General features: G+C 42.1%; 2 protein-coding genes across 5 annotated transcripts; both read left to right on the forward strand.

Moving 5' to 3' along the window:
* The first annotated feature begins 315 nt into the window (after window positions 1-315).
* dscaml1 (Down syndrome cell adhesion molecule like 1) lies at window positions 316-80,776 on the forward strand. Of its 4 annotated transcripts, none has more exons than XM_028419544.1 (35): window positions 316-391; window positions 12,133-12,453; window positions 17,843-17,989; window positions 51,971-52,117; window positions 52,199-52,477; window positions 53,698-53,973; window positions 54,147-54,446; window positions 56,574-56,716; window positions 56,833-56,962; window positions 58,592-58,870; window positions 58,994-59,122; window positions 59,302-59,481; window positions 60,785-60,990; window positions 61,803-61,899; window positions 62,042-62,170; window positions 62,258-62,425; window positions 62,556-62,626; window positions 62,741-62,981; window positions 65,069-65,215; window positions 65,302-65,457; window positions 67,606-67,745; window positions 70,460-70,613; window positions 71,927-72,044; window positions 72,416-72,579; window positions 72,655-72,753; window positions 74,352-74,540; window positions 74,668-74,796; window positions 75,018-75,176; window positions 75,263-75,418; window positions 75,585-75,615; window positions 75,712-75,830; window positions 75,915-76,067; window positions 76,386-76,580; window positions 76,695-77,003; window positions 77,106-80,776. In XM_028419544.1, exons 3-35 carry the CDS (start codon window positions 17,887-17,889, stop codon window positions 77,675-77,677), a joined length of 5,868 nt encoding a protein of 1,955 aa, XP_028275345.1. In that variant the 5' UTR covers window positions 316-391; window positions 12,133-12,453; window positions 17,843-17,886; the 3' UTR covers window positions 77,678-80,776. The 4 variants fall into 4 exon arrangements, with proteins under 4 accessions (XP_028275345.1, XP_028275344.1, XP_028275347.1 ...); XM_028419543.1 differs by lacking the exon at window positions 316-391 and adding an exon at window positions 3,577-3,825; XM_028419545.1 differs by lacking the exons at window positions 316-391; window positions 12,133-12,453; window positions 17,843-17,989; ... (1 more) ...; window positions 52,199-52,477; window positions 53,698-53,973 and having other exon boundaries at window positions 54,387-54,439.
* A 7,754-nt stretch (window positions 80,777-88,530) lies between these two features.
* On the forward strand, window positions 88,531-96,629 carry gvin1l2 (GTPase, very large interferon inducible 1-like 2). Its single transcript, XM_028419439.1, has 4 exons — window positions 88,531-88,649; window positions 89,564-89,703; window positions 91,239-96,156; window positions 96,252-96,629. Exons 2-4 carry the CDS (start codon window positions 89,661-89,663, stop codon window positions 96,385-96,387), a joined length of 5,097 nt encoding a protein of 1,698 aa, XP_028275240.1. The 5' UTR covers window positions 88,531-88,649; window positions 89,564-89,660; the 3' UTR covers window positions 96,388-96,629.
* The last annotated feature ends 11,937 nt before the right edge of the window (window positions 96,630-108,566 follow it).

The following is a 108,566-nucleotide window of genomic DNA, read 5'->3' on the forward strand; positions in this document are numbered from 1 at the left end:
TCATCTGTAGACCTTTGGTTGGTGTCACCAACTATTTTGCTCCACTAAAACTTTAAAAATAATATAGGAAACAGAGCAGTGCATGATCTTTTAATGATAACAATCTTTAATTGTGACCACTGGGTGTCACTAGATATCTCTGATCAATATCTCTGCACAAGCTGACTTTCTGAAGTCTTTACTATATTGAAATTCATATGATAATGTTCATCCTTTACTCAGCTGTGCACATTTAACTGCCTTCTTTATGCTTGAGGAACACATTTGAAGTCAGAAAGTGTGTTTGTGTGTCGCCCACTATAGAGCAAGAGCAGCCGGTCTCTAGGTTGGTCCCACAGAGGACGCCTCCAGCAGCAGCCATCTTGGAAGTGGTGGTATCGCCCTGGCACGGGTATGTTTTTGTCTGAAGGCGCTCTGTCTGCTTTAGAACCGCATCGTTTCCCAACTCCAGTTTTTGCTGTTTGCAGTTTTCCAGTCTCTTTGTCTCTGCCTCCCTCCTTCTCAGCCATGCAAATAGTCTCATTTGCAAATCTAAAAAAACGTGTGGGTAGAAAAAGAGGAAAAAATGGCGAGATGAACCTCCACTCTCAAGAAGGTGTCCCCCCTATACCACATGCACGTTCTCCGCCCCGCACCCCATCCTCTCGTTATCCTCCCCAGCTCATTTGAATAAATTAACACCCCTTGATGTCTTGTGTGTGTGTGCGCATGCACTCTCATGCAAAACTCACATATGCAAGCATAATCGTGATCAACAAACACATGTGTGCACCACCGACTGTAGATCAGCCACAAATACGTATCCTGCGCTTTGCAGGCGCATGCTCACGTACGCACACGTCCTCTGATGTGCTGATACACTTTCACACATCTGCCACAACAATCACGCATGCTTGGTTAAAGGCAAACACACTCCATTGGTTGGCACTTCCCTGTTAATGTGCTGCAGCATGGTGGTGTGTGATTCATATTAACCTAATGCAGATTCTCGTTCATACAAAACAGCACACAGAGCTAGCAAAGCTGCCCCACTGAGGAACGGGTTCTGCATCAGGACTTAACACAAGCTGTCTGTTCTCACAGCTACTTACTTGCTCCGTCAACATCATCCTCATTCCTGCAGATGTCTGCCCATTCTCACGTTGATCCCTGTGACCTTGTACAGAGCTAAGCAGAGGCACCATGTGCCCTCTCCTAATTCTAACCTTGCAGAGGCTTCATTGGGCTTGGGGGCTGTGCATTAATACTGGATACATTAACGCTAATATGATCCTAGCATGTAGTCAGGGCCTGAGGGGAGCTCTGATTGTCTGAGCATTAACATTAACATCCACATTAACTTATCCGCCTCATCACTCTCTGTCTGCCTCTTGCCCCTCCCTTGGCTTTTTTCTGTTTCTCTCCTTCCCTGCTCCCTCGTTTTTCTTCTTCAGTCAACAAACTCTCTTCTTCTTGCTCTCTTGCTACCCTTGCTTCCTAATCTCCTTCTCTATCTCCGGGCAACGATGGAGCAGAGTGATGGAGATGAGTCACATGCTGCTGAGGTTTTTTAGCGGCGTGGTAGCAGGCTGTCCTGGTTCCTGTCCTCAGTGTGACAGTCACTGGAGCTGTCTGGGAACTGCTTGCTTTTCCTCTCTGGCCTGGCTGGCCAGCACAGCCTGTCAGCCTCCATGATGATCACTGGCTGACATACAGTATAACCTGCTTGGTGCTGTCAGGCTAACTCACATCAGCCCCTTAACCAGCTTGCCACCCTGCCTTTTGAAGTCCTGACAGATATTTCACGTGTTGCCGTACAGGGCAGCTGGGTGGAGCTTCTGGGTGCGAAGAGCTTACTTTAAGTGTCAATGTGTTGGACAATGTTATAAGACCAGTTTGTCACTGCAGAGGAGAATACACGGTGCAGAGGCAGATTTTATTCCCTTAAGGGCTGTCGGATTTTTAAACGAGAGTGCCCATCTCACTCCCCATGCACCACAGGCTGCGCTTTTAAACCTGGTCTTTGTGTTTGTGGCTGGTGAAGTGCATAAAGCCAAAACCGTGTCCCAAGGACCTTGAAAGCATGGAGCTGGGTGTACACACAATATAGTATGGAAGTACTCTCCTTCTGTATACATCTTGTTGTTGTGTTTGTGTGAGGAATAGAGAGACAGGTTGCGTGGGTGTGTTTGTGTGTGTTTCCACCTGTTACATAATAAGAGAGTGGAGGCAGAGTGTGCTTCCTTGCCTGCCACACTATAGTGGCTCTTCATCTTGAGCCACATCTTGCCTTAGTTAAATTCCACAACTAGGACTATGTTTCTGGTTACAACACTCCAAACACCACATTACACAGAAAGACAAGAGACACAGGATAGAAAGGAGTTTATAAGTGATTGCATGCAGTAAACCTAGTGGACAGCCTCAGTCTCTGTGAGCAAGCCATGCTTCACTGTGAGTTGATCATTTGGCTGATGAGTTGGATGGCAAGAAAGATGAGATGTTTTGGGAACTGTGAATCCATTTGTGTTGCTTTAGTTGCAGAAGATAATTTCAAAATATCAGTAAAACTTCGCAGTAGATTGGTTGGTATCTGGCTTTCATGATGCTCAAATATCTGCATTAAAGATGTAGAAAGCTGTGACCTATTTGGATATTAAAAAGCTATGCACCTGTTACCTTTAAGTTTAAGTTGGCTGTTTAGACTGTGTCCCAGTCAGGTTAGAGCTGCAGTGTAAATACATGCAAAACAGGCTCATGTGACGACAGAGCCTGCAGATTGTTTGCCTATCTAAATTCCTCTTCAAACCTATTGTCTGAAGAAGTTTGGAGTCTGTTTAAGTGACAGTACGCCTTGATAATGTAATATTATTTGTTAGGCCACATGTATATTTTAGATATAACAAGGTAGATAAGATAGGCAGTATAGGACGTTTTGTTCCGAGATGCTTGTGGAGTCAGTAATAGCAATCATAACCCTGATCTGTGCGCATTTGCGCACTCCCTCTCTATGTGAATGTGAGCGAATTGCGGATCCATTTCAATAAATGTATTGACCAGCTCAGGCACATTATCGTCCTGATACCCTCAGAATACAATTGATTGCAGATAATCACCTGCTGTTTATTCTCAAAACTATATCAAGTGATTTGAGCGCCGCCACTGTTGGGAGCGCATTTCCACTCCCTCGGATGAAGTGGAATCTTCAGCTTCTCTGCGCCTCCCTCCATCCTTCTCAACCGGAATTTATGTCTTTTTTTAACCTTATTAATGCCACGATTTGTTGATATGGACAGTTTTACTTTCACTTTTCGTGCATATACGCCAGTGGAAACCGATTTATGGAAATAGTTGGTTTGCATGGGAGATGTGCGCAGGCATTTACCTTTCCCTTAACTTCAAAACAACAACATTTAAATTACTTTTTGACGGGGAATTTCGAAGCTTGCACTTGTAACACCTCTAATGTAAAGAATGAAAGACATCTATTTAGTGCGCGTAATGTAGATGTTCCATCAGCACGTATGGCTCACCTCTCCAACGCGGCGCATCATTAGGAGACCGGGGGTGGGGCGACAGCAGCCTGTCCCGGTAAGGGGAGGAGAGAGCGGGGAACAGAGGCGGTACTTTCTCCGCTGCTTGTTTCTCGGCGCTGGAGACTGTCGGACCAGGGCTGGAGAGACCGCCGGGGAGCATCAGCGCAAACCAGTCCAGCACGGAGCCTCGCCTGGCCGACCGCAGCGCCGTGCACTCTTCTCGGGGACTGCACAACATTCCTGTGAAATATAACTGCTTTTAATGGCATGTGGCTTGTAACTTTACTTCTGCTGTATTCTTTGCAAGAAGGTAAGCTGGAATTGCATCTCTTCAAAGTGTGTTGCTTATGCATGTTGTCCCCTCTCCAGTGCAGTGCTGAAGTTATATGTGCATGGCTCTTGGCGTGTCCAGGTGATGGATTTTGTTGGACCACATACATTAATGTCATAAACGGAGAGCAAAGATCTCAAATCAAACTCAAAATCACATTTGGAAGAAAACCAGGAACTTTTTTCCTTAGTGTTTTGAGAGGAAGCTTTCCTGATCAGCCATGATTTTGTCCTGAGCCAGTGCTCTTATTCCTCTTATGCTGTCCGTGTCTCTGTGATTACCTGATAATGTGATTAAAATCACAAAAAGGAATGATTATAATGCTTTAAATCAACATGCACCACAGTTCACCACAGAAAAGCCCACAAAGGTCTGTGAAGTGCACGCTGCGTTTGTTAAAGATGGAAAAGACAGCGGCATTTGCATTTTGCATGATGAATATGTGGAGGTGTCGTGAATATGGAGGCTGTTGAATGGGAAGGAGAGGCTGATAAGAATCTGCAGGCGCGCGCACGGATAAAGGGGCGACCTCTGATGCTGGCCACAGCTGTAGGCTGTTTACTCACAAAAGTCCAAAGGGGGCACTTGAGAGAGTTTATTGTATTTGCTGACTTTTTTTCTGTCCTGTCGCAGATCGAATAAGATGTCAGTGTGTGAGTTTAGGTGTGCGCGTGCACAGATAGGAGGGAGGATGGGAGAGGGTCCCTGGGGGTTAAAGCATCCTTTAACACAAATCAGTTATTTATTATTTTTGAATGGACATTAACGCCTAAACATCGCTGTGTGTATGTGTGTGTGTGTGCGTGTCTGTGTGTTGAGTGTATGCGGCTGTTGGGCAACAAGGGTCAATACATTTTATGAGAGACGTGTGAACTGAAGCTGTGGGGGTTTTGAGCACTGGCCTTTAATTTGCAGATAAAGTGCCCCAGTTGTATATTTAAAAAGACGAGGTCTAATATTTCCTTTCTTTGATAAAATGTAGTGTCAGTGCGTGCAGACTCAGTTGTTATCACTCCTGGTCTAATTATTCATCCACCATTTTCTGTGGCACCAGATCCTACTGATTGGCTTCGCTCTAAATACTGCAGATGCGACATGATTATTTTTTTTCCAATTTTTGCTTTTTGAATACAAAATGTTTTGCGTGTGAATTTCTATCACTTTGTAACAAGTACACAATTTAAAAAAAACAAGATGACTTAATTTCTTACTTAATTTTCAACCATTTTACGCACGGATGTTTCACTGAAGATGTCTGGTGAGACATCTTTTTAGTGATCAAATGCTGTTGTTGTTTTAAGCATTTGTTTATAATTGGGGCTGTGCGCCTGTTTCATGCTTCTGGTCGCCATTATTGGCCTTGGCAGTGCCCTCTGCCAGGCTGCAGCTGCGGCGGGGACTTCTGTGCTGTTTTTGTTGTATGTAATTGGATTACAGGGTCTATTTCGATTATACACACTGTACATTGCTCTGTCCCGTGACTGAACGAGATGTACTGTGTGTGTGTGTGTGTGTGTGTGTGTGTGTGAGAGAGAGAGAGAGAGAGAGAGAGGGGGGGAGAGAGATGAGCGGAGGGGAGGAGGAGGGTTGGGGGGGGGGGGGTCGCTGCAAACAGCCACTGGAGCGGAAAGAGTGCTTGAGATGGGAGAGATGTAGATAACGCAGTGGAAAACAAACTTCCATTTTCCGTTGTTTTTCAACGCCCTGTTACCTCGTTTTGCACGAATCAACTGTGGCGTATTGTTTTAGGAGGCTACTGTGTATTTTAGATATGTGTGATTATGTTAAAAAACGTTATTTTAAAGGGGAAAGGTAGGTCTATTATCATACATGCATATGCATTAGTACTGCGTATTTTCCTGGCCCGGCCGCGCCTTCTGGAATGGCACACTTTGCTTATTTGCTGTTTTTTTTGTTTTTGTTTTACATCTTTTTGAAAAATATGTGAGACCACAGATTGATTTAAGAGATTTCAGTTTCTTTCGTTCTTTTTTTTCTGTCATTAATTTAACATTCATCCGGTCATTACTGAAGCGTTTGTTGCTTTAGTTTGGCTGCATAACAGCACACCTGCACCCATGAGTGCGGAGAGGAGGAGGGAGGAGGAGGGGGGAGATGAGAGGGATGGATAGATGGATGGATAGAGCCAGAGGAGGGGTGGGGAGCACACTCATTCTTCTTTGTCATGATTTGGGAGGCTGCTTGTCATTTTATGGAAATAAAATTGAGACAAACTCAGCTGAGGGATGTGTGGGAATCTTCTCTCAGGCCTGACAGGCCAGAACAGGAGGGCCTGAGGAACTGGAAAAGAAATGAAATCATTATTGTTTTGAATATATATGTGTTTTTTCAAATCCGTTTAGAAATAAAACGACATTAGATTTAATGCAGAATTTGTGGCTCGTTTGTCAGTAATTGTACACGATGAAAAGAAAAGCGCCACATAGTGATCGAAGTGCAGTGAAAGCTCTTGCTATAATTATTTCATCAATTAATGTGATTCCGGTTTTATCCAGTTTTGGTCGACAGGCCTCCTGCAACACACACTTGACATTAAACTGAAATGTGTGTGTGAGTGTTCCTGCACAGATATAAAACACGTCCCCCCTTTTTAATCTGAACAGACTGCTTGAAAATGTTTTCTTGATTTTAGTAAACGTCACAGTTGATATTCAATACAAGTATGACGTATCACTCGGTGTCTCACCTGCATGGCGCAGAGTTCACTCTATATGCTCATTCCTTTAAGGGTCTCCTGCTCGGTCTTGACACCATCCTGAGCTGCTGATCCGCAGGCTGTGGGTAAATTTGGAAACACAACAGATACAGACTAGAGAAGTGGTGCTTGGAGGGGGAGCCCAGTAATTGCGGCATGAGTCACACTCTGTTGGCCACTTGGCTACACCCGCACGATATGGACTCCGAGATGTTGATTCTGTATTTGACAAATGAAGCTGTAGTGGGTGATTGTAGTATGAAAGCATGTCTGGAGATGCCATTTTCTTTTCTATCTTTAAAATCCGTGTACATTAGTTTTATTTTAGAGCAGGCTCTGCGTGCCACACGGTTCAAAAACCCCCTAGTTTTTGAAAGTTAAAGGATAAAGACAGAAGAATGTGGGAACTGATAAGCAAATCACAAATGACAGTAGATGATTCCCCTTTCCTTGTGTCTTCATACCCTCCTATACTTTTCTGACACATCCTCATGCCAAACATTAAAACACTTCTGTAAAATGTGATTAGCAGTCTATCAATTTAGAAATTCCTCCACAAGTCACTTTCTCAAGGTACAGTTACACCCATGCGTCTCTTCACTTCTACTCATGGAACCTTTTCTTGGAGACAGACAGCGCAGCACTGTAATAGCTACATGTCACTCTCAGGTTAACCTGCCTCCTCCTCCTCATCCTCCTCCTCCTCCCTCGCTGTGCTGCCTGTTTTTATTGTCGCTCAGCGCTTGGCACATTGCTGCAGCACAAACATCTGAACGAGTCACTCGGCCTCATTTTCAGTCTGAACATTTTGTTTGTTTTGAATCGCACCAACTTCGTGGGGCAGTTTGTGGGAGGTGATCATTTCATTTCGGGCCGAGGCTCATTCAGACACATGCGCTTTCATCAGAACAGAGCGTTCTCTAAATTGATTTGTTGAGATTTTATAAGTGAATAGTGACACACGTCACGCTGCACTGTTTCCCGCTCCCTCGTTATACGCCTGTAGAGGATCTAGTCCTTAGCAACATCTTGTTTGCACTAAGCTGTCACTCACTGAACAGGTTTTGCGCACAACAGTAGTGTCCGGTAGCGCGGTGCCCTCTCCATTGCGCGCAGGGAGAGACTGATTCTTACGTCTCGATTGACAAATATACAACAAGTGAACAACAAAACAATCTTCCTCACGATCAACTCCCTTTCACTCTGCCTTTCTTCCTCTCTATCTCTCCTGTCTGTTTTCTGTCAAACACTTTTATTGCCCTGTCTCTGAGGGAGAATAGAGGAAAATAATCTCTACAATTCTGACACTCACTTCAACAACGGAAATCATCCTTTTGAAGTGGGAGATGTGGATTTTCAAATGCTGAGATGGCGGCCTAATGTTTTACTGACACTGCATAAACTGTATATATGAGTTGTTTACTACCCACTGCCCCCCCTCCTTCTCCTCCCCTGCTGTGGATGTACATGTAAGGAGTATCCACATCCTTCATATCATGCAGGTTTTTTTTCTGTTTGGCTCTAGCATTCCACCCATTATTTCTTTTCTGACATCTCACAGAACCACACAGACACATTTTCATGCAACTCTAATGCATATCTCAATTTGGAGTATTGTATAGTAAATGAGCCGCTCCCTCTATCGAACATGATTGTGTGTTTTGCCTTTTATGTTGTACCATTTTTATGCAGTATTACCGCAAAGGCTGTATTGCCACTGACTTTAATGCTTCAGCTGTTATTTGGCCTGTGAATGTGTTTTGTGTGCTGTAAACTGTAGTGCTACATGCTTCACCAAACATAGAAAATCTACTTGCTATTAAGAATCTATACGTGCAATCTGAAATGTTTGTGACTTTGTGTGAGCCTGTTTGAAGGAGAGAAAGACTTGGAGAGGGAGGGAGAAGGAGGGATTTATAGCCCTGTTTTTCTATGCACGTGATGGTATGAATCTGTGTGTGTGTGTGTGTGTGTCAATGAATGTAGATGAGACAGAAAAAGCTGCATTATGCATAGCGGTTCACCATAGGCAATATCCTTGCTCCTCCAGCATACATATTCATACAATATTTTCATATCCACTGCAAAAACATGAAAAAAGTGCAAATGTGTTTGAGTGTAGAAAGATTTGAGTCAAAAGGAAACACAGCAAAAAGAAAAGTGCATGGAGTATAGAGAAAAAAAAAAGTGAAGGGTTCACCCGACAGGAAAGATGTTTCCGAGTGTTTCACCTAAAATCACTTTGACCTTCTTCATTGTAATCAGTGCACCCAGGCTTGAAGAAGGAAATCAAAATACAGTTCGTGAATGAACGGGTGCTGCTCCTCTGGGGAGAGGGGGAAAAGAGAGCCTGGGGCAGCAAGTGGACGCAGATAACATCCGAGGTTAGATGTTGCCCAAATAAGGAGGAAAAAGTAGGTTATTGTGTTCATTTGTGAATTATTTACAGTGAATTGTAATATTTGAGTGATAGATTTTTTTCTTTACCTCCCCTGTGGTCATGTGTACAGTATGTCTTCAGTTGTGTGGTTTAATGCAGCTTACATCCTCAGATGACAATAATGCGTATAATTGGTGTCCAGTCTATACACCTTAGCTGTCAGATATCCTAAAGAGGTCAAGGCTCCAGGGAGGAGCACAAAAAAGCATGCAGATCTTTTGTATCATATCTGCATGGAAACCCCCATACAAGCCAGGTCATGTTTGATTGGCAGATGCTTTACATTCTTTAGCCCACCCTCATTCATCATCATTACATTTTGATGTTTTCACACCAAAGTATCTCTGGCGTAATGCACGTGGTCGCCATCATCCTGGTGTTTTTTTTTCTCCTGGAGGCTGTAATCTGTGCAGTGTCGGTCAGGGGCACGCTTCTGTGTGTTTGCACACATGTGTCTTTGCATATGTGAACTCACTGACCTGAATTCATGCCATAGGACAAAACGATTAGCCATCGCACCATAAGCTGTTGCTTTTCCCTCTGACTTTGAGTTGCTGTGTGATCTGTTTTATTTTAGCCAGATTACACAGGATGGTTTAGGGTTTGTGTATATTTAAACACATGAACGAGTTACAAGCAGGCGTTTCCAACCTGAGGGTCAGTGCTAGATGAATCAGCCAGGGAATGGAGAACAGGCTAAACTCATAATCTGTTTGATTTATTGACATGTTAATCTAAATTTTCCTGTATATTCTTTCTTCAGGCTTTTAGTAATTATTCAGAAATATAATAAAAGAAATGCAGGGGTTAGGGCTGCCACAGTTGGATATTTAGAAGACAAAAGGTGGGCAGAAACATGCTCACACTTTTAACACACATTGGTTTTAGTTTCTTTTATCCAGCCTGCCTGCTTCTACATCTGTTTTGTATAAAAGTTTACGACTAAATGCTTAAATAGGTGAGAAAGGATGATTTTTTTAAAATAGTTTTTTTCTTGTTTGAACCAGGAATGGTTTAATCATAGAAGTATTCTGCTACAAAAAAGAAAACAAATATCATCAGAGGGAAGCAGGTCGCTGTCACTGATATCTGATGGTTTCCTCCTTATTTATTCAAACACTTGTGTTCCTCACAGCACTTTGTTGTCGCTCTCCATGGTGCTGAAAGTGCAGATCAGTGAGCCTCGCAGCCTGCATGTGTGATTGACATGGATTCAAATGGTAGGATGGATTGAACTTGACCTAAATTCAGGTTTTTGAACACAGGATCTGCTCCAGAAACAACTCTTTGCCTCCTCGGGATCACTACTGTACAGTGTCATGCTCTGCACGTGCACCCAGCGATTATTTATATATGTGTATATATGTGTATATATATATATTTACACACCCCTACCCCTGCTGTTTGACATCCAGAACTGAAGCAGTCATTTAACATTAACCTCTCTATCCCTCTGACCTTACTACACACAGATGCACATGCTCACTCAGTCAGTTGCATCCAAACACCTTTGCACCTAAGAACCTTTCCCCTCCCCAACCATCCACCCATGTCCTGTCTACAATATTGCTCTTCCTGCCTGGCCCCCTGATCTCTCCTTCCGCCTGACACCCACACACACGCATGAAAAACCAGGGAAGTTGGACACCGGCCTCCCACAGCACAGCGATCATGGAGTGGATAGACTTTGTGTGTGTTAAAATGTGAAAGGAGATTATGTGGGTTTAACTCTATCTGTGTCTGGCGTTCAAATTCCCATCACATAATGGGATGTAATGCAGCAGGAAAAGATGAGAGAAGGCGTGAAAAGAAAAGGATGAGAGACAGAAAAAGACATGCAACTCAGATAAGATAGAGGGATCCAGCAACAATAGAGGAAGAGGGAAAATTCTGTCAACTAAGTTTTATCCCTAATCCGTGCCTTTTCATTCACATCATGTTATTAATGTCATTATGTCATTGCATGTTACTTTTCACACTGGACAAAACCAATATGAAAATAGTCCTTTTATCAGCCATTCATTCTTACCATGTGCTCAGATCTTCATTGTATAGCAGGCTGCTAATGATACCCATTGATGTAGAGGATCTTTAAAAATGAGAGTCTAAATGACACCTGATAGTGTCTTTATGTCTCCATCAATAACCAACACCCCTTTTTTCTCCAGCACACAGAGAATTAAACAGATAGGGCTAATCCAGCTATTGTTGAAAGAAACCAGGAAAGAGGATTAATTAAGTATCATTGTCTGAGAAGAAAATTCTCTGGTTCGGGGGTGCATCGTCTTCCCCTGGCCCCAAGCCAAGCTGAGCTCTGCACTTCTTTACTCTGCCCCCTACAACCCCCACCCCTCCCCAGTCCCAGCAAGCACACAGATTTTGAAGCATGCCTCAAGACCCCGTTTTAAACTGGACGAGGGAGTTTTGATATTTTGGTGGTCTATGTCCCCCAGGACAGCTTGTCTGGTGGCAGCTCTCCATTTATCATTCTATCCAGCTTCTTCTCAGGACTGATGGAGCCACAAACAGAGGCCTTCTGGCTGCTGGATATGATAGGGCTTGAGATGGCCTGAGACTAAACTCAGCTGTCACACCCATGTGGTTATTTTCTTTTCCTCCATCACAGAATATCAGGTGGGGTCGAGTTATGTGACCCATTTTTTGAGAGGCAAATTTCTAAAGGACTCCCTGGGTACATATATTAGATTAGAGATATTAGGATAATGCATATGGGATGAGATGGATGGCTGCAGTTTGGCACGCAGGAAGGAAGTTGTTTGGGTTGAGGTGACCCCATAGATTCAGCTTGTTTACTCAGTGCAGGTGTATTTTGGTTTTGGTATTTTGGTATTTGTATTTTGGTACTGTATTTTGCTGCATTTTTGCAGCTATTGTGTGAACTGAATGCGCCATTGCAACCTTACAAGATGTCAAAATGTTCATACATTATTATTATTATACTGGAAGTCAAGTGTTACTGTGTTTTGCGCCATGCAGTTTCATTCAATGAAATAAATATTCAGTTTTCTCTCTAGCTCAGCCTTCATACCTCTCCATTATGCAAATGATGTCTCTGTGTCTGACACATTCCAGCTAACTAACTCTGTCTCCCTTCCTCTCATCCTAACAGTCAACAGTGAGGATGTTGTCTCTACGCGGCTGTACTTTGTGAACGCCTCCCTGCAGCGGGTGACCTTCTCCAGCTCGGTGGGGGTGTCCCTGCCCTGCCCTGCGGGCGGCGCCCCCCATGCCGTCCTGCGCTGGTACCTGGCCGCCGGAGACGACATTTACGACGTGCCCCATATCCGCCACGTGCATGCCAACGGCACCCTCCAGCTCTACCCTTTCTCCCCATCCGCCTATAACAGCATTATCCACGACAACGAGTACTTCTGCACAGCTGAGAACCAAGCAGGAAAGATTCGAAGCCCCAGCATCCACATCAAAGCAGGTGAGAGTTGGAAGCAAAACTCACTTGGTCGTGAATTTTATACCTTTTTTTCCCACAAAACTTTGTGATCTTTTGTCTGCATGTATTTGAAATGCAACATACATACCCAAACAGAACCAACAGTTGTCAATGTGATCATCACTAGCACAACAACCCAGGGCACTGAGTGGCTGATTGTTTGCCCCCCACACTCCTCAGTGGGCCAATTGTTTTCAGCTGCGATGCACTGGTTTTTGTCATGCTGCCAAATTAGTCAGTCAACTTGGTGGAGTGGATGAATTCAAAGGTCTGGCTGGACCCAGTAGTCAGATACATCCAAAATGATAGTGTAGTGCAAGTTATGGTGCAGCTGCCCCTTTAGACCATTAAGGTTAAGGTCTGTATGGGAACAGGGTAACTTGCCCAGCATCTGTAAATATCGAACATTCATACTGGCATCCAAAATCGACAGCTTGTCTCAGCGGGGTTAATGCCACGTTTTGACCCCATGTATTAAAAAATACTGTAGAAAACAGACACGCAGCCTCACAGACAGTTGGTTCGGTGACCTGTCCGAACTCCCTGCCAAGGTCAAAGCCGGAGAGCCTGCTGAACACACCGAGGGAAGGTGTTACTGCACCTTTTCATAAACACATAACAATCATAAACACATGCACATGACCTCCTGTCACACACACTGGATACACGTGTATACGACAGACACACATACTTGTATGTTCACATGCACGTGCACAAACACACACACACATGCACACCAGCCTGTGAGTTGCTCATGCCAGCAAGCCTCCTGTCTCCCAGTCTCTCCATCTGTCCATGGACTGGAAAGTCCCCTAACTACACACACACCCATACACACAGCCATTTTCCTCAAGCTGGCTCATGGTGTTTAGTTGCCAGCTCTTTGTCAGGGTGTTTGGCAGAAGAGGTTTTGGAGAGTGAGCCACAGACATGGCAAGATGTGAAAAGAATCATGAGAAAAAGTAGATTTTCCGGTCATGGTAATAGCCAGGCAGACATTTTAGCTGCATTTCTCAGTCCTGCAGCTCCCTATACCCCACACATGTATACCAATCAACTCATTGTTCAGATTCTCTGCCTCACCATCACCACACATAAACACACTCATATGGCCTGTGTAGTCCCTAGAGGAGGACAGTCCCTCCAGCGTGAGAGTGACCTTCTAGCCAGCCTCAGTGCTGGGATGACCTTCCCTCCCAAATAATTACAACAATTAATCAATTAAATGCTGAGGCAACCACAACTCCACAGCTCCATAACCAGGGCTCACATGCATGTGTGTGCACCTCATTACCTCCAGAGTCCTACACAACACACAGGCTCACTCACACACAAAAAAAACCCTGTAGTTGCCATGGGCGACAGAGGCGTGAGCGCTAGGGTGTGGCATACCCCGTCTCAGGTGGTGCAGGAGAATGATGACAGCTGACAGCTCGCAGTGTGACACCCCCAAAAAATCTGCCCCACCCCCCTCCCTTTGCCATCTATGTCGCTCCCTCTCTTTCTATCTCTTCACATCTCTCTCCTTCCCTCCCCCTCTTTCTCACCCTCTCCCATGCATGCTGATTGTGGTCCAATAATAGCACTAGCACCTGTCTGGATAGCTCTACATTTATGAAAATCACTATGTGGGCTGCTTGTTTTCCTGTGTGTGTATATTTTTATTTGGCTCTCTCATTAGTTGTGTGCAGGTACACTCAAACTCAACACCAGTCTATTGCACACATTAGGTAAAACCTATAGAATAAAATTGAAAATAAAGTATGGGTACTCTAAGTAAGAGTCCCATGGAAATATGTTGATCTTCAATTTGATGTGTACTTTCCTTTCTTATTGTTCAGGTAGTTGTTGGTTTACACTCATTCATTGTAACAAAATATTGTTCCCATTTTCAGAGGAAGTCTACTTCCTGTTGTGCAGCAAACTTGATGTTCAGTATCATTAATAGGTATTGTGGGAAAATGCCTTTAAAAGCTTGCTAGGATATAGGATAGGATATCTGTGCTGTCAATCGCTGAATATTATAATACTGTAATGAATTACCCAACATTCTTTTCTGGTCCAACCAATCAGCATCCAGGAATAGTCTGATTTAGGTTAATATGTCTTTGCTACTTCAGTATAGCGTTGTTTGGTTTTAAGATTTTCACATTTTTTGTTTGATTGTTGATTTTATTCCTAAAGTAATTTTACAAAATCCTTAGCTTCAATGAAAATTCTATTATTTACAGTAATAGAGTAAGCAGAGTAAGCAGCCTCTTTCACATCCAAGTTCATTTCCCATCCTAAGCTTTCTTAAGGTAACACAATCCCTTTTCTCCACAGGTAAACCTGAACCTAAAGTACTTGAAGGCCAGATGTGTGAATTTATTCTACACTAAAGATAAAAGCCCTCCTTTGACACATACAGTTAGATGTTGCAGTTATTTGTCCTGGCTGAGGGTGTGTTTTGTGCACCTATCACCTCCTTACACAAACTTAATAAAACCTGTTTGGCGAGCTCCACGTTTTAAAACACAAACCTACAGTATGGCCATGATAGCAGCTGTTAGATCCCTCTCCCTTCTTCTATCTTATCTGGCTAACATTTTTTTACATGCTTTCATTTCTCCTGTATTTCATTATGGCTCTCCTTGTTCTTTCTCCTTCAGTGTTTTTTTTTTGCTTGCTTTATGAATAAGTAAATGCAGTATTTGGTTTCCCCGTCGTTAATTATTGAAGCGACAGTGATACAGGACTTGCCTCCCAGTGCGCCCAGTCGCCCAGACCCATGTTTTAGCTCGTTCCTAGGCAACCAGGCTGCATATAGTCAGGCATCAGTAACATCCTAATGATTCTGCTGCGATTGTGATGAGGGGGAGTGCAATTTACACACATATCAGTTGGGCTACCATTTGCATCATGTCACAAGGCTTAAGAGGATGAATATGTAATGTTTTTTTTTCCTCTGTGTTTCATATCTTCAAGGCGAAACGTGCGATAAATGACAACGCTATCACAACAGCTGCCTCTTATTGGGGCTGGTTACATGACGGTGTACAAGGGCATGTTACCATACAGGGCTTATTTGACAGATTTTAATGAGGAGAGGAGCGGTTAAACAGCACTTTCTTAAAGGGTATCAAGTGTAGGACACGGCGGGATCATGGGCAGGAAGTGCAAACCTGAGGTGACCTTGACTGGATTGAAATGTGATGACTGTCATCATCGTGCCGAACACTTACAAGCTGTCAAACTGATTTTAAACACTCTATGAGAGGCTCAGTGGGCATTGGGGATTTCACATGATATTGACAAGAGGCAGCAGGGTCACTCAGAGAGTAAATAAATGATTGAAAGAATTGGCTCAGCCACAACAGCCGAGGCTGTTCTGTCGATCAGGGTTATTGATCTGCAGGTAGATGACATCAATGAAAAGCAGGGGCTGTTTAAATGAAGAACTGAAGTGAGGACCTGATTTGAATTAATTGCATTTTAGCTTTGATTTGTTTACAAATGAAGTTTCAGATCACATTACTGGCCTGTGTGTCAGGAGCTGGACATCTCATGTGTGTCTGTGTCATTGTGTGGTCTCCAGAATCCATAAAATTTTGATTAGTATCTGCTCGTATCCAGTCTAACTCAACACAATTCAGGAAAGAAGAAAGGGTCCATGGTTCAGGTGACTATGAATTAAGTAGAACAACAAGTAGAACATGGACGGAATCAGACAAAGACCTCGAACTTTAAGGTGAAAGACTCCCAACCATTTGGACAAGGACATTGGCTTTGGTTCCACTGGGTTCCAGTGACAGTGGTGGCTGGCATAAAGCATTATTAATGACCAAGGAAACTGGCCTTCAGGCTAGGCGTTAATTATATCACTGGAGAGAGCTGGGGGAGAGAGCAAACACACGGGAGGGTGGGGCCACTCCCTGTGTTGTGTATGTGTGTGTGTGCATGTGTGTTTTACATTGTTAAGCCATTACTGTCCTCATTGCTGAGGGGAGCCTCGTTGATAGATTGCCAGACTCCCCAATATCAGCCTATCTGATTTTTGTAATTGTGTTTTTCTCATCATGTCAAACAGCCCTCTTTTTTTGTCTGTGTCTGTTATAGGCGAAAACTCCTTTAAACAAATTAGATCAAAATGGTGGGGAAGGCCACACAGTTCAGCTCAGTTCAGTGTACATAACAGCTTCCTGTTCAATCAGTCTAGCTGGCATGCCCTTGAACTACCTGTCTCTCCTTCTCACCAAAATAATCCATTAATTTAATTTCACTTTACTTCATTTATTTAATGAAAATTTATGCTCTGATTCAGCATTTCCCATTTCTCACTAATCTAAATGTGACAGAGTTAACTGGAGAGATAATTTGGTTAGCTACAGGCTACTGTTTTCATCATTAAGCCTGTCTTAATCACCACCATCCTTTCTGTACACTGGCACAGATTCACAGTCTAGTGCTCTGCACGCCATGTGCAGGGGGTGTGTTTTTGATGCCTGGCGCCTGCATGTGACAGTTTCATCGTCTGCGAGCAGCCCTCCACTCCTTGCCGTCTCATAGCATCTGCGGCATTGTTCTTTAAAAGGCCAGCGGCTGCTCACTGCGTATCCTCTTCAACGAAGCTCCGAGTCGACTCTCCTTACAATCACACTCTGACTTCAGATGTGGGGCGCAAGAGGGAAACTCTTCCCCTAATGTGGTTGAACAGGACCAGACAAATTTGTTTACCGGGCCCACCCCTGCTTTTACTATGGGTTAAACAGGACAGAAAGACAGTCAGCTGTGCAGTGTCAACTTGGGAAGTTATGTAGAGAAAGCTGTTTAATTGATGCCTCAGTTCAGGGCATCCTTCAAAGGGTCCAGTGTAAGCAGGATGAACTGAAAATTGTTAAATGAGACATAGGATTTCCCATTTGCTACACCAGCTTTCACAAAGCGTTGCTGCTAATGCCTGTAGCAACCAACAGCTGCAGTCGTAACTGACATCTGAAAATGTATTCCTCGGCTGACAAAGTTCAGTTAGAGCCAGCCTTGCAGCCTGTCTTGGGATAGTTAGGTCCAGGAAAAGCAAAGCAGCATCTCTTGACTGCATTTGTCAAGTGCCTTTTCACATTTTATGTAAATTAAAGATCTCATCGTCTGAAAGTTTGGTTCCAAAATGCAAAATAAATAAAGTGAAAGAAAATAGCAGCTTTGGTGTTGTTTTCTTGGGTTTTAAATCATTTGTGTGGAAAACAAGAAACAAAATTGAAATTAAAATTAGTGTGTGATTAAAATAGTCATTGCATTTTTCACTCCTTTTCAATGGAATGGCTTCCAACATGCTGTACCTACTCTATCATGCCCTTCATTGATTAACATCAGGTTTTTTCTTCGCACACAGTGTTTAGGGAGCCCTACACAGTCCGTGTGGCCGACCAGCGCTCCATGCGGGGTAATGTTGCCGTGTTCAAGTGCCTCATCCCCTCAGCCGTCCAGGAGTATGTCAGCGTGGTGTCCTGGGAGAAGGACACTGTCTCCATTGTCCCCGGTAAGAAAATTCACCCAAAGATGAGTGAAAAAGCCCCATGTTCATTTTGTGTCTGCATGCTCAGAATGTTTGATCAGTTGGTGCGTAATAATGGAAAGCAAATGATCTAATGTCTTCTAATACATCAATGGACTCAGAAATATTTGCCCTCAGAGAAATGAGAAATCTCACCAGGTGTTTTTAAAAGTGATTCTGCACCATAAATTAGGAGCTGGTTCAGTTTAAAATGACATTTCCTTTCCAATTTAATGAAGATTTCCTACTTGTTTGGCTTTTTTTGTGTTTGTTGACAGCCCTCAATCAATACTAATCAATTTATTTGTGTCGGTGGCAGTGAGAGTTAGATGAAGGAAGGTTGACAGAGTGCTTCAGTCATTCAAAAATAAGTCTGATGAAATGGCCTTTGCTGGCACATTCCTGGCTTCTCTCTCACAAACTGACACTGCTGTGGTTAATAGCTGTGTCACAGGGATAAATCAGGCATTAGTAGACATGTGTTGTGTGTGTGTGTGTGGTGTGAGAAACGGAAAGAAAGTGAGCATTAGAAGGGTGTGTGTGTGTGTGTGGACTGGGGGTGATCTAATTTGATGAGTTGATAGATCTGTTTAGCTGCCCATCACAGTCACCCAAAGGGGAGCAGCCACACCTCTAGGCTCTGCTGTGTCTGGAGTTCTGCTCTCTGCTTCATCTGATCTGCCTTTTAAAATCCTTCCATGTTTAACTTGAGGAGTAATAACATCAGTTTGAAACTGAGCTCCCTACATGCTGCTCTGTGTCTGTGCATTGGCATTTGTGTGTGTGTGTGTCTTCAGGCTTGTGTGGTGCAGTGTTAACATTTGCTCCGTAGAGCAGCAGCAAATTGCAGGGTGTCAGATGAGACTGTTTAGGTCAGATGATACGTATTGCTCCCTCTGCCCCTTATCTCGCTCTCTGATACCGAGTACTCATTTCATCTCTCAGCAGTGTGTGCGGGTGTGTGCATAAAGGTGTGTGTGTTCTGTGCTTCTTTGCATGGCTCTGTCCTTCACACAGGAGCACTCATTGATCTGGCACAACTAGTGTGTGTGTATGTGTGTTTGTGTATGTGTGTGTGTGTGTGTGGCCTAAGGGGGGTTTCCAGTCTGGATCGATAAAGCTTGCTGCTGGATTCCCCTCTCTCTTGTCATGGATCCCTCGGTGTGAGAGTGGTGAGTCCGGGCCAGCCTGTTTGACTCATAGCTGTGTGTGTGGATGTGCACGTGATGTGTGTGTGTGTTTACTAAAGCCACTGTATCATGGCTGTGTGGTAAGAGCTCAGTGGGAGTATGTTATTGATCAAATGATGGACGCATTTAATAAAACATGCACATATGAACAAGCAGAAATGTGTACAAACATGTGTACACACACACACATACACACATTTATTCTATTTAGTAATCATAAGCTTGAATGAAACTATAATATATTTCACCTTAAGTACAGCAACAAATCATTGCTGTAATACATTTAAATGAGTTACATATTTATATGATGAGAGTTTTTGTTTACATTCTAAAACATTTCAGACGAGTGAGCTTCAGTCTTGTTTGACTTGCTACCTACCTCAAGATCTTCCTGTTAGCATTATTAGCATAGTAGCCTGCTTAGCAGGTCTAGTGTGTAAATATAAATATTTTCACCTTATACAGCAAAAATCTTTGTTGTGGTAGAAAATATAAATATATATTTTTATGTTGTCAACGGAAACATAATTGGCAACAGTTTCTGATCATACAAGATGAAATTTGCTTGACATTTTCTTGATTTTTTTTTTCAAAAATGTTTCAGAAAAATCATGATGGATGTTTTTGGACACTTTGATAAGGTGGAACATACAGTCATTTGCTACTAAAAATGATCATCCATAACCATCTGAATCTGCATATGAAAAGCCTTGAGTGCTTTTTTTATTTTTCTCCCTCACTCCTTCTCTCTCCACTGTGGATGAATAGGTCTTATTAGAGTAACACAGTGCTCCTCTTCTTCCCATCCATCTTTGGCTCGAAGCCTCCTCTCATCTCTTTCCCTCCCTGGTACAGACTGGTGGCCTGTGTCAGCATCATGGCCACACACACACACACACACAGACACACACACACAGTGCATGTGTGCACCCCCTTCACCACACACCTCAGCCATCCATCCATCCATCCATCCATCCATCCATCCATCTATCCACTTCATCTATCAGCTCCTGGTGGCATGTACAGCTTTCAGTCTTTTGATAGCGCTCGAGATGCTCTAGTGGTTTGCCATTTATTAGGGACAGTGTATGCCAAGGTATTGGCTTGACAGGATGACACATGTCACACAGACGGCTGTGTTGGTCAATAAAGCTGAGTTTGAACGGGCTTTGATGAAGAGGCAGGAGGGTGTTTGCTGACAGCTGGCCTCACTGTGAGACGACCCTGCCTGGGTGTCGTGTCACTATTTGACAGCCAAATCTGTTTGCGTTGTGGCCCGTTCACGGAGCAGTGTGCGTGTGGTGGGGAGGGACGGATAGATAGACAGGCAGAGAGTCAAACAAACCAAGGCTTTGTGTGCTGACTGGCTATCGTGGGCTTTACTCTTCTGTCATACCTCCCCTTCTAGTGTTTCTTCTCTATCTAGCCCTGTCTCTTCCTTTAATTGATGGTTTGCTGGTGTTGCTGTCAGTTAGAAAATTAATTAGCATTTGTTTGGTTGTCAGTTATGGAACTGAAAGAGTATGCTCTGACGGATGTGTATGAAGGAACTTCATCTGTGTGTATGTGCGAGTGTGCGTGTCACTTTGTTAGTATCCATATCCCCCCTCCAGTTGGAGCTTAAAACAGTGTGAGTTTTATCTGGTCACCATGGTAACGGGTGCGATCCGGCGGGCGGAATGAGGAAGGTGTGAGGATGCATCGCTGCCTGATTTTTATTAGTGCATCACCACGGCTCAGCTCCACCATATTCATGCAAACACACAGACACACACAAACACAGAGGACGTGACAGAATAATGTATGTTTTTTCTGTCTTTCTGTTTTTGTTTTATTAAAGTTATTATTTTTGTGATCTTGACGTGACTAGGAGGATGATGATTTGCGGTTTGCAGATGACTCTGTGATGCACATTATGGTGAGAGACATTAACTGGCTGGACCAGTCTAAATGATAACCGATACTATGCAAAACATTTAATAAGAATAAGGAGATATTTACATTACACACAACCTTAGGGACTGTAAATAACGCTCAGCATACGCATCTACCAGGACACACACACATTTTGTAAATAAAGTACGTCAGCATATCAGCCTTGTAACAGGTGGGTTTTGTCTGCCAGAGAAACCTGATCTTACCAACATTGAGTCAGTCGCATGAAAAGACAATTACCCACCTGCCCAATCACACCAAATATTGACTTGATTTGGTTTTATAGTTTTAACTTCTTTCAGGCACTGTACACTTTATCAGCAGACATAAACAGGAGAAACATAGGATAGATGCAGTAAAGACTTTGGCTCACTCTGGTGTATTTGCAGCAACCTATAAACATAATCTTCAGCATGCTGTTTTCTTCTACTTTTTGCATCTAATTTTAGTGTCTTGAGGATTAAACATGATTTAAAATATAGTTTTAGGATTTCATTCCTCTTCCTTCCTCTTGTATAATCCACATGCTGGTTTGTGTTTGAATATACTAGACTGGTGACACCTGAGAGGTGCGTGCTTCATTAAATATTGATGATTCAGTGTTACGTTACAATATTAAATCACTCTGATGAATATATGACTTTACCATCCTGGCTTAGGTGTTATTTTATTTATTTATTTGAGTTTATATTTTAGACAATGTGACATTTGAAAGGCAATTTTTAAGTTTAGGAGAAAAAAAATCAGCTGTAATATTCTCTTACACACTGGACAAATGACATGAGGAAGACACAAAGTAATCAATATGAGTAGATACATTGATTTGCTGATATGCCTATTAATTACCTATTAAGTCAATGATCAATTGATTTTGCTTGAGAAAATGACAGTAAGGGAAATTGTGCCGCCTGTGTATTTGCGTTCATTAATAGAGGCTATTTAATCCCCTTTCTCTTTCACACACACACACACACACACACACACACACACACACAACAAAACCTCTCTCTCTCTCTCTCTGTGTGTGTGTGTGTGAAGTGTAGCGTCACCACAGCTGCTGCAGCTTCTGTCCCAGTCTCCATTTTGTGGCCACTCTGCAGAGGCCTTGTACTCTTCCTACACCCCCTCAGTCTATCCACTCTTAACTTTATCATTCCTTCATTTTTAGAGGCACTTATTGGGAGATTGTGAAGTGACAAAGTGTCCTCTTTTCCTTCACTCCATCCATCAGACGCAAAAGTAAAAACAACAGATAGGCACAAAAAAATGGCAGAATCGGCAGAAAAAGGAAGACAAAGTGGCACAAAAGCATGACATGCTAAATTATGCAGATGGCAAAGTGGGCATAGGATGGAGGGATGATGGAATGAGGTGGATAGGTATATGAGGACATGTGAGAGGATGGGGCAGATGGACAAAGAGAGAGGTGTGTGTATGTTTGGTTTTCTTGCTGTCCCCAGCACCCAAGGGAGTAAGAGAAGACACAGGGGCTCTAATGTCGTGCACCCCCCCTACTACCCTCTCCCTCTACCCTCTCTTCTCCATTTCTCTTTCTCCTTTAGACTCTCTTTACTTATCCCTGTTAGTATCTGACCATTACCCATTACACACATCATGCACATCTATGTCTGTTTGTCTTTAGAATGGTAGCAGTTTGTACCTTAGTGTAAAGGTGGGGGAGCGAGAATGGGCAGGGGTAACTGTGAAGGGGAAATGGGTGATGTTTACTTATTGATGTGTGTTTATGGGTTGTGGTGTGTGTGTGTGTGTGTGTGCGTGTGAACTTGGCAGTGATGCGTGTTAGGTTGGGTTATTTATTCAGCACTCGTGTTTGGATGTTTTACAGAGAGAACAGGTGCAGAGCGACTCTGAGCTCGCTCTGTTTGAGCAGACTGTGTGTACGTGTGTGTGTGTGTTTGCGCGTGTTTGTGTGTGAGACAGAGAGAGGGAGAGTTAGACACAGGGGCATTCACTGCTGTCCGGGCACTGATAGGGCCACAGTGTTTATCTGTTTAGATAACATGATTTGAATGTGAATGATAGATAGATAGATAGATAGATAGATAGATAGATAGATAGATAGATAGATAGATAGATAGATAGATAGTCACTACATGCTCAGGAACATGGATGTTCTGTGTAGAGATTGAAATGGCGGGAGAGATGGAGGGAGATTGAAGGAGGGAGGGAGGGAGGGAGGTAGGAAGTGAGAGAGGGCTGTGCACGAGGAGAATTTCAATGGCACTCCAATCATGCAGGCAGTCTCGTTAGCCCAGGGAACATTTGCATAGCGCTTCGGCAAATTCATTTGGCCTTACTCAGAGAAGATGGCTCCCTTTCCTCTCTGCTAGTTAGTTATTCATAAACCACAAGGTGTGCGCTGGTGCATTTATGTGAATTTGTCTGTGCGATCCTCCCGTTTGTTTGTGACCTGCTGACCGGCCGTGCCTTTCAGTTTACACTGTGTATAGTCCTTGTCATCTGTGCATGAGATCATTGTATGGCAGTAGGTCTGCATCTTTCTGACTGAATGGATACATGCCTTTTTGCATCCCTTTGCCTATATGCTTACAATAGGGAGTAGATGGAATCACTGTCAGGTATCTTGCCAAATGCAGAGCCGACGTCAGAGCATTACTCATCACCCACCACGATCTCCTCGCCAACACCCTCTTCCTCAAACAGTGATGCTGTGCTTCAACTTTGTGTATCACTGCTGCCCCCCTCTTTATTTATCTCAATGAACTAATTAGGGGAAAATACTTGATGGAGGTTCAGACAATTAGTACTATACTTGAGGCCTCACTAATGGGGAGCATGACTGGGCCTCAAAACGCATGTCACTCTCAGGGTGGGGTAGATTTTGTGTGTGCGTGTGTGTGTCAGGGGTGGAGGGTTAGGGGTGGTGTCAATGAGGAAGCACAGGCAGTAAGTGAAGATGACACACATAATGAAGAATGCAGTGGATGTGTTATTCTAATTATCCCACTGACACCTCCTCACAATCTAATGTTGTTTGACAGTGCACAACAACCGTGGTGGAGAAGCTCACTTGTATGCACATTTGTGTGTGTGGGTGTGTGTGTGTGAGAGAGAGAGAGAATTTGAAAGGAGGCATTTGCAAGAGTCTGACAGGGTTTGTCACATGTGCTCAAGCTGAAATGTGAATTTGCTTTGTGTGACCTTTTCTTAAGTTGGTCAATTTAAGTAGACGGACGAAAAAAATATTCACCTCCTGACAGTGAGCTCCTTTCTTAATCGCCACACTTGTTACTTGAGGATCCACACCGTATATATTGCTTACTCTGATTTTTTTACTACAGTATTATTCACAAAAAGACTTCTTTACTCAATGACTGCAAAATGGCTTCCATTCTGTTAAATCAGATTTAAAAATAATAAATAAACACTGCACATTTTTTTCATTTTAATGTTAAGATTTACATATTTACATAATCTTTAGCTCCACCTCTATATTTTACATTTTGTGTTAGCATAAAATCTTTAATACTTACACAGTGTCAAGCGAATGATGCATCTAAGGACTGTGATTTTTATGACTAAGTTGACCAACAGGTCAAAAATGTTTCTAGTCTTTCAGTCTGTCAAAGAAGGACCTAGAAAAAGAGGCAGTGAAAGAGAATGGGAGCGTGTGTGTGTGTGTGTGTGTGGTTACATGCATGTGTTTATTCGTATTTGTGTTTTAGCAGCGCAGTGGGGGCAGGGCAATATGAGAGATATCCTGTTCCAACACATCCCCGCTGGAGCTGAGTTAATGACCCGTGACCTGAAGATGTACATGCTAGGGAAAGGGAGAAAAGGAAGGAGGGGAGGCAGGAGGAACAGAATGGGAAACAAAATGGATGAAATCTGCAGGAAATAAAGCAGAGAAGAGAGATGCAAATGTATCCTGCCTGACGCGTCACTCCCATTCTTTTTTCTTTTTCTCTCACTTGCATGTGTCCTGATCTGACCACAGTCCCTCACTTGGAGGAGCTCCTCCTCTTTACCTCTCTTTGTCCGTCTGCGGTGCTTTCATTCACTTTTCCTTATTCATTTCTTTTCATTGGGCTCATAGATCACAGCTAATCAAAGACAGGATGAAGACAGCCGACAGAGCTCTGACACGCAGCTCACAGTGGACACAAGCAGAAGAATTGAGGGAAAGATCTAGAGCTTCAAAGTGAAAAGACAGGAGATAGAGGTGAAATAACTCACAAGGGGTGAGGGCCCAAGACAGGTGAAATAAATTCACACCATTCACCTGCACTCCCTTTTCTTAAGTCCTACTCAATTTTTCTTTTCCCTTTAGACACTGAAAATTTTATTTCATTTCTGATGTTTTTCCCTATACCCTGTTCATTCCCTCCAATGTCATGTAACTTCTGTCATATCTGTTAAAACCTCCTGTTCAGCTGCCTGTGTGTGTGTGTGAGCATGTGTGTGAGTGTGCTGGTCTCCCCAGCCAGCAGTGGCATCTCTGTGCATTATTAATAGCTAATCAATGAGCTCTCTGGGATGTATGAGATGGCCTGAGGACTCCCGCAAGACCTATCAGCACACACACATCAATAGTTCATAGAAATCAGTGGAGTATAACACATTTTACTAGTGGTGTAAAGTTTTCTTTATGTTTTTATGTAGCCGGTCTGATCGTGTCAGATTTGTTCCTCATTTGGTTTGTTTGTACCATAAATACACTCCCTCGCTCTCTGCTAGGGTTCTCCTACTGCTTGACTTGACATTTATTCCTCTCAAGCGGTTATCAGGACGACTTGATCGCCTCTTATTGTGCATCATTATTTTTCTTCACATTCTGCCATTTCCAGTGAGCCTGCCCTCTTCCTACTCTTCCCTCACCTACTTATTTTCTCCATACTCACTTTCTCTACCTTGGCTCTTGGTATTTTTGAAGTGTAGCCTGTGTCTTGTGTTTTACTCGTGTGCACAGCCATTGTTTTACAATGCTCAGGGCAGCGCAACTTTTTTTGGTCCTCCCACAGGGGACAGTGTTTTTAAACTCACATTGTTGTTTTCAGTCACGTCTTTGGAGGAATCCTTCATGTTTTTTTACAATTCTTACTGCGCTAATGACTCACTCCTTAATCACTTCCTATGTTTTACAGTTGTGATATGTCAGATGAATCATGTGCTACATGTATAAATCATTTGAGTTATATTACATCTCTTGCTGTTATTTGTCATCTATTGCCCTCTCTTTCCCAACCGTTTTATGACATCTGCATCCAAACCTATTCAAATCTTTAAAAATGTTTACTTTAGTGTGTTGCCAAATACTGTATGTGGAAGGCATAGCTTCTTGTAATTTAAATGATGCTTTTATTTTTGTGGCAGCATATCTCTGTCATCGTCTCTTTTCACCTGGTCTGAGTCAGTGTTAGAGGCTCCAGAAGACAGTATATCGTACACAAACGCTCACAGAAAGTCCTCCCATAGGATAAGTTATGGATCTTAGCTGCCCCTGACAACCCAGCAACATAAAACACTACTGTAAATAAGCCAAGCGGGCCAAAACATTCAGTAGTAACACTACATACCGTCAAAGCTTGGTACAAACGCACAGCGATCAATAACCCTGCACACTAGTTAAACTCGGAATTTAAACGGACAGCAATCAATAACGAGCGCTCCAATCTGTAGGTGGGTCAGGACCAGTTCTACCAAAAGGGGGTGCAAATGGCACTAGTATTGTTTTTTTGAGGATTCCAAATCTATTTCAATTTATTTGGCTGGAACAAAAACCTTTCAACAGGAAGCCAGGATGGTGAATTCATCCCCCCCACCCCGGTCTGAAGACATGGCTAGACCATCAGTCTGTGTGGGTGTGGATAAGTGGACCAGGTTTTTATAGGGGCCTTAGCAGGAAGAGAATGCTTATAATTGTGTTTTCTGATGAGATTTGATAGAGATTGTGATGGTTTATATAGAACTGAAGTGAAAGTTGTGTTTGTGTGTTCTTGGCTTTGTTCATGATTGAGGGTACAATAGTGATTGACACAGGGGGCAGACAGGGTAGACGTGCTGCTTAGAAGCCATTTTGCTGCCGTCCATTGTAAGATAATGGCAGGTAGGAGACCTATTGGAGGAGTTTACAACTACAGGAGTCCAACTTCACACCAGAAAAGTCTACACTGTAAGGATTTTCATTTTCACGTCTGTCCTTCCAAGCTTCTTGAGACTACAGTATGTGTCATCTTTTCATTGTGAATTTGGCATAACAAGCATGCAGTTCATTGTGCCACCTCTAAATGTCAGCTCCCCTACAGCTTTTACACTCATGCAGCCTCTTATTAGTATACTTCCACTTGAATGTTTGACAGCTGCCACCATGCAGTCACTGTGGTAATCCTGGCTAAGCCCTCACCACACTTACTGGACCCCATCCAATCTAAATAAAATGGGTTTCATCTGACCAAAGAATTTTCTGCCAAGGCTTCTTTTCATGTTCTTTGGCAAAGTTTAGTATTGTAGTTTTGTGGCTGTTTGTGTGTTATGGTTTCATTTTGGGCACCGTCTGAGCACAAAACACCAGGTTCCATGCATAATACTTACGAGTAACGTAAGCGTAGCGACAACCACCAATCAAGCAGACAGGAGGTCAGGCACCAGAAAACCAGAGAGTTTCTGGTAGATTTTCAAAATAAAATGTTGTGAGATTGAACTCTCGCTGATTTAACATCACAACCGGCAAAGAACACAGCTATGTACGAGAAGACATTCATTTTAGAAGTAGAGAAACAGCATTTTATATATCACATGCTTTTTATTAGGACAACATCAGAAAGGAAAAGGCGAGGAGAGAAGCAGCCAGTGTTTTCAGAATGGAAGGTGAGAAGCCATGTGTTGATGGAGTAAAGTTTTCAGTAACATGCTCTGTAACCCAGCCTGATACATGTAGAGGACATTAACCAACAGGTAAACAAGCAGATTACTACGTGATTGAGGGAATCTTGCAGGAGCTTGTACCTCTGTTTTTCAATGCAAGGTTGTTGAAATAGCAACAGCACACATTGAGTTGTTGTTGTGTGGCTTGTTGATGAAGAGTCTCTGTCATCCAGGTCATCATACGTAGAGAAGATTGAAGCAAGGCGTCTGGACTTGTAGAGTGTGGCTGTTGATATAATTCTTAACCATACCACCCACCTCTTACACATAGATACACAAAACATGTGACATTCCTATGCTCTTCTTTCTTCTTTCTTTGAGATGATGGACGATGACATCTTTGCCACAAGGGACTGCACAGAACTCGTAACTTAATCAAGTCCTCATGACGTCTGGCCAAGGAATGGTAGCCTACCCACATTACTTATTAATGTCCAGTCCTTGTGGCAGACTAAGCTCACTGCATATTGGTGAACTTCATATTACATAGATATGAAAATGGTCTCAATCTCAATCATACACTTGAAAGTATCATCTCCAATACCAATGGCAAGAGCCCTGACTTTATTTCATCACACCATCTGGCCTTGACAAAGAATGTGTTTTTGTTTTTATGTGTGTGAGAGAGTCAGAGGCAGAAGAAAATCTTTTTTACATCTGAGCTTAGCTGACTAAGGCTCCCAGAAGACAAAGGCAAGGGGGAGAGCAGTGCAGGAAGGGAGAGTATAGAGGAAAAAGAGAATGCAATTTGAATCTCATATACATTTCAGTTGAAAGTCGTTCTAGCCTTGATACATCCTCTCTGGAGTCTCGCACTTACACACACACACACACACAGGCACACACACACGCCCACTCTTGTGGACAAAGCTCTTGTGTATGAGCACAGATTGACAGTTGAGTGCTTGCACTACAGCTCATTCATCCTTGTTGACTACATCTCTGCAGCCAAGTTGAAAATACATGGTGTGTCAGATGCAGGCTCCTTTCAAAACAGGCGCTACAATTGCTTGCACACTTACATACCACAAATGTAACATCTGAAGCTTTGAAACGGAAAGAGAAAAGGGAAGAAAACACTACCTGTAGGCACTAAACTGATTTGTCTTGGCGCACTTTCTATATCTAAACTTACTTTTCTTTTGTCCTGGGAAACGCATTGCTCCACCACCACGTCCTTAGAGAAGCACAGCTCTTAAAAACAGGCTATTACTCCAAGTGAATACACGCACAGTTCTGATACTTTAATGGCTGAAATAAAATATCTGAACGCTGGCCTCGACCTTTTAACTTTACATGAAGTATTTGATTGTAGTATTGGAAATTGAAGACATGATAATGGTTTCACATTGTGCTCTATACACTGCATTACACGCTCTCAACCATACAAAGTAAGGGCCACATATCAGCTGCCTCTGACAGTGTCAGAACTAGACACATATTTTGACTTAAGCACTCTCACTTGCCAACAGCACACATCTCCAGATTTGCTATTTGTGTGTGTATCTGTGTGAGTGTGTCTCTTTTCCTCTGCATAAACAGTGTGCCCTTCTCTTGCAGGCTGACAAGTGAACGCCTTGTTTATTTCTGTTGAGGGGAAAACAGATGGGTATTTATTCCATTGCTCCTTTACCTCCAATTCTTTCTCTTACTCTCATCCTCCATCTTTCTTCAGACGAACACACAGCTATAGTTTTCATACAGTAACGAGCTAATGTTTCATCCAGGTGAGGCTGTTGAGTAAGGACAGATTACTTTACTTTTAACATGTGTTTATTTGTCCAGCAGGGTGTATTCAGTTGTCTCTCTGTCTCTTACTTATGATGGATTTCTTGCTGCATCAGTGACTTCACACATTTCTGTCTGTTTCAGTGCATCTTTAATCTGTGTTTCTCTCCTGACCTCTGACTCGTTTAGCGTCACCCTAGAGCGCTAAGTTAAGATTTGAACACAATACCAATGTGGGGGGTACACAGTATACTGTGTTTACGCATTGCAGGATGTGTGAGAGGATGCTAGTTTAAGTACATTGTCCTGTAAACAGTATCCCTCCAACAGATTGAATTGCATATGTTGGGTTTTTGTAGCTGTGTGTGTGGTCACATACATTAGACATTCGTAACATTTGCAATTTCCAAACGCCATCCCTTGCATCTAATTTGTAATCAAAAACACTATCACTGCTGCTCTAATGTCTGACAATTCCAGCATCAGGTTAGTATCTGTTGCCATGGAAACAGCATAAACTGTCATGCAATCTACTGCCTTAAGCTGAAGCTGCTTCTTCACACTTTTAAAAGACATTTAATTAAGATTATTTTTAGTTCATATCATCCGAATGTGTATTAAGCAGTTATGTAACTGTATTAGAGTGTTCTTAGATTAAAAAAAATAAATTGTACAATTAGAGAAAACCAGAGATCAAGTTTACTTAGAGAGCTGCTTATTTGCGACTCAGCTTCAGGGTGTTACAGAAGCTGCTCATGAGCAATGGAAGAGCAAAGGCTGGTCACTTAAATATGCCTAAGAAATAGTGCTTCAGAATGCCAATGCACATAGCAAGACTGAAACAAAGTATTTTTATCAGAGACACGACCAATCATTCTTAAAATTACAAATGGTAGAGTGGCAGTGTTATTCAAAAGTCTTTGAAGAGGTGAGGTTGGTATATGTAGGATAGATTCATTGACCCGATTCCTGATTTCACATTTAATTTTAAGTGGCTGAAAATGTAAAACAGAACCTTTTGCAACAAAATTCTTATTATTATTATTTTGTTATTATGGTATTCAGGAACTCTAGAAGACATTCTTATCATTTGTTAAAAGGCTCTATTGCTTATTTGGCAAAATAGAACAACAGAAAGATTATGATTAAGGGTAATGCATAACAATGCGGCTGTAACAGAGTTTTCTTTGTGTATTTCATGTATTTAATGCTCCCTTTGGTTGTGAATCATGTTTATGTTTTCTAGCAGTCTTAGTTTTTGAGGAATTAGGCTGTGGTATATGCATGCTTACTCATTCACACCATTCCATGCATAAACCTACTTACTGTACTGTTATCAGTTTCCTGCCATGTTACCACTTTCTCAATTCATGGTGCCTCTACAGCCTGTCTTTCCCAAGAGCATGAATACACAGATATATGAACCGGTATCCAGCAGAATCTTTTTTAGGTATCCACCTTTTTGTCTATTTAAGATCTCACAAGAGTCAGTGCTTGGACCTCATTTGCATCTGAAAGCCCCAATTTCCATTTTTGATCTTCCTCCGTCAACAGGAAGTGACCTAGTTTTTACATTGTGAACATTTCACATATGGGAGCCATGTACCTTTTATGCACACACTCAGGTAAAGGCCTGGTGCAGGTGAAGGGGTATGTAATTGTGGCATCAGTTGATAACCAGTGCACATGACTGTATGTTTTCCTCTCCAGAAGTCAACAGCGCGTAGCAGCGTTCCACTAATAGGGAGAGTGGCTCTGCATATACGCAATGTGTTGCTGTGCAGGAGAGAAACATTCTGCCACTCTGAGTGTATGTGTGTGTGTCCTCATACTGCCTGTGTGCATGAATTTGTACATTTAACCATGCATATGCATGGCTGTGCGTCTGCATACATATGCAGTTGTGTGTTCTTTCATGCATGCTTGCACATCCAGCGTGTACACATTTGTATGTGTGTACACTTGTGTGCTTTGGTGAGAGGTTAGGAGATGAGAAAGACGGACAGAGTGGAAGAAATGGAGAGAAATGGAGAGAAAGGAAGAGGATGGGTGAGATGAAGTGATGAGAGAGCTACAACATAAAGAAAAAGACCAGTTGCCAAGAAGGGAGTGATAGTGAGAATGAAAGACAGAGGAGTACTCTCCAGAGGGATGCACATCGGGACCAAAGACACATTCTGCCACCATAAGCATGTTTAAATTTTGAACAGGCACTTAAGAGTGAGAGCACAGAAATGCATATTTCTCAGAGAGCTTCCGAGCAGGCACTTGTGGGTAAAGCAGTGATTTTTTTTTGTAGCATATGAGAGACAAAGAGGTGTTTAAAATAAAGGAGTGAGCAGAAAAGACGAGAGACAGGTTAGAGTGGGGGAAGAGAGCAATGCAGGCTTTCTTAATGGAGGTGTTTTTGCTTCACTAATTTTAGGGCCCATTTAACAGAGTGTGCTTCTTTTTCCTCTCCCACTGTCTCTGCTGCACTCGCTCACCATCCTTCCATCTCACCCTCTCCTCTCTTTCCCTACATCTCCAGTTAATTTAATGAAGGGTTGCCCGATTGCTTTTAGCATTAATATTCCAATACCAAGTGATGTAAATAATGAATGCAACCTTCCTCTATTCTCTCCCTCCATCTCTCTCACTCTCTGGATGATGTTGAGCCCCATCTGTTGTCTCTGCGGTGGCACAGAGCACTCCCCAAGGATGAGAGGGAAAAGTGGGATAAGAGGGCAAAGGGAGGGGAGAGTGAAGGGTGAGGGAAGGTGTGTCTACATGGATAACACGAGCATGTCTTCCTCTTTAGTGTCAAAGCTGAGATTTTGTGGTTGTGGTTTTGTGTCTATAAATTAAGTATTGCAACACTCAGCTTTAAAGGTCTCTGACCTGGATGCCAGATCCAAATATCCAATCCCTCTTTTTGGAGAGGAATCACTCGGCTAATGGCTGATGACTGGACTGAAAAGTTGGCACATAAACATGGAGTGCTTGACCCTAAAAAATCTCTCTGATCCTGAAAGGAGGGGTGGACAATGAATTTTTTGTGGAGTTGAATAAAACTTTGATGTAACCTGCCTAATGGTGTGTTCCGACTGTACAAATATCAGTGAGCTTATTATCTTATGTAGCAATAGTCAGGTAATCAGTACAAAAAAAATGGATAAAGCTTTAGAGGTGTGGTTGTGAAGCTCAGTGTCTTGTTGTGGCTGCCCCTGTCGAGAGTTTAGCCAATGTATCTCATCGTGTCTCTCGTTGTCATTAAGGTGAAAATTACCCTCAAATTAACCAAAAAAAAAAACACAATGACTGTCTTTGAAAGCTAAAGCCAGCCTCAAGTTGCAGTTTGTGGGACTGCAGTTTGTTTGTGATGCAAAGTGGGCTCAGTTGGTGACACAAAAGAAAAACCTTAACAATGCTCAGTCTAGTCTTTCCAAGACTCCTACTGTCTGTATATGTAGGTCTGTGTATTTGTAGCCTGTTCAGCCGGATCACAGATAACACCTGGAATTACTTATTCAAAATACTCTACACCCTCTGCTCCTTTCTATAGATTTATGAAAGGGTTCACAAAGCCTCTGAATACATGCATTGAAAACATGGTCAACTATAGGTGCACCTTTACCCCATATGCAAATTCACATCCATTCAAATCTGCTTACAGTACATTATTTGTATATACATCGTTGTTACCTCCAACTTTGGCCTTGTGACTTCTCAGTTAGTGTTTTTGTGACTGTGAGCTTTAAACACTGGGCTACAAGGGTCTAATCTACACTAGGATCATTTATAGTTCTGAGAGACGGTTAGGAAGTAGAGATAGTTGGGAGAGCTGGTGTCTGGTTTAGACTGCAGGCTTCTTGCAAACTAGTAATGAGTAGAGCTAATTAATTTAGACTCTGCCAACAGATGGCTAAAGCCACATGGCAGCCGCTAAGGGAGGTACTCCTCTTTCCTCTCACTCTTTCTCTTTTTTCTTTCAACTGTCTCTGTCCATCTTTCCAGCAGCACTCACTGTTAGCCCCTCTGCCACAGACTCTTCGTGGTTGTCACCAGCAGCCAGAGTATTTGATCGATCTTCAATGAGCAAAGGCCTCTGGAGCAGACACAGGAGCTCTCAGGCTATTAAACAATTACAAACTCTCAAGGTGGTCACCTCAACCTTTAACACAAAAAGAGGGACAGCAGTAGAGTGTGTGTTTTCTAGGTGTGTGTGTCAGAGGAGACTCGGTGGAAGGATGGGGAAAGGGTGGTAAAAGATTTTGGTATTAATGGCTACATTTGTCTGCAGCGTGCCTCGCTCATGTAAACACCACTCCAACATTGTGTTGTGACCTCACCCCCACCACATCCACCTACCACTTAAATCTCTGTCTCTTACAGTGCCACCGCACAGACACACACACACACACACACACAGAATCCACACTACACCCACTCTGGTGTTTCTGCAACCAAAGCCATTTCTGAGGAGTTTCCCTGAGTACTTGAGCGGGAAAACACATTAAAGTTTAACCAGTGGAGGAAAGAAAGAAGAAAGAATGAAAGAAAGGGGACAGTGTCGCACACGCTATTCTTCCCCAAGTTCAATACCTTCTTACTTTACCTCCTGATGGCTAAATTTAGAGGTTAAAAGGGTGATGAAAAAGAAAAACAAGGTGTTGGTCAGGCATCGGAAAGAATATTGATATCCAGTAATAAGTCTGTCACATGACTGATGCATCATTCTGTTTTTCTGTATTCTCACCACTGAGAAGGATGAGGAACTGTCAACAGCTGCATCAGCTCTATGGGTTTGTCACAGAAAAAAACATCCACTGTATAAGCAGTAAATAAACATAAGTAGGGAAAATGACATGTCTTTAGTCTACCAGTCTCTTCCCCTCTATAATGGATTTTCTCTTTCCTGACAAAAAGTGAATGTTGCAGAAACAAAAACATAAAAATGAAAAGAGGGAACAGAAAGAAAAAAGGGGGAGAGAGAAGGGACAGATGGGGTAGCTGGCAAATGTGTGGCACACTTTGCATGGAAGTGTGTGTGCGTGTGACACACAATAGTGGTAATTATCTTAGCCGTTGAGTGCACAGAGGGCTTGGCAGTATAGGGTCTGGTGGTGGTGGGGGGAGCGGACGCGGGTAGGGGGGTGGAGGGGTACCCAGGCAGTCAAACAGTAATATAATCATAGTCCTTTGTGTGAGCGAGAGCAGAGGGCAGCTCAGTGTCAGCTGTTATTGAGTGCTTATCCCCTAACGGCCTCCTCTGCACACAAACACACACATGCATACACACAATGTACAGCCATGCCGATAAAACTGCACTATTCATACGTTCATGCTCAGCCACTTTCACACGTCAGTTCCTCACAAATCCATCAGTCACAGCCGAACAATGTGCATTATTTAAACCAAACGTTATGCATAATCCGACATGCAGCAAAAGGTTCCCAGTGGACAGGTGACAATTTGATCTGGTAACACAAAGCCTGATCACTATGGTAACTCATGTTAATGTTACAGTTGTCTTAACTACGAGCAACACAAGCTTTGTTCTTTAATCAGCTGTTGCTCTGTTACCTACTGAAGTTTCTGTGTTTGTGTAGAAACCAGCGTCTCTGAAACTCTGAGTGTGTACTTGTATTGACTACATTTTGGACACACACACATCACAGGTACATTACGAGGACTCACCGTGAAGGTGGTTTTTGGTCAAGGCCAGTCGCCTTGATTGTATTTGCTATGGTCATCAGTGTATGACTTTACAATGTGCATCTATAGCTAAACTGATATTTAACTTTGTTGTGTTGACTTAGCACTAGCTGACCTGAATCCTGGCTCTCTTTTACCAAACATGTTAGCAGAAGAAAATGCTGTTGATCTGACACCATGAAGGCCACCATGTACCAACAACAGAACTAAGACCTCATTTTTCTTAGTGGTACATACGTACACACTCTGCTTGAAGCTGCAGCAAGTTATTGTGTCTTCTTCTTCTGATTCTGTTTAATGGTGGATGGCACCCACCATTCAGGTGCATGCAGAGGTGGTGGCCCTATAATATTTTCATGATATCAAAACATGCATATTATTATTATTGGTAACCTAACACAAATATTTTTTTGTACTTTTTTTGTTTTGTTTTGTACTATGTAAACACTCTCTTTTTTAGCCTTGTGTTATTTGAAATAGTCCATTGAAGATTTTTTTTCCTTTTCCTTTTCAACTTATGTTTATATGCTCCAACAAAGCCAAATCACACACACCTACTTTGAACACTAACACTACATGTCTACAGTGAATGAAGGCCTTTTCAAAGAGATGTGTGACTTCAATTCACTTTGTGCAATCTAGTCACCTCTAACACACTTTTGGACCTTAATCTATTTTGCATCATTGTAAATAGAATATCTTTGCTCGCTAAAATTGTTCGTTTGACATAACAAGCCATTTCAGATTTTGTCCTTGGGCACTGAGAGATGTGATGAGGACCCATCTTTACAAGATTTGAAACTCAAATAATAGAAACATATAATAGATCAACTTATAAAGAAACCTTTTGTAAAGACAGGCTGTAAAGGCAGACTAGGGGAGTGAGTGACTACAGCAGGAGCCAGGAGCCTAGTAGCATCTACTGTACTTGGGTTGAGGCATACAGTAAAGTATGGAAACCTGTTTAGGACTCATAAATAATTCTCTTGGCCTGGTCTTCATCCTTAAGCTACGAGGAAATCCCAAAGCAGAACAGAAAAAATGCTCAGGACATATCTAAGTCCTGACCTTCTACTGCATCCACACCCAAAACACACTGAATTCTCCTTAGACGTCTCTCTTTCAACATGGCCTCTTTCTGTCTTTTGACCCTCACTCACAATCTTTTCTCCATTTCTTCCCGCTCTGCAGGGATCAGCTTAGCTTCAACTCATCCTCGATGATAAATAAATGTTTCGCTTTGTCTCCTCATCAATAATGTAGACTTACTTTAAGTGCTGCTGTGGGGGCTTACATTCTTTGTCTTTTCCCTCTGTTGTACCCTCTCACTTGATTCTTCCTTCACCTCCATCAGTCCAGCTAATAGTGGAGAAGTGGCATAGAGGGGAAACTTGGAAAAGCACTTAAATCTCAGAGCCTACCTGTGGCTTCAAGAGAGAAAAGCATGGGATTAACTGAGCAGCAGGAGAAAAATAAATGAGGCACATTATAGATTCTAATAAAAATAATTGTTGAGAAAACATTTCAATTTGCCTGCACTTTTACTTGTATACACAGAAGGCTGTATGTTACTGTGGATCTCCACCCACCAACCTATAAACTAATGATTGTTCTCACATCATTGTAGCTGCACATTTTAAATGCACTTAGCCCAGTAATGAAGCTCCAGTTGTTGTACTGTATCCCTTAAGGTATTCATTTATATGTTTAAGGGGATTTTTTTCCTCAAGGACACTTTCCTATACTTCAGATGGCACAGTGTGGATGCACCAACTACAATGAGCTGCTACTTAAACAGCAAGAATATGATCCCTTAACAGCTTCACCTCCATAAAGTGAAACTGCATTCAGGCAATCCAAGCAATAAACCCAAGCCACCTCAGTCAATATTACACCAGACTGGCTTAGTTCAAACTCATACTGTAAACTAAACTGTGTCCACTTTGTGCTTGTTATACTTTCTGTATAAACATGTCTGTAAGGCATAAGGTCAGAGGGTGCACATGAGGTGCTCATCTATGAGACAGGCTGCATGACGAGGTCCTACATTTTCATAGTTTGTCTTTAAAAGATGATAAAAAGGCTAAGGTAAAATGCCCTGAAAAGAAGAAAGCAAATTGTATTGTTCTTTTCTTTACTATGACGTAAGTATCTGCTGTAAATTCTGCCCATTGTAACCTTGCTCAGTGATTTAGCACCTTGCCTCTGAGTAGAATATGTTTGTGTGCCTATATTGTCCTATTGCCCAAATATCTACTGTAAGTGTTCTATTTTACTGCATGTCCTCTCAGAACACTGTGGGACAGTCCTGCACACAGACATGTGTATGTGGTAAATGTAACCTGACAGTATAAAATGCCTAGAAGAGTGTGTCAGCATTTGGTGAAAGAAGCAACAGTATCTATGTGTCACTGTGGTCCATGAGCTTCTGGGTAAGGAGCTGCTGTGTATCTGATGTGATGTGCAGTGTATGCTGTGTGTCACAGCAAAACAGCTGTTCCTGCATAGAGCCGTTGGGCACCTGTGTGTATGTGCACGTGTTTGTGTTGTCATATATATGTGTGTGTGTGTGTGTGTGTGTGTGTGTGTACGGGGGCCGGCTGCCTTGTATCACTGTCACTCACAGAGACACAGAAAGACACTGATGTTGTTTCACACTGACACTTATCTGACTCCACTGTCCTTAACTCTTACCCTGCTCCAGGCAGATATACGCGTTCTTGTGTGTCGTACAGTCATATCACATCAAACCATGGCACCCAAACTCTGGCCTAAAGCCAATTCCCATCCTCCACAATCATTTTTCAGCTCTCTCATTTCTGCTTACCAAGATCTTTGAACAGTCAAGGATTCATGAGTGGACACAAGTGGTTTTATTCCTTTTGGTTGTTGGCTGAATGTGTTCAGATTGGATCGAGACGTTGTATCAAAAATCTTTTTTTTTTTATCCAGTATACTCAAAATTGGTTTATTTAATCAGAAGTTAGTTTGATTTGGTTGTGTGAGTATTTCAAATTCATACCATATTATGCTTTGCGAATTGTAGCAGCTCAAGACTGTAACCCTCGGCACAAACTTGTGTGTCACAGTCTTGCGTGTCCCTTGGTTTAGCTGTAATAAGAATGTGTAATTGTGTTTTTATGGTACCAGTTATGTCAGGAATGTGACCTCTGATATATTATGAAGAAGACAATTATAAGTAAGAATTCCTCTGAGCTAAACAGAAGGCTAGTTGTCTGCCCTCCATGTCAACCTTCAGGCTGTTATTATTATTATGAACTGAATCACATGGAGGGTTTGATGTTTACCTGGAGTGAGCAAAGCTGTGGAGAAATACTCTTTATTTTCTGCTCTACTTCTGTTACAAAAATACAGTCTCTGATGTTGTTATGCTTTGAATTCATGGGGGGTTAGGTCATGCCATACACATACATACAAATGTGAGCACACACACACACGTCAGCAGTCATGTTCTGCCAGCAGTTCTTGTAATCCCTCAGACAAATTACAACGTCTTCTCCTCCTCCTCCTTTCTCTTCCTCCACCTCCCTCGCTCTACTCTCTCCTTCCAGCTGCAATTGGATTTGGATAAAGATGGCTTTTCCTTTTCTTCTCTATTCTTCCCTGCTTTGGCTAAAGAGGGATTTGCCCGGGGAGATTACACACAAATACAGCCACACACACACACACACACACACACACACACACACACACACACACACACACACACACACACACACACACACACACAGACTGCAGAGTGGAGACATTGCATCTGAGGAAAAACATCTTCACTAACAAACAGCCCCCCCTCGTCCCCACCCCTCCTCTCTGCCTGCACTATAACGACAAGCTTCATAGCCAGAGGTCAACCTCTCTTGCCTTCACTGTCTTTCACTGCTTTGCTTCTTCCTCTTCTTCTCTCCCACACACGCTCTGCTTCTCTCCAGCTGTTTAACTCTTTTGCTCAACTTCTTGCCTGTCTTTTCCCTCTTTGCGCTTTCTTCTCACTCTCCTCCCTGTACCTCCTGCATTTACCACCTCCTCCTTCTTCATCTCATTATTGCCCTCAGAGCGCTTGTTCAGGTCAGAGGAGTTGGCCTTACTGCAGTATGATGTTAAGTCTGAGCCCCCCACTGGGTGCTGCTTTCTTAAAGTGCAGGGGTTGACCTCCTGTGACTTCACTGCAAGCGGATAAACTAATGGTCAGTGTGTATTTGTGTGTGTATCTATCTGTTAACAGCTCAGAGAGTCATATAATGAAGGGAGTCTCCATGTGAATGACAGTAACAGATAACTCAGCCATTTTGCATGGCACAGTGCAGGATGCATAGTATTAGGCCATTACAACACATTGAAAGAGGAAATGCGCCCCCAGGGACTAATTTGTGCGTGTGTGTGTGTGTATACACGGATGTATGTGTTGTGGGTAGAGGGGGTTGGTGGTGCTGTGACTGAATAATTGAAGGGTGGAGGCAGCACATGGTCTTTAACCCTGAACCCCAGACAAGACAACAATCAATATTTAAGCAGAAAAAGGAATGATACACACACTCTCACCGAGGCGTCTGCACACTGTATATAAGCACAGTTACAAATTCTTTGGAGAGAAAGTATATGGCTGTCAGTGTGTACACTGTGATATATGAAGTTTGTTTTTCTGCACACCCAGGGAATTCATATTGCGAGTGTTTATACTTTGTGTGTGTTGATTTGCTTGTAATTTTTGTGTCTTTAGTGTCAAGGTTGTTTCAGCACTATTGTGGCCAGGATTCACAAATGTATGCAAATTGTTGTGTGCGGGCAATGTTTTCCTGCAAGTATGTCATGATAATATATGTGTCTGTCTGTTGGGGGGACCCACATCATGTGTCTTGAATTGTACAGACAGTTGATAAGAGCCACAGTGTCTTCCATTTCTCCCCCTTTTCTCTCTCTCTCTCTCTCTTCCTCCCTGGGCCACCAGTAGTGGTAATGGGGAGGGACCTGTCAGCTCACTTAATGCAGCTAATGTTTGCCTGCGCCTAGGGACACGAGCACAGAGACACACACAGTCCTGACACACACAGCGCTCCTCTCTCTCTCTGTCACCACTCTGTCACATTCCCTCTCTTCTGCCTCCCTCCTCCTCCTACTCCTCTCCCACCTCCTTCCCTCCCTCATTCCCTCCCAGTTTCTTTTCCCCTCACTGTACTGCAAAACACAAGTCTATGAATGTTCTTTGATTTTTTCACACAGCGTGAAGCTTTTTTAAGGCCTCCTTTTACTTTTCATTTTGCTCATTGTATGTGCTTTTGTTGTGAAATGACCAATCAACAGTAAAAGGGTTTATTTCAAATAAACGTGAATTTGCTTGTGACTGTTTTCTCAATAATAAAAATAATTCAAAATATGTCAGTCACTGCAGCAGTGTGACTCATTTCTGGAGGTCAATGCCACCTTAACTATAGTTAAACCCCTACCAATAGAAAATAAAGATAAAAAATGTACACGTTGACTGCATCACCTCATGTGTGTAAATACTATAGCCCGTATAACCAAACATAAACAAATACAAGCCCAGAGAGTGCAGGAAATGGCTACAAGGACAGGCAGGGAAGCTTAATAAAAACAAATGGCTTATAGAAACAGAGAAATACTTCTGTTTTTCTTTCTTTTTCCCTCCATCCCTCATTGCTGCCTCCCTGTATCTGTTCCTCCCCTATGCTCTGTCGCTCTGATGAATATCACCCAAGCAAATCAGAGATGCAGAGGAATCTCTCTTTCTCATTTCTCACCCCTTTTCTCCCCTCCTCTTCCCCTTCTCCCTCCCCTCTGTGTTTCTTTGGCCTTCCCTTCTTTCTCTCTTTCAATTCCCTTATCTACCTTCCTTCCCTCCTCCTTGCATATGTGGACCTCATTCTCTCTCATTATGATGATTTGAGGTTCAGCTTCAGTTGCTGGCGCATTAAAAAAACAAGCAGCAGTAGCAGCAGCAAGCTTTGCCTTACTATATCACAGGCAGCCTCATAAGATGGCCTCTACCCTGCATACTGCAATACAGAAATGGCTCATGTCTGTGCTGTTCTTAAATTTAAATGCTGGCTTTCTGTCATGCAGCAGAGATGGTGGCACATGCACAGATATGCTGAATGACCTTGGCAGATGCCACCCCTGGCCAAACCACCATTTCTTCTGCCAGCCCTTGATGAGACCTCCCACTCTTTAGGGAGGATGTTACAGGGCTGTACAGTGATTGGATACTGAATGGGGGGTGGGGGGGATTCTGTTGTAACAACCTAGATGTTGGTATGAGAGGCAGGGGCCAAGAGACACTTGCACAGTATGCTGCTCTGTTCGACATGACCGGGTCCATATGTGTGTGTGTGTGTGTGCACCTAGAGAGTTCATCCACTGGTGTGTTGGGACTGTCATTAACAGGAGACATCCCAGCACCACCAGCAGCATGGTGAGGAGACCACACATACAAACTGTTGTGATGAAAGTGAGATGATGAAAGAAAAAAAAGCCAACAGCCACATCCACATTTTGTCTCAGCTGAGATTAGTGGGACAGACTGTGTTTCTTAGCTATTTCTTACCACTGACCTACATGGTGGTCCACAGGAAGGTGAAGGACTTTGGCTCTCTGCGGTTTGAGTATTTCCAAATATTTCCATTGGAGTGTTTTTCCTGTTTGATCCTAAAGTTTGATTTGGATAGTGAGACCTTTTAGGTTTGGATGGATGAATATTCAATGAGTGTTTCTCAAATGTTGACTGGGGGTTGATGTGCAGGACTTGTGTGATGTGTAGATGTGTGTTTCCAGCACTCATTTGATGATCATGTAGGGCTATTTTCTTTATGCTTTAGTCATATTGCAGTTTAACACACTCTTGCTTGCCAACACATTTTCCCAGTGAACTTTAGTTAGATTATTTTTTCAGTGGTGCTGAATCCATCTTGTCAAAGTGATGAAGACCTAAGACACTTTTTTAAAAATGTTGCCACAAATCGATCAATTTTTTATGTATTTTCATAATAATAATAGCCTTATTTTACCCTGCATGCACTTAAACAACATTAATTAAACGGTCTGGATGTTTGTCCTTAGATTTAAACATGGACCAATCACCTCGTTAGCATGAGAAACAATTAATTTCTGATTAAAAAAGTTAACATAAGATATCTTTGTAGATCAGTTAATTTAATAAGTTGTGGTGTATGTGCAGTAATGCCAAAGAAACATTGAGTTTCATGCACCGTTTGCTCAAAGTGTCCCAAAGTTGCTGTGCTGTTTGTCTCCAAGAATCGCATGATCACAGCGCCATGCAGGCTCAGCTGATGAGACCACAAAGCATGCCTGACCAGCCGCTCTTTGTGTGTTTGCTCATACATGTATTTGTAGTGTGGACAATGCAGTGCATGACTGCTTGTTCAAATCTAAAGATGTTTCTATGACAAGAAGACAAATCAATTCCAGGCAAAGAAAAAAATCTGGATACATGAAAGCATGTGATGGACTTCTCATACTCCTACTCATCTTCATCTACAGTGGTATCTTCTCCATCTATTGTCCTCCTCTTCTGGCTCTTAGTTCCTCTTTACTTTCCTTCTTTTTGCACTCTTCCTCCCTCACTCTGTCTTTTATGTCCCCTCCCCCTTGCTCTGGCAGTGACATTGGGCTAAAGTGGGACAGAGTGTAGGGGGGCAGTGAGGCAGAAGAGACGGAGAGACAGTCATGCAGGGAGGGAGGAAGGGAGAACGGCTGCTCTGCTGTGGTGCCCCCCTCCTCCTCTTCCTTCAAGAACGTACCTCGGGCACTCCTGGCCCCTCAGGCCTCCCTACAACGTCTGGGGGACCCGCTTTTAGCATGTCACAACTACTCCACTCCAATCTGCAACATCTGTCTCTGCAGCTCTTTTGCTTCCCATCATCCCTCATTTCTTTCCTCCTGCTTTGGCTCCTCCTCCTTTATCCACTTTTGGTTCTCTGTCGCCAAGATGCCCAGCAACAGTGGTGAGGGTGCATCATCATCATCATCATCATCATCATCACGGTGGCACAGGCAAGCGAGTGGAGCCAGGGAAAGGAATGCGTAGGAGACCGGCAGGCCCTTCTCCCTCCCTCCTCACCTCCTTCACTTCCCTTCCCTCCCCCGCTTGCTCCTCAAATCCGCCTGCCATGCAAGGTGCACTCATCCGCACACAGGCCTTGCTCCCTGGTGACCCCCTGCTCCCTGAGATTCAGTATGTGTCACTGTGGTGCTGCTTACATGCTGTGGCACTGTAGTACTCCCACCGAGGACAACATGGCTTTACAAAGGGCAAGGCTTTATTGATTTGTGTGAGAGTTTATCACATGTGTGTCAGCATGCTCTCTGTCTCTCCCCCTTTCTCATAACAAGTAGGGTAGCCGCGCTGTACATGTGTGTAGATACCTGTGTGCATATGGTTGCATTTTTGCAAGCAGCTAAAAGTTCGAAAGCTGAACGGAACGTCAAAGCACTGCTTTCAGAGTCTTTCCCCCGTTTTCCATGTCTTCACCTCAATAATGGATGATTACCAAACAATACAGACCCGTGTGTGAAATTAGACCTCTCACACAGTGTTGTTTTTGTGTTTTCCACAGCAGAAATAAGGTCATGCTTTAGTAGAGTTTTGCATTGTGGTATGTGTGTTTGTAATGCATTTGATATGCCCCCTTTGCCTTCTCATGACTCGTGAGCATGTCTCTATCTATTATCTATGAATCTAAATAATTAAAGACAAAAGCGACACAGTGCACCACATGTTGACAGGTCTGGAGTGTGTGTTTGTGTGTCATTGTCAGTGACCAAATGGAATCATTGTAACTGTAGCTTTTTGTGCACAATGACATACAGAACATCAGTCTGAGGGTAGTTTTGTGTTGCTGCCACTGGTTTTGCTTTTGTACGTTTTACTTTTATATACCACTTTCTCTTCATCCAGTCATACATCGCTGCCTCCATCTTGCTGCTTGAATATTTATGGCCTTTCCAATTAAGGTTGCTTAAGTGTGTTAGAGGCCTTTAACCATTACAGAGGGTAGTGGTCTAAAAGGAGACGAGGGGGCGGGTTAATGATAACACAGATTCTCCTTTTGAGTCTTTATGGTTTGGAAGAATGCATATTTTCATTTTCTTTATTTGTTTTTAATTCTTCCTCTCTCTTTTTCCTTCTCCCAACTATGCAGAGAGGCTGAGGGGTGTGTGGGTGTATGGGGTGTCACCTTCTTACAACAAATATAGAAAGAGAAATGGAGAGACAGCAGCAGGAAGAGGGAGAGAGAGGTACGGCGAAACCAAGGAAACAGATACTGAGAGAAGGAAAGACAAAGAAAACAGGAGACCTGGTGGTGTTAGGTAGGGCAGCAGCTGGCATTTGACGGTGAAGCATGCCTTTTTAATGAGTGCATTAGTTCTCTGCATACATGTCGTCACATCACTGTATCACACTGAACCTGGAAAACACATGGAACAAAGGAGGAAGAGGAGGATGAGAAGGTCAAGGGTTGGGGCAGAAAAACGAAACACTTGTAGAGAGATATGAATAAAATGAGTGTGTGTCTGTGCATTCTCTTCAATTATTCAGTCTTTGGTAACCGTGTGTGTCCCGCACTCAGAGAAGAGTATAAGATTCACACAAGTCCTCTTTATTAACCTTCTTCTGTTATTTTGACATAACCTCATCCCGGTCCTTTTGCACGTTTCTGTCTGTGATTGAGTCAAAGAAAGTGGTGGTAATATGCCGTCCTTGTGGCTCTTTCTATGTCTGTCTTGTTCTCAATACCACTTGACTATTAGAGACTGCTTTGAATGTGAATAGAGAGGAAATATGAGCAAGCATCATTCATTTCATATGAGAGAGAGAGAGATAGGGAGAGAGCTTATTGTCACTATGTGTAGACTTCCCTTTGTCAAACACATGCCAATTCTTCAGACCCAACAGAGGGGAAGAGAATAGGAAAATGATAGCAATGGAGAAAAAGATGAAGGGAGAGAGGGCGGGCTGGGAGGCGGGAGAGGAGCAGAGGGGAGGGGAGCAGTATTGATTTGACACTCGGGGAATCACACCACAGCTCTGTTCATTTTCATTCATCTGCCCTTGTAATGGGTGTGTTAATATGGCAGGTAGGGGAAGAGGGCAGGAGGGGGGATTTAGGAGGATGAGAACATTTTATTAGAATCCAATCTTTATTATCCTTCACCCCTGCTCACTATCACACACACACACAGACACACACAGTGGCCTGCATGCATGCCTGCACTGGTGCACATGCATCTGAGCACTTACTGCAGTTTTTAGACTCTGAATACGAATGAAGGGGTGATGAGGGTTTTTGTTATGTGTATGACATGAATGGACTGTTGTTTCATACAGCGTGTGAATGTGCATGTTCACTAGTATAAATGGATTTTTGTGGACCAATGTAGAGTTTGGAGGTTGATGATGATGACTGAAAGAGAAGATATTTTAGCCTGTGGTGTTTGAGGGTTAAAACTCAGGAATACATTATGTCAATGAGGGTTCTCACTCCATTGTGTGTGTGTGCGCATATGTATGACGCAAGTAGGGAGCTTAGACACAGTATGATCAGCTCAAATGAAATAGCTTTTAGTAGGCCTTCCCAGTGCCTCCTTGAAATCAGCCATAATGGGCCCTTGGTAATTATCAAATAAATTAGCCAGGGGAAGGAGTGGGAGAGGTGGAGGAGGAGAGGAGAATCAGGGCTGACTCCTGTTGTTCTTTTTCATTCTGAAAACCATCTTTACATCTTTACCTCTTACACACTGAAAGAAGAAAAGCTTTGCATAAATGGCATGATTGTTTGCTGTTATTATGCTGTTGGTGCCTTATTATAGCATGTTGCATGTTTTATGATGAAATGGTGCTCATCTGACAGTGTAGATTGATTTAGAAATAACATTACCTGCATTAGGACAACAGCTATTTTAAGTAATTTTCTTTGTATGTGTCCAAAGGCTGGACACATACAGGATGTCACCGACAGGTGTTTCAAAATGGAGGATTCAGATATTTTATACTGGAAGATTGATAATAAATTGGTGATAAACAAACTGTCTGTCATTGTTTACCATGATCCCCACACACCTTCTTTACCAGAATAAGACGCTCTGTCACTCACTGTAGTAGGGAGTTGACTAGCTGCTGGTAGGCTGGGCTGTAGCAGCAGGCCATATGCCACATTATTATTTTATTACTCTGCCACACAGTATCCAGCGTAGCAAACGTTATCCAGGAAACACACACAGAGTTTAGTTGTGCCAACCGTCAGACTGCAGAGTCCTGAACATTGAGACTTTACACGAGAAGCCTTTCCTATTTTGGGCTACTGCAGCAGAGCTGTCCATGGTGCTAGTTTAGCCAAGTATTCCTGAACATTTGGAAATGTGCTAGTGCTGACCTGCTGCTTTATTACTTAAATATTCTCGACTGCTTAATTTGATATTCACTAGTTTGTACATATATTGTTTGTTGTCAGCAAGTTACAGTTTTACACACAGGTGCAGCATTAGCCTGTGCATGCTTTTCATACTCCTGCACTCCCACATTGAAAGATATTACATCCTGTTTCTTTGCTTTTAAACTGATTGAAGAACATTACACTCCAGAAATTGTCACTGGCTTGCCTAATGTGGTGCAAACTGGCACACACGTACATACACATGTGCAGTTTCTTTGTATGTGCTCTGAGATGCAAGAATCCTACTAAAAGAGCTTAGTCAGTAAAATTAGCAATGTAAAGCTGGTGATGCAATGAATGTACAGAGCGGAAAAGAGAAGGACTGAAGTGAAGAGGTAAAACAGGAGGAGGAGAATAAATAAGGAATGTGTAGGTGTACTCCACTGTCTGCTCATTGCTGTGGCATCCTGTAGTGAGGATGCTCAGTACAAACACACACACTCACAGTTTGTTGAGTGCTCTCTGCAAATGTGGATTGTGAGACAGTGGGAGTAAGAATGTGAGACAGATTGTGAGTGTGTGTGTGAGTGTGTGAGCACGCGTATTTGTGCAAAGCCTGGCCTGTATTGTGCTGAGCCTGTGGTCCATTTAGCCTTAAAATCTGAAAGGCAAAACCTTGACAACGCAATCTTCAGTGTGTGTTTTTGTTAAAAAGCACAGAGTGAAAAATAAAGTGTCATGATGCACACGGAGGTGTGCAGATCTCCTCTGTGGCCTATGGCCCAGGCTTGTGAATCAATTACAGATCCATTCAGTAGTTCCTCTCCTCTCCTCTGATCTCCATCGCCATCATTTAAATGGCTGATTCTGTTTTTACCTCTAATGAAGGGTACTCTCTCGCACACACACTCTCACATGCACGCAAAAAACACACAGGAAAGGCACACTCGCACATGTCGCTGTGTGCCACTGCAGCGCCCCCTACCCAGCTGTTGTCACGTGAGTGCACGGGCCCTAGCAACAGCGAGCGAGAGAGCGAACAAAAAAGAGAGATCCTGGCGAGAGCAGGGGAGAGGGGAATGGGTAAAGAGAGGGAGAGAGCGAGAGAGAGAGAGAAAGAGATGGGAGGGAGGGGGAGCCATGGAGCATTAATAAGTGATGAGTCCAACAGTGTGAATTGCTGTTAGTTAGCATTGCTGCAGCGCCGCTTTCATTTGCATGGCAGCACCAAGAACAAACCCCTTTACTTACGCCATTTCCTCCCTCGCTCTGAATCACTTTTTTCACAGTTTTATCTATTTCTGTCTCTTTTTTATCTCTGTGGTCTAGTCAGCATCTCAAAATATGTACATCTTTTCTTAGTTACTTTCTTCATCTTTATTTCCTGTCTGATCTGTTCCTCTTCTCCTCCCAGCCTCCCTTGTGGCTACAACATTACATTAACATCTTTCCTCTTTATGAGATCTCGTGTTACTATTCTTTCCCTTTCTACGTGACAATAATTTGTGGAAAATGGCAGCCATATATAACAGAGGTATATTTAGCTGCAACCTTTCATGCCTTCCTCTCCATCTTAAAGAGGAAGGGGTGTCCTCACTCTGGGGGAACTTTTGGGAAGACAAGTGATGCTCCAGGGCTCCTTAATCCTTTTTTTCATTGTGCGTATCTGTCTCTCCCTCCCTCCCTGTCTCTCTGTCTCATTATTTGCATGTATGTGTCCGTCTGGAATTTCTGGCATACGTGCACATACACTCAGAGATCCAGCAGCGGCTCCTGCACTTGGCTTGACTTCCTGCCTCAGGCTGATCAGCTGAACTGATTCCATTACTTACAGACCCCCCTGAAAGACAGGGAAGAAGAGCACAGACTAAGAGGACAGAAAGGCAGAGACAGAAAGAGGTAGAGGGCAGAGGGGAGACTCAAGGAAGAGAGCGCTGGGAGTGCAGAACAGCAGCCATGCAGATAGAAAGAAAAAAGGAGAGAAGGAAAAAGGTCAGGATATAAGGAGGAAGTGAGGGGATTTTGTGCCTCCCATGGGCATGGGATAGACCTCAAAATTCTCATCCTGCCTCCTACAGCAAAATAAAAAAAAACTAACAAAAAAAACACAGAAGCGTATACAAACACACACTCAACAACAACAACAACAACAAACTCCTGGAGGCGTAGGCAGACTAGACGAGAATTGATCTCCTCTCCCACAAGGAGAGTCTTGCAAGGAGAGAGAGACAGGGAGATGGAGGAAGACGTAGAAGAATTGTTTTTACCCATGTATGGCTCTCAGGCCTGTAGGCCCCTCATCCCTCTCACTCTCACTCCCTCCTCTGTCACTCCCAAAGGCATGTTTCTCTTTATCTCCCTATCTTTCCCTTCATCAATCTCCATCTGCCGTCCTCCCTGTAAGGCCAGACCCTTCCTCTATACTCCACTGCCTTCCCCCTATCGCTGCCTTCACCTTCTCCAGTGTTTTAGGTGTGTCACATCTCCACAGACAGCAGAGGAGCAGCCAGTGATGAGACATTACGTATCCAAGCCATGAAAAATAAACGCAGTAGATCAGTGTTTACCATACTGTAATTCACATAATGATTATAACGAGCTTCACTATTAAACATGTTATAGCTGGACATTACATCTAATAATATTTTATATTTATATTTAGTTTGCATGTTTGTCAACCTTAAGGTGATTTAGATTATCTATTTTTCATTGACCGAGGACAGAAACTTATAAAAGTCATTGACTCTGTCCTCTTCAAGAGCTGATTCGTATCTCTCACTGCAGACCACAAAAGTGACATTTGAATATGTCATCACAGGCTGTGAAGAATCAGTGGATGTATAACATTTTTTCCTATATTTTATGGAATAAATTAAGTCTTTAGACAAAATATCAGCAGGTAATAAATGAAGAAAACATAAGTTTGAACAAGCGGTAGAGATAAAGTAGGAATGATGGAGCAGGTTTCCTTCAAACCAACGTTGAAAGCATCCTTTTCATTAACATCCTCTGAACCACTTTTTTTTCCTCCATTCTTAACCATCTCGGAATTTTCTTACACTACCCCCCACACTCTTCCACCTCCCTCCCTTCACCCCCTTCTGGTCTGTCTTTCTCTCTACAGGCATGTTGTGACAGGGTGTAGCAGTGTGTTATACTGGGTTCTACTCGCCAAGTGCATATTATCCTGTAAGGCATAATACCCAGGTTGGAACAAAAGGGCAGGCTTGGAAATTACAGCTTACGTCGCTTAGCACTCAGCACAACAGTCTGACTCACATGAAAACACGTGTGTGTGAACTTTCACATATGCATGCAGATGCACTGGCTGACGCGTGTGTGTATGTATTCAGAGATTTGATGGCACAGACACACACACACACACACACACTACATGCAGTCATAAATTGATCAGTAAATGAGTATTTTCATAATAAATTTCTTATGTTGTGCAGTAGCTCTGTGAGTGTGCTCATCAATAATAATAATAATAATAAAACATACAAAAAAATAAATGTTTAGAGGATTTTACCTGGTAATTGGACTCCTGTTTGAACAAACCAATAATAATATGTATAATGTATATATGTATAATGTATATATTAATAGTAATATGAAGATGTCACATTTGTCTTTAGGAAATTATAATTGACATAAATAGAAAAATAACAGAATAATAATGAGTGATCAATATAAACCTTTAGTCAGTGGATGTGTAGACATTATGACCCCATTTACACCTTGTATTAAGAAATGATGTGTATCTGTAAAGCACTAAAAAGGCATTGGGATCACAGTGGCACGTAATCTGACATGGTGATCTAAATTTAGATAAATGTGATTCTTCTAAAATAAATAATGTGGAATTTGAAAGATCTCCTAACTGACTAATTCTAAATTGCCGTAACAATAGAGAGAGATGGCAAGAATGCATTTTATTACAAGTGTAAAAGACCTATCGATCATTGCATAATTATACCTGGTGTAAACAGGATAAAGAAGTAAAGCATTCTTCCTCCTCCATATCTCAGTCTTGTTAGTGTGTGTGTGTGTGTGGCAGGAAGCCAGGTCAGTCCTCTCACTTTTAATAAATCTCCTTTGGATGAAGCCATACAGCCATAAAATGCATTGATTGTTGTTGCTCACATTGTAGCAGCACACACACACACACACACACGCTTGGTCACTGATACTACACATTAGACATGTTCAGATGTTCATTACAGACATTTTGTGACATATTTTCTCTGTCAAACCACCTTAAAACTGTAACTTTAGTTGTGATTTTTCACCCTGAAGTAGCTGCTTTTCATCAACAGTTTAACACACGCTAGCATCCTTAGATTTTTTAAAATAAATGTGCTGTGCTGTGACTAGGTGCTGACCTATTGCTCGGAGCTGCTCTGTGTGTGTGTGTGTCTGTGTTTGTGTGAGTGGCACATTTCCTGTATTCAACTATTCAATGCACCTGTATTTTACTCAAGCTCTCTCTTGTCAACACAGCAAAGAGACACTGAAACATCATGTACAGCAAACAAGCAGCATGTTCACACACACATGCACACACAATACACACTGTGATAGCATTCATGTAACCAAACAGTCTACTACTACAAACTGAAGTGCACACTGTCTAAAATAACCCTTTGAGGGAACCAAATACAAAAAGACTCAGAGAAGCGGAAAGAATCAAACACTGAAATACACTCTCCCCATCTCCTTTTTTTCTTCTCTCTCACACGTGCACATACACTCTCTCTATTGACATGTAGATAAATCAGAGGCAGACCAAGTAGTCACTGATGTGAAATGAAAATGACGCTAATCTGCTGTTACCATAACACACACAGACACATCAATTATTAACACCTACAATAACTCCCCTCTCTGTTCTCTCTTTCGTCTCATCTGTCTTTCTCTATCCTGTATATTTTACTGGATGGATAGGACAGAGTGTGTTAAAAGCTCCCATGTGTTCAGCTAAGTGCTGTGCTTGGGTCTTTTGAAGATGTATATTCTTAGCTTTTTTCTGAAATCTGTGATTTTTTTGTGAAAAGTTCCCCTTTCCTCTCTGTTATCCACAGGTAACCGCTTCTTCCTGACCTCATTTGGCGCTCTGTATATCTCGGAAGTGCAGAAGGAAGATGCTCTGTCCACCTACCGCTGCATCACAAAGCACAAGTATAGTGGAGAGACTCGCCAGAGCAATGGAGCCAGGCTCTCTGTTATGGGTAGGCAACTAGACATTTTCCTCACTTTCTAAAAATCCTCTGAAATACTGACATTTCTGTGATGTGCCTCATCATCAAAAGACCCTACGGAGTCCACCCCGTCAGTTCTGGACAGTTTCCAGTCCGGTGAGGTGCAGGTGGGGCACAGTGTGGAGCTGCCCTGCATTGCCTCCGGATATCCCAACCCCACCATTCGATGGCTAAAGGATGGTCGGCCATTACCTGCAGACTCCCGCTGGACACGGCGCATCTCTGGCCTCACCATTTCTGACCTGAGACTCGAGGACAGCGGCAACTACATCTGTGAAGTTACCAACAGCTTCGGCTCCAAAGAGGTGACAGGTCACCTCAACGTTATAGGTAAGTTAAATAGGAGGGACAGTGAGTCACTGTTCACTTCATGTGCTACTGCTGTACTTCACTCTTCAAGTGAGATGGACAGAAGTCATGAATGTGAAATCAGGATACAAACTGTAGTGATAGAGGCGCCACTTAAAGGGATAGTTGGGTTTTGTTCTGAAGTTGTGTTGTATATGTGCTACTTATTAACAGTCAGTGTAGTGTAGATGAAACAGTAGACAAGCAGACTCCATATTCTGCAGAGTAAGATTACAGTTTTTGTCAATGGCGTCTGGTGGTACACTGATCGTTTTATGGGCTCTTAGGTTCTGTACCCCTGTTTGCTTCTCAAAACCAGAGGCATACAGACAAGCATCTACTTTTTGTAACACACTCCAGACAACCTCACTTTAGAGAAACCAAACTATCCCTTTAGGCCCTTTTGGCTGGGATGAGCATGAACGTGATCTCCAAGGATGGCATGCCACCCCTCTGTGCTCTCAAACCTCAGTGATGTGCCACTATGGCGACAAGAACAGTGGTCATGCAGGCCTGTTGCTTTGTTTACCAAGGATGTGAGAGAGACGAAGGGGATATCACCTATAATAATAGGAGATATAAGCAGGTACACTTGTAAGGGAGGTTGTGAAGGAGGCTGAGGGAGGAGCAGGAATCTTAGGGTGGGTGGAGAAAACAGACTGAAGCCAGTGGACACTGGGCAGACTGGCCGCAGGGCACATCACTACATAACCCACAAACCTACAACGACAGGCCATGCAAGGTGGGACACACATACAGTATATGTACTCATCGGCCATGAAGAAAGTCTTACACATGCACATGCACATTCACTGTCACACGCACACACACACGCTTGCACACATTCAGCAGCCTCCAGCACTTAACACCAGCTGCTTTATTGCTCACTGACATTTTCTCCCCTTTCTGTCTTTCTGTCTCAGTTTCCCTCGCTGCTTACACACACACTTCCTCACACACAGACACAGACGAGAAACACACAATATTAAGACACTAAAATATGATTTGTGTTGCCTGGCCAGGACAATGTAGCTCAGTATGAATTTCTTTCATTCAGTGATGCACATTATATCCACATGGTGCCTGAGGGACGCTGACATACACTCAGTAATATAGCTTCAATATTTAGGTAGTAACCTGTTTGTGTCTACATTGGTCTCTTCTCTTTTAACTCTGCTCCGTTTTGGTCCTTCTCTCTTTAGAGCCACTCCGAGTCACCTTGTCTCCCAAGAACCTGAAGACGGGGATCAGCAGTACAGTCATCCTGTCCTGTGCTGTCCAAGGTTCCCCCCACTTTACTGTGTCCTGGTATCGTAACACAGAGCCTGTCGTGCCTGATCAGCACTTTTCCATCCAGGGGGCTCACAATGAGACGCTCTTCATTTCTGCTGCACAAAAGAGACACTCGGGAGCTTACCAGTGCTTTGCCACGCGCAAAGGCCAGACTGCCCAGGACTTCTCCATCATCCTGCTAGAAGGTGATGACAGAACAGAGTAATTGTGAATTCTATGTTGTGTTATAGTATGTCTAACATACAGATTGAGTTGCACCATTGTCTTTTAGCTTCCTATATGTTACTGAAGCTTCATAAAATATGAAGTAGAAATGCTCATTTGATCTCACATCTCTGACATTGTGTTTGTTTCTCAGATGGCACACCTCGTGTCGTGGCCTCTTTCAGCGAGAGGGTGGTGGTCCCGGGTGAACCATTTTCACTGATGTGTGCCGCCAAAGGAGCCCCCCCACCCACCATCACTTGGACCTTGGATGACGAGCCTGTGGCCCGGGACCTGTCGCGTGTCAGAGCCAGTCAGTACACGCTCTCTGATGGCAGCACTGTGAGCCACGTCAACGTCAGCAGCCCGCAGATTCGTGATGGAGGAGTGTATCGGTGCGCCGCACGAAACTCGGCTGGTAGTGCTGAGTACCAAGCGCGCATAAACGTAAGAGGTGCCTGTCTACTTTTCAATATCAGTTATACAGAGGCTTTCATAGCCTGACCCCTACCCCACCCCAACCAATACCCTCCTCTCCTGTATCCCTCTCTATCTATACTGCTGTCTCTCTGCGTTCATATATTTTCTTTTCAGTTTTGTCCTGTCCATCTGTTAAGCAGCATTATCTCCAGCAGCCCATACTATATGTAGTCTGTCTCCTTTTGTCTTGACTTATATGTAAACTATCTTCTCAGCTTATGTGCTTAGGTATGTGCACAGATACTACAGAAAACATGCAAAAGGCAAAAATAGACTTCTTAGGGCTAGGTTAACATACTGTGTGGATAAAGGTGGGGATGTGATAATAAGGTAATATAATAATAACAAAGAAACCTAAGAGGTGAAAGAAATAGATGGAAGGGAGACTGAAGGATGAAAGGAGAGAGTCGAGAACAGAGGAGTGCCAATGTCTGCTGAGGGAATGATGGTGACAGGACTGGTGATGTCATTGTCGTCTGAGATGACAACGATGAGGACTGACACCGACGGACAGGGCTGTATCACTGTCTCCATGTGTCTCTCTCTCCCCCGCCTCCCCCAACCAACACTCTCTCACTCTCTTATCTATGATATGTGTAGTTGTGACATGTGAGTCTGCTCTAAGCAGACATGCCAAAATCATCATCGGAGTGAGAATGAGCCCCTTTTGCCAGAGAGCTTTACCCTTATATGCAACACAAACACAGCCGATATACACACTCATAGCCACACATGAAAAAAAACAGGAATATGCTAGTATGCCTATCCACTGAAATGTGATACACTCGACTCATCTCATTCAGCGAGGGTCCAACAGCAAGGATACTGAGCCGCGCAGACATAGCTGAACACACATGTGTATACTGGGTCTGTGTGTCTGCGTGTGCGCGACAGTGCTACTGAATAATACATCTTTGACTCGTCAGAGCTGTGACTTCAAAGCTCAGCGCACGCTGAGAGAGAAAGAGACGGAGAGAAGTGGGGGTAGGAGGGCTGGAAGGAGAGACAAAAACAAAGATACAAGATGAACAATGGTGAGAAGGTCAGAGAAGAAGTGACAGGTGATGGAGCGATAGCTCCCAGTGTTTTACAATAATGCTAAACACATATTGTGTCCGTCTGACTGACTGTCTGCCAGCCTTGTTCTTTTGGCAATAATACACTTATATTGAGACAGTTGAGCTTTATTTTAGTATATTTTTTATTCTCTCATTCATGTTGATTTTTCTTTTAGGCAGTATTTTTCCTGTTTAATCTGCCCATGTAGCTAACATTTACATACTAGGCAAACTATATGCCTGTCCAAGCACCTAATTAATATGTATTGCAAACTTAGGAACACAAACAATCAATGATTAGGTATTTTAAGTTGATTTCTACATTAGGAGGCTGCGGCATAGCTATGACACATTCAGGCTGCATTTGGTCAGCATGAATGAAAACACTATGTTATTATTGAGCACTCATCTAAATGCACTACCTCCCAATAAACTGGAAGCCTCTGAATGAAGTACTGAATAAAGTCAAGTGTCATCCGTTTCACCCACTCACTTTCCCTCTCTCTTTTTTTTTAGACTAGTCATGCAGCCAGGAACATTAAATGCTGGTTTGTTTAAATGTCAGTAGCGTTAAGTAAAATTGCAAACTCTAGTCCAATCCGGGCTGTAAACAAAGACACCATCACTGCTGCACTAAAGTCTGTAATATTCTTTGACCTCAATTGTGTCTGCGGCCAGCGAAAATAATGTGATCACTGTCCTGCTCAAACCTGAAACCTTTCACGGCTTATAAAACAGCTGACCACCTGTTTTTCTCTAAACTTAATAAACAGATTTTCCATTTGAAAGCATATGCACAAGACTCGAATGGCACATGTTGCTCCTCCAATAATATTAGGTTCTGACTTCTTTTCTAAACACCAACATCCCTTTTCCTCTTCTGTCTACTCCCCTCCCTATCACCCAACCTTTATACCAAAAAATTCCACGACCTGCTTCTGACACCATCAACTAATGATGTTCTTTTCCCCTCCTCTCTTCCTCTGATCGACCCTGTCTCTTTCTTTTTCTCTTTTTTTCTCTCTTTCTCCCTTCGCCATCAGGTCCTCCGAGGATTCGGCCTATGAAGAATATCACTGCAGTTGCAGGAAGAAACACATTCATAAACTGCCGTGTGATTGGCTACCCTTATTACTCAATTAACTGGTACAAGGAAGGTCTTCTGCTGCCTGACAACCATCGCCAGGTATAGTTTGCTTTCTGCATTTCTGCTCAGAGAAAATCATTGTATACCAGGCATGAAATACAGAAATATACAAAGTTGGTGTAGCAGAAATGTGTAGCGTCATCTTATGTCTACAGGTGGTGTATGAGAATGGGACACTGAAGCTCAGCGATGTCCAAAAGGGGATGGATGAGGGGGCCTATGTGTGCAGCGTGCTGATCCAGCCACAGCTTTTCATTACGCAGACAGTTTATGTCACTGTCAAAGGTCAGTCAGAGAGACACATCACACTACAGACATGCATTTAATCAGCAGCATTAAAACATGAGACGGGGGCTAGACATGAGTTGTTATAGTAGCACTTGATTCAGGTTTTTCAGCTTTTGTTTTATTATGTCACAAAATAAAAAAACTCAATTCTGAATACAGTAGAGGATGAAGGGGATGAAAAGTGAGTAACCCTGGTTTGGAGGAGGATGGTGTGAGTGAAAACAGAAGAAAGCTGTATGTATTGCTTCTAATAACCCCTGATTAAGGGGCGGAGTGGCCTAGTGTGAGCTCTCAACCACTCAGCAATTACATAGAGCAGGAGCGCTATTGTATAAGATTTGTGTGTGTGCATGCCATGCTCATGCATATGTGTGTGTACATTGTACATGTCACCTTGCACATTATTTCACTTTGTTCTCAGCGGCAATAGAATGACATGTTTGTTTTAGGAAGTTGTCGAGTGAGAGTGCGAGCTGCGTGTGTGTGTGTCTGCTTGGTGTGAGCATCAGTGGTCTTCATGGTCTTCTACTGCACATACGTGCATGAGTTTATGAGCGTGTGTGTGTGTGTGTGTGTGTGTGCGCTCACATTTGCTGCATGTGGGTGTAGGTATGTGCTTGTATGAATGTGTGCTTGTCATGTCTCTGATTTAATTAGATGAATTTTAACGAGGCCCAGATTAAATCCCCCAGATGTCTCAGCTGTAACCCCCCCCACCACCACCATCCTCCCCTCATCCCCCACTCCAAACCACTACCATCACCTCTACTGGTATCCATGGCAACACCATTCTTCCCCCTGTGGATGGGGCTCTAATTAGAGCAGCTATTATGGGCTGGATTTAGCAGGGCAGGGTGGGGTTGGAGTGGAGGGGTTGGTAGGGGGCGCAGGCAGCTGTAAAGTGGGTAGTGGGCTAGTAGGCCAGGCTGCAGTGGTATGGAGTCCAGGTTTAGATGACTGAGAGACTCCAGAAATCATCGATTTGATCCCCTGTTGTCAAACAGACACATGGCCCACTAGTTTATCAATCAGACTGTCAGGTGAAAATGACACATTCTGAAAAACTGACACTGTCTTCTTCTCCCTTCACTGCACCTTTTCTCCTTTAACATCACTTTCTCTCACACCGGATGTCCTCTCGATGCTCCGAAATCTTCAAAACTGTCTCCCCTTATTCTCCCTGTGTCTACACATCTGACTTTCTCTCATCTCTCTCCTTCACTTATTCATATCTGCCTCAAATCTCTGACTTCACCTGCTTCTCACCCCGCTCATTTAAACAACTTTCTAACTGATTTCATTTATCTTTTTTTCTTTATTTCCTTTCTTTCTTTGCCATATTTTGCCTTCTCTTCTTCTCTTCATCTGCCCTCTATTTCACCCTTTTGCCTGTCCTTGCATTTTTCACTATCCTTGCCTTTTCTTTTTCATTCTCCTTTTCATCATTTATTTCCTCTGCTTAATCTGACTACTTTTTTCTTATCTACTTTTATCTCATTTCCCCTTACTGCATCCCTGCAACATTTATATTTGCTCCCGCTTCTTCTTTACACATCTTACTCTGTATCACTGTCCTTCCTTCCCTCTTCTTCTCTCTTTCATCCTCTCTTCCACCACCTTTTGCAGTTCCTCCACTGATCCAGCCATTTGACTTTCCCCCGACTTCTATTGGTAAATTGATGTACATCGCCTGCGTGGTGTCATCTGGAGACATGCCCATACGCATCACGTGGCGCAAGGACGGCCAGGAGATCGTGGCCTCCTCGGGCATCACCATCGACACAAAGGAGTTCATGAGCTCCCTCCAGATATCCAAAGTGTCGCTCAAACACAATGGCAATTACACCTGCATTGCCAGCAACGATGCTGCCACAGTCAGCACAGAGAGGCAGCTCACAGTTACGGGTAAGAAAGAGAGAGAGCAAAATGTTTAAGACATATTTAAAAAGGGGTTAAATAATGATTCAAAGATAAGGAGGTGTAGACAGACATTCTACACTGTTTTGCACTTCTCTCCCATCTTTCCAGTGCCTCCCCGGTTTGTGGTGCAGCCAAACAACCAGGATGGGATCTATGGGAAGGCTGGGATCCTCAACTGTTCTGTTGATGGATACCCTCCACCTAAGGTCATGTGGAAGCATGCCAAAGGTACACTAGGTACTGTACATGGTCCATCTTTTATTCTTTTATCTATGCATAGTGGGACATATTTTAGCTTTTATCTGTCCTTTGTTATAGTCGTAAGTCCGCATTGTCCTGAGAAATTTATCTTGAAATGCAGATTTTTCAGTTCACCAAATCATAATCTCTTACCCCTTTGCTTTGTGTCGGTACAGCAGGTATTGGAAACCCACAGCAGTACCACCCTGTGCCTCTGACGGGCCGTATTCAGATCATGAGTAACGGCTCTCTACTCATCAGACATGTCTTAGAGGAGGATCGAGGCTTCTACCTCTGTCAGGCCTCCAATGGTGTGGGCTCAGACATCAGCAAGAGCATGGTCCTAACAGTAAAGAGTGAGTATACAGACTTGCACTAAGCTAATGTAACACTGTGAGTTTTTCATTGCAAAGATGATAATGGTGAGGCCATCTAGTATGCTCCAGTGCTCTTGCTTTGTCGGTCACTCACTCACTCTTTTAAACCAATGAGCCAGCGCAGAATACTCTCCCAGTAGGCATGAACATAGACACACATATTTTACATACCCAGTGACAGAGCAGTGGAGCAAAGGTGACTATGGACATAAGCGTGAACATCATACACAGCAAGTGTGTGTGTGTGCATCAGTGACACGCAGTGTGCAAGCGTGCAACTGAGCAATTGATCTTTTGACTCTTGGGATCTGTCTACAGACAATCAAAAAGACTTTGAGCTTAATCATTATCTGCAATCAATCTCTCCATCCTGCCTTCGCTGTCAGTAACACTCCATTTAATGCCATGCGAAAATGCATAGAGAAGATAAACACACACACACAGGCTGTCAACATCATGTAGGCCATTATGTGAAGCCAATATATTTTGTAGCATGGAGTACATTGACCTTCCAGAACAGCTGTAACGACAAGTGAAATGTTAAGGCATCTTTTGACACACATAACAAGGTGCACATAAATGTATCTGCTAGTTTCATCGTGTTTTGTTATCACAGGGTAGTCCCTCTCTTGCACGCTCTCACTCACTCTCTCCTTCTGGTGTTAGTGTTATTGATTGAACCGTTCCTCTCCTCTGCCTCCCTCAATTCTGTCTGTTTCGCTCAGTGGAGAGGGAGGAAAAGAGGAAAAGAGGGTGGGTGAGATGAATAAGTGATGAAAACAAAACAGCAGAACCCTCCTCGGATCGATATTGTGTGTGTGTGTAAATGAGCGTGTGTGTGTTGGAAAGAGAAGCCTGAGCGTGTGAAGGATTTTGTGTATAGAGTGTATACCAAAGGCGGAGTGTATCGTTTTTGCCTCTTCATTCACCTAGACCCCAATGTTAACTATTGGAGAATGAGAAAGGAGGTTTATCAACTTTACCTCATTGACCACGGCTCTTCATTACTTTACTGCAATGGAACTTGCAATGGCTATTTTGAACTCTACCTTTTTAACTGCTTACCTTTCTCTCCTCCACTCTCTCTCTTTTTTTCCTTTCCACTTTGCTTGTTATCCACTTACTCTTCCTTTTCCTCCTCCTCCTCCCCTTCATCTTTTATCTACCTCTGACATCCAACATCCTTCTCATCAATCTGTTTACTGTTACCATCTCTCCCTGCTTCACCCCATTTGTCCTCACCTTCTCTTCATCTCACACTCCATTTCCCTTCTCCTTCCAGTCCCTGCTATGATCACCAGTCACCCCAACACAACCATGGCTAAGAAGGGTCATGTAAAGGAGCTCAACTGCACAGCCAGGGGAGAATGGCCCATCATCATCCGCTGGGAGAAAGGCGACACGGTCATTGACCCTGACCGCAACCCCCGATACTCCATTACCACCAGTCCCAATGAAAAGACCGACGAGGTGTTGTCCACACTCAAGGTAAAAAACACTTATATATGGTAGAGCTTCTAGTTGATGAAAGCAGACAGGAATGTCGTTGTGACTCTTACTCAGTTGACAAATATCTCTCAATTATCTCGCTTCATCTTTTTTCCCCCACTTATCTTGGTTTGTCTGTTTGGTGTGCCCCATGCAACACATACTGAACTCTGTATTTCCACTGATTGATGCATGAGGTGCATTACAGACTGCTACTAATCACATTCAGTCTCATTAGCTCATCTGGTATTTCTTTTCATTTCATTTTCAAACTTCATAAATTTGCTTCATCATGCCTTGGTGCTGTACGTTGATATTCCTCTGCAGTTTTTTAAACCACAGGAAAGAAGCCAAACCTTGGTGATGCAAGGTTTTTGCATGTTAATAAATGCTATTGATGCAGCTTGGTGATATAAATAGGAGCTGAATCAGTTGTCCAGTGTCCACTGAGATCCAAGGATATTATCATCTCAGTGTTATATCACTCAGTCTGTGTTGTAGGATTTAGTCATGAGCCATTGATTGGATGGATGATGGATGATAAGGGCACCTAAAAAACAAACTGTTACTGCCATCGTCATGAAAATAGCAAATGTTTTGTGTGTCAGATGTTTACAAAGAGGTATGGCAAAACAGCCAAACAGCTGGTGTCTCTTCCTTGTACCTCTCTTGCAATCCAAAGCACCAAAAAGACGATGTAGGGGAAAAACTCCCACCTCTCCATCACAAAGCTGTGTTTTACACGATTTTCCTGCACAAAGATAGAGTTGTTTGTCTCTTTGACATTTCTCTTTCTACTTCTTTTACTTCAGCTAAAGCCAGCGGAGCGTGAGGATTCAGTCTTCTTCTCCTGTCATGCCATCAACTCTTACGGAGAGGGACGAGGCCTCATCCAGCTCACTGTGCAGGGTAACCATTCATGTGCAAATGCATCTACAGTTTTGTTCCTATTTTTTTTTTTGGTTTAATGGCTACAAAACCTGCTTTTCCTGCTTTATTTGCAGAATTGTCTCTCTCTCACTGTCTCATTTATTCTCTTGTAACTCCTCAGAGCCTCCAGACCCTCCCGAGTTGGAGGTGCGTGAAGTGAAAGATCGGAGTATGAATCTCAGGTGGACACAGAGATTTGATGGAAACAGCGCCATTACTTCCTACGATATTGAATATAAGAATAAGACGGGTAAGTAGTGTGGTATATTTCTCATTATACATAAAATGATAGAAAACATTCAAGAAAATCTGTTTTTATTCTGATGTGGTCTGACAGATACCTGGGAGTTGAAGCATGCTACTCGAAATATCTCTCCCACAAACAACCAGGCCAACATAGTGGACCTTCACCCTGCCTCTGTCTACAGCATCCGCATGTACTCCTACAATGCTATAGGCAAAAGTGAGGCCAGTAAGGAACTCACTATTAGCACAGAGGAAGCACGTAAGTCAGAGATTTTACTTAATTAGCAATTAGCGTCTCTGTTTATCTGTCGTTAATGAACTTACTGGAAACATAAAGGCTGTAGAATGTTTGTAAAAAGCCTTCAATGAACCCATCTGTCTCTGTGTAGAGCCCGACGGTCCTCCAATGGAAGTGATCCTGCAGCCAGTGACATCTCAGAGTATCAGAGTCACGTGGAAGGTAAAACAGAAGTATTTGCCTGCACAATAACTTGTTAATTTTTTTACACACCATACAATTACTGAAGTATATTAGAAGGCTGCCGAATGGCTGAGTCTCATTGTTCTTCTTTAGGCTCCAAGGAAGGAGCTGCAGAATGGGGTGATCCGGGGTTATCAGATCGGTTACAGAGAGAACGGCCCAGGAAGTAATGGCCAGTACAGCATTGTGGAGATGAAGGCCACAGGAGACAGTGAGGTCTACACCCTGGACAACCTGAAGAAGTTTGCGCAGTACGGCGTGGTTGTCCAGGCCTTTAACAGAGCCGGCACAGGCCCTTCTAGCTCCGAGATAAATGCTACAACCCTGGAAGATGGTGAGAATCTCAGCAAATAACACATATACACCTGCAGCTTGTATGAAATGTGAATCTACTGCCTGTTGGTCTCTTTTAGTGGGCTATTTTCATGACCGGCAGTTTAAAAAATGTACAGTAAGAGTGAACTGTCATATCACCCTCTATCTGCTTTCACTCTGACCCACAATTACTCTCTTTCCCTCTATCTCTCTCCCCATTGTTCTTTCTGCTTTCTCACTGTCTGATCTCTGTCAAATCATGCCACGCTTTCTAACCTAAAATTACTAAACTGTATATATACAGTGTAGTAATATATGTATATATATGTATAATAGCTGCTGGAATCCAAATGCTTCTTACAAATACCAAAGACACAAACAGTGGCCATTGAGCAGCACTGAGAGAACTGAGTGATCCCTGCACAGGAATGTCCATGTATCATGATAGCTAGAGGGTAAATATAATAAATCTGAATGAAAGGATGACTGAATGAATGAACTGCCAAAGCATTTTTAGGCTGATGATGCACAATATTTGGAAATCTTTAAACTGCATCTGGTATGCAAGTTTGTTATGGTTTACATGTGCACTTATACACTCAGGAGACACCATTAGAACTGTTTTTTTGGTTGAATTACTTCCCAGGCATTACTTTTCTTCAGATGCATGCCTGAATAAAAGAATAAATCATCTAAAATGTATGGATAAATAATTATTTGCACTAGAAAACACATTTTCTCTTTTGATTTACTTGGGTTTTGTTGTTGTTGTTTGTTTTTTTTCTTGCAACAAACACACACACACATACACACGTCACAGTGTTCACTGGGTGGACAGTTGGCTGAACCCTATTGGTCCAGAGGAGAGGGAGCCCTCCAGTTCTTTCCTGTGGCTGTCACCGTGGCGACAGTGATATTGATGGCCATTATGATAATAGTGATAACAACAAGCATACTAAAAATAATTATAATTAGCTTGTCTCTCTCTCTTTCCCTCTGCTAGCTTCCTGCTGTAATTATCCACAGCTGAGCGCATTGTCTCTCTGCTCCCTCTTTTCATCTTTTTTTCTGCCCTTCCCTTGCTCCCCTTGCTTTTAACTCTCTTCCTCCCTTCCTCCCTTCTTCCTCTGCCCCTCACCCCCATCTCCTCCCCCCCTTTAGCCCTACTCCAAAACTGGCTTTTATTATTATGCAGCTATATTCAACACTTTTTTCATCTAAATATATGCAGTTTATTTATGTTGGGATCTTTTAGATGGCTGTATTTATCTGTTTAACCCCACATAAGCCCCAATACAGACAGACTGTGGGGAAGTTGAGCCCACTCACCTTCATTCTCATCCTTATTTTGCTTCTGGTAGAGGTGTGAAGATAGAAACTGGGCTGTGTTTTGTTTCCTTCTCATTATTTAGACTTGGAAGCTGAGGTTTATTCATGCAAAGCCCTGTTTTAGTTTTCTAATCCTCCTTTCTCTTTTCCCTCCCTTCCTCCCCACCTCCTCTCTCTTCACCAGCTGCAGAGAGATTCCCTGGTGGACTTGGCCCAATCTCTCTCTTTCATTGCACTCTGTCTTTCAGTCAGCTCTCTTCCTCTCTTCCTGCCCTTCCTACTCCCACAAGTTGACTTCTGTTCATCATCAACAGTGGGCGTTATTCACAGCCTGAATTACTGGTGGTCAGCATTAGCCAATAGAAAAGGACACCTGGACTGACAAGGACAGAGGGTGGCTTGTACAGAGAAAGAGAGATGGTCCTATACATCAGGACAGACACATGTCATGGACTTTTTATCTATCACTAGCCTCTTTACTCGCTTCAGGTTTGATATGGAAATGCTATTTAGGGTTTCAGTAAGGTTTATCATGATTTATTTATCAGTTAGCCAACACAGTCCTAAAATGAGTCCCAATTAATAAAATCTCTGGCAAAAGCTACCTTATGATCACATTGTAGAGCTAGATCGATGAAGCTAACAGATGATGATCCAGCGTTCCCCCCAATGGACAGGACTTTTTCTATTAAAGTAAACTGTGAAATACATACGGTTAGATACATGAAATAACATGGTTATCATGTTTGACCTCTTCTCTTCTCTCTTCCTCTTCAGTGCCCAGTCAGCCCCCTCAGAACGTGCGAGCCATCTCTGTGACTTCTGACGAAGCTGTGATCACATGGGCTGAGCCTCCACGAATGACCCTGCATGGCGTATTGAAGGGATATCGGGTGGTGTTTTGGGCTGTCTTTCCAGATGGAGGTGTGTATGCCAATGCCAGGTTAAGTTGTGGTTATGAAATGGCTGCATTCTCAGTCTGACCTCCTGTCTTTTGTTTCGTCTCTCAGAGTGGGGTGAAATGCAAAACATTACGACCACCAAGGAGCAGGTAGAGCTCAGGGGCCTGGAAAAGTTCACCAACTACAGCATTCAGGTGCTGGCCTACACCCAGGCTGGGGATGGCGTCCGGAGCAACGTCCTCTACATCCAAACACGTGAAGACTGTGAGTCCATATTTTAGTATCTCCTTTCATAGAGATAACCCAAGTATTAAAATGATCTCTAGTAATGTGTCATTTACTTTGATCACATCTTCAGGGCAGGTTGAAGGTTTTTTTTTTTTCTTGGTTTAGGCAGCAGTGCGGGAGGCAGAGAGCCAGCGGGGGTAGAGGGGGTCTTTGTAAGGCTGAGGTTGCTGATTAAAACCTCTTTGTGCTCTGATGTGCCATTACCAGTGCTAATGAGAATTAAGAAGCCAAAAAGTGTGTGTGTAGTTAAGAACCCTAAGGGTTCCAGTGTGTGCATGTGTGTGAATTTGTGGAAATGTGTGTGTGGGGTTAAGTGTGTGTACATGTCTTTGCGTTGGTGCGCATGCACCAGTGCACGTGTGTGGACATGCACTATTGTTTGTGTGCTAGTCTAGCTCAACACCCAGCACAAGGAGAGGGATTAATTCTTTGTGGCTTAAAGAGAATTAATTTTGTGCTTACACTGGCGGGCTGTGGATTACATCCGTATCCGCCTCTCCTCTCCCTCCCTGGGGCCAGGCAGAGGAGGAGGCATGCGTCTGGAGATGGAGAAAATGAGGGAGAGAGGGAGCACAGCAAAGAGGGGGAGCCGAGATTCTAAGAAGTGTCATTTCAGAAAAGGCCTTTATTCTCTCTTCCTTACTATATCTCCATTTTATGAGCTGGCCTCACCGCAATAGCTCTTCAAATATGTGTATTGTGTTCAAGTGTGTGTGTGTGCATTTATCAGGGGCAAACTCAGTGTGTCTTTTTATCCCCTGATGCCGGTTGACACTGTGTCCAGGGGCAACCTCTTCACAAACGTTTTCTGTCTCTCTTGCTTGCACCCTTCCCTTTTGCCCTCGGTTCTGTCTGTAGCACATGCAGAAGTGTTTGCAGTGGAATTGTGCAAACAGCCAATTGTCAACCATTCTCCCTCTATTAGATGCACAAGCATAGCAGACAGAAAGCATAAAATGGTTTTACACCAAGGGCCCTCACACCCAGGAGGCCACAGCAGAATAATGTGTGCATATGTTTGGTGTTCATGAGTGCATACAGTATGTGCTAATTTGTGGAATATATATGTGTTCCACTACATTTATATATTGCTGTGTGTTGCCTAATTCTCTAAAGACAGACGATTTTCACAGAAGAATGTCTAATCACTATGTTGGCTAAGCGTATACTATTATCACAGTAAATGCTGAGATTTGTATGTTTTGGGGGGCCTGTGTAGGGCAGGGCAGGATAAAATTGAGCTTTTGGTGGTCAACATTGAGAATCACTGTATTTTACTCTATTTTCCTAAACTTAAATATGTATTTTTTTTGTCAATCCTAATCAAAAAGCGGCTGCAAGTGAGTAGAAATACAGTACAGTGACAGAAAACAAGGAAAAAAACTCAGTGACTGAGTGTGTATTTGAATTCTCCTACATTTTCTCCATTCCCTCCAAAGTCATTACACATTTTGCTGTAAGTCTGGGTGAGTCTGCTCTTGTCTTCAGCTGTAAATGTATTTTTGCTTTTCCTGTTAAAATACAGGAAGCTAGGTCTGCCAGTCTGCTCTGATTGGTTAAGGCACCATTTTATTGACAGAAACAAAATAAAGCATGCCCCTGAGTGCAGAATGAGTCATCAACATTGTTTCTATTCGTTTTTCATAAAATTACAAACTCTAAAATGCCATTAAGAATACTGAATGACCTTTTTGTCACCATTAGACCTGGTACTGTGCTATAGGCCATCAATAATGCTAGACATAAGATGTAGCCTACATGTAATTTAACAAACATATAAACAAATGAATAGATAGAATAGAAACATAATAGTAATGGTAACTTTAATTGTTAAGAATGTAAAGTTTACATAAAAAAACATCATGAGTGTCCAAGAGATCAATAGTTGCAGTAACATGAAGTCATAGTTTATCCACCCAATATCCATATAATAACACAGGAAACAAACATAGTGGTGCACAAAAGCTGCAGATTTCATTTCTATAATGTGGTATTGATTGTAAGGGTTAAACGTGTGACGTATTCCTGTAAGCTAACATGTTCAGATGTGTGCCAATGTGCAAAATGTAAATACAAAATATCACGTTTTTACTTTTGTTGTCTTTCCTTTCCTGTATGATTCAGACCCTGGACCCCCAGCTGGCATCAAAGCTGTGCCCTCCTCCGCCAGCAGTGTCGTAGTGTCATGGTTACCCCCTCACAAGCCAAATGGAATAATCCGCAAGTACACCATCTACTGCTCCAGCCCTGGGTCAGGCCAACCAGTAAGTTACAAGAGGGGTGTAAAGAGTTTTTTTTATGTGAATAAAAGGGGGAGAAGACCAACCCCAAACATGGCTGGGTGGTGAGGGGGGCAAGACTCTGCTTTCTACAGAAGGTAGTGTCTGTTATATGTTTTATTTCGCTAAGATAAAGCTAATTTAACTTAATTATAGCATTGTTCTGCTATTGTGTGTTTGTTTATGTGTCTGCGTGTGCATGCATGAGTGTGTGTGTGGTCTAGTGCTGCAGTCTCTGTGAGATGTGTGTGTGAAAATGAGCTCTCCTCATACTGCAGTGTGTGTGCGTGCAAACTCACCCTCCAGCCTCATTTACATATCTGCGTCTCATCACGTTGCCAGGACAACCTCATCTGTTCATCAGCGAGGGCAGAAAACAAGCCAAGAGCAAACACACACACACACACACACACACACACTCTCTCTCTCTCTCTCTCTCTCTCTCTCTCTCACTTACACTCACACAAATAGAAATACACTCATAAATGTATCACACCAGCCTTATAAATACACATGCATATATGCGACTCATGTTTTTATGACGGTGTGAATTTAAAAGTGAGAAATATACCCGGCTTGCATACATGCACACACATACACACATACACACACACACCATCTTAATGTACCTTGCAAGAATTGCATCTTCTCCTGTAGTCTCCCTCATTCACAAATCACTCTTTTCTATCTATCTATCTATCTATCTATCTATCTATCTATCTATCTATCTATCTATCTATCTATCTATCTATCTATCTATCTATCTATCTATCTATCTATCTATCTATCTATCTATCTATCTCTTTCAGTCTTTCTCTCTCTGAAGCCCCCATGCAGAGTTCAGGATGATTACTATGTAAATGAGTGCGACTGGAGAGAAGGAAGGAGGGATGGGGGGGTCAGACACACCGCGCGGGGAGTACTTTTGTTCCTCTTTTCATTATCTCGCTCTATCGTTCCCTGGATCACCGCTATCTCCACGCCGGAGGAATATTTTAATATCCGTTACAGCAACACACACAGTCACTCCCTCCCTCCCTCCCTCCCTTCCTCCCAGCATCTACCCACCCACCCAGCCATATATCCATCCATTCATCTATCCATCCATACCTGTGCTTGTATAGAAACAAATGTACAAAGAAGACACTGACATACACGAGAGTCGGGAAGGAGAAGTGCAGGAGACGATGTAAAACAGAGGAGGTGGGGTATTGGTGGATAGATGCAGGAGTGGGCCCGCAGATGACAGGCAAATGTGATGACAAGGAAATGAAGAGATGGATGAACGGTGATGGCAGGAGGAGAAGGGGAAGGATGGCGCAGTGTGTGGAGAGAAAAAAAATGAAGAGAGAGGATAGAGACAGGAAAAATGGATGGTGAACAGCAAACAGTGAAGTAATAAAAAACCCAGTGGATTCCTCAATGAAGACCTGCTCATAAATGTGAAAAACAACATGAATACTGGAATCTATTTGCCCAGCATAAACCTCTTAGTACACAACAACAACCACAACAACAACAACCACCCAGCAGGCCAGGACAAGAGCTTAGCAACACTGCAGTGTCTTCACAGATTTTACTGCCTGGCACATTATTTTAACCCAGTTGACACTTGATTCTCAGTCTTCATTTCAACTCTTTCTGCCAGTCAGAAATGTTGAGCAAGAGTCAGAAAGTCAGTGATAAAACATGGTCCAGAGGGTGAGGAGTGAATACTACCTTACAGTGTGTGTGTTAAATTTATGATTGTGTTTTAGAATTCTATTTATAGTTGTGACCAGCACCACAGACAGAGTTGCTGAGGGGGAATGTGTAGAAGTCTGTGTGTGTTGGGATACCTGAGGAGTAGGTAAAGAGTAGGAGTTGAGGGAATACAGGTATAATTGGAGGGTAGGCGAATAGTGAGTGGCAGGCACTAAAAAAGAGAGAGAGAGAGAGAGAGAGAGTGTGTGTGAGGGGACAGTGATGCGAATATGTCTAGACAGACACATGGCTGGGTTAAACACACTGCAATTACACATCCACCTCCAGGTCATGCATGCCACTGTATGTGTGTGTCTGTGTGTGGCAGTATATTCATGCATACATGTGGGTGTGTGTTCATACTTGCTTGTGTGTAACCATTCCTTTCTGTCTGTTTATGTGACTCCTCTCCCCTCCTCTCCTCTCCATCATTGCTGCTGCAGTAGATAGGCCTCATTAGTGTATGACTGTTCATGATATCTTTGACTGACTCATTTGTCTGTTCCCCATTGTCTTCATCTCCCATATCTCTGTATGCCCTCCCTGAGGAGGGGAAGGAGCGGGCTTTGCCTCCCCCAGTCCAACCCTCTTTTCCCTCCAGCATTACCCGACTATCCTCCTTTCTCCATCTTTATTTTTCTACTCAGTATTGCCACTTCACAATACAATATGTCTATACCCTAAGTCTTTACCTTCAGTTCCATCCTGAATATTGTGCTTGCTTCACTTTATATTGATGTTCACTCATGAAAAGTGACAAAATGATCTTTTTGGCATTGCCATGATTTCACTGTGCTGCTCAGGGTCTTGTTACCAGAAAACAAAAGATTTTTTTTTAATTGAAGGATCTATTTATGTATTGTAAAACTCTATTGTCACGTACAAATGCTGTGTGTATTCATGTTTAATCTATCCTCTCCGAGTCACACCGTCCTACTTCCTTTGGCTTTCTCTAGCTGCCAAGCGAGTATGAGGCCAATCCAGAGCTGCTGTTTTACCGAATCACCCACCTCAACCACCGGCAGCAGTACCTGATCTGGGCTGCGGCTGTCACCACCGCTGGCCGGGGGAATTTCAGCGACAAGGTCACTGTGGAACCAGCAGCCAAAGGTGAGCCCCTAAAAATGAGACTTTCATATTGTCTTTTAGAAAATGCAAGACATAATTTGTGGTGTCACAAAAAGATCTTATATAAGATGTAGTTGCTTCTTTATTCTTATTTCTTTTGCCAGGGGCATATCCAAACCAGCTGTTCTTAGGCAGATGAGACAATAGTGTCCTTGTTTGTGGTTCTGTTTTTCTCTTTTTCCACCCTCTTTCTCTCACAGGAACCATTATAGGTTGCACTTAAAACCTCTAACTGACACTATCATGAACTAAAAATATATTTTTAAAAGGATGTTTCACTGTACATCCCTCTTTCCCCTCTCACTCTGGTCTATACAGAGTATCTCTTTTCTGCTTTTTTTCTCAGCTTTTCTTTTTGTTTTAATGCTACTGTCTGTTTTGACTTCACAGAGGTGTGCTATTGATTTCTGAGTTCAGAGGGCAACAGATAAACTGCCCTCAACTAGAGAAATGATAAGAGAGAGAGCAAAAGGGCAGACAGCAGGTGGAGGGGGGGGGTAAGGGGAGAGAAAATGACAGAAGCGGAGCTAACTAATACGTAAGACAATAGAGAAGCAGAGTGTTAAAGAAAATGAAGATGGCAGTTAAATCAATATGCTTTGGATTAAAAGACAGGAAGAGAAAGGGAGTAACAATGAATAGAGTGCACTTCCACTATGTTTTCTTTATTTGTTCATTCCTTTGACTTCTGGGTGCAAAGGTCTGTCAGTGTGCGCTCATATGGGTGTGTGTGTATGTGTGTGTGTGTGTGTCAGCTGATCGGCAGCTGTAAAAGGCAGCGTCCTCCAGGCTTGCCCACTCAATACTTCATTCAACCTTAACATAAGTGCACTGAAGCACTAGCATTAAGACGCCAAGCTTGAGAAAGAAATAGACAGAGGGCGGGTGGGTGAGCGAGGGGCTGACAGAATAAGAGGGTTATGTGCCTGAATGGATGGATATTTTTTCATGTCATCCCCTCTTCTTCTATTCTCTGCTGGACAATATCACATTTAACAGTTCTTTTCAAATATGAATCACAGGAAATACAATACGCATTTCCTTGTAGTTAATCTATTGAAATTGAGAAGCAAATCAATTAATGCACATGTATAATTAAATGAATATTATAGTACACATTATAGTGTATTGAGTGTATAGTGTATTAATTGTATTAAAGCATTCTGATTCTTTATTGGGTCTGATAACAGCTTTCTGACAACATGTCAATTAAGCTATTCCTTCTATCATAGTTAATGCAATTAGCGCTAAGTTTTTTTAATTCAGGTTTTTTTTCTCTCCTCATCCTCCGGCAGCCCCGGCTAAAATCCTGTCATTTGGGGGTACTGTGACAACTCCATGGATGAAGGAGGTGCGACTGCCTTGTAGCTCAGTAGGAGAACCCACACCTACTATAAAATGGACCAAAGACAGGTGAGAAGGTCATAGTAAAAAATCTGCTCTTGTCTGTGTTGATTCAGCAATATAGGTAGTGTGTCTTTAGACTTAGAAAAATGGGAACGTCACAAAACTTGGCTGCAAGTTACAGTAGAAATGTGGGGGGGGGGGGGGGGGGGGGGGATGTGCTATATGACAAAAGACATAGAGCTGTGGTATCACAAAAAGGACTTCTGCCCAGATGTTTACAGCTCTGTCACCTTCTTTTCCAAAAGAAGGTGTGGCAGCCTCTTCCTCCATTTGCCTTAATGTTGATGCACTGTGTTGTAGTTCTAGTAATCTCCTTTATAACCTGCCAATGATTAACACTGATACTAAAGAATAACTTGGATCTTTTTTTCCTTTAGTGAGGACACAGCCATCCCAGTGTCTCTTGATGGACAGCGTCTCATTATGGCTAATGGGACACTGGTGCTGCGCTCTGTCAAAGCCGAAGATTCTGGTTACTACACCTGCACCGCCACCAACACACTGGGCTTTGACACTATTATAGTCAACCTCTTGGTACAAGGTAGGAAAATGTCAGTAATGATGCACTTGATGAAAAGTGTTACATAGCTGTTAACTTACAGCATCTCGTCTGCAGTCCCTCCAGACCAGCCACGTCTAACCGTCTCCACCACCTCCACTTCCTCCATCACTCTGGCCTGGATACCAGGAGACAACGGAGGCAGCTCTATCAGAGGTATGACCCGCCCTCCTGAAGAAAGCTGCATTACCTCTGTCTATCTTTCTAAATGACTTTATTCTACTCTATAGCCAACATGTCTGTCATGTCTTTGTTTACCCCTGCCTGTTTGTTCTTTGTCCTTTGCTCAGCATACTGTTTGTGTGCATCTATTAGTTTATCGAATGGTGTCCTGTGGTTTTATGTTCCCCTGTTAACTGTGTGTCTGTTTGATTATCTGATTATCGATGATCTGTGTGTGAGGATGGCCATAGTGTGCGTGCCTGAGTGGGCATGCATGCAAATGCAATTTCAGTTGTTCTCTTTGTTCATGCCACTTGTCAGTATGAGAGTGTTGCAGGGTCATCAGTCAGTCTGACTCCTTGCTGCTTATTATGTCTACATAACACTCACACGGAGCAAGAGCAGGTATTGATTATGTTGTTGGATTTGAAGACAAAACTTCAGCCAGGAAGACTTATATATGTCTTGCACAACTACAAATGGAATAGCAGTGAACAATCTTTCATATTCAAAGACAGCCTGTAGCCTGTTTCCTGTTTACTCTTACATGAAGCATATTTGGTGCCTCCCAGAGCTGACAGAATATAGTTGTGATCACGTGGGAGATGGCACTGCTAGCAAGTCCCACAGAAACACACAATGTGCACACAATATTAGGAAGGATTTTGAACTTTGGTGCAGACACTGTGTATCAGAGCTTTGTGTTACCCACCAACGAGTATATTTGCACACGTCATACAGTGTCTCATATATCCATGGAGTCTAACTGTATATCTGAGATGTATACCAGCATGCCTCCCTGTCTGTGGAGCCATCTGCACAGTGTCAGCAGCAGGCAACACTGGAGCTATCCATCAAGCATTTATTTTGCAGTAAGGAAAATCTCTCTTAGCTAAAAAGAAAAGCTTTATATTTAGGGCCTTTTTTCAGCTTAAATGAAATAAACCGATAAACAATTGAACAAATCTCGTAGAATGTAATCCCGCACTGAGAAATGATGTGTTCTAATCTGCTCTATAATAGGCCGTTGTTCTAGTCTAGTCTGTTCTGTACTGTTCTCTCTGATATCTGCTGTGCTCTCTTCTGTTATGTGACAGACAGTGTGTGTGACTATCAAACTTAACAAACACTGCTCGATATGCGCATGTTAACCCTTCTAATGTTTTGGACTCTGTCACACCATCTGTGTGAAACACAGGGAGGGAAAAAGATTGGTACAAAGTGTACAAAGAGGGAGACATTTATATATGCATAATTATACACAAACAGAAGGAAGGACAGACAGAGGATTGGATGGAAAGTGTCTCAGAGCAGGAGGGAGTTGGCTCTCCAAGGCAGCTGATTATAAAAACAGTCACCATATTGCATATTACCCTCATTTGCATAGATGCTCAGTCAGCGCCATCCCAGTCTTGGGGTTTGTAGGTAACTAATGGCGGCATAGATAGAGAGCAGCAAGACCATCCTCCAACTGGAGCTGAACCGTGGAAGACAAATACAGTCAGGCAATGCCATCTAGTGGACAGCTGAGATACTAGTGAAACAAAGTTTAAGTGGGAGTCATGATAAAATGTGTCTGCCTTTGTTTGCAGGTTTTGTCCTGCAGTACTCTGTGGACAACACAGAGGAATGGAAAGATGTGTTTATCAGTTCTACGGAGCGCTCCTTCAAACTGGACAACCTGCGCTGTGGGACCTGGTATAAAGTCAAGCTGGCTGCAAAGAACAGTGTTGGAGCAGGACGTATCAGTGAGATAATTGAGGCAAAGACCCATGGGCGAGGTGAGAGGATGTGTGCATAAAAACACATCGGACTATCAGAGATCACCTTTGTATGACAGAATAGGTGTCTGAAAGAGAGTGTGCATATGTCTCCCAGTCACTGTTTAAACATGCGTCTTTCTTACAGAACCACAGTTTAACAAGGATCAGCCTGTCTTCACTCACATTAACTCCAGCCATGCCCGCCTCAACCTGCAGGGCTGGGCCAATGGGGGCTGTCCAATCAGTGCTGTCACACTAGAGTTCAGACCAAAAGGTGAGTCACTAGTATTAAAAGATGTTCTGACACAAAAGCTGGAAGGTTCCACCATAATGTCCTCATGTCTCCGTATTATTTTCTTTGCAGAAAAAGTCCACTGCTCAGTTTATTTAAAGCATAAATATTTAAATTTGTTTAATTGCATTTGTTGATGTAATACACAGACTGATTTCTCTCTATAGAAAATAGACTTCACTTTAGTGTGTGTACTTGTGCAGGCACGTGGACATGGCACAGTGTACGTACCAACGCCACCACAGATGTGTTCCTGGCTGAACTGCGTGAAGCCACCTGGTATGAGCTGAAGATGAAAGCATGTAACAGTGCAGGCTGTGGCAACCAGAGCTCCCAGTTTGCAACACTGGACTATGATGGCAGTGAGTAGAAGCTTTTGGATAAATGGTGTATATTGATTATGGTGAAGAAGCAGTAACTAACATCTCCTCCTTCCGGGTTTGTACAGGTACAATTCCTCCAATTAAATCGCCTCTGGAAAAAAATGACGATGTCAAGAAACTATTTTCTATTGGCTGTCCAGTCATCCTGGTGACTCTCGGTGTCGCACTGCTCTTCATCATTCGCAAGAAACGCAAAGAGAAGAGGCTGAAGAGACTAAGAGGTAAGAGATGAAGAACTAAGAGGCAGGGAGGCAAGGAGTTAAAATGGATTGGTAGGAAAACCACAGCAGTCTTCAGATTCCTGAATCAGAGGCAGACTTCAGACAGAATCTTTAAGTCTCTTGAGCTGACTGTAAATTAATTTGTTATATTCTCTGCTTTCTTTAGATGCCAAAAGCTTGGCAGAGATGCTGATCAGGTATGGCTGGTATTCATTCTGCTCATCACAAAATCAGTCTGAATAATCTTGAATGCTGAATTAAAATGTTATGTGTGTCTTTTATCTCTGGATTAGTAAAAACAACCGCAGCTTTGACACTCCAGTTAAAGGACCTCCACAGGGCCCACGGTTGCACATCGACATTCCCAGAGTGCAGCTGCTAATTGAGGACAAAGAAGGCATCAAACAAATTGGTGAGAAGAAGCGTTAGAGACAGAGAGTCACATAAATATTTCATCAGCTGTGTTATGAAACAACCACTATTCTGCCTCTCATAGGTGAGGACAAGGCCACTATCCCTGTGACAGACACAGAGTTCAACCAGACTGGGAACCCACAGAGCTTCTGCACTGGTGTGTCTGTCCATCACCCCGCGCTCATCCAGAACACCGGTCCTTTGATTGACATGTCTGACATCAGACCAGGAACCAGTATGTGCTCTCACTTCACTCAGTTCATGCTGTAATTTTAAGTAATCAATCAATAAATCTTGATTTATAAAGCACTTTTCATACAATAATATTTGTAACACAAAGTGCTTTCCAAAGATAGCCCCCCACCCACACACACACACACACCAATGCGCATACACACACTGAGGAGTCCTGACCTGAGGGGTCTAGTGGATAAGAGCAAATCAGATAAATAGGATGGTTGGAAATAGGATCTAGACTATGACCAGATTTGTAAACCAGTAATAAGATCTTAATGTTTAAAAAAATGCATCTCCTATTTTTTTTTACTCTCAGATCCAGTTTCCAGGAAGAGTGTAAAATCAGCCCACAGCATCAGGAACCGCTACTCCAGCCAGTGGACTCTGACCAAGTGCCAGGCCTCTACACCAGCCCGCACTCTCACCTCAGACTGGCGCACAGTTGGCTCCCAGCATGGCATCACTGTCACAGAGAGTGACAGCTACAGTGCCAGCCTCTCACAGGACACAGGTTGGGTGAAATGACACTTACAGCCATTAACTTGTACATATAATTATGGCTGTTTTTCAAACGTGGAGGAGAATGTGATTTTTGCCTTCATTTCATTTCCTCTCTCCTGCACAGATAAGGGTCGCAACAGCATGGTGTCGACAGAGAGCGCCTCCTCCACCTACGAGGAGCTGGCCAGAGCATACGAGCATGCCAAGCTAGAGGAACACCTGCAACATGCCAAATTTGAGATTACAGAGTGCTTTATCTCTGACAGCTCATCTGATCAGATGACCACAGGTACCAATGACAATGCAGACAGCATGACGTCTATGAGCACACCATCAGAGCCTGGTATCTGCCGTTTCACTGCCTCGCCACCCAAACCACAAGACTATGACCGTGGCAAGAATGTAGCTGTGCCCATTCCACACCGCGCCAAGAGTAAGCACAATTCTTTATTTTAATTATGAATTATTATTATTATTATTAGTATTAGTATTATTAATTATTTTATGTATATAAAATCATGCGTTTTCCTTCCAGGTGATTACTGCAACCTCCCCCTCTACATGAAGTCAGATCCTTTTTTCCGAAAGCAGTCAGAGCATCATGACCCTTGTCCAGTGGTCCCACCACGTGAAGCCTCTATTCGTGGCCTGGCCCAACGGGCATACCACACCCAGGGCCGTCATGTGACTATGGACTCTGCAAAACAGCAGGCCCTGACCATGGGCCATTCCGGCCAATCCAACCTCACTTCTTCTGGGGCTTCCTCTGGAGGAGCAACAGGAGGGGGTGGCAGTGGAGGGGCATCTGCTACCTCTAGCAGCTCCACCCTCCCCCAGAGGACTCTCACCATGCCTGGCTCCTCTGCCTCAGTGGCCCAGAGTGCAGCGGCAGCTGCTGCTGCCACCGCTGCAGCTGCTGGGGTGTCATCATCCTCCGGTGGAGGTGGGGCAGCAGGGGGGACTCCTGGAGGTGCCTCTTCATCTTCCTCCAAGATGGGAGGATCCAGAGACTCTCTCCTGGAGAGCAGCTCCTCGGGCTTAGGCAGACTGCAGAAGCAGAGGGATGGAGGGGCAGGGGCCTACTCCAAGTCCTACACACTGGTGTAGCCTGCCATCACTGCGGCCTGTCACTGTAACTCTTAATAGAATGCTGGTCAAGCCAGCGCTTGCCTGGAGCCTCCATGGAAAATTGGGGTGAGGAACCATACACATGCACAGCTTACCCGTCAGTGCCTGCGCTGTGCCAGGCTGCAGGGGGCTGGATGGGTTCCCATTGACACTACTGTATGAAGGGGTCAGAGTTGGGTCTCCACAGCACAGGGGTTTGCCTTTCTTTCTGCCTGACTGCTTTTTGTTATTATTGTGTCATTTATCTCTCTTATTTCATCACCCTGGAAATTACTTGCCAAAACATAAAATGATGTATCTGTTCATTCCATAGTCATTTTCTGGCAAGGACACAGTACTTATGCACAAAATGCTTTCCACGTCCACTGTCTTGTGTTCTGGATCAAGACAGCTGTAGAATGAACCAGGTTGCTTGAGTTTCACACAGGTGTGTGTTAAGGTTTTTAGGTTTTTAAATCTGTTACTCTTTATGGCCTCTGATGGGAAAGGAGCTCATATCACAGCATTGTGCTACGGCAGGATGCATTTACTGTATGCATAAACCCAACCCTTGGTGTTACACATGCTCTGAGAGGTTACTCCACCTCCAGGTAGTGAAAGGACGGCCGTCTCAATGTCAGTTTTGAGACGAGGGGAATTTTCTTATACATGCAATGGATGACACATCCATTGCATGTATGCAAGTGCAAGTGGTCTTATTAATTGATGCTTTTATAAACAGACTCAAGCAGACAAGATAAGAAAAAATGTCTCGTCAAGTGAAAGAGGAATCCAAACCATTCTCTTTTTCATCAGATTTTTCTTTAATTTCAGATGATGGAAATATAATCTCATGTGCACTAAGTTAGAATGGATCCAAGTTACAGAAAACTTCAAAAGCCTGCTGAGTGAGTGTGAGTGTGTGTGTGGATGTATATGTGTAAATATATATGTATACATGTGGCAGGCACACACCAACAATGGACCTTTTTAAAATCAATCTGTATGCTGACATCTTGGGCAGACGTCAAAACTGAACCCCTCCCCTCCACCATTGTTCATTTTGTACCTGTGAAAGGGGACGTGGGACAGTAACGACCACAATGACGGTGATGCTGATAATGGTGTGTAACACTATGATCCTAATTTGGTCTGGCATTTTTAAACTTTTTATGTTAACTGTGACTGACAAAAAATGGCTTAGCATACGAAGAGAGAGCTGTTGCAAATCTCTTTCTCTCTTCTTCGGAGTAAAGGAGGAAGAGACCCTTTGTACGATTCATCATGGTGCCACAATAACTAGAGCTTTTCATTTTTGTTTTACCTGTACCCTCATTTATCTCTTTCTATCCTTTCGCACTTTCTACCCACCCAGTCTCCCATCATATCCATACAGCGTCACTGTGACCTACCGCTAGCATACCGGCTAGTCAAAAAGACAAGAGAGAAGAGGTCTAATATGCACAGACGAGCAGAAATGCTATTTGACTTTCAACAACAACTTGAAGTTGCAGACATACCACACATTTATAGAGATGTATAGGAAGAATCATATTGGTAAGATGTTGAATTTATGGATGGACGATGACTTGGAGATCAGAGCGACCTACTGTTAAGATAGAATCTGAGTAGCAAAGAGAGAGATATAAGTGGTCTTCAAAACTAAACAAAGTCTTTTCAAGTCCCTCCACCTCACTGGAATTAATTTTAGCTTTATGCATGGTACTGTATCTGCTCTGTTTTTGTTTTGTTTTTTTTGTTCATTTCTTCTCCCAAAGCTTAATCCCATAACAAAGATCGTTCCAAAAAAAATATAGAGTTGCTCCAAATGTTTTGCAATGGTAAAACGTACCATCAGGGCTCTCGCAATAGAAAAAAAGATATCATATATGTTTTGTTTTTCAAAAGTATGTACATATATATTTCTATTCAAATATATAGCAAATATATGAATATTGAAAAAAAGCAGAGAAATATAAAAAGCCGTTCTAATTGAAAATATATATGAAAAGATCACAAGACAATCGCTCAGAGTGAGAAATGGCAAGAAGAAAACGAAGAGGCGAAAGCAAAGTTTAAACGGGTAGCACAACCTTGGACGGAAGGTCTTAAAAGAGGAAATGGTGTGAGAGAAAGTTAAATGGTGAAGCTGAGGGTTTGAGGAATGATACAACGACCCCCCCACCCACCTTGTGATTTTGTAAATGTTCCAGCTGCAAGTGGCCGTGCGGCAGGTGTAGCAGCTGAAAAGGACAAGCACAGTAAAGTTGTAGTGTGAGATTGTGTCACTGGTTAACTGTGTTCTATGGCTCAGTGCAGAAAGTGTGATGTTGAAAAGAAAACAGTAAAACAAGGACAGCCTATACAGTGAGTGAGCCTCTTGTATTATGTTGTATTGTACCTTCCAAAGGTGTGTTCACAAACTCAATGCCATTACTACTTACAGTAACTATAACTAATGAAAACAAACAGACCAACAAGTGTTTCTGTTTCCTATCTGTGGCATAACGAGTCCTCCCCAAACTCCAGGACTGCAGGCCAATGACCACACCACACATTCAAAGTTATAACTGCTGATTAATGTATTCATGCTCCCTTTTATTTAAACTGACAAAGGAGACACGTTTGCTTTCCATTGCTAATGGTTTTGATGCCTTTCATTTTGGCCTTTATGTTTTGAAGTTATGCAAATACTTGTCTTCAGAAAAACATGAGTTTTGGGACTGAGGCTGATCTGTTTCTTTACAAACAGGAGCTCCAGTTGTATGGATATTGGTTGGAGTGATGAAATAAACTTCTGTCCAACCTGCTTTCCCCAGTTCTTCAGTGAAGTTGATTACACTGTACAACACTTAAAATGCAGTCAGTTTGCTCAAAGTAAGGAAAATTCCACCCTGGTTCGTGTTTCATTGTTTCCAAATGTAAACACACAGTACAACAGCCTATGTATTCTGTGCTCTTAGGCATAAGCTGCACATTATTTGATTACACTTATATGCTTTAAGGCACAATAACTAGTACACTTAATATACCTGTATTGATGATACAGGTATTTAAAAATTACATTGACATTTAGATATAATTTTAATTTAATTCAATTTATTTATATAGCGCTTTTTACAATCAGAATTTACATTATTTACATTAATACTGCTGTGTGATTATGCCAAATATCAGTTAAAGAATCATGTGTGAGCCAAGGACTTTATGCTGTTTCAGCCAGGTTAAATCATAATAAACCTGTCAAATAAATAAAATATGACAAGATAATATTATTGGGAATTCTTACGTCATGAAATTCTACAACTGTGACAACCCTCCTGCTAGCTATACTGCAGTTTAAAGTATTCCAACATAAATACTCATGAGTTATATGAGTATATATTTTCTGTTTAGCATGCAATTAGTTATTTAATTAAAAAAGACAAGAAAACACTACCACATTTATTTTGTTGTTGTTCTAATTTCCTGGTCAGCTTAACAAGATTTTGGGTGGATTTTTCCTTTAAAAAAACATTCAAACTGACGCCTGCTGGTGCTTGTAAGGCAAACTTCACACATTCCACTTCCCCAGCCTTTTTTTCACATTTGCCAACAAATGAGAACCTTCCTCTCCCTCTCCCTCAATGTAACCCCCCCCTCCAATCCACCTATACAACCTAATTTCTACTCCATAATAGAAGACTTGTGTACATAGGAAAGTGTTTTGTATAAATGAGTACTATTTTCGACATCTTCACTAGAAACCAGGGCACAATGTAAACTTTGAACTGAAGTTATTGTAATGAAACAGAAGAGGACTTAATGAAAAACTATAGAATTATACAGACACTGCTTTATCTTGATTTATTGACCAGTCAAAACATGTCAGTGTGGACCATGCATAGTTAACGATATTATTGATTTCTTCTTCTACAGGGCATTTGGTTTTGTTGTCTCCTTTTTGTTTTTTTTTAAACTTTGTCACTTTGGTTGCTTAATTTAGTTTTTGCTTTTTAACAACAACAAAAAAAAAATCACTTTTTTGGGGGGGAGGGGCAGCAGCATTGCATGTTCTGGAAATTTTGCTGGTTCTAAAAGACAAATGGAAAATGGTGAATTAAACAATTTAAAAATGAGGGGTTAAGGAAAAAAAACATTTTAAAAATCCTTAAACTTTTATGGGGGAATTGTTGCTTCAATTTGCAAATGCTTGTGTTTAACTCTACATTTTCTTTTCTATGAAATCAAACAAAAACAGAAAAAAAGAGTACTCAACACCTTGTGCAATAAAGCTATCTTTTTATAAACTGTGATGATATTGCTTATTCTTTCTGAACCAAACCTTTGGTTCAATGCAACTGAGATACATACAATTATAGAATATTATACTATGCTTTTATATATATATATATATATATATATATATATATATATATATATATATATATATACATACATATACATATATACATATATATATATATACATACATATACATATATACATATATATATACATATACATATATACATATATATATATATATATATATATATATATATATATATATATATATATATATATATATATATATATATATATATATATATATATATACATACATATACATATATACATATATATATACATATACATATATATATATATATATATATATATATATATATATATATATATATATACATATACATATATATATACATATACATATACATATATACATATATGTAACCTTGGTCAGATCTGTGCTTCACATAATGGTCTCAGTAAGTCGAATGCAACAAATATTGAACCACAACTCTGCGACCTTCCTATCCTTAACCCTCACATTAGTTGTAACCCAAACCCTAACCCTAACCCTAGCTGTAACCCTAACCCTAATGCAGAGCTAGGGTTAGGTTCTCGGCTGTCGTGAGGGTTACAGCCTCAAGTGAGACATTTTCATAATGGTCTCAGTGAGCCGAATGCAATAAACTTTGAACCACTCTGCGACCTTCCTAACTCTAACCCTAACCTTAGGTCTAACCCTAACCCTAACCCTAGCTGTGGGAAACCCAACGCTCTTCTTCAATGAACACATATTGCAAGTCCATGTGATTAGGAGGTGTGGCTTCAGGGTGAGCTCCAAGAGAAGGGGGGCATGTGGGTATTTTCAAAATCTGGCTGTTTCTTACTGGGTTTTCCAGATCTCCTACCCCACCTTTAACTAACCGCATGTGCAATGTTCGATGAGGGCACCATGGCTGAGCAAAGCCCTCAGCCTTCACTGTCACTCAGTAGTCCACACCCTGTCCTGCCCCCTGCAAAATTGGGGCCAAAACTTCAAAAGTGAAAAAAGGAGAGGCGAAAGTCAAGAGATTTGAGCCTGAAAAGTAAATCTAAAGCTGGACAAGAGATCTGAAACTGAAAAAACACTAACACTAAATATGAAAATATTTATTGAAATGAAAGCTGGAAATAAACAATTTATTCAAAAGAATTTCACACAAAAAATATTCGAACTGAAAAAAGTATCTACTTCAAATTTTAGTGTTTTAAAAATAATTTTTTTTGAACAAAACTTATGACCCCGATTTGACTCCATACACATGAATGTATTACATGTCACAACACAACACTGTGCACCACTATACAATGTTGGATATTGTGGGAGAATTTCATTATCTTACTTTTGATATAACATCTTGAAGCTTGGAAAATCAGGTTTGTTTTGTTGATGAAAATGGCAAAATGGCCGACTTGGTGGTCATTTAACAAAACCATTGCTTAAGGTTAGCCATTAAAACAGGGTATGGCATTAGGTAAAGATCATCCTAAAACACACAAATTCATAACAAAAAACACATTTTTATTATCATTATGACGAGTCTCCATCCCCAAATGCACATTGAGATGTGGATGTGGAGAAATACGCTCACATGTTTTCTTTTCAAGGACACATTTTAATGTATGTTTATGTATGGTTTCTGCAGAAATTGTGTAGCCTATGTTTTCTTCTAAATTTTGAAGTTGCTGCAGATGTATTTTGTTCATTCAGTTTGTGAATTGATACTTGCAATTCACAAACTGAAACACTAGAGGGCGACAGTGCAACAAAAACAACACAGGCTGATAGATCATTTATTGAAATGTGATGATCAAATTTTAACATGTTTTTGAGAGCTCAACAACAGTGACAATTCAACATGCTCCAAATTTATACACTTAAAACAAAGGTCATATAAAGTACTCACACACTCTCAGTCACATCAACACTATTCACTCAGATGTTCACATTTAGAATTCACATAGTTTTATAAGGTTTTACAAGCAGAGTTTGAATTAAAGGCTATTGTCTTATATGACTGTTAATGCTGCATTACTAATCCTGGGAACTAGTATAACTTTGAATGTACGTACATTTGCATATATTCATGTTTGTATGTCATCACAGAGTCCAACCTTCCGGTGAACACACACGTTCCCCTCGCTACCTCAGGCTGTGTCTCAGTCTCGTTCCTCTCTGTCCATCTACTTGCCATTCTTCTGTTTTTTCTGCTGGAACTTCCTGAAATGGGACTGGATAGTGGAGGCGGCCTTCTCAACTTCAACGGGGCTGAGTGGAGGAACAGCCGTACATGTCCCATTGCTGGTATTGGAGTCTGAGCACGACAGGACACAGGGGATAGCCAGAGAGGTAGAGGCAATAGCCATGGAGACATAGTCTGTAGCAATGATTGAGTTCAAACACATGGTGTACATATTAGCCTTTATTCAAGCGGGCTATTTTTCTGATTAAAGTTTGTATTTAGTTGGTTTGATAGTTATTCAAATCAAACTCTAGTGGTAGCTCGTAGCACCACAGCAGAAAAATAGCCGGCATTTAAGTGAATTAGTACTCACTCTTTCTATAAACGCCTATGCTGTTCCTCCTGAGGCCATCGAACTGTGAAGAGCACAGAAGAGACACATGTTAAAACTGTCCCAGACAGACATTATCAGAATGACGGACGTAGATGCAAGTTGCATCAGATATTGGTAAGGAATGAGAGTTATCAGTGCTGCAGTCTTAGCTGAGACCGTTTTCCCATATCTCTGACACGTGCAAACAGACAGTCACACATGTGCTTTTGTAGAATTTTACTTAACTGTACAAAATGTGCTGCACTCAAGCAACAAATGTGCATGTGTGGACTGTACCTGTGTGTCCTTTCTATCTACAGTTAGAATAATGACCTCAAACACAAATCCCCTTGATTGGGATTACAGCTCAGGCAGAGCAGCAGTAGGGAAGCCAGAGTGTGAGGACTGGACCAGCTTAGCATGCTTACAGTCTAGTTTGGCTATGTGCCTGTGTTCAGTCTCAAACTCCGGCTCCATGACCTTGTAAATAAATTCTACCACTGAGGTTAAAATAAATTTAACCTGTGCGGCCTGTCTGAGAAACACAAAAAAGCATTTTCAGCTTCTTTATCTCTTTGTTTATCTTCTTGCAGAGGTGTTCTGTCACCTTCTGAACTCAACGCTTGTGCTTTCACAAATGTCCACTCACAGCTTTGGTTTGGTGTTTTTCCTGCTGGTTTGACAGCCTTATCTCTACAAAAGGTCCAGGCCCTGAAAATCAGCAACCCCAGACCAAGAAAACAGCACAAGAACTTAGCAGGTGAACTGTTATTTATATGTGCGCCGCATCTAATCTGTGCACTTTGCACTCAACTGAAATGTGTTTCTTTGTTTCAGGAATGCCTGAAAAGTCTCCGAGAGGTGTGTTGATCTGTGCAAGGACTTATTCATAAACTGATATTGATTCACTGAGGGCCAAAATGTCATTTTTACTGATGCTAAACCCAGCTGTTGCATCTGAGACCAGTAGTCACCGCTGTCCTGTAAAACACATTCCCCTGCCCCTCAGAGACACTACAGACAAACACAGCACATGTGACCAGCTTAAGAGCTCACATGCTGAGTCAAGATTGACTGCTGAACTTTCCACATGTCTGGACATTAGATAACAGAGGATTAGATAGAAAAGTTTACTAAGTTATGAGTAAAATTCACATTAAGTGAAGGTGGAAGCAACTTGTTTATCACTACTAACGTTCCTGTGTAAACGAAACCTGTTCCAACTTACCTCATCTACTCTGCTGCCTTTCCGGCTGTGTGACACAGAGTGAACCTGCCAAGGCAAAGGCTGAGACACCATATAAGGCACAGGGTCCTCCTGCCGAGAAAATCGCACCCCTATCTAAAAGTGAAAAAGAGAATGTGTCAGAGGTGCCTTTGTGTGGTCAAAGTGTGAAACCAAACCCCCGCTCCAGGTGTGAAGGCCTGTTTTTCCTGTGACGTGACACATGCTTTTTCCACTGCTAGATTGCTGAACAAGGGGGGTAATTCTTTAGCATTTAACATGAGCAGAATAAGTGGAGTGGAAGTTTGATTTAATGTCACATTAGATCAGGAGCTATTTGACATTGACAACCAGTTTCAATCATTCTGTTCACAGTTGGATACCAACTAACTAAATTTGTAATGGACAGAGAGATCCTCCCTTGGGGAGACCAAACAGGATGGGTGCAGGAAAAGCTGTTCTAAGCAAATCACCTTGAATGCACAAACAGGATATACAAAATGTTTTTTCTTACCGATTCTACGACTTTGACCATCACGTACATGGCTGTTAGCATGGTGATCAACATCTTGACCACTGTTCCTTTGGAGTTTCTCAGTAATCCTTGTAATGTTCTCCTTGTTTTTTTAAAATGCTTTCCTCAGTCCTGCTGAAGGAAAGTCACGTCCAGGTCCGAGCAATCAGCAATACAACGCTGCAGCACAGGCCGCTCAGGGGAAAGACAATCGAACACAATGTTGAGTATGTCCACTCACACGAGTCTCTCAGGTACGCACAAACACACACACTTCATTCTAGCAGTCTCTGACACACGAGGGTAAGACTGCTAAAGAGCTTTGCAGGACAGAAATAGAGAAGCGGTAATCTTTTCCTCTGCGCAACTTATCCCTCAGGTGTGCCTGCAAATTTCAGCATTTCTTATTTAAACAAGTATTAAAACACAGAATAAACATTTTCTTTTTTACTAACTTTTTTAAATTCCAAATATAGATACAGACTATAAAGGTGTTTTTTTTCTGTGTGTGAAAACAGACTCAGAGTTCAAGTTCAAAAACAGACAACTACTCTCTAATAAAACACTGAGAGATTGTATTTATAAATTTAATGATATTTGAGAAATTATTTTCTCATTTTTTTAGATCCGTTCACAGGAGATGGCCTTCCTCTGAAACATTGTATTTATCCTGTTTACTTAGTAGTCTTGCTGTTATAAGTAAAAATCATGCTAATAACCAAAAATGTCCACGTCCTCAAAAAAAAAAAAAAATTGAACAAAATGTCACATTTGGTTGGTAACACATACACTGCCAGATACGACACATGTTTAAGTTTATGCTAATAGAACGTATGGATTATTGGGGACACATGCATGTGCTGGACTGTCACTATCTTGGTCTCATCAGACCAGAGAATCTTATTTCTCACCAACTTGGAGTCTATCAGGTGTTTTTATATCAAACTCCATGCAGGCTTTCATGTGTCTTTCACTGAGGAGAGGCTTCCGTCAGGCCCCGACTCGTGGAGGTCTGCAGTGATGGTTGACTTTCTACAACTTTCTCCCATCTCTCTACTGCATCTCTGGAGCTCAGCCACAGTGATCTTTGGGTTCTTCTTTATCTCTCCCACTAAGGCCCGGTAGCTCAGTTTGGCTGGTCGGCCAGCTCTAGGAAGGGTTCTGGTCATCCCAAACGTCTTCTATTTAAGGATTATGGAGGCCACTGTGCTCCTGGGAACCTTAAGTGCAGCAGAACGTTTTTTGTAACCTTGGCTAGATCTGTGCCTTGCCACAATTCTGTCTCGGAGCTCGTCAGGCAGTTCCTTTGACCTCATGATCCTCATTTGCTCTAACATGCACTGTGAGCTGTAAGGTCTTATATAGACAGGTGTGTGGCTTTCCTAATCAAGTCCAATCAGTATCATCAAACACAAGTGGATGCACATGAAGGTGTAGAACCATCTGAAGGATGATCAGAAGAAATGGACGCACCTGAGTTCAATATATGAGTGTCACAGCAAAGGCTCTGAATATTTAGGACCATGTCATATTTCACTTTTTCTTTTTTAATAAATCCACAAAAATATCAACAATTCTGTTTTTTGTAATTTTAGCAAATGGCTGCAATATGTGAAGTAAAAATTTTAAGGGGGTCTGAATACTTTCCATAGCCACTATAAAGCACATTTTTATTATCATTATGACAAGTCTCCAAGGTCAACCAAATTTCTTTTTATGCTATTAACATGAGAATGTGGTATCTATAACTATGCACTGCCCACTCTTCCTGTCACATGACCCTGTTCTAAAAAAGTGGAATGTGCTTAAATGCATTTTAATTGAGATTATAAACTGTTATGACCCCAGGGTCTCTAGGACAACGAACACTATGAAACTATGAAGTCAAAGCAAGGGGGAGAGGCTTTCTATGAATTAGAGTGAGCATCACTACTATGCCAGCTATTTCTTTATCATAATCAGATAGACCTATATCTGAGAGATCACACATGACTCAGGGTTCGTGTGCGTCATTGTCTGGAGCCTTGCCTCTGACCCCTGCAGACCAATGATAATCCTTTTTGGCAAGTGTCTGTGAATACGTGTCCCCTGGCTGGGTGCTGCGAAACGGCTCACTGTTGTTATCAAGATGAAATGTCAAGTCTGTCATGTAAAGAATTTCTTCTTGCATAATCACTAATGTCATTCGTTTACTCTTGCCTACGTGTTCCTCAAGGTTTGCTGATGTTCATTTTGTACTTCTGGGGATAGATACAAGTGCAGGAATGTGTTTTATCGCTAAAGAGACAGGTATAAGAACTCTCCTGGCAGAGAGGCTCTGCTGACCGACAGAGTATGAGCAGAAATAGGTAAGAACATTTAAGAGAGCTATCTTTTCTAGAATAATAGGTCACTGACATAAAGGGAACCTTTCTTAAGAGATTATTCATCTATTATACAGAACTTGCACTGCATTTATGTGGAGATTATGCACATAGTAACTAAATTAAGGACAGGATGATAACTAAAACTGTGATTTTAAAGAAAGGTTTATTAAGTATATCATTTAAAAAGGAAATTTATTTCAAACAAGGAAATAATGAGCAGCTAACACCTTTGTGAATTAGCCTAAATCTGAAGTGGTATGTAGCAATAGTGCTTACTTATTTGACATTAACTAAATCATTTGTTACTCTCTTCTTTGGGTACACTAATTTGTATATTTAACCACTTCCTGCTTTTAAACTACTATATAACTTTTAAACATGTGCTTACAGCTGAGAACTATACCAACTTCAAACTCAGCAAAATGCACAGAGTTGTGAGCTTCAGGCTGTAAAATGGTGAAACTAGAAGTGTAGTCACCTCAGTGTTGAGTGGTCTGATCAGTGGTGTAATTTATCATTCTGACAGTCTGCTGATCTGAATAGAATCCATTGTATCAGCATATCATGTTCAGCTTGTCATAGATCAGGTTTTGTTATAGTAAAGAGCAAAGTGAAACAGGGAGTAGAGCTTTGCTTCAGTGAAGCATTCAAGGCAGATAAAATTCAGGACAAACCAGACTTCTCTGTACTTTCCACAACACAGTACACAGCACACTTATCTTTTGTAGTAGAATAACAACTATTTGCAAAATTCATATCATTTTGGTGGCGTTTTAAGCCACAGTGTGTGTGTGTGTGTGTGTGTGTGTGTGTGTGTGTGTGTGTGTGTGTGTGTGTGTGTGTGTGTGTGTGTGTGTGTGTTCTGTGCCAGTAATGTAATTTATTTTTGATCGCAGGATTCCAGTCAGCATTCCACATTTTTGGTAGCTGCGGCTGACCACTGAAGAAGAACCCATTTGAAAGCAGAGACCAGAGAAGTCTGTGATATTTATCATGTCAGTCAAGCTTAATAAGAGGCTGAGCAGCAAGAAGAAAAGTATGTTCTCTTCTTTGTTTTGTTGTCTTTTAAAGCGTGTGTTTATAGAGAAGCGTTTATCTCTAAAATATGTGTACAGTTTAGGTATTATATTGACATTTTGTACAGAAATGGTAGATGCATCAGCACTTCAAGACCACACACATCCTGTAGTTACAAGTGATTAAAAATTGATCACATTCTTAGGCTTGTAATGGCAGTACTATTTCAACTGGCCCCTTTTAGAGACGTTGCTGGAGCCAACACAGGTGATTTAGACCAACAAATGTGTCTGTGTTTCCACTAAATTTCAGCCATCAAAGTAAATGGTGTGGCCAGTAATGATAATTATGCGCACAAAAAGCATAATATGAAAATCTCTAATGTGTCAGCTAGTTTTATCCAGAGAGGTGTGTCCATACCATTAAGGATGACAGGAATTAATTTGGACTGATCACTACAGAGGCCTCCTGTGACTGTTCTGGCTGTAGAAACAGAATGAACTAAGACCTGCAGGACAGCAGGGACGTGCAGGCAAAAAAGCAAAGCATTACTGGATGTTTTAATGTGTTTACTCAACAGCACAGAGGGATACTGTGTTCAAGGAAAACAATGTTGTTTAGAATTCAGGTGCAGCAGAGACCCTGAGCTCATATGTAATGACTAGTTACTGCAGGGATTAGGTGCCTTTTCTGTGGTTAATTATAATGTACTTTAATGTGTATTGGCAGTATAGATGTGGGGGATTTGGGGGCAACAGTGGCGCAGTGGGATAGCAGGGTTGTCCAATAACCGGAAGGTTGGTTGTTCAATCCCAACTCCTCCCTAGTCACTGTTGTGTGTTCTTGGACACTTCACCCTAGCCTGTGGCGCGCCTTGCTAGTCATTGTATGACACTGCTTGTGCAGCAGCCGTAACGAATTTCCCTCTGGGATTAATACAGTATCTCTCTCTCTCTAGATAATAACTAACCAGAACAGCAAGTCATTTATTCCCCGTCTCTTGTTATACTAATGTGTAACACGAACTAACGATACATGACAACTTTTGGTTTAAATCAATGTCACTGAAAATGGTTGCATATAAACTATATAGTTAAAGTTTTTTACCATTTTAAAGATAAATCCATCCACTCTGATACACTTTTAGTCATATAATTTAACTAATATTTCCTCTTGTCGTCCATGTTTGTACTCAGGGATGCAATCTGATATTGTTTAAATCCTTTTGGATGTCACCGATATATTCACAATTCACTTATATTAACTCATTAAGTTGGGTAAATTAACTTGTAGTAAATAACATTCTAAAAAAATCCATCCTGCAGACATATTTGTCCTGACATCGTTTTTGATGCATCCAAAATTAAGTGCCAATATTTTATTTTTTAATGCACCCAACCCCCCAGTTCTGCAATATAAAGAAATGATTTTCCCTTTTCTTTGCTCAATAAATATATATCCTACACTCTAACTGATAAGTAGCATTTTCCCCAAAAAAATACTTTATAAACAACTGATAATGCAGTGCTGTAATAAAAGTGTTTTTCTAACTAGAATTTCCAAAGGACAATGCCCAGGCAGAGGTTTTACAAAAGCTCGGCCTGGAGGCCTGCTGGACTACACCACTGGACACTGCCTCTATGTTGGACATCAGTACCTGGACTCTGGAGGACTGTGCTCCTGGAGAGCCAAAGGATCTACCAAAGGCTTTCCTCCGACGCCTCTGGCTGCTCAGCAGAGATGCCCGGAGTTCTTGTTGCCAACCTCAAAATGCCACAACCAAAGATGATGACACACCACTAGGAACAAAGCTCAGTGATTCTGCTGAAGGCCAGTGTGTGATAAACCCTGTTGATCTAGTTACAGCTCTCTTTATGTCTGCTGATACTTTCCTTCAGCAGGAGATGACTGTGCGAATGGTACAGTGCCAGTTCGCTGTACCACTTGTCCTTCCAAACATAGATCCAGAAGAGCCCAGTCGCTTCCTTCTTTGGCCCTCGAGAGCTGTTGTTAGCCAATGGACACCTCACTTTCTGGATGAAAACAGCAGAGTCCAAGAGGGGGATTTGGCTAGCACAGGCATGCCAGTAGTTTCATGTGTGAAGCTTGGTCGTTGCAGCATCTCCAAGTCAAAGGTGCTAAATCATGTCCTCAGTGGACTCACATCTTGCAGTGACACATTTCTTCACAGGGGAATGGAAGGAGGGCAGCTTCCTCGAAGACTCTCCAACGGTCTGGTGGAGATGGGATGGTATCTACCCACTGGAGACATCACCAGGGACATTTTCTCTGTCCCTGTGGTTATCTCTAATTTAAGAGGTGATGCCAGCACACACGAGAAATGCTTTAGCCTTCTCTGTCATGCATCCTCTGCAGTAGTTGTTTTCTGTGGGGATCTTAGAGAGAAAGAAAAACAACTTCTCAGTTCCTACAAAGAAGTGGCAAGCAAGCTCATACTGATTGACCTTTCAGACAGTGAGAGCAGTGAGTACAGAGTAGTTGGGTTTGTTGGTCAGAGTCTTGATGAGCATGTAGGGCTTCCTGAAGGGTCTGTGCTTCGGGGGAAAGGTTTGAGTGACGAGGAACTGGCAGATAAACTGTGTGAAAAGCTGAAAAATCTGTTGTCAGACAACATAAAATTTGTTACGCTTGAGGCGGCAGCAAATTTAGCAGCAGCGAAAGGCCTGAATGTGGATGAAGGCCCAGTCTGTAAAAAAGCAATGGCCACAGTGGAAGAAGTGTTGAAAGGATTAGATGAGGGATCTGTTGAATTTAGGCAGAAACAGCTTCCTCTGCAGGGTCCTTTGTGGAGCAAACTGGCAGAACTAGAGAAAGAGGAAAGCAAAGATAAAAAAGAAGAAAAAGAAATCGATCCACAACTCCAAAAAGAGAGAAAAGACCTCTTGGCCCAGCTGAGCAACTATAAAATGACCCCAGCTATGAAGATTTTCACCGATGCTCTTTTCACAACGAATAAAGTGGAGAGAACTTATTTTCTTAGTTGGATCAAACTGAGGCTTCAACAGATGCAAAGAAAAAAACAAAACTATCCACGTAATGCTGCTCCTGCTCTTCTGGATAAGCCTCAAAATGGAGCCATTGACGACCTAGGAGACAGCGATAGTTTCTGCACAGATTCATTTGAAGAGGAAGCTGAGGAACAGCCAATGAATCCTGAGGTTTCTGAGCAACAGTGTGAAACAGACCAAGAGATACAGCATATTTTACAATGTGCAGAAGAGACCACAGAGCCACTGTCAGAACAGAAAGAACACGCCAAGACAGTCACAGTGCAAAAGTTAAATATGACATCAGATGAAAAGGTCCATGAAGAAACCATACCCAATGGCTCTTTAGAAGAACACCCATCACATCCTAAAGAAGTAAGCTCTAGCACTTTGATGCCTGATGAGAAACAGCAAGATGGCACACAACTGACCGTCACAATGACAGATGCAACCTCTCCTGCCAAACAACAAATGTGCTGTGATGCTTCTCCTGAAAATCAGGTAGCCTCATCTCCACAGCCTTTTGAACCTGATCCATCAACATTGGGGCTTGAACACTTCTTGCGTGAGATGGGCCTTATTTTTGAGCTAACACATGTCAGCCCTGGCAGTGGGTGTCATAATGTGTTGCGTCTTCCTAGCATAGCTACAGACCTTCTTCTCTACGGGATTCCTCTTGAACTAATGGATGGAGATGCATCTAATATCCCATTTTCATGGCTGAGCTGTGTCTTTGCAGAGCTCAAACGCCGCCTACCTCAAGAACTCAGTAGGACCCGAGTGCTGACAAACCTGGGCGTACATGATGCTAGAAATGCAGAGGTTCTATCTGCATTGTTTGGGGTAAAATTCCCAGAAGGCAGGAAACGATCCTCTAGGGGGGTGTACATGGTTGCTCTGTGTGTCCCTGATAATCTCAGGAATGAGATGGAGTGTGATTTCCTGTTGTTAATTGACGTTGAGGGTCTCTGCTCGATCCCATTAGACAACAAGAGAAATATAGCTATCCAGGATAATGAGATGGCCACTGTTGCAACAGGACTGAGTGATGTTTTGTTGGAGAATGTTTTTACTCCCTCTGAGTTTGATACAAACTTCAGTGTCATAGTCAACGCCCTTCTACGCATCAAAGAACGTGGCTCCATGCCCATTTGCCACCTTGTGGTACAGGATGAAGGAATTAGCAGTGTTTTACAAGCCTCACTGTTACAGCGCGTGTCTGATATGCTTCAGGCTGAGACTGGGGACAGAGCAACCAGCACTGCCAATAAACATGAAAAACCCACAAGCTGTAGAACCTGTGTCAAAGGGCCTTGGTCTAATACGTCCATGTCTGAGCCAGTGGAGACACAGTATGGCAAGTCCGTGTTAAAGCTGAAGGAAAACCTGTTTGAGGCATTGAAGAAGTGTGCACCTAAAACTGAAGCCACAGGTCTGTCTGAATTCATAATACGCCTGTCTACTCTTTGGGATGCAGTGAAAGCTGAATCCTTCACCGTTGGCCTGCAAAACACAGACACTGCATTAGCATTTTCTTTACTGTGCACAGAGTTTTCCCACTGGGAGGATATTTTCATAGGAAATATGGAAACCTGGCTCATGGGGGCAGCAAAGAAAATCTTGGCCACGAATTCAAATGCTTTGGATGCTGCAACGCATAATGAGCTTCTTAATGAACTCAAGAATGAAGCCAGAGAGGAAGCCAATACAGAAGAGAACAAAGTGAAGAAAAAACTAGAGGCCTATTTGACTAAAGACGACAAAATGAACACTGAAGCATTCAGGTCAATCCTGTTGAGTAATGTGGAAAGCCTGAAGGACAGAGTAACTGAAGTCATATTACAAAAGTTGAGCGCAGTCTGTGAGAGCCATTGTTCCACAACACAGCTGAAAAAATTTGAGGCTGTCTTGGCAAAGAAACAGGAGTCCAAGCTAAATGCACTGGTGGAGAAAAGCAAGTCAACTAAGATTCTTCTACAAGATGCAGATCTGGAAGAGGAGTTTGATAGTGTCTGGAGTGAGGTACTGTCCAACTTTGACTTCAGGCCTTCTGAGAAGGATGATATTACTGCAAGGGTGACAGATATTCTGAGACAGAATCTGACCAGCCGTGACCTCCAAAAACACATAAAAAAGCTTGAAGTCATTGGCCAACCACAGCCCTCTGGCTTCCAAGTTTACGATGAGCACTTTGGATATCGCAGCAGATTAAAGCACATGTTTGAAGACAACAACAGAATACAAAGGATGGAAGCTCAACAGTTAGCATCCAAGATCATAGATGAGTGCAATCAGTTTGTGGCACACAAATGCAGTTTACTGGCAGATTTCTCTGACAGATACATCACAGAAATCTTAGAAAATGTTGAAAAAGCTGTGAAGCAGAAATCCCTGGAAATCAGATCAGCATTTGAAGTGGATCTGAAAGTTTATCTCTGTAACGCTGTGTGCCAAGACTTCCAAAAACTGCATGACCGCTATGCCAAGGACAAGGAACTTTTGACATGTATCACTGAAGGCAAGAGTAAATACTTGGCAATGTTTATTTACTACTTCAGAAAGAGAGACCAGTGCCAGAGGGTGGCTGAGTCCTTCATCGCAATGGTCATTAAACCTACAGTGTTGAATTACATCAACAGTCCATTGGGGATGCATATTGTGGAGGAAATCCGAGATAAAGTCCTGCAGTTTCAGTCTCCACGAGCCTTCCACCAAAACCTTCTAGAAGAGCTGATTAAAGAAGATCGCTTTGAAAGTTTCCTGGAATATCTGGGCTCCTATGACAACTTTAGAATGAGGAAGATCCAGAACACAGTGATAGCTCACCTTTCTGAATCAACCAACCTAGGTAAATGGAGGCAACAGAGGCTTGGAGAGATTGTAGGAAATATTTCAGCTGCAGTGAGTGACACAGCAGATGGTACCAATGGTTTGTTAAGTGACACAAAGCCACTGCTGGAAAGAGTGTGTCTCACTTTAGAGAGAAATGGGGATGTGAATGTAAGCAGGGATTCTCTGACAGGACCTCTCTTCAGCATCACCACAGAATGGGATTGCTTTGTGAAATGCTTGATGGAGTTATTGGCTACACTGCGACTGAATCTTGCCCAGGAGTTCTCTCAAAAAACAGATATCCCCCAGCTTCTTGACTGCCTTCCAATCAAACCTCAGCACATCCTCTTTAACAGAGTGAGAGGCTGTGACAGCCACTGTCCCCTCTGCGGAACACTCTGTGAGGAGGCGGAGGTGGGACACCAGGTTCACAGTGCCACGTTTCATCGGCCCATAGGCATGCTGCCATATGAATCCTGTGGTCTGACCCGCAGCCCCACAAGCATCACAGGGGTCAATCCTCGGGTAGAAAAGGATACACAGGATGTATGCCAAGACCTCTGTTCTCTCTACCCAAACTGGAACATCTCCACTGATGAGCACAACAGCCAAAAGACCACTAATTACTGGAGGTACTGTGCAGTTCTTTAAGACTTTAATACAAAGCCAAATATTAAAATGTATATTAATGTTGCTGAAATCAACAATTTATTATTTTATTTCACAGGTATGTGTTGGTAAGATTTAATAGGAAGTTTGCAGAGGAATTCAAGCAGAAGCCTGCAAGGATCCCAGAGGAGTGGAGGACCATCACTCAGCAGGAGGCCATAGACAGTCTGAGAATGGTCTTCCTCAGTGGATAGGAACACTGACATGCTGAGGACAATTTAGTCTTCTCATATATAAATGACAGAATATTTACCCATATCGATTGCTACATCGAGATGTTGTGAGCCTTAAGAAATGATCTGACCTCTGATTTGCTTTAAAATTTAACATAAAGGCTGCTGTGTGCTGCATGCTGTTATAAGTGATTTGCTTTATGTGACATTTTTGATCAGTTCAGGCCTCAATCTGTCCAAACCATGAATTCAGAGCGCTGACTATGATAACAGATGTTTTAGTTCTTTCTTTCTTAATTTACATTTTAAGTATTGAAAATATAAACATACTATATTTGTATCCTTTTTTAATTATTTTATCATAAATTTCTTAGATTTTTTTTTAACATTTTGCACTTATACAAGTTATGGCAATCTTTAATCTGATGCTAATAAAAAAAATAAATGTAATAAAAATGTAATAAGTCTTGTATTTAAATCTATTAATGTGCCAAAGAAAAGAGTGATAAATTAAAAAAAAATAGTTTTTTTTTCTTTTTTGAATCAACTATACAATACTACTGTCCTTTAGAAATTCATGCACAAATTCTATAAACCTGATACATCTCTATGAGCACAAACAGAAATGCTAATGTGCTTCACTGTGGAACCACGCACTGAGGTTCAGGACAAACTCTGCCTTTCTCTGGGTAACAGACATTTCATTGACCTTACTCAGTGCCACTGAAATGAAGGCCATGAAGGAATTAAGTTGTAGCCAGAGTCAAATGATGAAATCCACAAGAGGGCAATGTGGGGTGGAGGAATCCCTGACAGCTCAGTGAGGGGAACAGCACACAGTGCTCATACATCTATATCCCAAAACCAATCTGCTGCTCCTTCCTCTGTGAATCCATTCATCCATCTTGAGTATTCATCTATCTGTCATTGCTTTATCAAGCCAACATGAGGATTTTTTTTTATTTTTTTTATAAAATGATTTATTGCCTTCACACTTACGGCTTGTTTTGTAACACCTAGCAGCTGAGGTAAGCTCCAGAAGATCTGAAGTACTCTTTTCCCTTTACTTTATGCATCTGGACTGCATCACATCAGTGCATTAATAAACATCCACTGCACAGCAACAGAAGAATTATTGACAGAATGAACACAGAATCAATGTTGCAGTGCCCTCTTATTCTTGTCCTGACATCAGTAAAGGATTTTCCCATAGGAAAAAAAGTAATAAAAATTCAGAGGGGATTTTGTACAGTACCAGAAGTAAAGTCAATTAAAACGTCAATGGTTTCTATTTTTCAACAGATGAAAACATTAAAATATATATATATATATATATATATATATGCAAGCTATATATAACAGACACAATGTTCACCTTTCTATCAGATCACATTGCTTCTCACTGAATGACCTCTTCCAGTTGTGTCTGTTTTGATAAATAATCACAGTATGGGCCAATCTGCCTGGCAGAAAAAACAAAGCTTCATATGAAACAGTGTGCCACGAGCAACAAATTTACTGACCAGCATGAAGCCAAGTTTGTTTATACCTGGCAGATCGATTAAGCTGCATGTTGTCTTGACAAACCCAGCATAAAAAGACAGAATGAAACATTTCCCTAATATATCACTGTCGATATATATAAATGAATACAGAAGAGACAAGAGAACAGATAATAAAGCAGCACACAAGTCAGACACACAGATAATCAGGCGGGTTCAGGAGAGTGAGAATGCTGATCATGATGACTAAAAGCTGCCCTAATATGAACAATGAGAATGGAGCTCACAATAAAACTAAGATGTTGTTTGTCAAATCCACTAAAACCCTGTGTGCAGTGTGTGTCCTTCAGTGTACAACAATCATCAAAATGGTAACGTAAAATGTCCAAAACCCATTAACGCTGACACACAACTGTCATAGTGACCTTTACACGATTATTACTGCAACAGTGACAATACAGACAAATTAACGAGTGACAATTTAACGTCAAAGCACATGTGACATTAAATTAGAAAGAATAGATGAGAAAAAGAGAACAATACAAGAAAAGCAGATTTAAGAGCTCATTCTTTTGGCTTTTTGTTTGTTTTCGTTTTTTTAAATTTTACTCAAAACCACATATAAATATAACATAACTTCATGGTGGTGCTAGCTGATCGTGTATGTCTGACCAAATGTTGTATTATTCTATTCATCAAATGCTGAGATGGCCCCCAGTATATGAGTGAAAACCTACTTGTGACCCAGGAGGAAAGGTCTGTGGATCAATAAAATCCATTAGATTTTCCCTCTGGGGGCCACAAGTGTCTGTGGCAGAGTTCATGGTGATCCAGTGAATGCATGTCATTTCTTAAATTATTAGTCAGCATCATACTGATGTTTTGTCTGGCAAAAACACAAAATGGAGTTGCAGTTTTTCCTTTTATTTTCCACATCAGTGGAAATAAGATAAAAACATACGGGAATTCATCATTCCATACCACAAATAGTTGAATAGCCTTGAATAATAACACCAGAAGAAAAGTCATTTTGTTTGATGGGTAAACAAAATATAAACAATCAAATCTACAATTCCACCCTGGGGGAAGTTCAAAAGTTTGCCAACATGTAGGTATGTTTGTATAGGATATGCAGTAATTTATTGAATAGCAGTAATTTATATTGTATACAATTGTTACGTGCCGGTACTTGTTGTGTGTATGTCTGTCTCTGTTTTCTGTGCAGGTTTCCAAGTGCTTCCAGTGAACCAAGTGGATCATCCACACCTGAGTCCACTTGGCCCTCGTCAGCAGAAGTATATCAACTGGAGGTGTGCACATGGCTGGGGCCAGTGTGGGCCAACTTGTGGACGCACCCACCATGCGTCTTTGCTCCCTCCAGAGGGACTAGAGCATGATAATCAGCGCTGATCTTTTTAGTTTTGCTTTTGTGTTTAATTTATTATTTTGTTATTCGTTTAAGTTAATAAATTTAATTAATAGTCACTGTTTCCGACTGCTGTCTCTTCCTCAGGCCTGGGTAACATTATTGTTGCTTCCCCTTATCCCCTGGACTAACTGGGGAACGTAACAAATGGGGGCTCATCCGGGATTTCCTACTGAGGGAGAGTTCCAGCAAGGTCTCGGTGACTATGTAGCTTTGTTGTAGCCATGTAGCCTGCTGGAAGCCTTGTGGTGAGTGTGAGCTTTAACCCCATTGACTGTCTTCCCAGTTTAGAATAAGTGAGTGCCCAGCTGGTCTGCTAGCAGTCCTTCCATCGGACACTCTTTTGTTATTTTGCCTTTCTTATTTTCGGAGCTAATCCTGGGTGGGGATCCAGTTCCCTGGCGGGGGTAGGCTTTCCAGGGCCTCGGCCACTGGAGTTCAGCCTTTAAAGACGCCTCGAGCCCGGCACGCTTCAGAAGACGGTTAGGTGAGTTTGTTTGGGCAGGAACTGGGACAGTCTGTGTAGAAACTCTGTATGGTTAAGCTTGTGTATTAGCATGCGCTTTGTTTGTGTTTTCTCTGCTGTAGGCAGAGGTGTGCGAGTGTGCATTTTCGTTCGTGTGTTTGTCTGCTGGAGGCAGAGGTGTGTGTGCACACTCGGTTTTCATGTGTGTTAGCGTACGTTTCGTTGTTCTCTGCTGCGAGCAGGGGTGTGTGTTCGCGTGTGCTAAGATTGTGAGTTTCTCTGCTGTGGGCAGAGGTGTTGCCGGGCGTGATTTGTGGTGCTGCCGGCCATAGTAGTGGCTGTGGCGGTAGCGTGTGTGGCCATGTGGCCTGTGATTCCATTAATGCAAAGGCAGAACTGGTTCTCTGGGCAGGACTTTCTGTTTCGTGTAATGGGATCACTTCGTATGTGTTAACCCTCTAGTTGGCAAACCAGGGGTTTGCTTTTATGGGAGGGGGTGTTACGTGCCGGTACTTGTTGTGTGTATGTCTGTCTCTGTTTTCTGTGCAGGTTTCCAAGTGCTTCCAGTGAACCAAGTGGATCATCCACACCTGAGTCCACTTGGCCCTCGTCAGCAGAAGTATATCAACTGGAGGTGTGCACATGGCTGGGGCCAGTGTGGGCCAACTTGTGGACGCACCCACCATGCGTCTTTGCTCCATCCAGAGGGACTAGAGCATGATAATCAGCGCTGATCGTTTTAGTTTTGCTTTTGTGTTTAATTTATTATTTTGTTATTCGTTTAAGTTAATAAATTTAATTAATAGTCACTGTTTCCGACTGCTGTCTCTTCCTCAGGCCTGGGTAACATTATTGTTGCTTCCCCTTATCCCCTGGACTAACTGGGGAACGTAACACAATTAAATGTTATATTTTGAAACTCCATTACCTGTAGTCCCTGTGCTTTACAACAGTCCGCATGAGACACTTCTGCAATTTATTTCAGCCAGATGTCTTGAGCCTGAGTAGAGACCTCACCGTGACATACACGTATACATCTTCATCTATCCAGTAAACACTGATATTTATGCATTACTGGCCAGCTCGCTTGACTCATTCTACCATTTTATTGCTTCACACATGCACAAATGGACAAACGATGTACACACACACACACACACACACACCAATCATGGAGTGACACCTGAGTGAACACTATGGACTACAAAGCAACTTATCTCTATCTCTGGATCTAATCAGTAATTTGTTTGCAGTGACAGTCTGCAGCCAAGTGCACGACGAGGACTGAATCTCCTCAAGATTGAATACAAAGGGCAAAGAAGACATTCAAGTATGGACCATTTGCATTCATGATTTGTTGATAACACTAAAGCTACATCATGTTAAAACCCTTTACTATACAACTTTTTTACATAATGGGCTCTGTCCCAGTGATTTATAGATGGACTACAAGTGCCTCATCTAGAGCTCTGCTTGTGAATGATATTGTTCTGTTTGTCAATACTTCAATAGGATTTAAGGCAGGACTGAAATGTATCACTTTGACACCTGAGATTGGTCCAAAAGCGACATCAATATCAGACTTGATCCCTGTTCATGGCTCTGACAGATTTTCACCCCTGATTCTGTCGCAAATACCCGGCCAAGAGCTGTCACCACATACTGCCTGTGATACACAGCTTTAACCTTTTTAGTCAGGCGAGTGGGAGTGAACAGACTGACTGATTACACAACAGTGTCTACAAACCTAGAGATAAAAAAACACCTTCTAAAGAAAAGGAAATAAAACATTGTAACGGCTCCGGGCTTTTAAAATCAATTGGCCTAATTTCTCGAAACAGATAATACTGCCAGAGCTGCACAGACTCAATCACTGATAGACCGTGTATGAAAACTGACACTTTCTATTACACAAGCTGTAGATGTTCAGAAGCCCCGTCCATATGGTTCAATCTCACTGCTGCTCATGTAACCAAACTCATGTTGATTATAGCAGAAAGGTGTCAGAATACACAGTGCATGGCAGCATGCATATAAAGGAGACTAGACCAGTCAGAGGGCCCATGCTGCCTCCACCAACAACATCTACAATGAGCATCAGAGTTGGACCTTTAGACAATGTGGTCAGTCTTATGTGTCATTTGTATGAGGGTGGAGAAGGCAGCAGGAGATGCACCATGGGATAAAGGACAGATGGCATTGTGATGCTCTGGACAACGTTCTGCTGAGTATCTTGGGTTCTGTTACCGAACACTCATGCAAATTTTAAAGTGCCTACTAAACCGCACAGCATCCTTCAACATGACCCACATGACTTTTGGCAGTACTACTCCAAGCCAGCAACTCTCGTACCAGACAAGAGTAAACAGCAGCGAATAGTGCCTGAGTTAACACCGCTGTAGTTTGCACAAACAATGTCGCTATTTTCTGCTCATTCTGTCCTCCACAGCCTGCAGCACTGACACGTAGGACAAAAAGCCTGATATACTATCTGTTGAACATAATGATGGGCAAACGATTTTCTTTGGTGCAGTCAGAACACAAAGCTGCTGACAGTTGTTTATGAGTTTATATACGTCACAGTTAGGTTACATGAAAACTTTTTAATAGACTTTTTTATAACATATAAAATATTATATAATATTATAAATAACAAGCTATTTTAATGAATAACCTAACTACTGTGTGTGTTAATAAGTTGCCTTGTTGTAATAGCTGCTGCCATGCTGGCCACAAGCAGAGCCACAGTGCAAATGAATCAGCTAATTGAGTCATATAGAAACCCACACATTTTTGGGTTTCTACAAAGATGAAAGCACCATTCGAGCATGAAATTTTAATAAACCGACAGGGAATACAGCTTTTTAGTGAAGCAGGCTTGTAACTTTGAATATTGTCTTTAACTTACAAAGACTCACAAATAATATTTACCTCCTTGAAAAGCTACATATTGTTTAACATACTTCACTCAGGTTTTCAGTCTTATGTTTTTTAAACACAACTAATAATCCTCCGAACATGATTGCTTCCTTTCCTCCATCATCTTCTTCTTCCCTACTTCTGTCTCTATAGCGTTTCCTCCCTGGAGGCCAGCTCATGCACATACAGACATATAGAGGTCGTAACCTGAAAGAGATGGGACACCAGTCTAATTTGCCATGACTATTACTAAAGGTGTCCTTAAGATGTGTTGAATTAAAATGAGATAGTTTGTGACATTCAGCTAGGCGGACACGCTGCGATGCTACAGCACACCCTCCAAACATCATAGTTCATTGCTAATCAAAATCAGAAATTCAATATACTGTGAAATAAAGTACAACAACCTGTCTTGTGGCAGTTTGTACAATGGTTATTTGTGTATAGGTTCCAGCAAGCGTATTTATAACTCTGCTCCCATTTATGTCTTAAAATCAGATCTAAATGAAATCTAATTGATACATTGTAATGGTGCATAAAGGATGACCTGTCCTGAGACACTCATGATAACTGCAACTCCACGCAGGAATACTGATGATATGAAACCGCAGCCTGTTCTTCAGAAACACCAGTACTGAATGCCGAGTCTAAAAACATAATTGATCAACAAGCCTGTCTCTGTTATTTTACATCATCCTGATAATGATAACTTTATTTATAAGGCACCTATACACTCAATGAAATCAAAGGAACAAATGTTTCACTAGGCTTGGACTCCCCATCCCCAAGAGTAATGTAACTTTATCCTTTGGGGTCAAAATAAGACAATAAATTTAACAATTTTAACAATGTCATCAATCACATGACAGATAACAAAGATTATGTGCATAGAGCTTATCTCATCCTGAAAATCTCTAATGCATTGGATAGAATATTTCTCAAGAAATTGGTTTCAGGTAAAGTAGGCATCCCATGAAGGAACACATGTTATCATGCTGGTGTGTGTAAGCTGCGATTACCATGCAGGGTTGTTTCCATACTGAACCAGACAGACAGACTCACTTCCACCATTATCCATGACAGCCTGGCATGCATCACTGTCCAACACGAGGGATATAAAAGCCAGCCTGATAACTCCCTGTCATCCATCACAAGCAACATTATCCGCGTTATTATGCTGTCTGCATATATTAACCCTTGTCCCAGCCACAGGATTTTTTTTGGTGATTATTTTTGCAAAGTTACAGCTTGTGGCATGGGTTTTTGCAGGATTTCTTCTTTCAAGTCAAATTTTTGAAATCCAATGTTGTTTCTGTTACATGTCATTTATACTCACGTTGTGCATTTTGCACCCTCTGGACACTCTCATGGCCAAAAATGTCCATGCCTTACCTATCAAATTATCAATGTTTTTATTCCCCAAAAATCACTTAAACAACTTCAACCTTGCTCAAAACTATCAAACACTAAACCACTTTCGGGATTTTAACCCTTTAAATGCTAGTTTGACTACTTGAATGATGATTTTTTTTGTTTTTGTTTTTTTTACACACAAAAAACTCATAACAAAAAACTATTTTTCATATAACAAACAGTACATGTATGGGACCAAAAATGCCCCATTGACTTTCATTCACACCACATTTGTAAATCCTACTGCCATAAAAATATAAAACCATGCAAGCTGTAATATTAGCAATTAATATGGTATATGGATGTAATATCATTTTTGAAGAAGAGGATTGATATTTGACAGTTTGACTGTATTCCACCAGATTTAACCGCTTTCGTAGTAGGTCGTTACATGAATTTCTTGTATTTTTGCCAGTTATATTATTATGGTGTTGTGTGACCACCAGGGGGCCCAAGAGTAATTTGTTTGTGTGTGTTTGCAATCATTGAAACATTTATTCTTCAAACCTTCAACAACAAAAAACAAGAGAACACAGCAGAACATATGAAGTATGAACACATTCAAAACAGAATTATGCAGGTTTTACACACGCATGTATGTGTGAGAAAAACAGAAAGAAACAGATTGAGAATGAGAGTATGTGTGAGAGAGAGAGAGACTTGCACTAATTTTGCAGACAGTCAATCAGTCAATTACACAGACGGCTGTGACACACTGATAACAAGGTTAAATAAATGTCAGCTTATAACTCAATGCCTGAATGCTAAAAGCTTACTCATGTATCAGCGGAGAACAGAAGCGACTATAATTATTAGTCAGTCAAAGAAGCAAGGCGTTTCTTTGTACCATAATGCCTGGACACATATCGAACATTTGGAGGTTAGAAAAAGACAAAGGCTGTAGTTTGTTTAAGGAGTGAAATGTTTGACATTTCAGACTCATCACACAACTAAACCTGTATTTATGTACTTTTGATGATGTGCTTATCTTTCTCCACACATCTTTTAAGACCTGCAGCTGAAAATGTTGTTTTTTCACTGCTTTGACACAAAGCAATCACACCGTTTCTATTTTGGCACTATACAAAAAGATCTGCCACAAAATTTCTCTGAAATATAGCGAGCCATATCTGCTGCTTCTTTGTATCTGTGGCTTTTTTCTCCTTATTTGGGGGGAGGGGGGCTCTGAGCACTCATGAGTGAGCCAGGGCAGTTTACTCTGTCTTGTATTGAATGGGAACCTGTGGAGCAGATTTCTGAGCTCAAGTGTCAGATCCTCATCATACATCCAATAATAGTGATAAGGGGCAGCCTTTACCCAGGAGAGGGGCAGGAGAGGGAGACATGAAGGGGGAAAGGGGTAGTCTGAACATCACTTGATGCTGCTTTCATTGCTGCTGCTGATGATGTGCAGGGATGGGATTTTATTATTACATTATAAAAGGGTGAGCATTATGGAGATACACTGGGAAAGGAGTGACATTAGAAGCACTGCATAGTGTGCACAGACAGCCTCACATGTGTGAGGCTGTCTTTAAATTTGGTGTTGGGGATTGATTAATAATGCTTGATATCATTTGTGACAAGAGGCAACAAATGTAACTGAGCTGACATCCTCCCCTGTTGCTCATTTTGAACCTGCATCTGAAGCATTTTCTGTTTTTTTCTTTTTCCATATTTTCTCCCTCATTCCTCTTCAGGTGTGAAAGTATCTGCAGGCGATCAAGGCTCTCCCGCTGTAAATAAAGCAAAAAGAATAGGTTGTCCTCTGTCTCTCTCGAGGCCAAATAATAGGTCTTCACAGGGATGCATGTGCACAGTACATGAAAGGTGTGTGTTTCTGCGACTCTGACACAAGTGGAGTGTGGATGCAAGTGTGTGCGGACAGAATGAAGGAGAAAAGGTGGGAGGGGGGGGGACACATTATAGGAGGATTTGAGGGAGTGAGGTTATGTGGGTCCCTTTTCTCTCTCCCTCCCTCTGTCACTCTCACTCAGTGCTGAGTGAGAAACACCATCTCCCTGCCTGACTCCTCATAGCACCGTGGGCATCTGTGTAGGCTGCAGAAAAGCTTTTGTAACTAGAGATTTAAGATCTGTAACTACAGGGAGAGGGAGGGAACAATAGAGGAGGATATTAGGACTCTTTTGATGAAGTGAGGAGACGCCACACAAGGATTTTCTCAGTACCTCAAATTTACACAGGTAAGATGCTCTTATCACTCTCTCTCTGCAGAATGCATTGACATTTACTGATACACACAAATAAGGCAAACACACACACATACCTGCTATCAACACATTTCCCACACATTTGTACTGTTTTGGTTTCTATTACTTATTATTAATGAGCATAACTGATTGCATGGTGTAAAGTTATATTTGGTTAATATGCAACATTTATAATCAACATACAGTGACTGTACTAAAATTATGTTGTGGGAGAAATGCTGAAGTAACTCAATCACAATTAAAACAGTACTATGAAAGCCCAATTTAAGATGAATGCCAATTAGCAGCTTTGAAGGAGGGCTGGCAAACAGCACTTTGTGTGTGTGTGTGTGTTTTTAAGAAGCATTGCGAGCCAAACAAAAAAGCAGCACATTCAGAGGCAAAATGCATCCTCAACCAGTATTGAAAGCCTTAAGTAATATAAAGAAGAACTTCACATGTTCACTGAGCAGCAGTTTTGTGCAGTGTATTGTTTGGTTGTATGTTCACCTGTCACTCAAAAATGTAAGTGGATTATATGATCCACTTACATTTTCATATGATCCACTTACATTTTTGAGTGTATGAATTATGCATGTTTAATGTTTCATCGGAAATCCTGACAGAATTTTAAATAATGAGCAGAATACAAGCATATTCTTCTGTCCAAACCGATAAATTAAAAACCTATATAGGTCTGTCTACTACAAAGGATGTCACTTGAATTCAAAAAGATACTTAACGGAATAAACAAACAAGAAAATGTATTGGTACTCATTTGTGTAAAGCCAGTCAACATAAATGAAGAGGGCTGCACTGCCTTAATTATAGAGTTGAAAGCTGAAGAGCACTGACATATATAGGTGATATCTAGTTAAAAGAAATAAAAGCATCAGCTCAAACAAAAACACTAAAAAAAAGCTGCTGACACTTATGAGAATATGACAAGTATTATTGTAGAACAGATATGACACAAAGATTATTCTGCACTTGAAGACAGTGGCACAAAGATACTAAAGTACTATCTGAGAGCATCTCTTACCCTGCACAGTATAGTTTACCTGAACTAGCACAGGGTTGCCAGATCCGACCGACTGTTTCCAGCCCAAACAGAACGTAAAACCTGCCCAACACAAAAAAATAGCCAACCAAATAGACTCCCCAAGCCTTCCTGATCAAGGTGTCATGGAAACCACAAAAGATGTATTCAATACCAACATGAAATGTGATTAACCAAACACTTGAATCCAACTTACTGTAAAATATGCAGGCAGGCTCTCAATAGGTGTAGCTCTGCTCTCACCTAGGCAGAGCCCCACACACACACGCACACACACAGAGAATGGAAACAGGAACGTTTGATAGAGTGTAGATCCATCAGTTGATCGGTTCAGTAATTATTGCATATGACATACTTGACACTGGGTCATGTCAACAAACTGATAATATGAGCTGGAGGACACTGCCACTACATACCTACTATTTGCCATAAAATGAAAACTGGAATATTTTCTAAGAACCCACTAAATGCTGTGAAAAGCAGCCCAAATTTTACAAACCTGCCCAATGCTATTTTTTCCAGCCCCTGGAAACCCACCCAATCTGGCAACACTGACCGACATGGCCTCTCATGCTACATAATACCTTGGATTCCATAACAAGGGGAAAAGTATTAAAATAGTTGATGTTCACAAGTCTGCAGCAATTTGAAAGGATGGAACATCACCTCCAGGACTGATGATGTAACTTATTCAACCTTTAGATGTCTGGAAGTTAAAGTTAAAGAAAATTATACTTTCATGTGACAAAGATGTAAATTGTGGCGAAATTCAAATGGAATTGAAAATGTAAAAAGATCTGGCTCATGCCTTTGATCATGTACATATTTTTGCCAAGATAAGGTCCAATTATTAGAACAGGGGTTTTCATAAAAGGCAACATGGGTTCTCCCACCCTGCAGCAGCAGGAACAACCTTTACAGACTTCTTAATGGAATTATTTATTGGTTAGTACTAAATTCACCTGGACCTGATGTCTCAATCCTTCCACCCCACTGCCCTTGTTGAAATATGTGTTTTGCACATCTTAAGTTGTTCTTGGACAGAGCCAATGCAATTAGAAAGGCTTTGACCTCCCTTAATTAAGGGGCAGCAGGCGATAATAGCATTTAGTCAGCAGTCGATCATTAGCCCTGCAGACTAGGATAGGCGTCCGTGCCTCTGTGTGAACACAGTCACTCAGTATCATCTTCAGACATTCGCAAC

This window comes from Parambassis ranga, chromosome 13 (assembly GCF_900634625.1).
Source record: "Parambassis ranga chromosome 13, fParRan2.1, whole genome shotgun sequence".
Classification (NCBI taxonomy): domain Eukaryota; kingdom Metazoa; phylum Chordata; class Actinopteri; family Ambassidae; genus Parambassis; species Parambassis ranga.

Bases quoted from the DNA above. Each gene is read 5' to 3' on its own strand.
- dscaml1 (XM_028419543.1), top strand. From the start codon at position 3,783: ATGTGGCTTGTAACTTTACTTCTGCTGTATTCTTTGCAAGAAG. The intron at 59,482-60,784 runs GTGAGTATACAG...TTCTCCTTCCAG, and splicing joins CATGGTCCTAACAGTAAAGA to TCCCTGCTATGATCACCAGT. The intron at 62,171-62,257 runs GTAAGTAGTGTG...GTGGTCTGACAG, and splicing joins TGAATATAAGAATAAGACGG to ATACCTGGGAGTTGAAGCAT.
- gvin1l2 (XM_028419439.1), top strand. From the start codon at position 89,661: ATGTCAGTCAAGCTTAATAAGAGGCTGAGCAGCAAGAAGAAAA. The intron at 89,704-91,238 runs GTATGTTCTCTT...TTTTCTAACTAG, and splicing joins GCTGAGCAGCAAGAAGAAAA to AATTTCCAAAGGACAATGCC. The intron at 96,157-96,251 runs GTACTGTGCAGT...TTTATTTCACAG, and splicing joins AAGACCACTAATTACTGGAG to GTATGTGTTGGTAAGATTTA.